Raw genomic sequence first — 131,888 nt, forward strand, 5'->3', positions numbered from 1 at the left:
GTTGTGCATCTATATTTTGTATTCACCCTGAAATTTTCCAAAGCCATGTTCAGATTGACGAGCTGGGATATTTTTAGTGTCATTTTATGCTCTAATGGGGGAACAGCTGGGATCTCATTGCAGAATGGTTGCTGAAATAAGCTGGGAATCACTGCACCTTGGTCTAACTTCCTGCAAGGCAGATGCTTCCTGTTGTGACCCTCAGACTTCTTTGTAGGTTTGCTTTGTGATAATAAATTAGCCTAACACCTCAGCTGATGCACACTCAAGGTTTCCATTACTATTGTAGTGCTTCCATCTATTGTATCACAAATAACTCCTCCTCTTAAAAATGCTGCATTTATTTATTTTTTGTAGACCCATATTTTTCTGAGTATAGTGGAACATATAAAATCTGTTTGTTAATGCATTATATCTCTTAAACTTGTTTAATTATTAGCTCCATGCAGAAGGAGAATTTCACTCAAACATAAATCAGCTCTTGGCTGGCAATAAACACTACAACTACAGTGTTTAAGGAAAAGGAAGAATAGCTTCTCCAACTGACATTATTAGAGGAATTTTGGTAGTGAAAATGACCAGAAAGCAGGTTAACCAGGACATTAAATCCCCTACCCTTAGAAACAGGGCTATGGGATATCATTGACCAAAAGGGATTAAGTGGACCTCCATTTTATGTCTAGCATCAAAAGACAGTACCTCCAGCAGAACAGGGCTGTTCCCACACCATCATGCAGGGACATAAGTTCAGGGCTGACTCAAGTCACCCCAAGCCACTAGCACCACTTCTGCATAGGAAGCCATGTCCTCACCCTGGAAAGCCATCCTAACTGGTGAATTTCCTTTATATAATCATCACTCATGGTTTCAGAAGGACAAGGAACAATTACAGAGGGACCAAAAATAACTGCATCAAATTGCTGGAGCAAACCTTTACAAGGATCCAGAAAGATATACTTATTCATGAACACTGGAAATTGTTTGTTAAACTGATTATTCGTGCATCTCAGGCTAATGAGCAAGTAGCTTTCTGACTGATCATTATTTAATGAATCAAAAAAAGGTTTAAGCTTTAAAACAGAGAAAGGAAACAGTAAACAAGATGAAGTTACATCCCTAAACAGAGCTATCATACAAAGGCAAAGAATAAGATACCCTTGTGATCCAATATGTTTGCTTTCCAGTGTATTCCTTATCACACAGAAGGGGGTACGCTTAGAATGTATTGCTGCTGTACATGATGTTCATGAGATGTTGAAAGTGTAGGGGACAGATAATTTCACAATCGTATCACAGTTTCGCCTCCTGAACCAAGTGAAAAAGGAACATGGGAAACAAAAAAAAGGGAAGCAGAGCTCTTTCATGACGAGAATGCAAAACGCAATAGCTTTCTGGAAATAGAGAAAAACAAACAATATACTTACACAGCATTTTCCATTGGAGAGCCTCAAAACACTTTTCAGACACATGTATGAGGCAACCAATACACAGAAGTTAATAATGTATTCAATGTGAGTCACTGTTAAAGGCAGGATTAGAAACAGAACCTTCCAAATCCACATCATCTGCTCTGTCTACTCACTTATTTTGCCTCCACATGTGCTTCTCATACATATATTGTATTGTACAATTACATTAATTGTAACACTAAAGAGTTTTGTGAACTTTCTGCAGAACCTGATCACAGTAAACCAAATTCTGCTGTGATTATTTATTTTCTGCAACACTATCGTACCTGAGGGCCTCACCATCATCATCAACTTTGGGGAGTACTACCTCCTTTTTACACATGATGAAACAGCTGCACAGAGAGGAGCAATGACTTGCCCAGACTCACCGCAAATCTATTATGAACGAGAATAGAATACAGACCTCCTGACTCTCAGTCCAGTTCCTCACTCACAAGACCCTACTTCCTCTCAACTTACTCATTTTGTATGCAGGCCAAATTCACATTGCGTGCAGTGGGGCATTGGCCTGAGCAAACACAGCAAGATTTGATCCGCTGGAAGTTAACTTATCTTAAAAGTAGGCACTGTGTTTATTTAAGTAACTCTTAGACCTACCTCCTACTAAAGTCAGTAGGAACCTTTGGAATAGCTCCTAATGACTTCATGGAGTGCTGGACTGAGCCCTTAGGGAACAGCAGATGCCGCTGGCTGACTTACTGAGTTCATGATTGAATCTTATTCTTAAATAAGATTTTGCTTTCCGCTTCAACTATTCCAATCTGTTTTTTCAGCCAGACTCTGAAAAGGGTTGAGTTGGATCAGTGCCTGTGAAAGATCAACAACTCAACTCTTGCTTTATTGTGCTGTTACTATTTTTAGTTATGCCTTTTCCCCCCAGTGGTTTAAAAAATAAAACCACAACACCCCTCAAGAAAACTCTGTTTTTTCTTTGTCACTGAAAATTGTGAAGCTCATATGCCTAGAAATTCTATTTCTATCCACTAAAATGTTGAAAACCACAAATAATACTGATGACATATTTACATTAGAAGAGATGTGGAACATGCAGTGTCTGGTACTTACTGTAAATAAAATGAATAGGAGAGACCCAAGCTTTAGCCTGAAGCATGTTGTGGGAACTAGTGGTATATTATTAAGGAAATTCAAAGCAAATATTCACCACCCAGTCTTGCACTTACTTAACACTAAGCAAGTATGTGTATCAGCATTTTCAAATATGGAAGATAACAGAGTGGAGTGGAAAAACCTAGACTTTATCACCTTATAAAAAGATCTAGGAAAATAAATCTCCAGTTCTGCAATAGATAAGTGCAGAAGGACACCTGCTTCTTTACAAAACTCAATAGCCTGTCCTTCTTCCATGCATCAATCTCCTATTCCCATCAGCAGGGAGCATACAAAAGCAGAACACCAAAGCTGAGTACTATTAGCATACAACCCCAATCCTGGCCTGAGCGCATGAGTTTGCCCAGACAGAGTTTGCCCAATCCTGGCCTGAACACATGAATTTGCCTAGACATTGCAGGATCAAGGCCTACAAGGAGAATTTTGGTGTATTTGTGAGTCTCTGCATGCTTTCAGCGGGCCCCCCACAGCAGTCCAGTTGCAGGATTGGGATGTAAGATTTATAAAAGCCACATTTTCAGTCAAACAAGAATATGTTTGTGTGTATTCTTTATTTTTTAACCTTCAAGTATTTTGAATACAGTGCACAGCTGCAAAGGTGTCATTGTCAAACTTACAAGAAAGCCATCACATGGCATTTTTCATGACTCATTAATTACTCACTAGAAGGTCGATAATATAGCTGCCTCATTTAAAAGAGCTTTCATTTCAATGCAGTGACATGGAAGTATGCCTCTTATACCCGATTAATTTTCTTTCTTTAGATATGTATTCACTGGTTATAAATTTTTGCAGAAATGCAAAAACACAGTAAAAATACAGATGCAATAAAAAAAGCTCTTTCAGCTATTATAGTACTCTGCTCTATATGCTCCAGATTGAAACGCGTGAGAGATTTATATGTTAGGAAAGCAGAATATTGAAGCGCAGATCTGAGAAAAGATTGTTGCCAACAAATAGAACCTAATCTGGTTGAAAAAAATAAATGAATACACTGCCCTCCAGGAAAAAACTCATAGCTAATTAAGAGAACCTAGTAACAGAGCCGGGGGAGGAGTATTAAACTTCAACTTTACTTTAACTTGTCTTTTCTACAGGAAATGCTTTAATATCCTTGAAGGAATGCAGCTGTGAAGGTCTGAAAACCATGCAGGCAGATCACCACAGTTTAAGGTTGACTCATCAGTTGATATGCTCTTCTGAGTGTGTAGTCAAGGTGCATTTGCTATTGCCTGTAGCTTGCAAGTTTTTCAGGAAAATATTAAAATAATGAGCTAGATAAATTGTAGTATTTCTAGCTTGTTTGAAATGGGACCAAATGGTAAATATGTGGTTTCCTATTTCTCATCAAATACCCTTTCTCCTCTGGTCCTGTCCCCTCTACATTCAGACAAATAAGCAGGCTGGTAGCAGGGCCTGAGTGAGGGAAGATATCAGCATCTTAAGGGCCTAACTGGCTCCTACTACTGCAGTTGACTGCCTGTTCTCCTCGAGTGGGTGCAGGGAAGCAGCAGGAAACAGAAAGCTCCCTGAGAAGCTGGTGGTGGTGGGTTCCTGGGGGTGCTAGAGAGGTACATAAGATGCTCTTCCTCCTCTCTCTCCCTGCAGCTCCTGCTCCTTTCTGTTATTCCCTCTCACCTTTTCTCTTGCCTGCCTGTTATTCTCTTGGGCCCTCCTTCCTCCAGCACAGCACTCCACCATCTCTGTGCATCTAGAGTAGAGAGAATATATATGCACCAGCAGCAAACACAATTTTCTACACCCTGGGTCCTAGTGGCACCCCCCCCGTCTGGCACCTCAGTTCACCTCATGGTAAGGCCAGCTCTGTTTACAGCTTATACACTCCATGAATTGCTTAACATTCATGAATTATGCACTCTATGAATTGCTTAAAGTTCAGACTATTAACAAAGACTATGAAATTAATGTTTAGTGAAAGTCTCTATCTACACTATGGAACTGCCCCTGTTCTGAAATGGTCCTCTAGAACAGATCTGGAAAGCCATTTAAACTCAGATTGACTCCGCTTCAGCACGGCCTTTAAGCACATGATTAACTTTAAGAATGAGTAGACCCCCCCCCAGTGAAATCAAAAGGGACTTATGTACGTGCTTTGCTGAATTGGGAGCATATTTATACCATCCAGTGCTAAACAATCTGAACAGTACAGGACTTTTTAAAGTGGTAGTTGAAATCATCTGACTTTAGAAATGGTTTTCAGCAGCCATAACAAAAATTACGTATGGCTCCTTCAACATTCACAAAACATAATTAAGAAAAATGTACTCAGTTTTTGTCATATCCATTGAAACAATTCACTGTTTTTACATACCCGCATTCCTGATTATTTCTCTCTTTACATTTTTGTGGTCTGCTCTAAACTCCATTAAAGTCAATGGGCGTTTTATCCATTAAATGTAATGAACAAAAACATGCCTTTAGCAAGCACAACAGTAAGGTATTGTGCAAATAGAGTTCCTCCTGATGCAGTAATCAGGCATCAAACATATTTACAGTTACTATTAAGTTGAGCTTTTTTTCTTCTGGGACTAGAGAACACCTAGAATGCTTCAAAATCAGAGGAAGTTCAAACCTGGATATGAAATTTGTGATTTGGGCACATCCCCGGTTAGAACAAAGCCTGTTGGTTCATGCCTTTCAACCTGGTAATATTTATGAATCAGCCATTCATTCTGTGCAGTGATCAGCTCAAATGGGACCCACTGCACGTGCAATGTACATATCCAGGTGGACTGTGAGTTCAGCATTGTTGTTTGTAACTTGTTAGTTTACTGAACTATTTCAGGTTTTTTCCCCTCAAGGTCTTGGGGAACAAGGCGAAGATCAATGTATAGCCTGTATTTGTTTTGTTTCTCTTACAAAATGGTAAGACTTTCCTCTTGTTTTTGGATTAAAGTAACCAATTGTTAATATCAGATAAAAATCTCAAAAAAAATACTTTTATTTTAAACTTTTATATTTTATAGTTGTTTAGAAGCTAGCACAAAGCACCCTCATTACTGATGTTTCATCATACAAATGTTAAAATAGAACCTGCAATAGGCCAGGAGAGGAAGAGAGATCATTTGAACTTCCAGGATACTGAAAAATAACTATTAAAAGCCAAAATAAAAAAAAAATATGATTTTAGGGCTGTCGATTAGACACAGTTAACTCACACAATTAACTCAAAAAAAATTAATTGTGATTAAAAAATGTATCGCACTGTTAAATAATAGAATACTAATTGAAATGTATTGGATATTTTTGGGTGTTTTTCTACATTTTCAAATATATTGATTTCTGTTACAACACAGAATTCAAAATGTACAGTGCTCACTTTATATTATTTTTATTACAAATATTTGCACTGTAAACATGATAAAAGAAATAGTACTTTTCAATTCACCTCACACAAGTACTGTAGCCCAATCTCTTTATTGTGAAACTGTAACTTACAAATGTAGATTTTTTTTTGTTATATTACTGTACACAAACAAAACAACGTAAAACTTTAGAGCCTACAAGTCCCTTCAATCCTACTTCTTGTTCAGCCAATCGCTAAGACAACCAAGTTTGTTTACATTTACGGGAGATACTGCTGCCTGCTTCTTCTTTACAAAGTCACCTGAAATTGAGAACAAGCGTTCGCATTGCACTTTTGTAGCCAGCGTTGCAAGGTATTTACGTGCCAGATATAGTAAACATTCATATGTCCCTTCATGCTTCAGCCAACATTCCAGAGGACATGCTTTCATGCTGATGATGCTCATTAAAAAAAATAGTGCTTTAATTAAATTTGTGACTGAACTCCTTGGGTGAGAATTGTATTTCTCCTGTTCTGTTTTACCACATTCTGCCATATATTTCATGTGATAGCAGTCTCGGATGATGACCCAGCACGTTGTTCATTTTATTAACGCTTTCACAGCAGATTTGACAAAACGCAAAGAAGGTACCAATGTGAGATTTCTAAAAATAGCTACAACCCAAGGTTTAAGAATCTGAAATGCCTTCCAAACTCTGGGAGGGACAAGGTGTGAAGCATGCTTTCAGAAGAGCAAAACTCTGAGGAAACTACAGAACCTGAACCACCAAAAAAAAAAGAAAATCAACCTGCTGGTGGCATCTGACTCAGATGATGACATTGAACATATGGGGCTGCTCTGCTTTGGATTGTTATTGAGCAAAACCAGTTATCAGCATGGAAACACATCTTCTGGAATGGTGGTTGAAGCATGAAGGGACATATGAATCTTTAGTACAGCTGGCACATAAGTATCTTGTGTTACCAGCTACAACACTGCCATGTAAACTCCTGTTCTCACTTTCATAAACCAGAAGCGGGTACCATTATCTCCTGCAAATTGTAACCAAACTGGTTTGTCTGAACGATTGGCTGAAGTAGGACTGAATGGACTTGTAGGCTCTAAAGTTTTACATTGTTTTATTTCTGAATGTAGTTTTTTTGTACATAATTCTACATTTGCAAGTTCAACTTTCATGATAAAGAGATTGCATTACAGTACTTGTATTAGATTAATTGAAAAATACTATTTCTTTTGTTATTACTGTAAAAATATTTGTAATAAAAAATAAATATAAAGTGAGGACTGTACACTTTGTATTTTGTGCTGTAACTGAAATCAATATCTTTTAAAATGTAGAAAACATCCACAAATATTTAAATAAATGGTATTCTATTATTGTTTGAGCATGATTTATTGCGTGATTAATTGTGATTCATTTTTTAATCATGTGATTAATCACAATTAATTTTTTTGTCACTTGACAGCCATAATTTCCCTTTTTCAAGAGATGAACATTAATTCCTTCCCTCTCTGTTTCTAATTAATCTAATAGCCAGGCTTTTAAGTAAGGTTGCCAACTCTCCTGGTTTCACCAGGAGTCTCCTGGAATCAGGCCCTATCTCCCAGAGGCTACTGAAGCCAAACTGGGAGATTTTAGGCGCTGAAAGTCCGGCAGCTCTGCACTACTCCTGAAAGGGAGTGGCACGTCCCTGCGGCCCCTTGGGGGGAGAGGTGGCTCTGTGCACTGCCCCAGCACCAACTCTCTAGCTCCCATTGGCCAGGAACTGTGGCCAATGGGAACTGCGAGGGCAGCAAATGCGGGTGCGAGCAACTTCTGGAGCCCCCAGGCATCCTCTTGGGGCTGTAGGGATGTGCCAGCTGCTCCTAGGAGTGGCACGGGGCCAGGGCAGGCAGGGAGGCTGCCTTAGCCCTGCTGCACCACCACCCGGGAGCCACCCGAGTTAAGTGCCTCCCAGCCAGAGCCTGCACCCCACACCCCATCCTGCCCCCAACCCTCTACTCCAGCCCCCAAACTCCTTCCCAGAGCCTGCACCCCTCCCACACCCCAACCTCCTGCCCCAGCCCTGAGCCCCATCCCACACCCAAACTCCCTCCAAAAGCCTGCACCCAACATCCCCTCCTGCACTCCAACCCCCTTCCCCAGGCTCAGCCCAGAGTCCTCTCCCACACTCCATACCCCTTGGCCCCACCCCCTCAGACCAGAGCCCACACCCCCTTCCACACCGCAACCTCTTGCCCCAGCCTGGTGAAAATGAGTGAGGGTGGGGGAGAGCGAGCAACAGATGGAGTGAGCGGTGCAGCACCTTGGAGAAGAGGTGGGGCAGGGTGGGGCCTCGGGGAAGGGGCAGGGCAAGGATGTTTGTGTGATTAGACAGTTGGCAACCCTACTTTTAGAGCCTGATCCACCTCTTACCAAAAAGTCAATTCCCATCGATTTCAATGGGAGTTGAATTGGGGCCTTATTTGCCACCTCCAGCAGTGATGTCAGCTCAAGTCAGAGTGTTAAATTTGTTAGTTAAATTGCAAGCTAGCTCTGAAAGGCCTATATCTTTCCCTTCCCATGTAATGTGTTGAGAGCCATGGCAGTTGGACTCGCAGAACTTGACTGCACTTTTAAGAGGGGTGTAGTGAAGCGGCCTGGCTCCCAGCCACCCCAGAGAGGGACAAGCCCTTACAGACGCCAAAGTGGGCGGAGCCGCAGGAGCCTGTGCCTGCCCCCCAGAGGTCAAGGCGCAGGGCAGGAAGTATAAAAACCCAGCCCCAAGGCTCAGAAGCTGCCTGGCCACCGGAGAGGCCAGACGCTGGTGCCCTAGCTCCCGCTGGGGAGACTCCTACCGCCTGCAACCGACCCGAGGACTGGCCGTACCTGCGGAGCCTGGACGCTGACCAGGCGCTGGAAGAGCCCCTAGGCCGGTCTGTCCAAAGGGACCCTGAGGAGCTGCCCAGTTTACCCCTCGCTCAGTATCCTGAGGAGCCCATGGTGTGGGACACTGCGGAAGACACCGCCAAGACAGAGGTACCAGTAGAGGGGGAGGTCGGAAGTAGCCTGGGGCCAGCTGACCCTAGTCAGGCTGCAGCACACCCAGAGCCAATGTCAGTGTGTTGCGGCCAGGATCCCCACTGACACAGCAGCAGGCTGTCTGCCGCTGTTAGGGCCCCGGGCTGGGACACAGAGGAGTGGGCGGGCCTGCGTCCCCCCTGCCACCCCACTCACGGGTGGCAGTCTCCCCCTCGCACAACACTCAGGCCCAGGAGCCTGGGCTTTAATATACTGAACTGTTTGCTCAGCCCCTGCCTGAGGGTCTGAGCCCTGAACTGTTGTTTGTTGCCCTGCCCTGACCTAGGGCCTGGGCTTAATATACTGAACTGTTTGCTCAGCCCCTGCCTGAAGGTCTGAGCCCTGCACTGTTGTTTGTAGCCCTGCCCTGACCGAGGGCCTGGGCTTAAATTACTGAACTGGTTGCTCAGCCCTACCTGAGGGTCTGAGCCCTGAACTGTTGTTGTTGCCCTGCCCTGACCTAGGGCCTGGGCTTAAAGTACTGAACTGTTTGCTCAGCCCCTGCCTGAGGGTCTGAGCCCTGAACTGTCATTTGTTGCCCCATGTAGTGAGGCGGCCTGGCTCCCAGCCGCCCCAGAGAGGGGCGAACCCCGACCGCGGACGTTTACAAGGGGAAACAGCATGTCTGGATATAGAGAGGACAGGACCAGAGGAGAAAGGGTGTTTGATGAGAAATAGGAAAAGAATGAAATAGATAGCAAAGGAGGTCAGGAAGCATGAGAGGAGGGGATTGGTCTGATAAGATGTGGATACCTTGGAACTGGACACAGAGCTAAAGGAAAACAAAATGAAGAAGTGAGGGGGAAGAAGACAAGTCCTGTCAGATGCCAACAATTTTACTTTTTAAAATTTAGCATGATCTTGGCCAGATAGAGAGAGAAGAGAGGATAGAAATGGATGAGGAAAGGGGTTTAAGCAGAATGGAAGGGAACAAAAATCTGTTTAGGATTAGAGGCAAGAGTGGCTAAGAGAAGTGACAGAGCAGAGCTGAAGGAGAAGAAAAGCTAGTGTATGCTTGGTAACTCCATGAGCACAATAAACTTAAATAGAATAGAATGCCCAACAGCAGATTTGGCCCTGTTATTAAGACTTGATGACCTGAACAACAGAACTGAATGCAGCTCACTGTCCCATAGGCATTGGTTCTACAGAGTGATGGGAATAAGCAGCAATAAAATCTTGTGTGACTATAGCAAACAGCCATTACTTTTGGTCTTGTTGCCCACACTGAGGAATAAGAACTCCTTTATATTCCTGCATTGGCTAGCTGGACCTTGGGCTCAGCATGAAGGAGTGCCTCCTGAATCAAGTGGGCTGGGAGTGGATGGGGAATGGACAGAAACTTGGTTCTGAGGCCTCCATCCCCATCCCCAAATCCAACCCTTAGCCATACACTGTGTTCAGCCAGTGCAGATGCACCAGTGCAGAGGGCATCTGTTTGCTGCCAGTATAGGCCAGCAGTAAATTATTCCCCCTCACCAGAACAAGGAAGAAGCAGCACAATGCTCCCCATGGAAAGCAGATCTGTTGCTTTAAAAAGGTGCCGTTAATTTGACAGTGATTGTTAATTTCATTTTAATTCTGTTAAGGACCATAACATTTACAACAGCAGCAACACCTGTTGCATATCAATGTAATTAATAAAACTGCTTGTGTAAGCAGAGACAATTTTAGTTTTATGCGCTGTTTCGCATTTAGAGAGGTCTCCCCGCCTCCCACACTTAGCAGATGCTCTAAGGTTTAAAGATACAAGTGCCTGCTGAATAGCAGGTTTCCTCTCCCCGTTCAAACATGAAAAGTGTTCTTAAATTTCATACGTCTGTGCTTGCATTCAGACTGACGATATGGGGAACACGATCAATAAAACAGAGTTGCTAAAATATACACTGAAACATGACATAAGGTGCATCAGTACTTGTCCTGCTACAGCTTGCATGCAGTTCTGAAGGACATTTGGATTTCTGTTGTCATTAAAAGTACTGTTTTAATAACTATGATACATGATATGCCTGAAATTGCAAGCCAGCCCTGGATTCAAGTACAGAATGTCCAATCACTAGTGTTTTCTCCTAGCTCATGCTGGCAAAAAAAAAGTGTCACAATTTCTTTTCTCTTTCTAGATTACAGGCCAAGTTATACTCAGAAAGTTGTCATCTGGCCTCTGTTTCTGTGAGATAAAAGTTTATTGCATCACTCAGTTTCGTCTCACATTGGTCCAATCTTAAAGAGCCCCTGTTCATTTAGGTCAGCCTGGTAAAAGATTTCTCAGTGGTTTGTTTTCCTGGCTGCTGAGGAAGTATTCTACTAGGATATAGTAAAATGCTTTAACATCAATTAGGTTTCACAACAGGTCAGATGGTGGAGATGTCGGCTGTTTCTGTTACCTATATTTGATTCTAAAATTAGCTTAGTTGTTTCCTGTTACAAGTGATATGTTAAGAGTGAAGCTTCACATACACTGGAGTACATTTGAGCTGTGCAAGAACATATACTGAAATGATTAACTAGATTGTCCTTTCCAAGCACAAGAAACAGAGCTGCAGCTGACATCTCATGGCATCTTCTGGAATGGTGGAAACCTCAACTCTACAACTCTGTACCTGGGACCTTGTGGAACCCCTCAAGCAGTGAAATGGCTCTTTGGCACAATGGAAGGGAACCAGAAAGAGTGGAATCCGAGACAAGCTGCTCTTAACAGCATTGTCCTGTATGGGCCTACTAGAGTCCACGTTGTTATTGCTTAAAACAGGATTAATTCCCACCTGGTTCCCTGCATAGCCGCAGCTAACCAGCCAAAGGACAGCCTCAGTCTACTACAACTTTACTTGGTGGAAGTTATGCTTCCAAGTGGGACATCACAGCCATCTGAAAGGTTACAGTAGTTGCCCATGCTGAATGGCTTCTGCCTCCCTGGATTCAGTGGTGCCCATCCCCTGCATTTCAGAGTTGGAAGCCTTGCCCCGTTTACTCTGTAGCCCCCTAAAATCCATAGTACTAGTAGTGAAAGGACAAATTGCTTAAATTCTGCAAAGTGAACTTTAGAAGGAGTGACAAAGTTAAGGGCACTTTCCCCTCTAAAGGCCCCCAGTATCATGCTGGGCCTGTGTAGAGACATTTCTGCAAGCTGTTAGAGAGGAATAGGAATGTGCTATGGAGCTCCTGCAATCCCTGCCCTATTTCTCCTGGATTTTGTTCCCTCTCCATCCCACACCAATGGAGGAGAGGATTGTTCATTAGTAGTTTTTAAGAGAGATGCATTTCCCCCTTTGCACTAATTTGTTTTCTCCCACAGGCCAGCTCATATTACGAAATGCAAAATGCATTTGCTCCAGATCCTAGCACAGTGGGTCACATGCAAGGCATACCACACGAGACATTTCCTTTTGCAAATGAGGAAGTGATAAAATCATATCCTGGTGCGGAAGGCTCTGAAAGGGCAACAAACAATGGACTATATAGATAAGTCGGATATAGCTCTTTTTGTAACAGGAAGTTTCTTGCTAGGAAGGCAATGATAGAACAGTGTGACTGCTTCCCATTCTGATCTAAAGAGTGCGTAAACAAACCTCTTTGTAGTGTATAGGAATTGGGTAGTATCTCTTTAAATACTTGCCCTCACTCTGTTCCAGAAGCCACTAGAACCCATACATGTAGCTAGGTCTTGCATGTTATGTGTGTTTAGTCAACATGGTCACTTAGACCCCACTTTGCCCAGGTGGTTTCTTCATGTTATGTATGTTGTGTAAAGAGCAAAAACACAGCTGTTGTATGAACTGAGGAACTGAAACCACTTGCTTGGCAACTTGTTCAATCAGCCTGACCTTGAGAATCCTTTCAAAGTAGGAGAACGTGGCAATGCCTTTATCTAGAGATGTCCTGGGCTTTCAGACAAGCGATGCAGTGAGAGGAGTGGAGATGATGTCCATTTGACTCTCCTCAGAGGTTGGGAAAGTTAGCATAAATCACACCAGACAGGGACTGAGGCAGAGGGCAGATCAGTCAAAGGTACATGAAAAATACAATTTATGACATGGCCTATCATGACCGTATGTGCACACAGATAGGAATGAGATAGGCGCATGTAAGAACTGCTTCTCCTAATCACCTGTTTGAACCAGGTCATCCGGTGAGGTAGTGATGAGATAAAACTGATAAGTTTACTGGTACATTTTTTACGCTGTTATTTTCTGCTCATGAACTTTGCTCATTGCAGAAAATCCTGACAAATGACATAAAAGGTCAGATCCTCAGTGGGAGTAAAATGATATAGCATCATTATGGCAATGGTGCTAAGCCAATTTACAGCTGAGGATCTGGCCCTCTGTATTAGCCCTTGTGCAACTTTTTCCCTTCTCTTCCATGAACTCAAAAGTGACATCACTAAGATTCCAAGTATTCCTTCTGAATGTGTCTATTTAGATTTAAAATAAAAACTTGAATCTTATCCAAACAGGGGTTCGTGGTACTTTCAATTGAAATATTCAACACGGGCTCATTTTTAAGACAAAATTAGCCCACCACAGTGTTTCCCTCCTGAAATGAAATAAATCTGAACATCAGAAGGGCCAACAATAAGCACAGTTTAAAGAGAACAGAAAACTCATAAATACCATTAGAATGTTGACTCGTGTGATAGATCCTTATGATTTGTGATGTAATCTCTCTCTCTATTTTCAGTACAAGTCAACTAAACAATGAATGTTCCATATATGCAGAAAGTTTTTCTGTGTAACTATTCATTTCAAAGAAGTAAATATGAGATAGAATTTCCCAAAATAGAACAGAAGCTTTTAAATAGCTTGTTGTTTTTAAAAGCAGAGTTGAATATATTAGCATGGATTTTTTAAAAACTAACTTTGTAATTGCTGCTAATTTTCTGACTTGTATCTCACTATAGAATTGGCAGAGAAGCCAATTTTAATATTAAAAGGGGTTTAAGTGTTAATTAGGATAGACAGATTTGTGCGTGTGCAAACTTGCACAAACTCAAGTCAAAGATGTATCTCCCAGGCTGTGGTGAAATTTTGCAAATCAATTCCCACTGGTTCAAACATCAGTTTAGAACCCACCAAAGATTTAGGACAATCTACATCAGGTGTGAGAAGCTATGCACAATTCCAGTAACCTCATTGGCTAGGAGGCAGCAGGTCATGCCAGATATTGGGTCCTGAGATTACACAAAATAAATACATCTTCAGTATCTCTGATGTGTGGGGAAAGGATTCCTCACTATTTCCAATTGAGCTAATATCAGTTAAAGAAACAGAGAGCTCTTCAAGTTTATTCTGAATTTGCATGCCTAGTGAATGGTGAATGTTGCCATCTTGGATGCCGTGACTGACAAAATCCTGATCTGGATGTTTACTAGGGAGATGGGTACCTAGAGATCTTAACATGGCAGCAATATCCACCAGACTTTTGTAAGGGAAAAAAAAGACACCTGGGAACTCAGGATAGGTCAAACAGCAGCATTTGCAATACGGGATTTTGAGCTGTTATATGGCCATTAAAAAAGCTAATGCCGTTTTAGGATGCATCAGGCAAGGTATTTCCAGCAAAGATAAGGAGGTGTTAGTACCGTTATACAAGGCACTGGTGAGACCTCATCTGGAATACTGTGTGCAGTTCTGGTCTCCCATGTTTAAGAAGGATGAATTCAAACTGGAACAGGTACAGAGAAGGGCTACTAGGATGATCCGAAGAATGGAAACCCTATCTTATGAAAGGAGACTGAAAGAGCTTGGCTTGTTTAGCCTAACCAAAAGAAGGTTGAGGGGGGATATGATTGCTCTTTAATAATATATCAGAGGGATAAATATTAGGGAGGGAGAGGAATTATTTAAGCTCAGTACCAAGGTGGACACAAGAATAAATGGATATAAACTGGACAGTAGGAAGTTTAGACTTGAAATTAGACAAAGGTTTCTAACCATTAGAGGAGTGAAGTTCTGGAACAGCCTTCCAAGGGGCAAAAGACATATCTGGCTTTAAGACTAAGCTTGATAAATTTACGGAGGGGATGGTATGATGGGTTAGCCTAATTTTGGCAATTAATTTGGCAATTGATCTTTGATTATCAGCAGGTAAGTATGCCCAGTGGTCTGTGATGGGATGTTAGATGGGGTGGGATTTGAATTACTACAGAGAATTCTTTCCTGGGTGCTGGCTGGAGTCTTGCCCACATGCTCAGGGTTTAACTGATTGCCATATTTGGGGTCAGGAAGAAATTTTCCTCCAGGACAGATTGGCAGAGGCCCTGGAGGTTTTTCGCCTTCCTCTGCAGCATGGGGCACGAGTCACTTGCTGGAGGATTCTCTGCAGCTTGAGGTCTTCAAACCACAATTTGAGGACTTTAATAACTCAGACATAGGTTAGGGGGTTGTTACAGGAGTGGGTGGGTGAGATTCTGTGGCCTGCATTGTGCAGGAGGTCAGACTAGGTGATCATAATGGTCTTTTCTGACCTTAAAGTCTATGAGTCTATGAGTTTATGAAGACCTTTTAAGTATTATACAGGATTTTTTAATTTACATTATTTACAGCGTATCTTGATTGTTGACATCATTTTTGACAAGCTTCTTTCTAGGCATCTATGTGAGTATGGCAACATAATTACTAAGGAACATAAAATGATAAATGACAACTCATATGCCAAACATATAATCCATTATACACAGAATATACACTGTACAATTTTGGAAAGCTGTTGGAAGTTACTAGTTGCATAAAGTCTTGAGGCAAATGGTAAATTTTGATAGCTATTTCAGTCCTTCCTGTCAAAAATTCAGTCCCTTTTAAAACAACAAAGTTAACTGACCTTTAATAATTAGTTACAGCCTAGGACTTAATGAAAGAGCGGGAAGATAGAAATAAAATAAATAATTCAGAATGTAAAAGAATTGACTTGAGCACAAACTTACTTGGGTAGTCCATTAAAAATATGAAGTGCATTCAAGATTTCACTCTAATTGAGTCAATTTCAGTTTTTAGAAATCTGTGATTAATTTGCTATCCACTGAAATTTGCTGAAGGTGCTTCTTTCAGTGTGTTTAAGGTCTATCTACATGGCAAATACGACTTTGCTGGGGGACTCATTTACAATGGCTTTGCTCCCAATGTGTTATAAAAATTTTTTTTGCCTACATAGATAGAACTCTGAAAAAAATCACGACTGTAGCATGGCCCCCTTAACACGATTATAAACACAGTTTCATCATGTCTACCTGATATAATCCCACACCACGCTGGGTGTAATCAGGCCCACCAACAGTAATTCCGGACCTCAGGGCAGAATAATCTATGGGTCCCCACGCATGCCCAAGCCGCACGTGCGCGGAAGCAGTCCACCTGACATTTGGATGATGCTGCCCCTGTGCTGGCTGGTGCTCAGCGAGCTGCAGCTGCGCTGCTGGGTGCAGTCTTCCGGCACCACCAGGGCTTCCACCTGCCCACCAGGTAAGGTTGCCAACTGTCTAATCACGCAAACCTAAAGACCCTTGCCCAGCCCTGCCCCTTCCTTGAGACAACGCCCCTGTCCCATCCCTTCTCTGAAGCCCCACCCCCTGCTCACTCCATCCCTCCTCCCTCTGTCTAGGGCCGTAGCAGCAAAGAACGTGGCCCCCTCCGAACATATGTCTGGGGCCCCTTACAAAGCAGAAACTGGAATGCGGTATTTATTTTATACAATATACAGGGTTCATATTATGTAAGCAGTGTCAGGATAAGCTCTACACTGACATCTGGTGGAAAGAATTTCAGAGAGTATATTTGCATAGGCACGCCTACCCTATCCCAGACTGCTGAGCGGTGGGACTGCTTGGTGACAAGTGACTCACCCTCAGTTGGGTGGTACTTGCTAGACAACGGACATGGGTTCCAAAACCCAGAGAATTGAGAGAGGCTGGAGACAGGAATGTGTGCCTGGGGGGGGTGCAGTCGTCTTGTGGAGACAGAAGCACCAGTTGCACCCCCTCCTCTCTCCACTGTGGAATATCAGAGTTGATTTTTTTTATTCCCTCAAGAATCTAGATACAGGTTACTGAGCTGAAATCACTTTGGCTAATGGTGCACTAGCACTGGGGCTCCCCTACTATGAGCTGGAATCACTAAAGAGCTGAAAATCACTAAAGAGCTGAAATTATTGAGCTGAGAGCACTGAGTACTGTGCTAACTAGTGGGGAGCCCAAAGCTATACTGTGGAACAGAGCTGCTGGTGGAGTGGAGCAGTTTGTGTGGATGAGCCTTGTTCTCCGCAAATTGGTTAATAAATGCGTCATAGTCCAGAGATCTGGCAATCTTGTTTTCGATTGAGATAACTGCAAGCGCAGAAAGCCTGTCATCTGTCATGGTTGAGCGCAGGATATTCTTGATCAGTTTCATTCTGCTGAAGCTCCTTTCAGCACTAGCGACAGTAACTAGTGTGGTCAGAAGAATTCTGATGCAAATGCAAAGATTCGGATATATCTCCTGAAGGTTGTTCTTGTATATGTACGTTAAAAAATTGTTTGCCGTAACAAGTCCTCTCTCTTTCTCCATCACATAACTAAAACCATTCAATTCCATTATGAGTTCGTTGGCATCAATGTCTCCCATTTTTCTTTCAAAATGTTTGCTGTGATTCTCCAGTTCATTTTCTCTGTGACACTGCTTCAGGCTGTTAGCGTTGTACAGAAATCCAAACAACTTATAGCACTCCACGAGTTGGTCAAATCACGACGAAACAGAAGATATGGCCTGATCAGTGAGAACAAGAAAGAACTGCGATTTGAATTTTTCTTCGGCAGAAAGACGACTCGAATCATCAGCACATTCGTAATCAAACATTCTCTTCTTACGTTGCACCCTGGTTTCTGGAAACACCTGCTCAATACCCATATGCTCTGCTATTTCACGTGCATTTGTGACCACAGAGTTATATCCTGTATTTCGATAGTCTTCCAAAAACTTCATTGTAGCACCGACTTCTGCCTGCAGTACGTCAGTTGACACATCTGGTGACTGAATTAATTTGCTGGTTTTATTGATGTGAAATAGTATATTGTACCACGTATACACAGTCAGAACAAAAGGCCACGTAGTAACATGGTCTAAAAGCGCACCGGCTTCTGTTGCTGTATTGCCATCTTTCTTTTCGACCGCATATTCTTGCAAAGATGACAAAGCATTGCACAATTCTTCAAGGTGATAAAGCAATGGCTTCACAGCATCAATTCTTGACTCCCAACGAGTGTCCGATAACCCTTTAACACATATTGGCATATGTTCTTGAAGTATATCCCAACGTGAAGGTGAAGAGGAAAAGATAACGTATATTCTGTTAATCAGACCGAAAAAGTCAACGGCATATTTCGATGACTTTGCCACATCTGAGATCACAAGATTCCGTGTGTGAGCTCCACATGGTACATACAAAGCACAGTCATTTATTTTTAGCTTTCGGGCTTGAACTCCTTTATTCTTTCCTCTCATATTTGTGCCGTTATCATAAGGTTGGCCTCTCATGTCAGCAATGTCTATTCCTAAGTTGTTTGCCTTTTCAAGAAACGCTTCCAACAAGCCTTTGCCAGTTGTATCATGAACATTAAGAAAACCAACAAACACTTCATGAATATTGACACCATCTTCACCGTTGCATTCAACAAAGCGTAACATCACAGACATCTGTTCTTCATGTGACACGTCGGGAGTACAGTCCAAAATAACTGAATAATATTTTGCTTTTTTAAGCTGTGCTATGTTGGCCTCTTGAATGTTACTGGCAACAAATTGAATCAGCTCGTTTTGGATCTGTGGACTGAGGTACTGAACATGTGTCTCTGCCTTCTTAATCCTCTGTAAAAGTTCGCTGAGGACAGTATCATACTTTGCAAGCAATCCAAACAGTCCCAAAAAGTTGCCATTCGAAGGATCGCCGAGCTTTTCATTACTTCCTCGAAATGCCAAGTTTCTTTCGGACAAGAAAATAATGACATCAACCATGCGTTTGACAACATTTCTCCAGAAATCTCTTTCTTTCAGAAAAGCCTGCAATTCGAGTTGGTCACTAGATGTACGGTTTACTATGCCTGACCGAAGGTCAAACCATTTCACCATACAGTCTTGATGACCTTTGCCTGTTTCATGCTGCTGAAGTCTTTTTGGCAGTGCTTTCCAAGCAGATGTTCCACGACGTAGCGGTATGTCGCCAGTGCCAAATAATTTACAACAAAAACAAAAAATGGCATCTTTCTGAACTGAGTACATTAACCATGAACGTCTTATTTTCTCGCCATTTGCCATGGTTCGATAGAAATGAGTACTTGAACCTCCGTCTTTCCTCGATAAATGGAAATTCGTAACTTTCATTCTGCTGCGGTGGGCCATGTGCAACAATGTCACACACTTGCCTGTCCGATATTATAGATGGCCATTCTCCTGGATCATCAGTCAGTGGTTCAGATTCAGATACTTCTTTCCCGGCAGCAGCTGGAATATCTGTCACAGTTTGTTTGGTAGAACAACTGGCTTCACCTTCGACCTCACTTGAAGCACTTCTGGATACTTCTGGATATGATTCGTTGCTGCTAGCTCTGTCCGTTTCATGTACCTGTACCTGTACGTTGGATTGCAGCGCAAAATACGTTGACAACTTTGGAATTTTCTCAAGTTCCTTCTCGGCTTCTTTTGCTGCCTTTCGTTTACTAGCTCCGCTCTGATACATTCTCTTAGACATCACAAAGTACGCTTCTGCGTTGGAAACGATAAAAAACTAAACAACTAAATTAATAACATTTTTCCGCCGACCACCATTATGAACGCAAATACACATTCTTTGAATGGGTCCAACTAAACTTCGAAACTGACCAATAGACAACTGATGTAGCCAATAGCATTATGATGTATCATAATGACTTCACGGTTTTGTCAGTAAAACCGACATGGATTGTGCAATAGCTTCAATAAATGTAACTTACCTAGTTATACCTTACATTTTTTTTGCCACTTTTAGGGGCCCCCTTCCTTGTGGGGCCCCCTCCGGTCGGAGGGTACAGAGGGCGCTCGCTACACCTCTGCCTCTGTCACTCGCTCTCCCCCACCATCACTCACTTTCACTAGGCTGGGGCACTGGTTTGGGGTGCAGGGTGCAGGAGGGACTGTGGGGTCAGGCTCTGTGAGGGAGTTGGGGTGCAGGGTCCGAGCTTTAGGCTGGGGCAGGGTGTTGGGGTGCAGGAGCGGGTCTGTGCTTACCTTGGGCTGCTCCCAAAAGAGATCGGCACACCCTTCTGGCAGCGGCTCCTAGATGGGGGTCCAGGGGGTCTCCACACGTGCCACTGCTTGCAGGCACCACCCCCTCAGCTCCCATTGGCCACAGTTCCCAGCCAATGGGAGCTGCAGAGTGCTTGGGGCAGGGGCAGCGCGTGGAGACCCCATCCCCAGGGGTTGTGGGGACATGTAGTGTGCCAACCACTTCCAGAAGCAGCGCGGAGCAAGGGCACACAGAAAGCTTGACTTAGCTGTGCTGCGCTGCCAGTGGCTGGGGGCCCTGGGCCCTTTTAAATCACCCAGGCCCCTGAACAATTGCGCCCTCCCCCCATTGGCAGGGGCCTAGGTGTAATGTAGAGAAGTTCCAAAGCATTACAGGAGTGCTTTATATGTGTATATGTAAATAGTTAATAGAGAAACAGTAACAGGAAACTTGGAAATGGCAGAGATGCTTAATGACTTCTTTGTTTCGGTCTTCACCAAGAAGTCTGAAGGAATGCCTAACACAGTGAATGCTAATGGGAAGGGGGTAGGTTTAGAAGATAAAATAAAAAAAGAACAAGTTAAAAATCACTTAGAAAAGTTAGATGCCTGCAAGTCACCACGGCCTGATGAAATGCATCCTAGAATACTCAAGGAGCTAATAGAGGAGGTATCTGAGCCTCTAGCTATTATCCTTGGAAAATCATGGGAGACGGGAGAGATTCCAGAAGACTGGAAAAGGGCAAATATAGTGCCTATCTATAAAAAGGGAAATAAAAAACAACCCAGGAAACTACGGATCAGTTAGTTTAACTTCTGTGCCAGGAAAGATAATGGAGCAAGTAATTAAGGAAATCATCTGCAAACACTTGGAAGGTGGTAAGGTGGTAGGGAATAGCCAGCATAGATTTGTAAAGAACAAATCATGTCAAACCAATCTGATAGCTTTCTTTGATAGGATAACGAGTCTTGTGGATAAGGGAGAAGCGGTGGATGTGGTATACCTAGACTTTAGTAAGGCATTTGATATGGTCTCGCATGATATTCTTATCCATAAACTAGGCAAATACAATTTAGATGGGGCTACTATAAGGTGGGTGCATAACTGGCTGGATAACCGTACTCAGAGAGTAGTTATTAATGGTTCCCAATCCTGCTGGAAAGGTATAACAAGTGGGGTTCCGCAGGGGTCTGTTTTGGGACCGGTTCTGTTCAATATCTTCATCAACGATTTAGATGTTGGCATAGAAAGTACGCTTATTAAGTTTGCGGACGATACCAAACTGGGAGGGATTGCAACTGCTCTGGAGGACAGGGTCAAAATTCAAAATGATCTGGACAAATTGGAGAAATGGTCTGAGGTAAACAGGATGAAGTTCAATAAAGATAAATGCAAAGTGCTCCACTTAGGAAGGAACAATCAGTTTCACACATACAGAATGGGAAGAGACTGTCTAGGAAGGAGTATGGCAGAAAGAGATCTAGGGGTCATAGTGGACCACAAGCTTAATATGAGTCAACAGTGTGATACTGTTGCAAAAAAAGCAAACATGATTCTGGGATGCATTAACAGGTGTGTTGTAAACAAGACACGAGAAGTCATTCTTCCGCTTTACTCTGCGCTGGTTAGGCCTCAACTGGAGTATTGTGTCCAGTTCTGGGCACCGCATTTCTCCAAAAGATGTGGAGAAATTGGAGAGGATCCAGAGAAGAGCAACAAGAATAATTCAAGGTCTTGAGAACGTGACCTATGAAGGAAGGCTGAAATAATTGGGTTTGTTTAGTTTTGAAAAGAGAAGACTGAGAGGGGACATGATAACAGTTTTCAGGTATCTAAAAGACTGTCATAAGGAGGAGGGAGAAAACTTGTTCATCTTAGCCCGTAAGGATAGAACAAGAAGCAATGGGCTTAAAGTGCAGCAAGGGAGGTTTAGGTTGTACATTAGGAAAAAGTTCCTAACTGTCAGGGTAGTTAAACACTGAAATAAATTGCCTAGGGAGGTTGTGGAATCTCCATCTCTGGAGATATTTAAGAGTAGGTTAGATAAATGTCTATCAGGGATGGTCTAGACAGTATTTGGTCCTGCCTTGAGGGCAGGGGACTGGACTCGATGACCTCTCGAGGTCCCTTCCAGTCCTAGAATCTATGAATCTATGAAAGTGCCAATATATGGCAATCAAGAATGTAGCTTAGTTCCTAGATTTTGTAGGACCAAATCAATGTGTTGTACAATGCAAACAGCTTTCACTGGGTGCTGTTAACCACAAAGGATATGTTCAGCCAGTAGTATAGTGGACTGAAAATAAATTTTTGAACACAGGGCATCCTCACTTGTAGAAGGCAGTTGTTCATGGATTCTAGGGTGGCATTTTCACAAAAGCACTTAAATTGATTTAGAAGCACAAGTCTCATTGTCTGCTAATGGCACTAAGGGCAGCCTAAAATTATGATAAATGGCTTACAGATGGGGTTTCAAAAGTGTCCAAGTGTCTTAGAAAATCTCACCCACAAGCCATTTATCATAAAACTAGACTCCCTCCACCGTTGTTTCATGGCTAATTGAGCTAACCGCATGGGCAGTGGGTATCGTAGGCAGGAGGAGGCTATGCTTCCCCAAACAGTCTGGTCTGGCCCTGCCCACACTCCACCTGCAGCCTCCCTCCTGCAGTTCCTGGCACTCTGCCCTGGTGAGGCTGGCTGGGGCTGGAGGTGGCCGGCATGCCTCTCACATGGACTCGGGGCGGCTGGCGCTGGGGCTGCACTACCCGTCCAGCACTCAGGGGCTGGGGACGCTGCAGCCATGTTGCCCAGCCACCCGGTGCACTGGGGCTGTGGGCACTGCGGCTGCACTGCCCAGCCAACCGGTGTACAGGGGCTGGGGGCACTGCGGCTGCCTGGCGCTGGGGCTGGGGGCCATGGCAGGGGTGCTCTGGGCTCCTGCAGGGGAGCGGGGCAGAAAGAGAGGGGCAGATCCTAGGGCACAAGGGGAGGGGCAGGGGCACAGCCTCCCTCAACATCTGGGTCACCGGCCCGCCATGCAGGGGCGACTCCAGGCCCCAGCACACCAAGCACGTGCTTGGGGTGGCAAGCCACGAGGGGGCGCTCTGCCGGTTCCGCAAGGGTAGCAGGCTGGCTGCCCTTGGTGGCTTGCCTGCCGAGTGTCCGCTGGTCCCACAGCTTCGGTGGACCTCCCGCAGGTGTGCCTGCGGAGGGGCCACTAGTCCCGCGGCTTTGGCAGACCACACGCAGGCACTCCTGCGGGACGTCCGCCGAAGCCGCGGGACCAGCAGACCGTCCGCAAGCAAGCCACGAGAGTCAGCCTGCCTGCCGTGCTTGGGCAGCAAAATTCCTAGAGCCGCCCCTGCCCCCATGGCTAGCCGGAGCAATTATGGTAAAAGGATGTTTACAGCCTAGTGCAAAACACATGCAAAGTGTGCAGCCTCAGAAGGACCCTTATTATGAGCTTTGGGTTCCAGAAACTTAGGAGTGGCTGGTCTGAAGACACAATCTCTGGAAGTGAGTGGAGGTAGAGCAATAGGCCTGATCTCCCTGATTTCACTAGCTCAGAGAAGAGTCCCATTCCCATTACAAGCTCCCCTCTCCAGATTCCTGCGAGTATATCACTGATGCTTGGAAAGCCAACAAATACCTGATCCAGAAGCTATTGGAGTCCTCCTGGAGTCCTGTACATCAGACGATGTGTAACCAGGAGAACCTAGGGCTGGCATTGTTTATGTGGAGTCACTATCCTGGCATAAAAGGGGGAAAAATCAATAAAAATATCTGATAAGCATAACTGTATTCTCAGCTATTCAGAGCAAATATTGGACTCTGGTACATTTTTGAAGCCAGTTTAATACAATCACAAATCTTGTTATACTGCTTGTATTAACTCCATCCATAATAAATTGTGTTGCAAGTGTATCTCTCACAATGTAGGGGAAAGCTATACAACACAAAGTGCACAAATCAAACAGTTCCAACTGAAATAGTAACCTTTGCCTCTTAGTCTAATTCTGTAGTTGCAGTACTGGGCATTTCAATATTATAAATCACTTACTGTATGTTTTACTAGCAAAGATAAACAACACGAGAGCAGGGCATTTGGACTGCATGAAATACTTAGCACTTCCAGTAAAGCAGAATGATTTATCATTATTTTATTTTGAACCAATCTATTCATCTATAAATATCACCACATTTTCCATTTTTCTCCATGTTTCTCTTATTATGAATTCATTGAAACATACACATCACATAACTATACTGTGAAAAGAAAATCAGACAAGGAGACAAAACAAGGGAGGGGAGATAAGATTAGGTAAAAATGAAGAATGGGAACATTACATTCAGGACTTTTTTATTTTAAGAGGTCAGCATGTGATTTGGAAAAAGAAGTGGTAATGTTAAGCACTGAACTCCTTACCAGGTTTGTAAATATGTAAAAGCACAGTGATTAACAATGGGAAAAGGACACTATGGACTAAGGCCCAGTCTAAACTAAATCACCGCATTTTTAATTCAAAACTCTCCTTCTAAATTTGGGTTTACTTACCCAATTTGGGTTTACATCAAGGAACAGCAGCCTTTTGCAAGTGTCCCGCCAGGGGTTTACCCTGGCAGGCCAGGCCAGTTTGTTTACCTGCCGCATCCGCAGGTTCGGCCAATCGCAGCTCCCACTGGCTGTGGTTCGCCGCTCCAGTCCAAACAAACCGACTTGGCCCACCAGGGGGCTTACCCTGGTGGGCTGTGGGTCAAAGGTTGCAGATCCCTGGTTTACATAATACTAGACTTAATTATTACTCCGCTGCAATTACTCATCAGGGACACATAATGGCAGAGAAACTAGAAGTGCAGCAACTAATTGCTCATGGGTACCCCTTATGCAAATATTTGATTTATATATATAGCCCCATTCCTACATACACTTGCACACATGAGTAACTTTACTCACCTGAGGAGTCACATTGATTTCAGTAGGATTCCTCATGTGGGGAACTCAGGGTATGGCTACACTTCAACTGGGAGCATGCATCCCAGCCCAGGTAGAAAGGCACCAGCCATCTCGAGTAGACCTAGCATGCTAAAAATAGCAGTGTGGACACTGTGGCACAGTCTGGATACCTGAGTTGGCAGGCTTGTACTCAGGGGGCTAGTCCATGCCACAGCACCCATACTGCAATTCGTAGCACACAAGCTCAAGCAGAGCTAGCACGTGCCCATCTACCAGAGCTGGGAGACATGCTCCCAGCTGCAGTGTAGATATACCTTCGGTGCACAGTGATTAACAATGGGGAATTCTCGTGTTAGTGATTCAAAGGGAATCCTCATGTGAGTAAAGCCACATGCATAAGTGTTTGCAGGATCAGGCACCTATGAAGCAGGAGGAAAGAAAATAATTTTAACATCACTACAAGCACTAGTTCTGAGAGTGCTGCAACAACACTGATCAAAATTGCGATGTGACACCATTAAAGGGCATTTCCATTAACAAGAAGAGGATGTGCAGCAACAGGCAAAATACCACACGTATCTTAAGTGTTAGTCACTTCAGCTCCCACAATAGCTATTTTAGATTCAAGTCTCCCAACTAGCCCTTTATAACACAGTAACCCATAACTGTTCAATGTCCCTGTTCTTTAAAATCTGTGAGCCAACATCTGCCCCATTTTACATTTGTGGTATTGCTAGTGGATCTGGCCTGCTGTCCTATTCTCCTACTATTTATATCTGTTTGGCTCAAACTTCACTGATGAGACTTTTCCCCATTTGAAAGTGCAAGAATATGGAAGGTTTTGAATTGGTAAAACACCGTCTTTATGTCAGAATAAGAACAAGGACTTTGGTTTGGTCTAGGTGAAACAGTAGTTTTATATCACTGTTTTCACCATGTGATTTGAGAAAAATATTTGCCAAGTCTGGAAAACTGTAAACTTGGACTATCTAAAATAGACACTGAAGCATATCATGATCCCCACTCCCTTTGCAATAGCACAGTCATTAACATTTTACAGCACTTCTGACCTATAATGCTTAGCTCCTACTTTATTTGCTGTATATTATGTCTGTGTGTACAATACACCATATGGTGAGTAGGAAGTTATTGCATTAGACCTGGTTATGTAACTGCATGTTTACATTGAAACATAATTTACCATAGTTTTGCACAAACTTTGTTCCTTCAGCCACATGCTGTAGATGGTAATGGACAGGTAGAAGAGGAAATTAAATACCCAGAGGTTTGTGGTCAACAGAAGTTCATCAAAAGTTTTTGATATCAGAAACAAAAAGTTTTGTTCATGTTTCATTAAGTAAATGAATTGCATTAGTTTTTTACTTTGTGCTGACACATTCATATTCTATAGGATCAGAACCACATTATCATTTATATCTTTGTTGAAAACATATGTCTTCATGAAAAGTATGTATAATTAAGTCACTAATGTTAATTAAAATTGCACCTGAGCCTTAAGGCCAGGAATGATTCTTCCCATTTACTGTTAAGGTCGCCAATTCTGGCTGGACGAATTCCTGGGGGTTTCATCACATGACATAATCTTTATTTAAAGATTAATCTTTAATTCCTGGAGACTCCAGGACTATCCTTGAGGGTTGGTAACCATATTTACTGCCCACACCACTGAGAAACAAAATTAATTGCTTTCTTTGCTCTCCTGACACCTTGTTCTAGCAGAAGAATGAGTTGTCATTCAATGGTTTCGATGGTTGAACTTTAGTAGAGGTGAAAGTGACCCACAAGTTTTGATTCACAACTAAGCTTCCTCAAAAATCCAGAAAAACCCATTTCTGATTTTCAATTTTCAACTACTGTACTGAGAATAATGTATTTACATTGTACACAGAATACTGAAAAATCTTAATTGCTATAATTGAAATATTCTTATCAGGAGGAGAGACCTGGACTTATTGTTAGGACACAGGCCTGAGAGTTAGAATAGTTAGGTTCTATTTTTGGTTGTGACACAGACTTCCAGTGTGACCTTGAGCAAGTCACATCACCTGCCTTTGCCTCAGTGTCTCCATTTGCAAGGTGGGGATGATACTACTTCTTCACCTCACAGAGGTACTAAGGGGTAATGACCATGGCTAGCCACTCCACTTTGTGCCTTCCTTTTCCTCACATTCTTTTTCTGTTTTGTCTATTTCATTTGTAAACTCTTCAACTCATGGACTCTCTCTCATGTATCTGTATACAAAATCTAATAAAATGGGGCTGATATGAACTGGAACCTCAAAAAACTAATAATAATAAATCAACATCCCTAATTCATTAAGCTCTTTGGGTGTTGGGCGATCATATCCAACATTACCAGCTGGCCCAGCAAAGGTAAGAGGCTTGCCATTTACTAAGAACTAAAGGACTTAATTCAAGTAATAGAGGGTTGCAATGGAGATTCTGGGTTTGATTCCCATTGACAAACACAATGTCTATCTATATATGCAGCTACAGCTCACTATAGAAGGTGTTATAGGAGTGAAACGTTATTAATACTGTACATCTTTTTTTTCTTCCCCCTTCCTTTTATTTGCCCTCTTTGCAACTACCAGAATACCTGCATCAGATTACCAAACAAATCAATCCCCCATAGCCAGCTCAGATCTTCCTTAGACTATGAGCTCCTCAAGGCAGGGACTGCCCCTTCTTGAACATCTGAAATAACACCTAGTACAGTGTGGATTCTGCCATAAACAAGATACCGAACTAACAGCTTCCAATGATTCATTAAGGAAAGAACAGTGATGAAGCTACCATACGCACACCTATGCCCCACTCTTGCAAACACATAAAGACTTAACTTTTCTCCCGTCACCAGTCCCATTAAGTCTTAAGAAGAGCTTAAAGATAAGCATGTACGTGAATGTTTGTGTGTGAGTACTAACTCTCATAATTCTCACAATATTTGGGTTTTTTCTTAAATTACATACTGGAGTCACATTATGTGAAAATTTCAGCTTTTTAAAAAAAAATTCTAGCCCTCATGTTTTCTAAGAGCAGCTTGAACATATGAATTGCATCAACCTAAAGGTTCAAAAATCAGAAGGCAAGCAAAAAGCACTCAATTTTGTTATTTATCTTACAAATCTCATGATTTGTAAGGGTCTGACTCAGGATTTTTGAATATGTGTAGTTAGCAATACTGCATCAAATGGGAGGCATTGCTCTTCACCTTTTATACAAGTTACATGCTTATGCACACAGTAAGATTCACTGCTATTGTAATGCTGTGTATAAGAAAGATGACCATGTGTGTCACTTGCTACCACTGTTATACAATTGCACAAATCTTGTACTGCTACAAACCTGATATAAGGACTTTGCAATCATTTGTATGTATATGATCTATTAACCATATATACAAATGTATATGAGAATCTACCTCACTAGAACTCACAGAAGAGAGTCCAGGCAGCAACATAACCTGAAAATGTTTCTTCAGTAAACACTGTCAGTTTGCTAACTCTGTTACGTGTCTGATTATATTCAGCCTCATTTGGGGAGGAACAATATGGTGAACTTTTTTATAGCTCGTATAATACAGTTGTTGTATGAGTCCTGGTTGGACTAGACCAGAACAATCAATTTTTATCACCAAAAAAAATTGCTGTAAAGGAGAATAGCCATTTTTTCTTTACTTGCCAATTTTCTCACTAAGTCTTGTCCACTTTGCAAGAGCTGCAGAGCAGAGTTGTCTGGGTGATTACACTGTCCAGTTTAGAGTACTGCATGTTTTGGCAATCTGAGTGCTCTTTGCTGGCCTTAAACTCAGTTTTGAAGCAGTTTGTTTTCACGATTTTCCATAAACTATTAATGTAGTTGCACTTTCATAGACATCTGGAAAACAAGCATTGCTTAACCCTCCAAAACACATGACACCATCCATCTTCTGCTGTTCACGAAGACAGCACAAAAGCACCTGGCTCTATTTTGGGTGGTTAGAGATATTACCATTTTTGGTGTCTTGAGCCTATGTAAATTTGTAAGCCTAGTTTGTCAGAAGCAATAACATGAATAGCTTTCTGTGGTTTCCAACTATTAACAGAAGGCAGAACAATAGCTTACAGTGATTCATGAAACACTGTAATTATGTCCTGGAACTCTCTCCTCCCACTTCAAAGACAGACATCACAGTTCCAGCCACTCAGCATTTCTGATCTTGCAGCATCTTTTCTGGAAGAAATGCTTTTAAATGTCAGCCCTTCTACACGTGACGTCAAAGAGGCTGCACTGCTGAACATCTTTTGGAAGGGAAAACAGTTCTTGCTCCCTATACTTAGCCCAGGGTTTCCCTCTTAGTGCTTCTTTGGTCTCCTTCTCCTACACTCTATTATGTGCCTTCTTCCATACCTCTCCTTCTGCTTCAGATAAGCTCCAAGTTAACCGTTGTCAAACATCCTCCCTTAGTCTCCTTCTTCAGAAAGATTTCTCAGTCTGTCCACTCCACAAAGCTTAACAACTAGCCAGTTTGCCCTGTGCAATAGTGTACCCATACATGCTATTAGGTTATGATGCAGTATGATGAAGTGGGAATTTTTCATAATATTTTGGATGAATATGTGCCTCAGTTTCCCCTATGTACTGCATGATTAACTGGGCGGAGGGAAAAGTTGGTTTATTCTTTGTAGAGATCCAGGTGTGATTGTCACCTGGCTGTCTGGGGCCTGGGCCCCATGCCCATGTAGAATCTCAGAAGACAATGACAACTCTGATTGCACAGACATCTGGTACCTAGCAACTAACGACCAGGAACTGCTGACATCTTCTGCAGGAAGCCAGCCAGTTTCGACCATTGGAGAACAAAGAACTAAAGCAGATAGACAGGTGACGAGAGGTTTACTCTGGAAGAAGAACAAAGGACTGGGGAGAGGCAGAGGGGATTGTATAGTGTGGCTGCTGGAAGCAGAAAACACTTCTGGAGTGGGAATCTGCTGGGCTGGGGAAAGAAAGAGAGTTTGGGGCTCAGGACTGACCCCAGATGGACTATGCTGTTACTCTCTATGTTAGTCAAGGACTTTCTACACTGTGTTCCAAACATCTAATAAACCCTTCTGCTTTTTACAACCCTGCCTGAGAGTCACTTCAGATTAAGAAAGCTAAGGGTGCATTACTCCCTTGGATGTGCAAGTCTTCCCCAGGTGTGCAATTTGAGTGGACTCACTGAGGGGAGCATGTAGAGTGAAGCAGGGGTGCTGAAGGTTCAGAGGGTCTGTCTCAGGATCTGGTGAAGCCAAGGGGCTTACCCCAGTGAAAGAGAGTGACTCGGGAGTAGTGGGGGGTAGCACACTGAAGGGGTTCTCCTAGGGATGGTTCCAGAGCTGTGCGAAAGAGCACTGGATCTGTGATGTGCAGCACAAACCACTTAAAAATATGACCAGTCCCCTTGGCTTCAACAGGACAATTCACATGCTTCAAGTTAAGCATGTGCTTAAGAGATTTCCTTGATTGAGGCCTGAGATTGTGAACCCTTGATTAGGGGAGAGATTCTGGGCCAGAACCTCAGCTGATGTAAGTCAGCATAACTTCATTTACATTCATGGAGCTACACTAATTTACATCAGCTGAGGATCTGGATCTCTGCTGTTAATTGTTATGCACTCTTATGGCTCTGTATATTCAAAAGAAAGATACCTACACTGATTCCAAACTTCTTTGGCATTTCTCCTAAGTCATACCAGAATTTGCTACTTAAGCATCATGTAGCTACTTAAATAAAGTTAGTGATCTGTAGCTTTACACACACACTATAAATGTAAACCTCCAATGATTGATTATAGCAAGGATTTAATTAAATCAGTCTCTTAGAGGATTACCTTAAAATATATACAGATATCCACACATACAATAACTGTTGAAAGAAATTAGATGCATGTGGAACATTAGGCTTGTTTTATATAGGCAGAAATAAGATAGAATATAAGGCAGAAAACTTACAATTCGGGATGAAGAAATACTCTCCTCTCTCACTTTTCATTCCCTGGGACCAGTCCTGCACACTGCCATTCAAACATAAAAGCGTGAATGGAAAAAGGTAGTTTTTGCATTAAAACTATATTAATTCAATTTCCAGCATTTCTAATCAGCGTATATATTCGTTCATAAACCATCTTGACCCCTCAGCTGTTTATCCTGATGGCTTGGGAGCCAAAGTTTGCTGACCCCTGAAGTATAGGGTCGGCTTATGAACGGATAATAAAAATTTTTCATTTTTACTTATCCATCTTGGTAGGGGGTGGCTTATAAATGAACCACCTTATGATCAAGAATATACGGTAAATACTTTTCTTCTAATTGCCCTTTTTTGTTTATTTTGGTATTTCCTATTGCTTTAAATGCAGTCTTCATGACTGATCAGATTTATTGACTTTCTCTAGTATTTTAGTTGATGTATTTCATGCTCATTATGAAACAGAAATTCATAACATAACACTGGAGAGGTTTCAGGAAGTTTTAATATCTCTACTTGATTAAGGGAATAATTATTCCCTTACTGTTCCCTCTACTATTCACTGTATAGAACCTGTTATTTTTATTTTGAACTCTGTGTGCTGTTTGTGATGAGAGAGAACACTTCATATCTAATTAGTATTTCGCAATGAGTCATGAGATGTGAATCAAGTTCAATGGTAAATTAATCACAACCTATAGCACAGCATCATCTATTGCCACTTCCTCAACGTAATCTCGCCGTTTTATGGAAATCACTAATGCTTTCATTGTCCAAGGTTATAAGCATCCTAAGAGGTTTGGTCCTTTTATTATCCAACATTGTAAACTTAATGGAAACCATAACAAACATTGAGAGAATTAACACTATTGAAAACAAACTGTAAATCACAGAATCATACAACAGTACCCTCCAGAAAAGAAGCCCTGTTACATAAGACTGTTTGAAGAATGAAATTTTAAGTGTCAAAGTAAAAGGTCATATTAAATGTTCCCTGTCAAATAAATATTCTTAGAATAAAACTGATGTTCTGTGGTTCAGACACAAATACATCAAATTCTACTAAGTGGTGTATTTTGAGGAATTATTGAAACAAAATGTCATAAAAAGCAAGAATTTGGTTCCAATTCTGTCCAAGATGCATATACAAGATTCCCATTTTCCACAGGAGAGATGAGTGAATCCAGGGGAAAGCAGCATTTGCAAATATTTTTTTAAATAAAAAAGAACTACAAATTCATTGTGCAGATACTTTATTAATTTTCTGCAGAAACTTGTCCAAGCAAATTTTTGTTTGAAAAAAAAAATTGCAAACAGTTAAAGTAGCACAAAAACTCATGCAAATATAAATTCAGAAACAAAAAGCCTCTGCAGTTATCTAGAAATCTCTGTGGATTTATTTGGAAGGTCATCCTGCCAAGAGAAAAAAACAAAAACAAAAAACCCCAAAAAATTATATTATGTGATTAGCTTGCCATCCACAGCACAAATACCAAATACTCACAGTGGCCATATCCTGTTTACTGAGGAAAGTATGTACCTTTTTCCTCAATCCCAACTCTGCCTGTTATGTTCACCCAATCTTCTCCCCCCACTAGAAATCATCCATCACTTTCTCCCTGTCCCCTACTCAGTCTTTCTGACTCCCCTTCCTTCCCCCACCATCATACCTGTATCGTCTTCTCCACCTTAGCCCAAGTCAGCTGTCTCTTTCACCAGAGCCAAGAAATGTCACATCTGGGTAACATTAATGCATTTTGTCTTTATCGCACTTGTCCATATGTAAAGTACAATATGGGGCAAAGAAAGAGAGAGACTACCAAAAACACATGTGCTTTCATATACTATCTGGCCTGGGGTAGAATACACTAGGCTGTAAGCCAGAAAACCATGACAACTAGGATCACTTCTTTCACACACTGCTGTTAACATATCAGCAGTTCAGTCTTTATTACTGAGCAAGGCCTTGTATCCATACGTGGAACAGAACCCAGGTGTCTACTATCAGAGACCCCAGTCTCAGCCACTCAACTACACTGCTTCTCAAGTGCGTGGCTATGTTATCTGTTAGAACTAGACTAAACTCCGCTCTCAGACCCAAGAATCTTGATACTCAGCATGCCACTGTTGTATCACAAAAAGTTCACTAGTAACCCACTAGAAGTGTCAGGTCCCACTTTAGTGGCTGGACTACACAGCCAATGACAGCCTGCCTCTACTAACAGTAGCCTATTAGCTTAAGGGGAGGCAAGCTATACTATGGATGTGAAGGGGCTGGGTTCAAACTATGCTGCTAACCCACTCAAGGCAAAATAATGTAGGATAAAGTCTGAATCATAATGCATATATACAGAGGGGCTGAATTAAGGCTGTTCAAGTAACCTTAATTCTAACTTTTGAGTGCTTGACTTTGCAAGTAAAAGCTTTCTTTTATCAAGAATGCAGAATATATCTAGGAGACCCCTTTTAAGATTTATTGGGCAACTGGATGCTTCAGGGCATTCCTATACAACCTTACTTCTGTAAATTACTAGATGGAATCCCACTCTAGGGATTCAAAGCTGCTCCTACTTAATGGATGTGTGGCAGTCCTGCTAGTGTATGGGTTTGGACAGAAACTCAGATCCATTTTTTACATCAAAAACCTACCACCACACTTCAGACTAGTTGACGGGCTCAGAGCAGAGACCAGAAAAAGCATGCATAATAGATAGTGAACTACTCCTGATACTACTAAAGTAGAGTTTCTCAGCCTTTTCAAGCCACCCTTTGGCTGAAGTAAAGAAAAAAATGTTCATGGTCCTCCTATATTTATTATAAAACTGTAAAAAAAAATGTATCTTTGACAAGCCAATATAATTTGTGTGTTTTGAGAGATTGTCAGAGAATACATGGGGTGGAGAGAGCAGGGTTTTCTTTACTTTAGATTGTAATAAAATTTCCAATGTCCACTGGCTGAGAAACACTGCTCTAGAGAAAACCCACCATCCCACTGAAATAGCTGGCAAGGCTATGTGTGGGAAAGTTACCCTGCTGCTGCCCTGGGTATACACAAATGACTCCATTGTATCAAGTCAGCACCTTCCACCAACAATAACTCTACACAGTTATTTTAAAACTAAAGTTCATGGGTTTTATACATGTTACCTCATTAAATAGTTTGCATGAAATGTCACAGAACTTGGCACAGAGCTTGGCAGATGTAGTCTTCCCTAGTCACCTTTCAAGGGAGCAAGCAGGGATTCTTCTTTCCCTGTCCTGTGGAAAAAAGGAGCCAGGAGCAACAGGGGTGGTCTCTGCTGGGTCCCTCCTATGGGCCATTGGTGTCTGTCTCACTCCCATAGACCGAGATTAAGGCACTTCTACTTCTTCTCCTCTACGCTGCCCAGGCAGAACGACCTGTGCAGTCAGTCCAGCAGGTAAAACCACAAACCTGAGATGATGAAACTCTTCTTTCTGACTCCATCTATCTATCTATTTGTACTTCACCACTGGGTTAACATTTGTGAGGTATGAGAACAGCTGTAGGAGGATAAAAGAGAGATGGAAAAGTCAGAGAAAAGGGGAAGCAATATGCTTCCTATTGCTGGTTGCTTACAAGCAGCATATATATATATATATATATATTTATTTAATTCACATGCAATTTAAGAGGATGTTGAAGTGTTCCTTGCTAAGAACTGGCCCATAACAACACCGCTTTACTCACTACAACTTCAGACAGAAGTGAACTATGTGAACTATGCAGGACCCCTCTTTCTCTCCAGTACTAGAGCCTTGCTATGACTAAAAAATGCGTAATGACACATTTGGATTGTCTGGCTAGGACTTTTTGATGATATCCCCAATGTACCAATTTCGTAGTGTATATCTGATAGCTTATTGTTTTTGAGAACAAATCCTTGCACACCTTATATTAAATGTGTGGGTGGGTGGAGTTAATAGGGAAGATGAAATTTAATAGGAGCAGGAGGAAAAGAAAGAGGCTGAAGGAGAAATTCTGCTTAAACTTTTCGAAGGGACAAGCTGTTTTTCAGCAGAAATTTTGGGATCTCCAGTCACTTTTAATAACTTTCTAATGTTAAAAACTAAAATGAGAATTGTTCAATATTGCAAATTTAGTTTTTACCATAGAAAGTGAGTTCACGATTACAATTACTGTTGAATCCCAAACTTTTGCTCTAGGCTTCTAGAGGATTAGAGAAGTAGCTCAAATAATCCAGGGGAGCCACTAAAAAAGGGTGTTTGGGGGAAGGTGAGGAGTTAGAAAACAAAGTCATATTTTTCTTACCCTTCAGTAACTCTTCTGCCAGGTGTCGTTGGCAGCAGAAAGGACCAGATTCTGTTTTCTAGGGGTTTCTTCTGAAAACTTAAATAATAATACCACTTCAAGCCCTCACTCAGAAAGCTGGGAACTATATTTATCACCCTGAGTGCACTTGACAGACAATACTTCCCCACGTACAAACACTGAGTCCAGGAGTTTAACACAAAGAGCTTTTCTGGGCGAGAGGGAAAAGAGGTACAACAGAATAAATGTGGGAAAGCCAGCAATTAATAGATTATCAATATCTATTAAGTAGGATAATAGATATTGTTAATCTATTAATTGCTGGCTTACCCACATTTATTCTGTTGTACCCCTTTTCCCTCTCGCCCAGTAAAGCTCTCTTTTGCTTTTGATAGCATTCACAGGAACAGCCTATGGCGCATTCTGTGGGCACATAGAATCCCCCTCCATATAATCAACATAATCAAAAGCTTTTATTTCAACTTTACATGCAGTGTTGATCACCGTGAGCTCAGTTTTGAAGTCAAAACAGCAGTACATCAGAGGGGTGTCATGTCTGCAATCCTCTTCAACATTGTCATCAACTGGGTAATGCAGCATACAACAGAAGACATGCCAAGAGGCATTAAAGGGACAGTCTTCTCATCCTTTGAAGACCTGGACTTCTTAGATGATCTCACTCTCCTATCACACACCCAACACCATAGACAAGAAAAAACAACTCAACAACGGAAAAAACAAATCAACCACAATAAGACAGATATCATGACCTTTAATATTGCCTCACCAACACCAGTATGGATAGAGGATTATGTTTTCACCAATGTAGAAACATTCACATACTTGGGCAGCACCATCAGCCAGGATGGTGGAACAAGCCAGGACATCCAGAGCAAAATCAATAAAGCCAGGAACACCTTCAGGAGCTTAAATACAGTCTGGAAATCCTCAAAATACAACACCAAAACCAAACTCAAGATTTATCAGAGCTGCGTACTTTCAACACTCCTTTATAGTGCAGAATGCTGGGGAATGAGAAAATATGACATGTCCAAACTGTCTTCATTCCATACAACCTGCCTCAGAAAAATCCTCTGTATCTTTTCGCCAAAAACAATCTCAAATCAAGATCTATTGACACAGTGCAGCCAAGAAGATATGAAGAACCATCATTGCCAGGAGGCGTTGAAGATGGATTGGCCATGTGCTTCGGATGGAAACTGATTCCATCACCAGAATAGCAATAAGATGGACACCTGAAGGCAAACAAAAAATGCAGCTGCCCAAAAACAACATGGTGAAGAGCCGTGGAAGCCAAGCTGAAAAACCTGGGGCACAGCTGGGGAACGATTGAAAGACTTGCCAGAAACAGACAGGCATGGAGGAGCTTCATCACTGTCCTAAATGCCAGAGGCGTAATGGGAACATGATGATGATGATGAAAAAGTAGGTTCTCTTCCCCCGCCCAAAGTATTTTAACAATCCAGTTCTCCTCTTGCAGTTGAGTGATTAAATGAATTCTACCTACTTCCCTTCTCCCCAGTTTCCCCAGTTTGTTGTCCAGAGTCAGAAGAGTCCAGGAATTCTGTCAAGTTAGTCTCCAGCCTCCAAAGAAAGTGCAGCTTGTGCTGTTCCAGAGGCTCTCTCACCAGACTCCAGCTTTCAATACTGGGTAAAGGGGCCTGCACCAGGGTCCCTCAGACCTGGCTTAAGCCCAAGCTACCTCAGAGCCATCACCTGCCTCAACTCAGCTCTATCTGCGACCTCAACACCACTTCAGCTCAGTTCTTTCTGTCATCTCAGTGCTACAACTGTCTTGAACCTACCTCTATGATTAATCTTTGGAGAGGAATCTCTAGTACAGAGGACCTTTAACAGAGTCCTTACTGCCAGAGAGGCAGACTCCATAGAAAAGATGAACATCTTTCTTCTCTCTTCCTATCCAGGCTCAACTGTGCCTTACTCCAGTCTTGGTCAGGGTGACCCTTCACCTCAGGCACAGCTGGTGCAGTTTCTGGTCCTTTCATTTCCCACCTGGGTCTATAGCATTTTATTGGTCCCCAACACAAAAATCTTAACTGTATTTTAGCCAAAATGCCCAAAACTGTTGGAGAACTGAAATGCAGATAAGATCTAACCCATTCACTCACTTCCTCTTGCTCACCAACAGATGCCCGTAAAGAGCTCCTTCCCCTATGAAGCCTCTGCCCTGCTCTGGAGTTCTCAGGCAACTCTGGACTGCACCTCTTCCTGTTCCCCAACACATGTCAATAACAAGCTCCTTACTCTATAGGTAGGCTTGAAAGGATAATATTTTTATTGGTAAATGTTGGTAAACACCAATTTTTCCATATACACACAATGAACAAATATTTCCATCAATAATTATCTAAATGTATAGATAGGTAAAGTTAAAAAAAAATTCTGCTTGAAAACTTGAGTTTGATTTAAGGCTAAAATGTTGACATGCTGTTGACAGTTCATGTTTTAACTGTTATAAAGCTTTACGTTTTTGAATCTCCAAGTCTGTGGTTATTAAATAATTCTGACCTGCCTCCTCATTTTCTGAGGCCTCCATAATTTCCTGCAACTGTGAAAATTTAAATAGATAAACATTGGAAAAAAATGCTTAAAACCCATAATTTTGTGCAACTGAAAATTTAAATTGATGAAAATATTTAAAAATGCTTAAAGATAATCATTTATGTTTTATAATTTTAATATCAACCACCCTAAAATCAAATTCTGCCGAGCCTGTCTATAGGACTTCAGGGCTCAGGACTTGCACTTCTATTGGACACAGCTTTTTCTAGTGGAAAGGTATTTTCCATAAGCCATAACAGTGATTTATTTTATTAAAATGGATTTTAAAATTAGTGAGACACATTCTAACAGAAACATGCCAAGCCAGCATGTGCATTAGTAGACTAGAAGGGCACTTTGAATACCACTAGCCTAACAACATACACATTTTTGTACTTCTTGCTATCTTCATTCACCATTTGGCATCAATAATAGCAATCAATAGTGTATATTTGAGATAGTTTAATAAACCCTATGTGACATATTAAATCGGTTCTATTTTATAACTGGTTTGGTCTTGTTTTCATTCATGAACTAGTTAAAAATTACCCATTAAAGTAAAATCCTTATGGAGCTTAGGGGAATCTGACTGGTTGGGAAAACAATATCCTTTGGGCCTCACTGGGTATCTATTGTGAGAAACAAGCCAAATATGTTTGTATGCAGATATGTCATTATTCCCTGCAAGCAGAAAGCATTCCCCGCAGTTAAAAGCACAGGTAATTCTTTGTATTCATGTAATGTTTTGCAGATGTTTCATATCCACTCATTTAAACATTAGCCAAATTAAGAAAAATATTTGCTTAAGATGACTTTATTTTTCATTTATTGAACTGTAAATATCTGGTGCTGATAAAGTTTCAGAAGGTGCTCTGTTACTATCTGAGATGTCACCCAAGCAGTAAGCAATGCATGTTAAAAAATCAATCAAAACATTAACATTGCCTTCAACTAGTGTAATTAAAGGATCCCAAAACTATACAATTTGGGGGAAACACTTGCTTATCATGGCAAGATAACTGTATTTTCATCAGTACACATGGAAAATACCTTCATTAGAATAAGCTCCAGTAGATGATGTTAATAAAGGGAAGTGAGATTATCCAGGACAAAGAGTCTCCATGGTTGGATTGCTTTTTTGCAGTAGTTGTGGTTATTGCACATAACAGAGAACACCACTTCAGCGTTAGACTCTATTGAAAGGACACAAGCCAGTCATTGTAATTCTTCATGAACGCCTTTCACAGTGTTATCACTACTTTTGTAAATAAACTATTTCTTGACATCAAAAGATAAAATAAATGCCAGACAGCATATTCAGAGCTCCTTACATTGCTCCATTCCTGCTGAAGTGGATTAAAGATCACACTACCTACCAGCAACTGCACTTTAAAAGCCCTTACAGGTATATATTAAATTAGTATATGCCAATATAAGAACTTTACTGTTTTATTTACAGCTGATTTTATTAATATTTGGCAATTATGTGACACATTACAAGAAGCCCCAGCCAAGACAGGGCTCTCATTGTGCTAAGTACTGTACAAACACATAGTAAGAGACATACCTTACCCCAAAGAGCTTACAACCTAAACAGAGAAGATAAATAAGTTTTATCACCCCTATGTTACAGATGGGAAACTGAGGCACAAAGAGATTAATACTTGCCCAAGACCATGCAGGAAGAGCCAGAAGATGAACCGAAGTCTCCTAAGTCCACCTCCTCAGCATGTTTTTAATTATTACCCTTCTTTGCTCCACCACTATAAAAATTGTATTGTGCATTGGTATTTTTAACCCTTAATAGAACTATTTTTTTTAAAGTAACATGAATTATTCCAATTTCTTCTGGACTCTGTATGAATGGCTTCTGTAAAAGGTTGCATCTAGTGCAACAAGGCACTTTTAATGCCTCTGAACTTGAATAGAGACAGCAGCAGATATTTACACAAAGTTCACAATGTATTTCAACTCACTGTAAATTTGACACCACTTCTGGGATTCTTTTTCATATTGACATTGTTAAGGCTGCATAGAAACAAGGTGATTTTAACAATAATAATCATAGCAGTTAATCTAGGGTCCAATAACTAACAAAGGCATTTGCAGTGTACTCAATGCTGTTGATGGCTAACTGTTTACACAGTCTCACTGATTGCAAAGGAACTACTCCTGTACAAAGTTCTGTAGTCTGAAGCAATACATGCATATATATTATTTCTAATTCTTCTAGAACAGAAGACTCTAGAATCATATATGAATATTGATCGCAATGGGATCTAAAGTTGCTTACCCCTTTAAGATCATCCCAGCACATAAAACATTTGTGTCCAGATGACAAAGGTTGTTGGAGGCATTGGAAAGTATTGTCCATTCTCCATAAGCATCTGTTTCTGTAATGTTTCTCTGACAATTAGTTGTTTATCTTTACATTAAATTGTTTTTCTGTTGCATAAAGCTAGAAATTACAAACACCTAAGTTTCACAAACTGGAATGGTGCAATATTACTGCGAATCACCAGATGGCATTACTAAAGAGAGTTTTACTAGTTTTGTTTAAGTGAACACAGAGGCCATTAGATCTTGGAAGAAATGCTATATTTTCAATTGCAGGGTAGAGCTTTTTATAAGCTGAGTAAATCACTTGTAAAGTCTGTTCACCACCTGAGTCTCTCTGACAAGTATTTCTTAAGTGCAGAGCTGTGCCTCTAGTGTATACCCAAACAAAAAAAGGTTTGGGGTGTCAAAAAACATTACATGTACATGCAGCTGATGAAGTGGGTATTCACCCATGAAAGCTCATGCTCCGTGTTACTCTATAAGGTGCCACAAGACTCTTTGCTGCTTTTAAAAAACATTACAAAAGATCAAGGATGGAACATTAACTCCTGAGGGTTTGAGGTAAATACATCCTATGTTTTTTCCCTGCATTCACTCTATGGTGATATTGCTTTTCTATATTTAATGATATTGTAATGAAGTGCCTAAAGATCATGCCTTTTAAATATATTTGTATTATCTCCGTAACAAGGAGTAATGGTGTGATAAATAAAGGGTAGTGGGGTAGCTCCCTTTTATGGACACCCAGCCAGCCAGTTAACTATAAAATCCCTGATAGTAGCTGTTCTCTACTTGCTTTACCTGTAAAGGGTTAAAAAAAATCCCTCAGGTAAAATGAAGGGAGTGGGCTCCTAACCACAAGAGCCAATGGGAGGGCTAGAACTTTTAAAATTGAGAAAAAAACTCCCCTTTTGTCTGTCTGTAGTTGTTCTCAAGAAAGAAGGGACAGAGCAAAGACAGGGCTGGAGCTATGCTGTAAAAAGCTGTAAACCAGGTTTCTCTCTTTCATTTCTGCAAGGCTTCTGTAGCACCTCTGTGCTAACCCCAGGTGCTTTTGTTTTGTTTGTAACCTTTAAGCTGGACCTCAAGAAAACCATTCTTGATGCTTAATTATTATATTTGCTCTTTTTAAATCTAGCCATAGCCTAAGTTCCAGATGTATTTTCTTTTTGTTTTTAATAAAATTTACCTTTTTTAAAACAGGATTGGGTTTTTTGTGTCCTAAGAGGTTTGTGCATATGTTGTTTAATTAGCTGGTGGCAACAGCTGATTTCCTTTGTTTTTTCTCTGCTCTTCACCAGGGTAGGAGGTTGTGTGTGTGTGAGAGAGAGAGAAAGGGCTTGAGGGTACCCCACAGGGAGGAATTCCCAAGTGTATCTTCCTGGGTCAAAAGGGGTTTTTTGCACTTGGTGATGGTGGCATCAACCCCTCCCAGGTCAGAGAAATGAGGTTTTTTACCCACTAAACTTCTGCCCAAATAAATCTGTTAGTCTTTAACATGCCACCGCACTCCTTGTTGGTTTTTTAGAGAGAAGTTGTAACCTTGGGCGTTTAATACCAGCCTGGAGTAACCAGTATTAATTTTTAGAATCCTTGCGGGCTCCCATCTTCTGCACTCAAAGTGCCAGAGTTGGGAATCAGCTTTGACAAATGGGGAGAAATTAAACAAAAGAATATTTATTATTATTATTAACACGGTGGTACTTAAAGTTTTAACTAACAGAAAAATGTGTAAAAGAGCTTTCAGTCTAAGAGCCTGATCTTGCTAATAGATCCACATGCACTGCTCTTTACTCCCATGCATAATCTCATGGATTTCAGTAGAACTCTACAGGAGAATTAAGGATTCACATATGCAGATATGTTTGCAGGATTAGGGCCTAAAGGTGTTCCTCACCCACCCCAAAAGACAAATAACCAAACAAGATGTGGAACAAACTTTTAGAAAAGGGAGAGTGAGGAAATGTGGGAGGGAAGGAAGGCAGGCAAGATTCCTGTAAATCATAGATTTTTTTTTAAGAATGATTTTAAAGGAGGAGGTCTCATGAATTTCAACTTAAAATGGGACCTAAATATAAGGAAACCCCTTCTGACAAGTAGAGTGACATATGAAATCCCCACCAATCAAGTAATTTAAAACTAGATTTGACAAAGTACCAGAGAACACGCAGTAGAGAAGAATTCTATACAGACAGGGAAATAGATTAAATTACCTAATAGATGTTAGTAATGGAAAAACACCTATGATTAATGGTTTTAAATGGTTTTCAGTCCCTGAAATGACCTTGTCTTTGATTGTATCCTGTGAAACAGCATCTAAGTAGCCATACACACTATATACCATACATCCTATTTTCACAACATATATTGCATAATTAAAATATATAAAATTGGTTAATACATTTAAGTAGCTGATGCAGCAATTGGTTTATACATACTACAACAGATATGGACGTTAAAGGAGTTAGAGTCCTCTATTAGTTATATTCAGTTATTGAAGAGGCTCCAATGAACCTTAGAAAAATATCGGGAAGTCCTCGTGGCACCATAGAGACTAACAAATTTATTTGGGCATAAGCTTTCATGGGCTAAAACCCACTTCAGCAGCAGAGGGAAAATTACTTTTTGTAGTGACCCATTCACTCCCAGTCTTTATTCAGGACTAATTTGATGGTGGCCAGTTTACAAATTAATTCCAGTTCTGCAGTTTCTTGGAAACTACAAAAAGTAATTTTCCCTCTCTTGATATTCACTCCTTCTTGTCAACTGCTGGAAATGGGCAACATCCACCTTGATTGCATTGGCCTTGTTAGCACTGACCCCCCTACACTTGGTAATGCAACTCCCATCTTTTCAGGTGCTGTAATATATGTATTGCTTACTGTATTTTTCACTCCATGCATCTGATGTAGTGGATTTTAGCCCACGAAAGCTTATGCCCAAATAAATTTGTTAGTCTCTAAGGTGCCACAAGGACTCCTTGATATTTTTGCTGATACAGACTAACATGGCTACCACTCTGAAACCTTAGAAAAATATGTTTAGCTAGATCTCGTATCTGCATAGTCATTGAGGGTTTGTTTATATGGAGATTTAAGATGTTGTTATATGAACTCAGCAAATGCTAATGGGAGGTCAGTTTTTTTTTAATATATGTAGATTCGTATAAACTTCTATTCTAGTTAATACTAGCTTTGTTTTAATTTTTCTTTTCTAAAATCTCTCTACTTTTCTAACACAATTGCTTGCCCTGCTAATGCCCTCACTGTCTGAATCAGGACTTTCATCTAACACTTTGTTTCCATTCTGGGGAAGCGCATGTTAAATTATTTATTATTATTAAATTATATTTTCTTCTCCATTCTCTTGGAGCAAGTCCAGAAGTCGGCTGGCTCCCATGTGACCAATATCTTTCTCTGGATTAAAGAACTGGGAAAGAATATTACTATTCTCCATTGGATAAGAATTGGGATGTTGCGCTAAGGCAACAATATGCTTTAAGACTGATAGATGCATCTAGTATAAAAAGAGAGGCTACTGCATTTTTAAAGATGGGGTAAGGGGATGGAACTATCAGCCAATCACTTATTCACAAAGGAAGCACAAATACATTTTGATTACAATGATACTGCTCAATAAATGGAATCCCATTCCTCTCCCACAGTCCCTTTGTACATACATACTGTGAATTTTAAAGTAATCTACAGCAATAAAAACTCCTACCTCTGAAGGAAATGGCCAGGTTACATCAGTATCCTTGTCTGTTCAAAGTCTCAATTTAGTAAGTTTTGTTTTCACTGAATACTCTTCTATTTTTAAAAACACTTATTTACATTCAATTCATTATAGAGGTCAATGCACTTCTTAGCCGTAAGGAAGTACTTAAACACTTGGGGAAGAAAAGATACCATCATTTTATAAGATGGCATTAGAAGATTTGTTCTGGGACAGCCATCATGCTGACCTCAAGCCTCCTGTGAAATATTGTAAGGTTTCTGGGGATGCAGCATGCAACCATCTATTCTCACTGTACATTAAGTTTTAGGGTTTTTTCACATTTAGTTAAGTTTGTGTATTTCTGTAAATAACATTTTAAATTATATCTAAATTACTCAGACTAATTTGATGTCGTATACAAAAAAACTTCTCTTTTAAAGTATGGTGACTGTCACTAACACATTAACTGCCATAACTCACTTGAACATTAAAATGAAAGAGAGGAACAGGATTAAGAATGACCCAAACCTGAGCCAAATGTCAGGAAACCTTGACATTAACAGAGACAAGGAAGCATTCTTTGTTATTATTAGATTTGACATGGGTAGCAAGAGCTCAGTGCACTGTGATCAAGGAGAGCTTACAGCCACCACCTCTCAGTAAGTAGCAGAATTTTTGAAAATGTGCCTGCTCTTTGATGGAGACAGGAAAAACCAAGAGCAGGCAGAATTCTTCACAGAAACTAAACATCTGAGGCTTATATTAAGTATAGACAATATACATCAGCTTGTGGAAGCCTACACACTTTCATTTGTTTATGCCAGCAGAAACCACAGCTCCTGGATGAAACCGCTTGTTCCATAACCAGAATGGAAATGCCATCACCTCCCTGGATACAGAAGGAAGGAAAACACACACCTTTAAATTAAAGAAGGCAAAATCTAATTTGCCACATTTCTTTGATCAGCTTATAATATAGCTTTTAATGTTTCAATTTTTTCCCACAGTACAAAAACCACAGGTCATCAGATGAAATTAATAGGCAGCAGGTTTAATACAAACAAGAAGGGGTTTTGTGTTTTTTAAACACACAATGCACAATTAACCTGTTGAATTCATTGCCATGGGATGTTGCAAAGGACATACTAGGTACAGAAGAGAACTAGACAAGTTTATGGAGGCTAGGTCTGTTATTTGCTATTAGCCAAGATGGTCTGGGATGCAACTCCATGCTCGAGGTGACCCTAACCCTCTGACTAGAAGGGAAAGACTGGGGTGGATCTGTCCAAGAAGCTCTGGTTCTGGACACTATCAGAGACAGTATACATGGTTAGATGAATCATTGGTCTGATGGAGTATGGCTGTTTTGCTCTTGCTCTCTGGAAAAAAGTGATTCACTTCCATGGCCAGTGGTCTAACATTTGGCTTGAAGCAGGCAGCTTATTTGTACTGCAATTAAAACTAAGATTCACACTGAGGAAAAGAACTTTATTGATTGGCCCTAATAACCTTTGAAAAGGTCAGAATAGGCTTTTGTTCAGGAGAAAAGGTGTATATAGCACTACATAAAAGGGACTCTGCAGATCCACAAGGTAGAGTTGCATTGGGATAGACTTTTGGTAGGATGGAAAAATTGAAGTGATTTGGACGGAAGCGTGCTGGTTCACAACACCCACTAATGTTTTTCCAGTTTCAAGAGTAACTTTTTCCACTCCCTAGTCAATCCCTCCCCTACCCAATCCTCAATAAAGTCTTTCCAAACCACCTTCCCTTCAATCCAAAAAAAAAAAAAAGAAGAAGGGGGGGGCAAAAAAAAAGTTTACTAGACTCTCCCAGCTGAGATCTTGTGTAGTGCCAAAAATATAGCTATAAAAGTGAAATATCATGAAGTTTTGTACGGATGGTCAGGAACAGGATGAGTCCTAGGCTGCCATTAAGAAAAAAATGGAAATAGTTAGACCTTTTCCCTTGCAGAAATAGAGTTCCGAACAACCTGATCCCAGTGAGGCTTGTCACTAAGAAAAGAATTTTCTTCCCATCCCAAGCAATGGACGCAAATGAGTCAGTGAAGCCCGGGGGACTCTCAACATTTCAGTTGTTCTCATTGGTTGCTTACTTGATCATCAGTATATTGATCACCATTAAATTGGCTCCCGTGTCTCAGTCTGAGGCACCAGCTCTCCACTTCCCTCATTTCAGTTGGGTTTCCTCCAGGAGAGAAAAGATGCTATTATACTTCAACAGAGCATTCACTTTTAAGTGGAACGGAGTGGTATAAAATCAGGGGTAGGCAACCTATGGCATGGGTGCCGAAGGTGGCACACAAGCTGATTTCCAATGGCACTCTCATTGCCCGGCTCCTGGCCACCAGTCCGCGGGACTCTGCATTTTAATTTAGTTTTAAATGAAGCTTCTTAAACATTCTGAAACCTTATTTACTTTATATATAACAATCGTTTAGTTATACATTATAGACTTATAGAAAGAGATCTTCTAAAAAGGTTTAAAATGTATTACTGGCACGCGAAACCTTCAATTAAAGTGAATAAACGAAGACTTGGCACACCACTTCTGAAAGGTTGCTGACCCCTGGTATAAATCTTCAGCATCATGCATGAGGGAAGCAAGCAGCAGCAGAATCTTCCCTCCATCAGATGGAGCAAAGCGATTAGTGAAATCCATACACAGATTTCCCTTCTCCCACACCGCTATGGTTAAGGTAGCAGAAATACCACATCAACATCTACAGGGAGTACACAGTGTTACTTCTGGCCCTGGTAATAAGAATGCCTTTGGATCCAAAAAAAGGGATGGAAATAAAGGAACCACCAAGATGGAAAAATATCATGGAACCCATGGACTTGTGTGTATTGTTGACACTGCAAGTACAGGGAGTTGCGAGGCACAGAGACCAGTAGCATTGCAGTAGCAGTTTAGGCACAATTTCCTATATTTCCTTAAAGATCTCCCCGAATAAAGAACAAACCTGGCCCTGCAAAGCATAGGAAATCAGAGGAACTTGCAGCCCAAAACTAATATTCTTCTATGAGTTTTAAACATCCTGCCTTCCTTTTCTAAGTCATGTGTCTCTTTTCTTGGAATTGATTATACTGTATTTCTTAAGTATGACTTCTGGGTGGGGACCAAAAGTGGACTGAACATAAAATTAGCATGTATTACCCCTTTGAATCATATTTATTATTTTCATTATATACGGCCTTTTTAAAGACAGTACAATATTTTATTCATTGTAATCAATGTGCTTTGAACACACAGCTTTCCTCCAAAAAATGAAGTAAGTTTCAGAATAAGCACAAACTATTCATAAAGAAAAGACAAGGACATGAAACACAGAGGAAAAGAAATGTGGAGTGGGGGAAGAGGAAGAGAGAAATTCTCCCTAGGTTAGTGGCAGAATCACTGTCTTATTCAAAACCAGACTGAGCAAATCAGTTCAGATTATACTATCAGGAACCATCCTGTATAGGTAGGCAAACAGAGTAGAAGACCTGTAAATATGTTACACTGTTAAAGTGGTTTGGTATTGTGGATCACCATATATTACAATACAAACACCTTCCTCTCTCACTTTGAGATTTAAAGCAGATTTATCATTAGCAGAGCTAGCGAAATCAGTAAGAGTAATTACAATGCTAGTTTTCCCATGGTCTGGACTGAGGTCATCATTGAAATTTTGTTTTTAAACCCTAGTATTTTAAGTTTTCCCATGCATTTAGTACTCTTATATGGTTAAGTCACCTCCCACCCTCCCAAATCTCTCTCTTCTATTGGTCAAGGAACCCCTCCATAAACCTACCAAAGTGTATGTTGAAAGGTTTACAACTAAAACTGTAGAATAAACATATCTCCAGAAATATCATCTACTGAACTCAAATGGTGAACTTCCTTGTTGCAAGTTTGATGTATATGGTCAAGAAGCCATGATTTCAAGTACTATCCTATCCAAAATAGTCACAGTACCAAATGATAGGGCTACAAAATACCACCTGAAGAAAGTTTGCCAAAATAAAAATGGGAATATTTATTATCTTTTCTACTAAAGCAATGCCGATCTTTTGAGATTACACATTGTTCTTTGCAAGTGGTTTACAGCTAAATTCATACTTTTCAACTCTGTAAAAAATTAGTCAAAGTTCATAAAAACAAAGACACAGGGGAAGTTGGTGAAGAGAGTCAGAATATAATACCTGTTAATGGTGATGAACAGAGAAAGCCCAACTGTTATTTTAAAATTTTGACATTCTCTGCATCATTAGAAATCCAAGTCCCTTAACATGGGATGAGGTGTAAATATTTTCATTAGGAAGAGATTAAAACATGGGTACATTATTTGCACATTTTCAGATCTATAACAATGGCAGTTCTACTTCCCAATAAGCTATGAGGAATTGATCAGATACAACCGTTAAATAATGGAATTTGATCAAGAGACTAAACATTACTTAGTAGGTTCTACATGCACATGATGCAAGGGGAGGAGATTTATAGACCCGTACATACGATACAAGACAAACTGTTACAATTGTCAAACGTGCGCTGGACAAATTTGAAGTTTATGGAAAAGTCGTGTAGGCTTGTTTCATGAAAACAAGGTCAGAAGCACATTATTGTATATATTTTTCCTCCAAAATTATCTTCACTTGGTCTCCTGAGCTTTCTTGGCATTCTGTTTTTCTTTTGCCTAACGGTAAAAATAGAGAGCATGTTATACTACGATGAGAATACTACCCACTTTTGTCTACATCTCAAAATATACATGACTGTTACCTCCTGGAACATAGAACACAATTGATATTTTACTGTAACAAAAGCCACTTTTAAACATAATCTGGATGCTTGTCGAATGCCGCACATGCAGTTACTAAACCTTAATATCTTTGGGCATATGTTTATATAATGCAAAACAGGTTAAAGACCTCTTGACTCTTTGTGGAAAAATCTGAAAAAAACCCACACTTTACTTAAAAACAGTTTAGTCTTATGTTTCTACCTTTTTTGACATAACTAAGGAGAGATATCCAACAATAAGATTTTTATTACTCTGGAGACCATCTGCTCATGCAGTTTATTCTCCACCTGACAATCATAATCCTCCATATGAATATCACAATTGAAGCAGTGGGAAGAATCATATAAAATCAAACAGAAAATGAGCTCAAGTGAGGAATTATCAGTTGAGCTCTGAAGCAACAAAGATCTTTTTACTAGTATTCTGCTTCATCAAGAAGCACAAAGGAAGAAAAATACAGAAACTAAAGAGTGAGGTTATTTGCAAATAGAATTTCTTGTTCAGTTTTCCACATGTTAAAAAAGTTTATATTCCGGCCAAATGGACATAATGTTTTGCAACAAACTTGCAGCCTGGTACATGGTTTTCATAATAAAATTTGGTAAAATACTAATATGCAAATTTTGGTTTTACCATATTCAACTAGAAAATGTTGTGTTGAATAGTAATGTGAGAAGATCAGATAGGCAATCATTTCCCTTAGGATGCAAAAAAAAGAAATCTGTCATTGTTAAAATAGAAATCCCTCTTCATTTTCTATCTTGTTATTCATCTTATTTGCTGTGGTAGCTACACACTAAACTAAGATCAGCAACAGAATTCTGAGGGGTGACATTCCTCCTGATGTGTATATATGGAGCTCTAAACCAAGCTAAAAACTTTCTTTACACACAGATCACACTAATATGCCAAAAAGATACAATCAAGAAATTCTCACTTATCTCAATCATTTAAGTTTGAGGCAGTTTTCACATCAAATTTTAGAAGCACCTGGTGGCATTTACCTTGATGTCACATGACTTAACCTCTTCCCTTTTTATACAGATTTTAAAGACTAAAATGATATTGAGAAAGATTATTTACCTGTCCACACAGTAACTGTGGTTCTTTGTATAAAGGCGTGCACGCACCTAGCTCTGACTGCTGCTTGTTACTGAACTGGTTTGGCTCTAACTAAAGGACCCTGAAGTAAAATTCTTTGTGCGCTGTCACGAATCCTCTAAGTCACCAAGTCTCCCCTGAAGTTCAGTAGTGAGACACAAACTCATAATATGCAACTTAATACAAAAACCATACAATACTGTTGGTAACACAAGACAGCAAAATACATAATTTAATTCAAAATAAGAAAATTCAAAGCTGGCTTAATTTCTCTGGGTCACAGTTAAACTACTAACTGTAAGGAAGTTCCTTCACGTTTGCATGTGTACAGAGAGAGAAGTGAGGCCAACTACTCAAGCTCTTTAACAGTTTTTCTGTCTCCATTTCACATGGTAAAAACATTAGACAAAACACTAGGAAGTGACAGAGACCAAAATGCCTTCACCTCAAAACAGTGCTCCTAACATCAACTGGTAAAGCAGTGATCTGCCCAAGCCACTGGGCTTCTTAACTCCCCCCTTGTCCTCAACTCAAAATGTTCAATTAAATGGCGATGCTTGTTAAGCTAAATAAATAGCTATTTATTTATTTATTTAAGAGTCTAACATCAGGAATACATGTTATATCTATTGCATATGAGACACATATGCAAGCCAATAACATGACAAAAACTCCAATTAAGTTAGCTGTTTGAATAACCTAGTAGTTTAATGATCTTACCAGGGAGACAACTGAAACAATACATACTTGATTTAGGCTTTAAATAAAGGCATGTTTAACAGTAAATCAAAACTATCAGTGGAAGAAGCATAGAAAGGAAACAGCAAAAGTTAGGAAAGAGCAGACAACAGAAGCAGACACGTACAACACCATGCAGCAATACAGCCACACATGGGTTGCCATCTAGTGTTCACAGATAGTATAGACAGGGTCCTGGAATCTAATAAGACAAAGGATACACAGACCTTGCGTGTGGATAAGTTTTAGATTTCTGTGCTCCCCTTGGGGAGATAAGTTATAGGGGTTCTCTATACCAGAGTATGTTGTATGTCTCTCAGAGGTATGAATAAACCACCCACTAAGTGACACAGGTAACACCAACCTAAGTGCCAGTGTGGACAGCATCATGTCAGTGCCGCTGATACAGCTATTGCCCCTGGGGAGATGGTTTTATTATGCCAATGGGAGAGAGCTTTCTCCCATGGGCAGTGTCTTCACCAGATGTGCTACAGCGGCACAGCTGCATGCATTTCTAGTGTAGACAGATTGCTTTTGCCCTCCACTTCACTAATAGAATCGTTATTGAATGGCCCTCTGATTTTACAGCATTAGGGGACTTTGGGCTATCAGGGAAGACACTCCTTGGAGCTTTTGCTCAGCAGAGTGTGCACTGCCCCATCTTGGTGAGCACACTGCATCTTCAAAACACAAGGCTGGAGGTTCGGGGGAATCCCCATATATACTTGCCACTTAGCTGCAAACATCAAGTTTAACTACATAAACCAATTCCACTTAAGAATTCCAGTTTTAGAAGTGCAGCTACATTTCTGTTCAGGTAGAAAACATGCAAAATACATGAATTAATACATCTTGCTTCTTTAAAAAAGTCATACAAGAAATGCTCACCTTCTCTACCAGTGGTATTAACTGCTGGTGTTCTGCTAAAGTTTTTAACAATTCCATGATGAAAGGCAGGTAGTTATGTTTTCTTCTAATATTTTCAATCTGAAAATTAATTGCAAACATTAATGGAACTGCTATGTGTCAGACAAAAGGCACCGCTCTCATTATAAGAGTTCTCTTAAGGTTACATTCTCTTTCTGAGCCAGTTACCAAGTTCAGATGGTGAGGTTTAGAGCACTTCAGATGAGTCGATGCATTACACAAAGTTTGTATGGCATAAATATAAACCCTCCTTAAGACTCATGCCACCTTATATCATGTCACTTACCAAAACACTCAACCTGACAATGAATAGACAGCTAGCATGTTGTAGCTCCTGCTTAACATGCTGACAAATGCTGTTTAATTGTGCTCCCCATCTCTCATTTTATACTTCAACTATAAGCTCTTTAGAGCATGAACTGTCTTTTTGTTATGTATTTGTACACTCCCTAGCACAATGGGGCTCTGTTCCAGGACTAGTTCCCTTAGACAAGATTGCAATACAAGAAGTAATTAGTAGTATTTATTAATTTTTGACATCAGAGGAAAGATGCTTTACAGAGATAAATCCTCCTAATATATCTCATAGCACTTTGTAATACAGCAAAGGCCTAAATATGCAGAACAGAAACAGAATTTAAGTTCTTACAGGTGACAAAGGTTTCAATAAAAAAATTCTATCTTCAGGGAACTAGTAAAATAAGTAAGTTTATCCAAAAGAAATTACTGTATAGATATGCATTTTAGTAAAAAGCTTTAGGAGTATCTCGCTTGATGGTGACCTGCATAATTTAAAATAAATTTATTTTCTATCCTACTAAGGGGCAGAGAGATATTCAAGATAGGTAACCATATAGGTTTTCCCCCCAGCTCATTCTCTCATTTCTCTAAACATTCCACAGCATGTATTCTGTAGGTATAACAAACAATGGAGCTAGTTGGCCATCACTTTGGAGAAACAAAAGCAAATAATTTTGAAGTTGCCTATTTGTTGTTTCTTTTATATCCCCTGAAATCACTGGTGACTGGCTCCAAATGTTGATCAAAAAGGGTATGCCTACACTGCAATTAAAAGTGCGTGGCTGGCCTGTGCCAGCTGACTCAGGTTCACGGGACTGTTTTAGCTGCTGGTGCAGGTTTTCAGGCTTGGGCCTAGGCTCTGGTGTCCTCCCACTTTACAGAATACTAGAGACTGGACTGCAGCCCAATCCAAAATGTCTGCATCACCAACTAAAACAGCCTGAGCCCAAGACTGCTGTGGGTGTCTAACTGCACTGCAGACATATCCCAAATCTTTCCCCATTTCTATGAATACAATTAAATATATTCAGATTACTTCCTTATTTAAAATAATCTGTCAGAATCTCTGTTAAACATGACAACTTCTTCTGCACTTCATTCCATTCATCAAAAGCTAGGGGCTAGACTTCAAAAAACAAAGAATATAAATATGCTCTGCTAGTTTCTAAACAGTGTATAATCTCACATCCGTACCTAATGTAAAGACCAAAAAAATTCAAGCTGTTTCTATGCCATATTCAGGGATATGTTCCAATACAGAGCAGCAAACAGCTAATTATTTTCATTTTTCTGTAGCTCATCGCCAATCCAGTACACACATCTGATAAGCTGAGTATCAAATGTTCTTTATTAACTTAAAACATATCCTTATAACAAAGAAAGGCAGAAAAGTTTATTAGAAATATCAATCTTATAAAAGCAGTTTGAGGGATGCCCCCCCACCCCCAACCCACTACTATAGCAAAAAAACAACAACAAATTCTGAGAAGTAAAAGAATGCCACTATAGAGCAGAATTAATGGTGACCATAGATGTAACTTCTTGAGGCACATGCAACTGTCTCTTTCCAGGAGTTCTACACTTCACTATTTACAAGAGCTTTTTGATGAACTTTTATATATACACACATACTTGAATGGGAGGAGATGGCAGAATAGGGGAGGCTCAAAGAATATACATAAGAAAATGTGATTGTTTTACAATTCAAATAAAAAGAGTAGATAAAAATATCAGTTTCCCAGGTATCTAGAAAGAAAGATGGTGAGTAAACAAACCAATAACTCAGGAGTAAGTTGACGCGTGTGAATAATGTAGTGCAGTGCCCTGCTAATACCCTTGTAATTCCTCCAGCCCTGATGTGAGGCCTGAAAATGAAGCCAATCTCATGCTCCTCCACATCAAGTTGGCTCTTCATTATGATCTTCCTGACAGTTTTACTATGAAAACAAACAAAAAAAAACTACATGTACCTTATATCTTTTTAGTTTTTGGTTCTCTTCTTCAATTAACATCTGATATTTTGCAACTTCTGACTGAATAGAACTTAATATATTACCACTCTGGTCTGTATCCATTGGCTCTTCCTGAAAGAAAGTAAAATGAATGCAACAAAGTTAGAATTTTATAAAAAAGTCTGGTCTGTACAGTGTTTATACTGCTATTACCTAAATTAATATTTTTAGTTTAAGGACTGTGGTAGCAATATGCTACACCTATTTGGCTAATTCTGTCTTAGTGTTGTACAATGGGGCCCATTAACATAATATCTGAGCATCTTCTATTTAAAAAAAAAAAATCAATGGCAACATGAAGTCCATAACAAACTTCATAGTCTCTGGCACATCTCCCTTTGTGGAGTAAAAACACTGTCGGGGTTTTTCTTCTCTCCCCCTTCTCCCCTCTACGGGGCAGGAATAGGTTAGCTGCAAAATAAATAGTAACTAAAACATTATTTTTATAACCCTTCTAAGCAAAAAAGTGACAGTGGCATGGAACTATTGCATTATTTAAATACCATATCCTACCTCTGAAAGTTGCTGCTGTAATTCTGCTATCTTCTGCTCATATATCATTTTTCTGTCAGACACAATGGCCATAAGGTTAAATCTTATCTCCCCTTCACTGTATCTAAAAGAAGATAACACAGTTTTCAAAATTAAATCATTTGCACAGCAGCTCTAAATAAACAAACAAAAGTCCTCTATAATTTCCTTAATTGTAAATAAATATTTATTTATTTCACATTAAAGTTGTGGATATTGTTTCACTCTTATTGTGAAACAAAAATCACATCATAGATGACTGCACTGAACTACAAACAACATTAAACATGGCAATTAGTCCAATAGTATCTTTTACAGCACCTGCACCAAAGTTTATTTTCCCCACCTGATCTTAAATGTTAATCTGTTTATATAATTTGACTGTTAACTGCTTATTAAAAAATAAAACATAAGAGTATGAGAAGACTCCCTTTAGTAACTGTCCTCCATAACTGAGATCAAAAAACAAGTTGTGTTTCTAGCCCAAGCTGTTTTGGAGCTGTGATTTGGGGAGGAGGGTTAAGAAGTTAAGCTACTGCCATCAGTTTTCCTATTTTCAGAAAGCTAAACAAGAAAAAAGAAAATACTTTTAAATCGAAAAAAAGTTAGGAATTGGTTCTTTTGCAGTAAAAAGTTATACATGTACGTTCTTTAAAAAAAAAAAAAAGCAGCACTTGACATTTACTTTTGTATTCGTTTCTCTATGACAGGCCTGACAGCACTGATCCAATCATCTTGATTACAGGCACCTGGATAGGAAACATAAAAAAGGTTTGTTTTTTTTAAAAGTGCCAGCTTTGCTGCAAATTCAAAACACTGATAATTCAGGCTACTAGTGGATCTCTTCTCTGGAGAAAGAAAATTCTAAACTGTTCAAAATGGTCTTTTTGAAATAGGAAATTAATCACTGGTTCTTGTTAATATCTTTCAGTATTCTACTGAATAATATTTAGACAATATTTAGAAAAGCAACAGAAGTGGAGTAGATTTTAAAAAGGGGGAAAAAGGTCTAACCCAAAATTCTGTATTTTGCTATAGTAGTGAGTTGAGCAGTTATTATATGCATACTCCCCAATCCTGCAAATGGATTCCATGTCAACAGAGCCTTATGTCCACAGAAAGCCCATATACTTCAATTATATGACATACAGGTCTGACTACATCAGGGCCATTGTCTGGTAGGAAGTGCCCCCCTTAAGCAATCAGAATCTTTCAAAATGAAAGATTCACTATACTGAAACTAATAATCTTTCACATTTGTCTTAATATTTGAGAAACTGTGACATAAATCCACCTTTCGATGATGCATTTACTTTACTAGTTTTTACGTTACCACAATAAATACTACGAGGAACAAATAAAGTATCAGTTTAGTGCCAAGTAGTGAAATTTCTACTCTCATAACATTAGGATTACAAAAATGACTAACATGCTCCCTGGAATACAAAAAGGAGGTGGAAAGCAACATGAAAAAAAGATATGGAAACAAGAACTGTTCCAGGTGAAACTAGCTAGCTTAATACCAAATAATCAGACTGTGCAAATCTTAAAAATTAGAACAGACATCTGATAGATGATTAATCTTTTCATTCCACTTAAAATGTAGATTTAACTTCTTGACCTAGCATTAACAGGCTCTACTTCTTTGTACCAGCTGATTTTGCCTTGGAACTAAAATATTAAGGGAATGAATAATAAAAATTCTGAGATTCTGACATCACAAAAACTAGTTGAAAGGAAAAACCTGAAAAGGTGTGGGAAGGGACTAATCCAGACAATCATCCTTTCAATACAGTGTCTAAATACGTCTCAGTGAAAGATCAAAAAGTATTAACAAGAACCAGCTGTTATCTCAAAAGGACAATTGTTTTGGTCACATATGGCCACCAAAAACTGTTAAAAATGCAACAAGGTACAATGTTTAAATTAGCCACAGTGAACTAAACTTACCTAAATCAATTGGTCCTTCCCTTAGTCCATCTAGTTCATATAGCCTTCCATTAACAGGAACATAACTTACAAAGTGAAATGCATCTTCTTCTTTTGCTGATGACTTTGCATCAAACTCAAACATTTGTTGTCTATAAGGTAAACAGAGACAATGCTGAAGTGAAAGAGAAAAGATTACTGGATTTTGTATGATTTGTAACACGCACAACTTTTGTTACCTGGCAAAACTATTGTGAACCTGTCGAATCACTTCAGAGTTGCTTAGTGCCAAACCTTTCATCTAAAAATATATATAAAAATAAAAGTAAGATAAAGAGAACATACGCCAATTGTTCAAATCAGCGTACACCAAGTACAAAAAAGTTAGTTGCACTTACCGCAGCATCAAAACTTTGTGAAAATTCTTTAAATTCTGCTAGTGTCTCTCCTAAATGGATATCTTGATGGATACAGTTTAATAGCACACTTACTATGGCTTGAGTAGCACAAGCATTGTTTATTACCTAGAAAGAGGTATGGAAAGTGAGGACCAGTTCATTACAGATGATGACATAGAAAGAATTAAAGTTGGACCAATTCTTCCTTTATAAACCCTTATTTTGCCTGGATTACACAGCTCTGATTTAGGTTAAAAAATTTAAGCCTAGAAGCAGTACCTATTTTTTGGTAAACATGTACTACCACCTAGGTAGCAAATCTAGCCTGGACAGCCATAAAAGACTCTGCTGTACAAGACAAACCAAATGATGCTGGTTGTACGGGTGATGGCAAAACAAAGTGCAACTATTCTAAGTAAATATATTAGTAATCTACCTCCTCACTTCTTCTAAAAGAATACTTAAAACAGAGTAAAGAATACAACAACCTGATCAAGCAAGATGCAGTGATGTCATTGATTACTAAAGCACAGCAAATAATCTTTTGCTTACTTTTAAAACGCATTTGTTACTTTTAGTATTTACTCTTATTCTACTAGTGATTCAGGGCTTCATCCTTACTCAGGCTGACTAGCACCTTACCTTGCTTGATTTCAATGGGACCACTGGCAGAGTAAGGTAATACTCAACAGAAAAAAAAGAGTGTCTGAACCTGGCTGTTCATATTGCTACTTCCATATTCCCCCTTTAATATATAATGATACCATTCAATGAACACTACAATTAGATTAACAGGGAAAAAGACTACCAAAATATAAATTTTTAAAAGGTGGCATCGCATGCGACCTAGGCTTAAGATGGTCCTATTTAAAAAAAACAAAGAAAACCCCCTCAAATACACTGAGTTAGTCTCAAATTCAGATCTGTTCTGTGTGAAAGTTTTATAAACTTCTAAGTTTTTGTTTTTCACTTCATTTTATAGAACACTTATCTTCCTTCAATCCAAGTTTATTTTTAAAAGCTGAGACAGTTACACAAACTAGTACACCAAAAAATTCAAGCCAGTTAATAAGAAGATAGAGTATCAGACATAATTCACCTTGCTGAATTTTTTGGGGGTAAAATATTCTACTTTTTAAAAAAAGTAAATCAAAACCTTAGTGTTAGTCAGAGCTTTTGTACATTAAAGAGAGATACATAACCCTAAAAAGCATGTTTTAGGTTGTCAAGCAATTTAAAAAAAATTAACCACGATTAATCACGCTGTTATACAATAGAATACCATTTATATAAATAATTTTTTGATGTTTTCTAAATTTTTTAATATATTGATTTCAATTACAACATAGAACGCAAAGTGTACAGTTCTCACTTTATTTATTAAACATTTGCACTGTAAAAAAAGAAAGTATTTTTCAATTCACCTAGTAAAAGTACTGTCATGCAATCTCTTTATAATGAAAATTGAACTTACAAATGTAGAATTATGCACAAAACACAACATTCAAAATTAAACAAAGTCCACTCAGTCCTACTTCTTATTTGCCAATCACTCAGACAAACAAATTTGGTTACAATTTGCAGGAGAAAACAGTTGCCTGCTTCTTGTTTACAATGTTACCTGAAAGTGAAAACAGGCATTCGTATGGCAGTGTTGTAGCTGGTATCACAAGATATTTATGTGCCAGATGCACTGAAAGTTCATATGTCCTTTCATGCTTCGACCACCATTCCAAAGAACATGCATCCATGCTGATGACAGATTCTCCTCGATAACTATCCAAAGAAGAGCAGACTGACAATGTATGTTCATTTTCATTATCTGAATCAGATGCCACCAGCAGAAGGTTAGTTTTCTTTTTTGGTAGTTCAGGTTCTATAGTTTCCACATCAGAATGTTGCTCTTTTAAGACTTCTGAATGCATGCTCCACACCTCGTCCCTCTCAGATTTTGGACGGCACTTCAGATTCTTAAAACTTGGGTCAAGTGCTGTAGCTTTAGACCTCTCACACTGGTATTTTCCTTGAGTTTTGTCAAATCTACTGTGAAAGTGTTCTTAAAACTAACGTGCTGGGTCATCATCCCAGACTGCTATAACATAAAATATATGGCCAAATGCAGGTCAAACAGAAGACATACAATTCTCCCCAAAGGAATTCAGTCACAAATTTAATTAATGCATTTTTTTTTTAAATGAGCATCATCAGCATGGAAGCACAGCATCTGGAATGGTGGCTGAAGCATGAAGGGGCATACGGCATGTAAATACCTTGCAACGCTGTCTAAAGAAGTGCCATGCGAACACCAGTTCTCACTTTCAGGCAACACTGTAAATAAGAAGCAGGCAGCATCTCCTGTAAATGTAAACAAACTTGTTTGCCTTAGCGATTGGCTGAACAAGAAGTAGGACTGAGTGGATTTGTAGGCTCTAAAGTTTTACATTGTTTTGTTTTGGAGTGCAGTTATGTAACCAAAATAAATAAATAAAAATCTACATTTGTAAGTTACACTTTCACGATCAAGCAATTACATTACGGTACCGGTATGAGATGAATTGAAAAATACTATTTATCATTTTTACAGTGCAAATATTTATAAACATTAATAATATAAAGTGAGCACTGTACACTTTCTATTCTGTGTTGCAATCAAAATCAATGTAGAAAACATCTAAAAATATTTAATACGTTTCAATTGATATTCTATTGTTTAACAGTGTGATTAATTGCGATTAAAAAAACTAATCATGATTAATTTTTTTGAGTTAATCGCACAAGTTAACTGCAATTATTCGACAGCCCTCTTTTTTAAAAAAAAACAAAGGTGAGGGGGAAGTGAAATACGGACTCTGTATATGTTGAAGGATGGAGAGTGACTATTACCTTTCAAAAGTGATCATAAAAAGATATGGGGCCATATTCCGCCCTTAGTTACCTTTATGTGACTCTATTGAAGTCAATGGAGTTGACAAGGGTGTAGTAATTAAGGGCAGAATTTGGACAAGGAATTACTTTGTATTGGTTTGGGGGTATGTGCAGCATGAGGCATGATTATTAGCTGTTTCATTCAGTAAGTTTGTAGGCAGAGGGGTGGGGAAGAGACTTTCCAGTCTGCGTGAGTAGCATCCACTATAAAGGTTTACATACATTTTAAAAGACGACAATGTAAGAGGTTAATTATATATCAAGCATTTGAAACACTTCAGGGCTGTAAACATGAAACCACTTCCAACAAAAAAGTGAACAGATAACATCTGTTTTCTAGTCAAAGCAGGTCAGAATAGACTGACACCTTTTCTTTGGCAAGATCAGGGGAAAATGAAAAAAATCCACAAGATACCAGGATGCTAGAAAGTGCACTATTTGTACTCTATGTAGTGAACAGTACATTGGCTCCATGATATGAGTTCATCATTCAGTTGTCCAAAAATAAGTGTGTCATTGGAAAACTGGACTGCATTTATACTGCTGAGTTAGAATATATATTTAGCCTTTTCCCCCTTCATGCGCATGCATAGCTTTGCATGTAGGAAATACAGTGAACCTAGGTCTGCTATTTAATGGAAAATATGGAATTATGCTCCTGGAAATTGTATGGCTCTTCTAACAAAGGTGCAGCGTTACAACATGCCTCAAAATGTATATCAGAGGGAAGGGGAAGACAAAAGTTATTTTGAGTAATTCACAAGTTACACACATTAAATACAGCCATCTTGGTATGGAGGACAAAGCCAAGATGGACAGATATTTCTTAGCTTATTGAATACAGATTATTTGATTCCCTCAACCCTCTTCTCATTTTCCTTGCTCCCCTCACCTCCTAGAAAGAACATTAAAATCACCCCTTTTTGAGAAGACTCAGCTGTTCTCATGTTGTATACCATACCAGATAATTGATTTATAATGCCCAGAAGCCACCTGTTAAGATTGGCATCCCAATGTTCTAAGCACTGAACAAATAATCAGTAAGACAGACTTTGCTTCAAAGAAAGTAGAATCAATTTTGAAATAAGATGCAATAAATGAGTGTAAGACAATGGGAAGCAATAGTAGAATTAGGACACAATAATGACAACAACATGTTTACACAGAGCATCTAGATGCAGTTATACAGTCAAGCCAAGGGAGAGAGCACATGGGAAACTATCATGTCCCTCAATTAAAGTGAGAAAGGGAAATAGAAGCATCAAGAGACTGAAGTAGACTGGCAGAAAGTAAAAAACAGCACACAGCTGTGAAAGATAAGGAAGGACAAGATTTAAAAAAAAACTGCATGATATGTGTAGAAGGCACTCAATGTTGAGGATGATGAGGTTTGAATAGAAGCTCTGAGAAATGACCAGGAAGGGTACTTGCAGATACTGCTGAGAGCAGTTGCAATAAAGTGGAAAGGTCACAAGCCAGACTGAAGGGGCGAAGTTGAGGTAACAGCTGAAGATGGAATATATATGAATTTTAGGTGACAGAGAGAAGGGAGATGGGATTAGCGGGAGAGACAGATGAAGTCTAGAGTAGGACCTTAAAATGAGGGAAGACCACAGCAGATTATAAAATGAAAAACTGAAGGGAAGAGCAAGAGATTAAGGAGAAAAACAAAAGCGGGGGGACAGGGAAATCACAAAACAGGAGGTGATGGGGCAACTGGAAAGTGGGTGAGACACTTCAGAGACTATGGAGAAGTAGGTTAAAGGGAATATCTCTTTTGAAAAAGTTGGCAAGGTAGTGGGAGAACAATGGAAGGGTTTTACAACAGAGCCAAATAGTGGCATATAGATGGGATTGCAGGCCTAGGATAACTGAGAATGGAGAAGTAGCTCTTCTTAACCAGGAAGACAGAGGAACTGCAGGAGGAAAAAAAGTTTGTAGTGGAGGATGGACCATAATTATGGACCTTTCTTCAGAGGTGCTGAGCAAGTGGATGTGGATGTTAGGAGAGAGCTGTGAGTGGTGGGATGGGATTTGCACCAGGAATGAGGGGCAAAGGAGTCAATGACTGAATTGATAAATCAGAGGAGGGGACATAAGTCATAAACATTAGTTATAGAAGGACTTGAAGATGTGAAAAGGAACAGTGAAGACAAGATTGGGCAAATGGTTGTTTTGGTTACTAGGAAAGCTGATCCAAGACTGAAAGTCAAACAAGGAAAGGAGGACATGGAGGTGAGAGGCTAAGAGGTTGGATGGGAAATCAACATGGTAACTGAGAATGAAGATGGGCACTTCAGATGACAGTCAGACATACAAGAACAAAAACAAAAAGGAAAATTAGGTTACCTAACCCCTCTCCCAACTTGTCTTTTCTTTGGTTCGACTGATGTCTCCCCAAGTATTTGTCCTTCTACTTAAGCATCTGTGTTGATGCCATACTGCAGAAGTATGGCATAAGGCTATCTTAAATAAGCTAGTACAAAGCTTTTGGCTTTCCTGGTTTAAACCCAACATCATAAGTTCACCCAGAAACCAATATGCAGTTAATGCCTATCCCAGAGCACTCATGTCACATGGTCCCAGTGATATTCACCATTAATAAGTGGGCACCAGCCTTGTGCATCAGCTTGAGTTTTTGGGCTGATTTCATGTGTAGCACCACATACATTACAATGCAGTATTCCAATCTACTTTCTTGTGGACAGGGGAGAAGTACCTTGGTCTTGTAGGTCAGCTATTCTCTTTTTCAAAGAGTTCTGGAGAACCAAAGAGGATAAGGGCTGAGGGTCTTGCATTATAATACATGGGTTTGTATCACTGTGAATCTTGTAGATTTATCTTCTAAACTTTTGCATGCCACAAAATAGACTATTTTACTAGATCTGCAGCCAAATGCAACCATGTTACTATAGGGTACATCTGGGTTGTGAGACTTGTTATTTTCAACACATGCACAATTTTACCATTCAGAACAAATGTAAGTTCTCTTTATTAGTTATACTCCATTATAGACAATCCCTCCATGACCATGACTGTACTATGTGTGCCAAGAGGTGTAAATGTTTTGCAGTTAATTAATTCATCTTTTAACCTGGTTAATTCTCAAATTGGGCCAATCTCAATGCTCAAATTTAGCATTACTAAACCTGCAAACAAAGGGCTTGATCCTCAAACAATTTAAATCAATGAGAGTGTTACATGAACAAAACAAATCTCCCCAGATTACTGGGATGCACTTATGCCTAAAATCCATTCTTTGGAAGTGACCTTTCCTCCTCCGCCAGGTACAATATGCTTAGTTCCTAGTTAGCATTCTATCATGCTACTGCAAAACAGTAAATGAATACTCAGTAAAAATTCACGTGTCATCCTGATACTTGGCTAGCAAAATACTGAAGAGACCAAACAAAACAAAATAAAAATCAGTATAAAATGTATCAACCCACAGTGGCAACTTGTGCAAATGTTGTTCTTGGAGAGATGGGTCTACTTCTTGTGCTAAGCTATGAGCAATTATTCCCTGACGAACAGTGGTTTGCAACAACATTAATGATTATTGAATACTTTAGTGGCAGCATTAACACATGTAACCACTGTGTGTGGAAAATAAAATTAAGGGTCTGGTTTAACAACACACAGACGTTAAGACATTCAGAGTTAAGGCTGAAATCGTATCCTTAACTCACCTCATTGTGCCTAGGTATCCTAGCTCAAATGGCATGTAAGATCATCCACAGTTCTGAGGCCCCAAATAGAGGACCATATCATACCTAGGCATAACAGGGAGGCCAAATTTAACATGAGTACATATAAAACTGACCGAGATAATAAACAGTTAATAAGCATGCATATTAAACATACCATCATTCAATTTATTTTTCAAAATACTCAAATTCTAACCTGTAATACACGGTAATAGTTAGATTTCAGTTACTAACCCACAACTACGGTACATATTCATGTGCTGTAAAAGTGCTCAGATGCATTCAAAACTTGTTTTTAGATTGTTCCATTGTCATGCAAGGTATTTAAATTTTATAATAAAACACTGTTTCAGAGTTATAATCTTTTCATGTGAAGTTTACGTTCAGAAATCTTTTTTAAAAAAAAGTTTTAGCATGTATGGAAACTTAGGTACAAATTGAATTGTGCACTGAGAATACCTTCATTTAGTTCCCATATTATAGCACTATCATACAAGGAGATATATACACTTAGTCTTATCAATATAAAGATATACCATTACATTATAACAAGTTATCAGCACAAAAGTTAAGAACAAAGTACAAGGTCTCTACCTAGATTGTAATTTTTTATTTTTTTTTTAAAGAGAAAAAACATGGAAGGAGGATGGCTAAAAATTTGAGTTTTCAGAGCAAAAGAGTTGGGATCCTCAAGATGTCTGGAACTCTCACTGTATTTTTTTTGTAAAGAGACTACGTAAACTGACAGACCACCAAACCCCAATGTTTACTACTCCATTGGCTTACTGCAGTCTTACACAATTGCCAGAAAAGTCTGCTCACCCTCCCTTATATTATGGTGGATTACATACGAAAAAAGGATACTTTATCATCTGTTCTTTAAAAAAAAAAAAAAGCAGTAGTGACAAGACACTAAAATAGCAATCTGTTCTGAAGATGACTTGCAAAGGAAAAGAAACAAAACAAAACTAGGCTTATGCTCCTTTTTGCTTCTTTATGATGTATAAAGAAAGTTTTACTCCCCCCCACCCCACCCCCCATTTCTTATATTTTACATTTCTTACATCTTAGAAATGTAAGAAACAGCCCTGGTCTTCTCTTGTTTTGCTGGAGGACTTGTTGGGTAGCACTCAGACAACTGATGTGGCTGATTCTTTAACGCAGGTTTACTTTCCCCTAAATTTTAATCACTAAATGTTTAAAACGTCACGAACACCTATTTAAACAGTCTCATTTAAAAACAAAAAACAAACCAAAAAAACCCCACACAACACTCTTCTCCTCTTAATGACTAGCTTTCACGCTCCTGTAAGCCATAATTTTAATAGTTCTCTAGTCACACTAAATCCTTCAGTCTAGACAAATGTGATTTTCTAATGTATAAAACAAGCAAGAAAACACTTTCAAGCATCCTTATATCATCAAGTGCTTTGATTTAGTTAAGCCACGGCACTTGTCTAATAAGGACAAGGTCAAAGAAGCAAAAAGGTACCAGTCCATTCCCCTCTCCTCACCCTCTAGCAGGTCATTTTTCAAATATTTGGCGCTATCATGTGGCAAAATCATGCACTACTACTTTAAGAGCAGTTATCAGTGCATGTTAGTTATTTCTCACCATTTAAAAGAAATACAATAAATATATTTTTACAGTAGGCCAGACACTCCAAAGCAGTCATTACTGTCTGTAAGAGGATATCCAAAAAAGCTTAATGATTTCCCTTTCTCCCATTACACAGACGAGCTATACTTACAGGGTTCAGAGACTACCAAGAACCTTGGAAATTAAACAAACACTCTTTCACCATTTGCTTTGAGGTTTCCTACTTTTTCCATTTAGAAATGTAATGTTATTTGAGCTTAGACTCTGTATTTGCATTCTATAGGTCAATTCTCAGAGGCTCCTTTAAACATAATCAAATAAAACAAGTTGTTAAATATCAAGTCCAATGCTTGGACTAGATGACCTCATGAGGTCCCTTCCAACCCTAACAATCTATGATTCTATGATCCAGAAACAAGCCTAATGGAGGAAGAGAAAAGACATGAGGAACACACAAGCAGTCTAGAATATTTAAGAAGCAACAGATGTTTGATTATGGTAAAAAGCAGAACCCAGAAAAGTGAATATGCAATCAACCATTCATACAGACAATAGCTGAATAACTGTCAGCTACCTCACAGAATTACAAGACCACAACTGGATCTTAGACTTCTTGTTTGATAAGACTCAAGAGACTGCAGAGAAAATGAAGAAAGTGGGATTAGGAAAGGGCAAGGAATGAGGGCCTCTAGAGCAGGGCAAAAGAGGAGTGAAAAAGGAAGACAATGGGATAAGAACAAAGCATAGATGAATTTTCATCAGCATATGACAGAAGCACAGATATAGAGGAGCCATGACTGTTAGAGGGGTTAAGTATGCTTTTATCTCCCCAATTTCTACTTGTGGATAGATCTATGCGGATACCTTTCAACTTCCTAAAATGCAAATGTGTGATAATGGTCTCAATTTATAACGGATACAAAACAAGGATCAAAAATAGCAATGTTCTACTTATGATACATTTCTATAAGCTCCGTTTCAAGATTTCAGATCTTTCAAAGAAATAGGAAAACATAAAATTTGTAGGAAGGATGATATTTGGTTTAAACTGAATGCTATACCTCTATGTTTGAGAGGCAAGGTATGATGGGTGGGGTCACTTATTATGAACATCCTAGCAGCGGGTGCAGTACCATAGTCCTCTTCCTACTCTTGGTGTAACTTGTAGGTTTGTCAGCCTTGCTTTGTGGATCTTCAGTGGCACAGTCTCTTCCAGGGTATCAAAAGTCCAACCAAAACTATGTCTGTACTCATATGGGTCTTCAGTCCCAGCTCTGGGAACTTTAAATTCAGTTCTTTGCTCAGGCCTGCAAACGTGCCTTGTTTCCTTCTTGAGGTTCACATCACTTGGCCAGTGGGGGAAGCTGGACTCACCCACTACTCCAAGTTCCAACCCAGGAACCCTATAAAACAGCAGCCAAATTCATTGCTACTGCTACCTTGGGCTGCCTCCTAGCTGGCCTCTTTATCTTCACTGCTTACCTTAGGGGTGCAGTTCTCAGGTCCTCTGGCCCCAGCCAAGAACTGACTTGCTAAGGCCCTACAATTGTTTTTATCTGAGCCTGCTGGGCTCCAATTGGCTGCTTCTGTGCAGCCTCTCTAGGCAAGCCTGGAAGGTCCACCTGTATCACTCCTTTCCTGAAGTAGGGTGTAGAAGAACTATTGGACCTCCTGTATGGAGCCATGAAGGTGGTATACCAAATTACATACCTCCCCCCACAGAAAGAACTTGGGGTGGTGGTCCTGTCTGAAGGCAGTGTTCTCGCCTATGCAGTCTTTGCCCTTCTTTCTCAGGGTATTCTCTCCCAGGCCCCTCTCTATGGAGAGCTTTTATTAGTCCCTGCCCTGGTTGGCAGAATCTTCTGTCTCAGGCTTCTGTCTGGAGAGCTTTTGTGGTCCTTGCTTGATTAATCAGGTGGCCTGCTTGGCTGGGGGTCTTCTCTCAGGCACTTCTGCCTGAAGAGCTTCCGCAACTCAAGCTCCTTTTCCTCCAGAGCCTTCCATCTAGCTTCTTTCACAGCATCAAGTTCCCTACTATACTTCTTTGGCAAGGAGAGAAGGCTTCTCACATTCTCTCCTCTCATGGCTGAGCCCTTTTCAGAAGCCCTGGTCTCATCTCCTCAGAAAGACATCCAACAACTCATGTTTTCTTAGGACTGCCAGTACAGTCTACCTCATGGCACCAGGTTCCCCTTGTGGATTCTTTGCTGTCACCTCCTAGCCCCCACAGGGCATGTTTGTGTACACTGACACCTCAGCAAGATTTGTGTCAGTGATTGTAATTGTTCCATGCCACACTCCTTCATCCTCCACTGGATAGGTTTGCCAACCAGTCATATACACTGTTTCCAGGTCCAGTTCTGATGAACTTAGCTCGGAGGCATTTGTGCCATCAGACACCTTTTACTTATCCTACCTATTCTTGGGGCTCCTGTATCTCTTCCTGCAGCAAGCCCTTTCGAAGATGGGCACAACCTTTTTTATGTGGTCCATCTCTCCAAACCAAAGACAATTAAGCCTTGTCCACCTCCCTGCCACTAGCAGAGTTCTTCCCACAGCTCACCCTAGCAACTCAGTCTTTTCCCACCCCAGTTCACTTAAGGGCAAGCAGTGTCCACAACCCTAATATCTCCTCAGACAGGTCTCAGGCCCACTGGCTCACTCTTGTCTACCCAGTGCTTGAAGCCATTGCTGCTTCTTTCCTGCAGGATCCATAACAGGTACTGCTGCTGCCTCTAGCCTGTCTAGTTGTTGTGGCAGTTCAAATCATACCTTCCACTACTCTGTGAGCCTCACTGAACTGCTGATACAGTTAACACATTTCCCCTTGGCCTTCACTCTTCTTGGCACCAAACCATGTTTTATCAGTTTATTTTGCAGCCATCAGAGCCTCTGGCATCTGAGGGAAGGCATCCTTTGTGACTTTGACCTTTCCCAGCATCTCAGTACTCTGTACCTGCCAATAATCTGTCTGGTCTCTGTTACTCCAGGGGCAAACTGAACTTGCATTCCTTTCAAGCACATAGTAGATGCATCTACTTAGAGGGCCATCTGACTTCTTTCCTTTTAGCTCCTGCGACACCCATGTTTATTTGGAGATCATGGCTTCCAGGCTCCGTTTCAAGCTTCAGATGGGATATCAGATCTCATGCATTTGAGACAGGAGTAAGCATCACGACATCGCTCCTTGATGGGAAGGAAGTCTTGTAACCCCACCTGTGATATAAAGTTGTGATGAAGGGGGAATGCCTTCTAGGTATGCTACCGCAGTCCTTTCCCACTCCTGGCACCTCCCACAGGTTGTCAACTTTGCTTGGTGGATCTTCAGTGGCTCAGCCCTCTGGCTAGGTCATACAATCAAAATGAACTCCTTCCAGGGTAACAGAAGTCCAACAAAAACTGTCTGTCTGCCCTCACCAGGATCTTCAGTCCCAGTCCTGGGCCCTTTAATTTAGCCCCTTGCTTGGGCCTCCAAACAAGCACTGTCCCATTCTTGGAGTTTGCACCATTTTGCCAGTGGAGGAATCCCAGATTCGCCACTTGTGCTTTCAACTCAGGAACACTATAAATATCTGCCATGTACCGCTCACTTTGATTCACTGCTGCTACTTCCCTAGGCCTCCTTCTACCTAGCCCCTTTATCTTTGCCCCTTACTTAGGGTTAAGTTCTCAGCTCCTCTCTCTCCGAGCTTGAGCAAATGCAGCCAGGACCAAGATCTACTTGTCCCTTGAGCAACTTTGCCCAGAGAGAGGGGAGCACCCTTCTTTGCCCCTCTGGTCCCAGCCAAAAACTAATCTGCTAAGGCAATACAGCTCCTTTTATTTGAGCCTCCTGGTCTGATTGGCTGCTTCTGTGCAGCCTCTTTAGGCAGGCCTGGAGGACCAACCTTTGCTGTCCCTTTCCTGTAGTGGGGTGTTGGCACACACAGGGCCTCCTGTAAGAAGCCACAAAGGCCAGCTCTAGCCAGTCATACATACCTATATGCGTTAAAACAAAAAACAAACAAAAAATAAACCACACCCTACTACTGACCTAACTTCTCTTGGTTAGAAACTTTACATTTGATCTGACTACTCTTCCTTGCTTCTCTAAGTCGCTAGTGATATACATTGATCTGCCTGCCAAAGCAAAAATACAAGAATTCTGTATCAGTGCATTATATCTTTAATGAGATAAAATTGATTCATTAGCATAAACAACATTTTCAATCATTTGTTTCAAACTTTATGTATTTCAGATATAAATAAAGGAATATTTTCAGGTCAAGTTTGTACAGGAAACAGGTAAATATGGCTCTAGAATGTGAACATTTCCTATAACAAAGCACATTTGAGAAATATAGTGATAGCAGCTCTACTTTGATGGACTGAAATAAAATTTCCCCCATAACCTTTTGTTGAAAGTGGTTTCAAAATATCATTGACTCATGAACATATAAAGAAAAAACCTTCTAAATAATCCTTTATGCCACTGAAAGGAAGTTTTAAAAGCAACATTTTCATTCACTCTTCAGCTCCTTCTTCCAACACAATTTTACTTTTCCTTGTTTGTCAAGATTTTGTCTGACTAAACATACCTCGTACACTGTTGTTCACCTTTGTGCACCCTTCGGTTATCTTCTGTCTTTCTGTATTAAAAAATTGTTTCATGGAGCATATAAGGAAGTCACTGAAATTACGGTACCTGTTTAGCAAAAAATATTGTGTCTAGTCTGGAATCCTGAACAACAGAGCCTGCTGGCTCTTCTCCTGGCTGCCACTTGAAGAGGAAGATCAGCCCATGAACCGGTCTATAAAATAAAAGGTCAAAGCAGAAAAAGTGTGTTGATAAAGAACTATGAAAACTATTTTTAATCTAAATGTATTGTCATCTGATAAGGCAACTCAGTTAACTCTTCCTTTTTAAACACTGTCAGTTAGGCTCAGACTCCCAGATGTGACCTCTAACTGAATGATTAAAAATTTTCAAAGATGCCACCCATAATTCCAGGTGGAGTTAGTGCTCAAATAGCACTGCTGAAGTGTCAAAATTTGCCTTGTTGGTCACTTGGTAAACTGGGCTTTAAGTGCCAGTTTGCTTCAGCTCTAATACACATTTAGAGGTTAAAGTGAGGTTAAAGAAATCCTTAGACCCTGTTCCTCCCCACACCATCATTATATAGTTCCCTGCATAATGCATCTGGCGATTTCATCAGTAACACTATTAGTAACACTTTCTTTGGAAAGTGTTATCAGATACATTATTCAAGCATCAATAAGCACTGAAACTATAAGTTTGGTAATCCTGCTGGGTGCAAAAGGAAAAATCCATAAAGCTAAGATCCCCTGTGAAGATTTCATATGAGTTCTCAATCTGTAAAATGAGGGTAATTCTCTCTCTCTCTCCATCATTTGTTTTTCTTGTCTATTTAGGTTTAATGTCTTTCACAAGATGGACTGTCTCTTACTATGTTTGTAAATTATCCAGCACAATGGGACACCGATCTCAGTTGCGGCCTCTAGGTATTACCGTAACAATGGTTAATGACATTTGTAGAGGCAAAGAGTCCTAAAAATGTTTTAGGAAATCTTTTTAAAATGCACTAGCACAAATCTTTCCCCATCATAGTAATCTGAATTTAGGATCAGTTCTAAAACAAAGGCCACAACAACAACTATAGAGTCAACAGTGTGCCCTTATTGCCAAGAAGGCTAACAGCATATTGGGATGCATTAGCAGAACCACTGCCAGCGGATCAACAGAAGTGATTATTCCCCTCTATTTGGCACTGGTGAGGCCACATCTGGAGTACTGAGTTGTTTTGGCCTCCCACTATAGAAAGGATGTGAACAAACTGGAGAGAGTCCAGGGGAGGGCAACAAAAAATGATTACGGTGCTTGGACACATGACTTACGAGGAGAGGCTGAGGGAACTGGACTTATTTAGTCTGCAGAAGAGAAGAGTGAGGGGGGATTTGATAGCAGCCTTCAACTACCTGAAGGGGGGTTCCAAAGAGAATGGAGCTAGGCGGTTCAGTGGTGGGAGATGACAGAACAAGGAGCAAAGGTCTCAAGTTGCAGTGGGGGAGGTCTACGTTGAATAGTAGGAAAAACTATTTGACTAGGAAGGTGGTGAAGCACTGGAATGGGTTATGTAGGGAGGTGGTGGAATCTTCATCCTTAAGAGGTTTTTAAGCCTCGGCTTGACAAAGCCCTGGCTGGGATGATGTAGTTGGGGTTGGTCCTGCTTTGAGCAGGAGTCTGGACTACCTCCAGAGGTCTCTTTCAATCCTAATCTTCTACGATTCTCTGAAAAGAAACACAGTCAGAATGCATGCTCATATGCATTGGCGTCATATTCACTACTACAGACAGAAGAAGAGATGCTTTTTAAGAGGTTTGACAGAATTTTTTCCTAAGTGCTTTTAAAATGTGATAACCAAGAGGTTTTAAAAAGGTCTGCTGTAGACAGGGCAAGTTATGTTTGAGGGCCTCTAGTTCGAATACATTGGTAACCTAAGAAGCTTTAGTCAGATAGCTTTTGAGACCCTACATTCTGTACTTCTTGTCCTATATTCTAGCAGATTATAGAGTAGGATATTTACATAGGAGTGAAGAAGGTGGCACTTTTCTTTTAAGGTACCATACATTAACAAATACAGCGCTTTTGATCATACATGCAGAATGACAACAAAATTAGTGTTGACAGGAGAGAGATTAGAAAGAAAGAGGCTGTAGTTGTGCACAAGTGCAATAAATTAATTTAAGGTGGTAGATACTTTAAATATCACTGTAAAAACCCAAGGAATAGAGAAATTTACTGTGTGTTCTTGGGCAAGTCAGTTAATAGTATCGCTGATTAATTCCTAGTCCTGTGCTCTTGCCACTGGTCTAAGTCACTTCCCGTAAAGAGGGAAGCTAGTTTAAATAACAAAAGGCACATCTGAAAGTTCACTAACTTGAACGTATTGTATAATAAAGGCTTAAAATCCTGTCAAATTGCTGTGGAAGCCAAAAGCAATACAGTATACTGGACAAATAGCAATACAGTGCATCTTCAGTGATGTTACAAAGAATGTAGACTACAGAAATCTTATCTGAGAGTGCTTTTGTAGATTCAATAGCTTACTTTAATTTTTCAAAGTTCTCTGGTTCCAGACTCCATATTTCTTCAACCTGTGCTCCCCTGCAACCTGAAAGAGAAAAGATATAGTTTTAACTATCCTAACTTGGAGAGGAAAAAGGCACATATTATATATACACATATATATACACACACACTTAAAGAATCTTACTTATAACTAAGCCCAGACTTAGAAAAAAGCCCATGACTGATATGGCTGAAAGATTAGAGAAAAAAAATGTTCAGTCCAGTTTGCGTAATTTTATGGCGTGAGCAGTATCAAATAAACAGAGTGTCACTGTTTCATTAGTTAGTTACCACTGTTTGTGTTGATTTTTCAGTCTTTATTTAAGAAATAACGGGACTATAAAACCACAAAAATCAGCAGAAGATATTTTGGGTTAAGTATAACACAAAGTTAGCAGCATTCTTTTAAAACCATTAATTTATTTCACATATTGATATATAAATTCAATTAGTGTTTGCACTACTTACGCTATATATTAGCAGCAATACTAATAACCCTTACACCATAGCAGCATCTTCCATCAGAGGAGGTAACTGTGCTTTGCAAACACTGCTATAGCATCATATATCCAAAGTAGAATACTTAGCCTAAATTTTTAAAGGAGCAAACTTGGGTACAAGAACATTTAGTAACTTGTTCATCACAAAGGAAGTGTATGACTAAGCCAGGAAGATAACGCCAGGAACTCCCAGACCTATGCCTTTAGCCACAAGTCTTCCATTTTTGGATAAATCAGAAGCATAGAAGCAAAGCATGGGGGTGGGAGGGGAGATAAGAGAAATCACTGTTGACTGAATAAGAAAGTCAAATATTTTAATGGAGAACCACAAGAATCTCATAAGGCCACTAATCTTCACTTTGTGAGAGAGACAGCAATTTTAATATACTGTAGTAAAAGCATGTAAAACACTACATAAACTATTAATTTGAATTAATATTCAGATTTAACTACAGACTCTCCCCGAGTTATGTAAACCCAACGTATGCAAATCCAACTTTTTCCATAAGCTAGAAATAGGAGTTTGGGGGGTTGATTTTTTTTGGGGTGGGGTGGGGGGGAGGGAAGAATTGGTTGGAGATACATTTCCGATTTTCACAAAATTTGAGTTATGCCAAACGTTCCGTTCGTCAGGGAGCATCTGTACTACACAAATAGGTTTTTGTTTTTTTTGTTTTTTAAATCAGGTCAGTACTTGTGAAAGGGAGCAAACTAGGCAATCCTGGAGACTACAATTCTCAATTTCCCTATAAACCAAGTATCAGCACAAACTTCCTGAACAACTTGCCAATATGACTCAGCTTTGACCTGGTAGGACCATCTCTAGGAATGAGGATGGTTCAAGTTTTTCACTTCACTGATAATACTGCCAATAACTGTGCCAATTAAGAGGTGGACTTTTAACCAGGAGAGAGAACTAATCTTTTTTCATAACTTAGCACAACATTCAACCAATCAAGACCAGTCCTCAGATGTGTCTCAAAGTCTTTTGTTTCAATCTTAAGGCTTCAAATGAGGCTTTGAGTTCCACTTGCATAAAAAATATCCTCCAAGAATTGACAAAATGTTTATTGATGGATGTTTGTAGCATCTGAGGATCTAAGCCTATTTCAGTGGGAGTCTGGAAGAGTGAATAAGGAACAAGTTCCATAGAAGACAAATAGTCAAATTATCCCTAGGGGAGGAGGTTGCAGACACAGTTTGAGAATGCTCTTGCTCTACATATCAGACACACAGCCAGTACAATTCAAATTTGAAAGCCATTCAGTTGCCTTTGTTGGGTGATCATCATTTAAAATGATCAAATTTGACACTGACACAAATATAAAAACAAAATATGTTTTATCCCATTACCAGTCCTTTGCATCATCCAACTGTCAAATTATATTCATTCCTTTCTCATTACCTACAGAAGAAATTAAGTCAGCCATCACAAGAATTTACTGAATAAGATTATGTAAAAAGAGTTTGAGAAGTTTTCCAGAGATGTACGGCCTGGAAAACTAGTTCTACTAGCCCAGGGGTAGGCTACCTATGGCACGGGTGCCGAAGGCAGCACGTGAGCCGATTTTCAGTGGCACTCACACTGCCCGCGTCCTGGCCACTGGTCTGAGGGACTCTGCATCTTATTTAATTTTAAATTAAGCTTCTTAAACATTTTAAAAACCTTATTTACTTTACAGACAACAATAGTTTAGTTATATATTATAGACTTATAGAATGAGACCTTCCAAGAACGTTAAAATGTATTACTGGCACGCGAACTTTAAAATAGAGTGAATGAATGAAGACTTGGCACACCACTTCCAAAAAGTTGCCGACCCCTGTACTAGCCAGATGTAGATACAAAGGATGGGGGTGGGGCAGGCTTTGCTCATGAAGTCCAGGGGCAAATCCTTGGTGAGAAATTCAGCCCATCCTGCAACCAACACCTGCTGGGAAGTATGCTGAAATTTCTTCCAAGATGTCTCAGGATCTTGGTAGGAGGAAACTTCCATCAGCTTCTGGCTAGTTCATGTGATAAAGCTTAGCTCCACATCCCTCTAGAATTCTTCCTCTTTCTGGAAGATACAGACTCCTAAAGAGGAGGATCAAATCTCCACTATTTCACCCCTCTTAGGTTTTCTGGACTGCAGGAAAGTCTCTGCTATTCTACCACGCTCCCCTTCGCCCACCTCCCTCTAAAACTGTGAATAATTACAGTGCCCACCCCTTAGCTTTCATAAACAGCGGCAGCATGAAAATAATATGATTTGACAAATTCAGTGCTGCCCAAATGATTCTCAACAGCAATAGTTTTACTGCCCAAAAACTTGTTAATCTCATTTGGGTTGTGCTGCTTCACAAAGCTGCAAGTAAAAATAGACACACAGGATCTGTGTCTGAAAACTCCAGGATAGGAACACTACAATAGTTTACAATTCACATTTCAACTTCACAGCCATGAAGGATGGAAACTTATTTTAAAAAAAGAAAAAAGTTTATGGCTTGCAAAAATGGATGGCTTACGTGCCCACATTTGAGTCACTACTAAGGCATTTTTGCAAACCCTGTTGTAAAAAGTCAGACTTATTCCTGGGTCAGATAAATGAGGGAAAAAAGGTGGAGCAGGTAAGAAACTATAAGTCTCCTTTACTAGACTATGTGGAACTGGATACGCAATTTAGCTTCTTCGGGCCAAATTCTATGTTGATTTACAATCGATAAAATCCCAATAGTGCCAATTGCATTGTATTTGGCGTAAATCAAGACAGAACTTGGTCCTCTGTAACTCAGTATCCAAAATTTGTAAAATTAAGATATTATTTACCTACTTCACAAGATTTCTGAGTACTAGTTACCATTTATAAAGTGCTTGGAAGATGCAAGTGTGCTATGTAAGTATTACATCTTAAATGCAACATATTGTACATACAGAGATACAAAAAACCTCTCACAGATCAGCAGGCACATGCTCATGCAAACCTGCATATACGTTTGTTCATTCAGGATGTTTTTCTCAAAATGTTGATATGTACACCCTGGGCAGGGCTCACCACAGCTACTGAGCATGAGAACAAGATCTTCCTCAAAGAAACAGCATCAGGTCAGTGCGTGAGGGCCGCAGCCGCCTCGTAACAACCATACAGTCCCATTTTCAAGCACCAATGGGACCCGACTGGGTTTCGGAGGAGCTGAACCGTGTCGCAGGCTGGGATGTGTCGAGGCAGGCTGAAGCGTAGCAGCAGAAGAGCGGGCTATACTTTTCCCTGCGAAGAGCTAGCCCTGCAGAGAGTGAGCAGGTGCTGGCCACTGCGCCCTCCAAGCGGAGGAGGATGTCTGGCTCGCGGGGATTTGGGCATCTCTCCGTCTGATCCCACTAGAGCAAAACTGCCGCCTCAGCCCGCCACGTCTCATCCGCTGGAGGTGGGAGTGTCGCACCCCAGCAACGCCGCTGAAGAGGGTAGGGGAGAAGTTCAGGCAGGTCCCGAAGCGACGAGCCACGCCCCTCCCGCAAGAGACGGAGGGGCAGCTGCAGGCCTCAAAAGTGCCCGCCCGCCCGCCACCTGCCCAGACGCCGGTCCCAGCCCCCTGCCCAGCCCCTCACCAAAGCCCTTGATGAGCTCAGTGAAGACGCCCGGGTCGCTCTCCATCAGGCACCACTCTCCGGCGCTGCCTCCTCCCGACATGGTGGCGCTTCACAGGCTCTCGCTGAGCAGCCGCTGCCACCAGCCACCGGCTGAGGCTCCCTGCACGCCCCCACGCACGCCGCCGCTTCCTTCCCAGCAGGCTCCGCGGCCCACACTGGCACCTCTATGGTCGGCCCGGACGGAAAACGAGAGGCTAGAGCACATCCGGGAACCTTCCAGCAGTCACAGGCGAGGCCTCAGCCTATCTGCTGAGGGGATCCGGGCCCTACGCGGCTGTGCCTGACGGGAGCGCGCCAATCGGGGCCTTGGAGAGTGGACTGATGGGAGGCGCGGCGGAGAACTTTGTCCGGGTCCCAGTGTTCCTCCCTTCCCTGCCGCTGTTAGGGATGCTGAAGCGGGAACTACATCCGCGGTCGCTGGCCCCTGGGGTAGGATAGGCGGGGCGGTTCCATCCGGGGCCTCCGAGCCTGGTCACCGTGGGAAGGAAGAGCGGCTCCATCCGGGTCTTAGCGATGCTGTCATGACAGGAATCCTACCAGGGCGGGGCTGAGTTCGAGAGGAATCAGCTGCCTGAGGAGAACCAGAGCCGGCCGCAGCCAGATTGCGGAGCCAGCACCTCCTGCTGCGCCCAGGCACCCGGCCCGCTCCCCGCTCACGCGCGCAGGTAGGGCCAGGCCCTGCTTGAGCAACAGCAGCGGCCGTCTCCGCCGAGCGTCCCGTGCTGCGCCACTGCTCCGCGCCGCAGGCAGGGCCTCCCTTGGGGAGGGCCGCTGGGCAGCGGCCTCGCCATACACCTTTTACACCCGCTTAAGGATCGCTCCTGCCGGCGGCCTTGCCTCAGCAGGAGGCACCGAGAGCCGCCCGTCTGCTTAGGGCTGGGTGTGGAGCCTTTCCGCGGGCGGAGGCCTCTTCTGCCTTCGCCGCTCCCTGGTGAGGCGAGGCCCGGGAGCGGCCACGGGGCGCGGAGCGTTTCGCCCGCTGCTGATATTCCCAATTTGGGAGGGTGAGGGCGGGTGCACGGCCTGTGTTAGTGGGTTGGCTCTCTGCGGGAAGGGGCGCCTAGTAAACCGCCAGGACAGGTGCCCGAGATCCCTTCTATAAGGGAAGGGTAGAAAAAACCACAGAGGGGTGAGGCACACAGAGCTCGCAGGGCACCGGTGTTCGTGCTCCAGGTGTTCTGGGATACTGGTCTTTGTTTTTTGTAACCTTTTTTGTTAAGATGCCTCAAAAAGTTGTACAAGGGGTTGAAAGCAAGGGGTCAGCATAACCCCGTGAAGAATAGTTTCCTGGTGAAAATGAAATCACATCTGTAAAATGGAAATGGGAGTTTGCACGTGAAAAATGCTATATATTAGCTAGAAATTAATATTATCAAACCCCATTTCCATATCAAAGGTTCTGTGCCAATCTTCCTTTAGACAGTGATCATACTATTTTTCATATGAAATGAATTGCTTTATTTAACTAAACCAGTGGTCTCCATGTGACAGCAGCTGTTAGCAGATGTGCAAGAACTATGAAGTGGGCAACTATGAAACAAATTGTTAACAGGAAATTTCTTATTAATCCCCTCAGTTGGAGGTAGGCTGATGTCCTGAAGCATTAAAGGTCTATATTTCTCTAAAGCTGTGGGGGGTTTTTTTTGAGTACTTTAAAAAAATAATTCTATCTAATTTGACAGTGAATATATTCTCAGTATTTATATAAATATCTAATCCTTTTTGGAATTTTGAATCCTTCTGGGCTGTTGGCCTCTAAATTAGTATTAGTATTTTTAAAAAGATCGCAGATGAATAGAGTTCTTTACAGAACAGAAAAAGATATCGTCTCAAAGAGCTTACAGATATAAATACTACAAATCATTGTAGATTTCTAGTAATTGTTTTTATAATTTAGCCAACATAAAACCAAAGTTTAATTTCAAATTAATTCCTAAGTGCTGTATTTCACTTGCAATTCAAATACCTGTTAAATGTAGCAGTTGTTAAAATTAGGTTGGAATCTATAGTTTTATTACACCTTTTCTTTAAATGTGCTTTTTATGTAAATCTTTAAAATTTGGATTAATTATGTGACACTTCGCTTTTTAAACCACTTTTGTGTACTTATAGAGCACAAATAAAACAAATTTGGTGTAGTTGCAACATACAGCTATAGTTATTCTGAGACAGTTTTTCACTGTTATGTGGAAAATGGTGATTCAGAACATTATGCTTATAAGAAACAGTTGTTTTTTTTAAAGGGGATAAGGCAATACGCCTTTAAGCATTAACATCAGCATATGCTTTTATTCACACACACACAGATCATATGCATTTATTTATACACACACACACACTCTCTCTCTCTCTCTCTCTCTCTCTCCTGCAGCTGGATTGTTTAGTTACCAGTTTTTAGTGTTGCTTGGTCATTTACAGTGGCCAGCTGAAACTGCACATGAAGGAGGGAGCTAGACCTTTGTCAACCGCATTCGAAGCTTTGATGTTGATGCAGAATGAACCCAAAGTCCCATGGCAATACACCCTTTTCTTTATAGTAATAGGTTTTATACAAGTGTTTGGACCTTGCTGTGTTACACCGGAGCTGTTAATTACGAGGTAGTTAAGGTTGCTTTTAATTAGAATTATTTGGGTTGTTACTGGGATTATTTGTGTCTGTTTTTATTTTGTTTTTAGGGTGTATGCCTTTGCTTTAGGGTTGTCAATTTGCCATCTGGGTGATTCTGATAATAAAGGTTGTGCCTCTCGACTCCTTCACTCCCTTCTTGACTATTTAGCCCAGCTGTCTTTTTTTAATGAATTACCATACATTTTTTATTTACATACCAAACAGTAAATAAGGTAATAATTACAGCCATAAAACTTTTATTCATTTAAGAATAATTATTAATACAATTAGCAAACAATAAATTCAGAACAATTTTTTTTTTACTCATTTAAAACTAGCAAAATGGAGTATAAAGCAAAATAAACGAAATAGAGTACACTTTACTTAAGACAGTTTTTCCCCATTAGGGTTTTGGCCAACAAGAACATTGTTCTCTGTACTCCTGAGGTAATTCTGTGCCTAAAAATTGTGCACACAATATCTTAACATTCTGCAAATTTTACTTGTCAATAAATAACTGTGTGGCTCCAGCATGGCAGTGGGGAGCACAGGCCACTGGCTGCATTGAGGGGGGAGATCACCCTGAAGACCCCACCTCCTCAGTAGAGAGACTCAGCAGTGAGGCTGCAGCTGACCCTGACACTGCAAAGGCTGGGCCTACCACAGAAACATTCTGGGGCCCTGTCCATCCGTGCCAGGTGCACGAGGTGTGCATGGGCAGGCTCAGCCCAGCAGGATCCAAGTATGGAAGAGCTTGGGGGGTGGGGGGATCCAGATGTGAGGTGAGAGGTTTCTATGTGGGGCAATCTAAGTGCGGGCAGCTCAGTGGGAGATCTGAATGTACACAGGCTCGTTGGGGGGGTTCCAGGTGCAGGGGCAATAGTCCTCAGGTTAAATTATGACCAGCCTTTTTATATTTTATTTTTAAATAATCAAATATATAAAGGAGAAAAAAGTGTGCAAAATAGCGAGGATCTAGGGAGCAAGTCCCACAAGAATTTTGGCTCTAAAGTATTTCTCAAATTCTGCAAGTTTTCGTCATTCAGGCAAAAACAAACCTACTGTCTGTGTCATAAAGCCATTAAAGTTTGTAGTCACATAAAAAGACAGCTTTTTTCCATTCTGCACTTCAGAAACACACACACAATTCTACCTTTTTTTTTTTAAAGAGAAAATAATCCAGTGTATTACTGTGTAACATTATTTGTACAGCTTGACAATAACCAGTAGAATGATTATTGCCCTTTTGTTGTTGTTGCTGCTTATGCTGCTTAAGAGGGGAACTTCAGATCATAATAGAGCAAGTTAATTTGAAGTTCAGAGTTTGGTAATGCTGAACATTGGATAGTAGAAGGTAGAAAACATTGCAAACATAGTAGTCTTGAAATCTGGGAGGACCGAAGATATACATGGGAGAATTCAGATTTAGGAGTTGGGAGATCAACAGAATGAGCTCAAATCAGAAATGATTGACTCAGATTTATATGATACAGCAGTGGAGATGAACTTTTCAACTGACGTGATGGATCAGTGTTCATGTCACACTCCCCGTCAATGCTTGGCCCGGGCCAGGGCAGCTGATGATCCAATCAGCGAACCAAATTGGCTGATGAATTCTTGTCAAGTGCCACCTGAGGCATGTTGCGCATACACTAAGATGAGGTTTATAGAAGATGTTTTTCATGTTGTGCAGTACATGAGTGGCTACCTTGAGTTTGGTAGGCTTGATGTCAAAGATTATCCTTATCTTAAAAAGTGTGAATTTATTTTGAACCACCTTTTTACTTTGTATTTAAGGCCCAAAAGATTACATCAACTTCAAGCTGTTGAGGTAACTGAGCTGTTTCAGAGTTATCCACTGGGTTGCTAGTCAAGCCACAGCTATAAAGGCAATAAAAAAAATATTTGGCTGATTCCTATTTGAAATGTATTGTAGAAACTGAGTCAGGGCTGACCGTGCCCAAGTTAAGGGTGTTCTTAAGAAGATCAAATAAGCAGATCTGTGGGCATGTTGTATTTCATGATGATGTTAATTACCATCTGATTGAAGTCTCTTTTCTAGGAGTTTGTTGATTGAGGCTTTGCAACAGCTAGAATTTCCAGGAGTGAAATACAATCTTGGTTGTTGCATGGAAAACATTTATCTTTATGGCAGATTTGAAGAAGTCAGTAGGTCTGGGTCTTCAGAGCCAAAGCTGCAGAAAAATCAAATCTGTAAGCTTGAAGCTACATTGAACATACAGATATCAGATTAATCAGGCTACAGTAACTAACACGCATATGGTTTCAATGCTTTGACTCCATAGTGGCCTAGTGATTAGAGAAAAAAAAATCCACTATTGCAGTGCACAAATTAGCAATCTGCTAGACCAGGGATTCTCAACCTTTTTCCTACTAAAGGGCCCTCAACATGCTATAAAAATTCGACCGCCCATCTGTGCCACAACAACTGTTTTTCAGTAGATTAAAAGCCAGGGCTGGCATTAAAGGGTAGCAAGCAGAGCAGTTTCCCAGGGCCTCACACCACAGGGGGTCCCATGAAGCTAAATTGCTCAGCTTTGGCTTCAGCCCAGGGAGGAAGGGCTCGGGATTTGGCTTTCTGCTCTGGGCCCCAATGAGTCTAACGCTGGCCCTGCTCTCTGATTTATTTTGGCAGACCCCTTGAAACCTGCTTGCAGCCCCCCAGGGGAACTCAGACTACTGGTTGAGAAGCACTGTGCTAGACCACTTTATAGAGATATTGAGTAAAAAGGAGTGAGGGAGAGAGCCCTACATCAGTTATACCTCTAAAATTACACTTTATTACTATAAAAATGTAACAGTGACACTGCATATGACTAAGGCTATGATTTAATCATGAGTATATTTAGTAAAAGTCATGGACAGGTAACAGGCAAAAAACAAAAAAATCATGGCCCCATGACCTGTCCCTGACTTTTACTAAAAATACCCAAGATTTAATTGGGGGCGGGGACAAACAGGACGACTGCAGGGGGAAAGCTGGGGCCCACTATGGGGGAGGAACCTCAGCTGTGGCCCACTGAGGGGGAAGGGGGAGCCCTGGGGTCCCGCCGCATTGGCAACTGCTTGGGTGGTTCCGGGGGCTGCCAGAGCAGCAGCCAGTGACACTGGCTGCGAGACCGCCCAAGCAGCTGGTTGCAGAGCTGCTCTAGCAGCGGCTGGTGTGACTGTCCCCAGGGCTGCCTGAGCAACTGCTTGGATGACCCTGGAGTCAGCCACATTGGATGCTGCAGAAGTCATGGAGGTCACAGGAAGTCACAGAATCTGTGACTTCCGCACCTTACATGGCAGACACGGAACCCTACATATGACAACTCTTTTTACCACCAGGCTATTTTCCTTTCAGGATATATGGCTCTTGGTGGATATAATGCTTTTGTCTGACAGCACTGTTGTAATGAAATGTACATTTTCCACTGTAAATTTAATTAAAACAAGCCATGCAAGTATATGCAGCAGAGCACCAACTCCAAGGATTTGATGCAGGTGCAAGTGAATGGCTCAGGGATAGATAGTTTCCATTATCACCAAGCTGTTCTCTGTTAAAATGAAGGTTCAACGAGAATAAAACATATTTGTGAATACAAAGGCAGAGTGTATTCAGTAGCAACAGCAAGCTGTTTTAGTGGCGATTTAGACTAATTCTGTTCTCTAGAATCCAGATCTTGATTTCAAACTAGATGGGCATTATCCATAATATTGTTAAGCTATTGGAATGAATTTAAAATAAATGATTAAATAGTCTATTCTGACTTGTGGTCTCAGACTGTTGGGGGCTGTGACATTTAATTTATTTTAAAATGAAAACAAAACTGAGCATTTAAGAGCAAGAGAAATGAGTGCACTGAAAACAAGAACTAAAATAAGAAGTTGGCCTAGTAGTTGAAACAAGAAAAAGCAGAACATAGTAGAAATGTCCCTAGATAATCACAGTAGCAACAATATTTCTCCTTAATATGAGAAAATATGACCATAGCCTGAACATTTGGATGACCATGTTTTCTTCTCAGACAATTCAAATTTAAATCTTAGCAGTTCATGGACAAATGACAAGAATTTTTTCCCCTCAGCCTAACTGAACAGTGATAGTTGTGAGGGGTTGGAGCCGTTGGGAAATCACCTGATGTGCTGAGATATCAGAGTCTACCTGTTCTGCAGCATAGGCTCCCTTTAACCTGGTGACATTGCACTCTATATGATTTTATGAAAATATGCTAATGAGAGTGAATATAATGTAACTGGAACATGCTTCATGCAAAAGGTCTCATGTAAGGTATCATTACAAAGCTTATAATCCACTGAGTGTGTTCATCCTATTTGTATGACTGTATCATTCTTATATCTGAAACTAGAAATATGAAATATAACTTAGATCTTATTGTAATGATGCAGAGTGTGGGCCATTAATGGTGGCTTGGAATTTTGATGGCTCCAATTAACCAGGACAACTGACAGTAGATGGCTTTGTTTACTTGTAAGTCTTCCTGTATACCTGTGTGCTGGCAAGTGGGTGATGAAGTCTTACAGTGCCATGTGATCATATCACCTGAACTGGAATCCATCTTAAACCTGGTGCTTTTCCATTTAGAAGGAGGGATGGGAACCCAGAGAGGGACAAAGGATTTCTGCCTTGTGTAAAAGATATATAAGGGGGCGGAACAGAACAAAGGTGGCTGCAGTCATGAGAAATCCCCTGTACCAGGGGAAAGGATTGGGCCTGTACTAGGAAGGTGTCCAGTCTATAAAAGGAGCTTATTAAAACATCTCTGAGGGTGAGATTTTATCTCTATTCAGCTTTCTTACTATATTAGGCTTAGAGTTGCATGTTTTATTTTATTTTGCTCAGTAATTCACTTTGTTCTGACTGTTATTACTTGCAATCACTTAAATCCTACTTTTTTATTTAATAAAATCATGTTTTACTTATTAATTAACCCAGAGTATGCATTAATACCTGGGGGGGGGGGACAGCTGTGCATACCTCTCTATCAGTGTTATAGAGGGCAAACAATTTATGAGTTTACCCTGTGTAAGCTTTATACAGGGTAAAATTGATTTATTTGGATCCCATTGGAAGCTGAGTGTTGGAGACAGGAACACTTCTTAAGCTGTGTTCAGTTAAGCCTATTTGTGTGATGAATTAATAAAGAATGCATGAATGTGAAGCAACAATGACTTCATTGCCTCTGCAGGTGGTGATTGAAGGGGGGAGAGGAGGGTGTTTAGCTTACTAGGAAGTAGAGTGAACCAAAGGGGGTAGAGGGTGGTGTTCATCAAGGAGAAACAAAGAGAACTTTCACAACGAAGCCTGGCCAGTCATGAAACGGGTTTTCAAAGCTTCTCTATGCACAGCACATCCTGCTGTGCTCTTCTAACTGCCCTGGTGTCCGGCTGCACCTAATCAGCAGCCAGGCGATTTGCCTCAACCTCCCACCTCGCCATAAATATCTCCCTCTTACTCTCACAGATATTGTGGAGCACACAGCAAGCAGTAATAGCAATGAGAATATTGGTTTCACTGAGGTCTATCCGAGTCAGTAAACCGCCAGCGAGCTTTTAAACGTCCAAATGCACATTCTATCACCATTCTGCACTTGCTTAGCCTATAGTTGAACAGCTCCTGACTACTGTCCAGGCTGTCTGTGTATGGCTTCATGAGCCATGGCATTAAGGGGTAGGCTGGGTCCCCAAGGATAACTATAGGCATTTCAACATCCCCAGTGGTTATTTTCTGGTCTGGGAAGAAAGTCCCTTGCTGCAGTTTTTGAAACAGACCAGAGTTCCTGAAGATGCAAGCATCATGTGCCTTTCCCGGCCATCCCACGTTGATGTTGGTGGAACGTTCCTTGTGATCCACCAGTGCTTGGAGCAACATTGAAAAGTACCCCTTTCGGTTTATGTACTCACTGGCTTGGTGCTCTGGTGCCAAGATAGAGATTTGGGTTCCATCTTTTGCCCCACCACAGTCAGGAAATCCCATTGCAGCAAAGCCATCCACAAAACCCCACACATTTCCCAGAGTCACTACCCTTGATATCAGCAGATCTTTTATTGCGTGGGCTACATGGATCACAGCAACCCCTGCAGTAGATTTACCCACTCCAGATTGATGCCCGACTGACTGGTAGCAGTCTGGCATTGCAAGCTTCCACAGGGCTATCACCACTCGCTTCTCAACCATGAGGGCTGCTCTCATCTTGGTATTCTGTCGCTTCAGGGCAGGGGAAAGCAAGTCTCAGAGTTCTATGAAAGTGCCCTTACACATGCAAAAGTTTTGCAGTCACTGGGAATCGTCCCAGACCTGCAACACTATGCGGTCCCACCAGTCTGTGCTTGTTTCCCGGGCCCAGAATCGGCATTCCACAGCATGAACCTGCCCCATTAACAGCATGATGTGCACATTGCCAGGGCCCATACTTTGCGAGAAGTCTATGTCCATGTCTATGTCCTCATCAGTCTCGTCAGTGCACTTCCTCGCCTGGTTTTGCTTTGGCAGGTTCTGGTTCTGCCTATACTCCAGGATAACGTACGTGGTGTTTACAGTGCTCATAATTGCCATGGTGATCTCAGGGGGCTCCATGATCCCAGTGCTGTGGCGTCTGGGCTGAAAAAAAGGCACGAAACGATTGTCTTCTCTGACGGAGGAGGGGTGACTGACGACATGGCTTACAGGGAATTACAGTCCACAGAGGGGGTGGCTTTGCATCAAGGAGAAACACAAACAACTGTCACACAAAGAATGGCACCCTCAAGGATTGAACTCAAAACCCTGGGTTTAGCAGGCCATTGATTTCACGGAGGACGGGAGGAAGCAAATGAATACAAAACAAATTGGTTCTATTTCTTGTTTTGATCTACTCCATCTATCTTTTACATCTTTAGGGTAGTAGCAGACGGTGCAGTTTGACTGCTAGCCATTGTCGTTTTCTGGGTGCTCAGCAGAAGTCGTCTGTCCAGGCGCCCATGACTGACCTCACCAGGATCGGTTAAAAAAGCATCTAGGAATATGCCGATGACGGCTACCAATTGTAACGTGCCGTCTATTGCCAAAAGGCAAGGAGCTGCTGCTGTGTAGCAGTGCAGTCCCATGTCTGCCAGCACCCAGGAGACTTACAGTGAAGGTCAGCTGTGCGGGTTCCATGCTTGCTGTGGTATGGCGTCTACACAGGTAACCCAGGAAAAAAGGCGTGAAATGCTTGCTGTTGCTTTCATGGAGAGAGGGAAGGAGGGAGAGGGGGGCCTGATGACATTTACCCAGAACCACCCGCGACACTGTTTTTGCCCCATCAGGCATTGGGATCTGTCATAAACAGATAGTTAAGGGTTACTGCCTCTTTTACCTGTAAAGGGTTAAGAAGTTCATCTAGCCTAGCTGACACCTTACCAGAGGAACCAGTGGGGGAACAAGATGTTTCAAAAGGAAGGAGGGAAGTTTTCCTTTGTTTAGTCAGTTTCAGTCGGAGTGAAAAAGATCAAGGAACCAGCCTCTTATCAGAGTAGTAAGTTTTAGAAAGGGATAAATAGGTTTATGTTCATTTTCTTTGTAACTTGTCTTGGTACCATTAAAGGAATTAACAAATTTGGGTATTCTTGTGTGTATTAAAGTTTTTGCCCAGGGGAACATCCTCTGTGTTTTGAATCTGTTGTCTGAGAGACTAGCTGGTATGCTAATCTCTCCCAGAGGGTTTTCTTTTACCTTTCTTTTCTTTAATTAAAAGCCTTTTTCTTAATGCCTGATTGATTTTTCCTTGTTTTTTAGATCCAAGGGGGTTGGATCTGGATCCACCAGGAGTTGGTGGGAGAAAGGAAGGGGAGTGGTTAATTTCTCCTTGTAAGATCCAAGGGGTTTGGATCTGTGTTCACCAAGGAATTGGAGAAGTTTCTCAAGGCTACCAAAGGAAGGGAGTGCTTGTGAATAGTGGCAGCGATACCACATCTAAGCTGGTAGTTAAGCTTAGAAGTGTCCATGCAGGTCCCCACATCTGTACCCTAAAGTTCAGAGTGGGGAAGGAACCTTAACAGGATCTCAACCCAGAATCCCAATGGGCAGCAGAGACTGCGGGATAGCTACTCACAGCTACCCACAGTGTAATGCTCCAGAAGTCGATGCTGGCCTCGGTACTGTGGACACAGACAGTCGACTTAATGCTCTTAGAGCATTTTGCGTGGGGACACACACAATTGACTGTATAAAAATGATTTCTAAAGAACCGACTTCTATAAATTTGACCTAATTTCGTAGTGTAGACATACTCTTAGAGAAGGCTTTAATAGCCTGGCTCAGCAAGACAAGTTCAAGGGAGCCTATGCTGCAGAACAGGTAGACTCAGTGGTATATCAGCACATCAGGTGGCTTCCCAAGGGGTCCAACCTATCACAGTACAGAATTACAGAAGTGCAGGTACTTACAACGCAGGGTAAAATCACTCCATAGATTTCACACACACAATTCTGATTCTTGAGAGTCACAATCTGTTGCATATCCCACTTGTATTATTACTGAGATGTTCAGGTTAGTGTTCTATACCAAAATCTTTCTACATGTGGAAGAAAACCTTTGTAATTTGCTACGGGCTTGGCTACACTCTAAACTTCAAAGCGCTGCCACGGGTACTCCACCTCCCCATAGGGATTAGCTTGCAGCACTGGGAGCTGTGCTCCCAGCGCTGCGGCACTGTTTACACTGGTGCTTTACAGCGCTGTATCTTGCAGCGCTCAGGGGGTTGTTTTTTTCACACCCCGAGCGAGAAAGTTGCAGCGCTGTAAAGCGCCAGTGTAGCCAAGGCCTAATTGACTAATTTAATCTCTTGTGTAACACTTGATTTTAAAGATTAATGTAGTGCAATATTTTGAAAGTATGATGTAACTATAGCTGCAATTTGGCAAAGCATACTGTTTCATACATGTTGGAATATCATGTGTTTCAGATATCAAAACACTTTTTGTTGCATATATACCTTAGATGTTCCCCTTTTAGCTAACACTTGTTATTTTCAGGGTATCTGGTGTGTCTCTGAAGTCAGGGTATGGCTACACTCGAAACTTCAAAGCGCTGCTGCGGGAGCGCTGCTGTGGCAGCGCTTTGAAGTGTGAAGTGTAGTTGCAGCGCCAGCGCTGGGAGAGAGGTCTCCCAGCGCTGCACGTACTTCACCTCCTCATGGGGTTAACCTTGCAGCGCTGGGAGCCGCACTCCCAGCGCTGCGGCACTGTTTACACTGGCGCTTTACAGCGCTGTATCTTGCAGCGCTCAGGGGGGGTGTTTTTTTCACACCCCTGAGTGAGAAAGTTGCAGCGCTGTAAAGCGCCAGTGTAGCCATGGCCTTAGTGTGTGTGTTAAAATTAGAGTCTGGCTGCAAGCAGTATTTGAACGGAGAGCTGTTGACCTTTAAAAGAAAGTTGCACATACTTGCTTTGAAAATCACAGTGAGAAATACTTTTTGGAAATTTTATTTGAAAATAAAAGATTAATAAAATTAACATTCCTAATCCAGTTGCTGGCACCTCACTGCTTGTCAAAAAAAAAAAGTATATCTAGCAGAGTAGGGATACAACGAGACAACCAATCTTTAACTCTTTCCCTTGTAATTCCTGGATAGGGTATGTATATCTCATCACAGGTAGGGGGTAGAATACTGACTCTCTGCAATCTCTGAGATGGAATAGAATTAATAACTAAAAATGTTGATTATGTTTTTAATTAAAATGCTTTTAAACAGTAATAGAGTTTAACACCTGTAAAAATATGTGAGCTAGTCATGATCAGGGACCACAGGATGTGACAGTGCCTCATCTTTTTTACTCCTAAAAGAATAGGTCTGTGATCTTCTGTACTTAAAATTGATGCAACGAAGTACTTTGCAGAGAATCTAATGTACTTACTCTTTTCTGTTGCTCCTTTTACTCCCTAGTAATCTAGAAGATCACCTGACACTCAAAGGATTGTTCTTTCTGATACTTAATAGCCCAAGACATAAAAACATGCAAAGTCTATATCTTCAAATTTCCACTTAGGTCTTCTAATTTCCAGTTTATGTTTCACTTGTTATGATGTATGATTCTTTCTTTTGGCTACACTACAACTGGACTTTTACTTCTCAAAAAATAACTTTTTACCTTTTAACCATATAAATGTTGTGCCCTTGCATCTTATTTTGGATAGGAATAAGAATATGGTATGCCTACAGATTATATAGTGTTAGTTCTCTGTCTAACAGTGTGTAAACAAGACCTGAAAGGTTTGGGATGTGTTTTGTTTCTCTCTCTTTGCTTGTGAGCTTTCTCAGTTCTCATTTGAAAGGACAAGTGTGTTTGAATCTTTATTAATGATGGCATTTTCCTTTATTATTTGTCAGGTGTTTCATTTAAATAGATGATAACCAAAACAAACAAATTACAAAAGGTTTTTGTTTTGTTTTGTTTTAAAGTCTAGGACTTTCTTGCATTCTGAGTTGCTTCGGTCTCTTACCTTTATCAAATGCAGTTTTGTCATCCAGCCCTTCAGCAAAAAATGGGGGGGAAAGATCTGATAAATTTTAATTTAAAAAAAAATCTTTATAATAATTTTTATAACAGCAGACAGAGCACAAACACCATCTTTCCCTTGGCAGGTCACCTTTAACTAGCCTGTATGCTGGTTCTAAGGAATTTATGTTTTCATTTTTGGGATTAAGGCTCTTCCTAATTAGCTTGAATTTAAAAAATTCCCCTTCATAAAGTTTAGTATCGTTTTGCTAGTCTTAGGTACAACCTGTCGCACAGAAATTCAGGACCTGACTTCCGTGGAAGACTTACCTGCCTGGAGAACTAGTAAAATGCTGACATCACTCAGGATTTTTAGTTGGACTGCTCATGACTTTTTTTTTTAATCAACACTTAACTTCAGTGACTAACATTTTAGATAAAGGTTGTATTTAAATATTGAGTACCTCTACCCCTTCAATTAAGCTGTTAGGGCTAACAATAAAAATGCTTTGAGACCACTAGCAAATTAAGAGGAAATTAAAACCAAACTTGATATCGCTGCTTAAAGCAAACCCTTTTCACAACTTATTTATATGTTATAGCAAAGTCTAAAAGGGCATAAATCCAATTTTTAAATATATTCTTTGAAGATGCTCTTTAGTAACTTAAGCATTTATTGGTCTGTGTTATTGCTGTTCTGGAGTATGTTTAATATAAATCTAGAAGAGGCAAGGGGAGAAGACATTAGATATAATGTACTCATTTGGCTACAGATGTAAGAGGAGGAAACGTTACGAGCCAAAAAATCCAACATAGTTCAACGTTTATTTGTATTAAAGTTGTACTCTCTTTTTTAAAAGGCTTTCTGAAACTGTGAGCAATGGATGAAGACGCAAACCAAATGCAGCCCTTGAATGAGAAGCAGGTGCTGAACTCTGAAGGTGGATATGTATGGCAGGTCACCGATATGAATCGACTCCACCGTTTCTTATGTTTTGGTTCAGAAGGTGGTACATACTACATCAACGAGCAGAAACTTGGCTTTGAAAATGCTGAAGTTTTAATAAGACTGATTGAAGATGGTAAAGGTTGTGATGTGGTACAGGAAATAAAGACATTCAGCCTGGAAGGAAGGGCAGCAAAACAGGAGCCCATGCTTTTTGCTCTTGCAATTTGTTCACAGTGCTCTGATGCAAAAACAAAACAAGCAGCATTTAAGGCTGTTTCTGAAGTCTGCCGCATACCAACTCATCTGTTTACTTTCATCCAGTTTAAAAAGGATCTGAAAGAGGGCATGAAGTGTGGCATGTGGGGCCGTGCCCTTAGAAAAGCTGTTGCAGACTGGTACAATGGAAAGAATGGCCTGGCGGTTGCTTTAGCAGTTACAAAATATAAACAAAGAAATGGTTGGTCTCATAAAGATCTGCTGAGGTTGTCCCACCTAAAACCTGCCAGTGAAGGTAACAGTAATGTTTTATTGACCTTGAGACTGGAGTAGTTAAGAAAATATGCTATACCAGATACTACATTAAGCCTTTCATTTCTAGCATATGTCTGTCCTGGAAGTCTAAAGGTCCTGATGGTGCAGTGGTCTCTCAGCATCCATGTATCCTTCAGGTTAAACTTTAGAAATAAAACAGAAGCTGATAGCTAGAAAATATGGTCTGTTTATCTTGACTCTTTAAGAATAAATGTGGTCTTTTATTATTTTGTGTAACTGCTGTCAAGAGAAGGCTGAATAATTCTTACAAATCATTCAGTTGATTTTTTTCCCCATCAGTTGGCAAATACATTTATTTTTTCATTATTCAACCAGATCTGTTGTTTCCTCATTATTTTTGACCTTTGGTCACAGTTTTATGTTTCTCCTCAAATATAATCTATTTTTATATGTTAAAAAATGCAGGTTACTTCAAAATGTTTTAATGTTTTGTAGCATGTTGGGGTAACTGAAATATTTATACATAGCAGATTGACAGTCATCTTTTCATTGTATGTTCTGACTAGTTTTTATCTCCTTATTTTTCACAACGCTGTGTTTGCTGGGGCATAAGGTAGGGGACAAAACATTGTAAAGAAGACGACTTAAGTTTCAGCCTTCTAAAGGGAGATGATACAGTAAATAAAATAAATCTTGGAAAGTATTCTGAATTGTGCATCCTAATGTATTTGACTGTAGTGTTCTAACTTAGACCTGCTCTATTGATAGCTGGCTACCAGTTCTGTGAATGAAACCATAGTTAAAAGCATCCTTCTAACCAACTCTACTGCCAGACTTACTAAACTCTCTGATAGCTGGGTCATAATCCTGAATGGAAAATATTTTTGTCTTTCAATAGGACTCGCTGTAGTTACTAAGTATATCACTAAGGGGTGGAAGGAAGTCCAAGAGGCATATAAAGACAAGGAATTTTCTTCTGAGACTGAAAAATTGTTAAAATATCTAGAGGCTGTGGAGAAAGTGAAACGTACGAAAGATGAATTGGAAGTTATTCATTTGATAGAAGAGTATAAGCTAGTTAGGGAGCATCTCCAGACAAACCATTTGAAATCTAAAGAGGTGGGTATGTGTATGTAAATATTAACATCTTGCATCAAATAACTAATGCCCTTTTAAAATTTGTTGTCTTTTTTTATCTTGACAATTTTGGATTGCTGAAAATGTATTTTTATCCAAATGGAACTCTTAAAGCTTTATTTTTTTTTTAAGTAGTTCATTCAACATGATGAAGCTCTCTGTATAATTCTGACATTTTAAATACATTGTTTACATATTTTGCTTGATGTTTTGTGTATACACCAGAGTCTGTCATCAAATTAAAATGTTGTTTCCCCCCATATACTACTGTAACAGGTGTGGAAGGCATTGTTGCAGGAGATGCCCATTACAGCAATGTTGAGGAATCTAGGAAAGATGACTGCAAATTCAGTACTTGAACCAGCAAGCCCAGAAGTAGCAATAGTGTGTGAAAGACTGAGAAATGAGAAACTGTTAAAAAAGGTAAGAACTGTTTTCACTACTCAGTGCTTTTACTTCTGATATGATTCTTTTCCTAAATTGCATTTCTTAAAAAGTGAGTGTATGTATTGATGAGAAATATTTAGGTAGGCTTTGACATAGTTAAATCCAATTACATTTAATAATTGCTAATCAGAAATAACCTTTTTATGTGAAAGGTTTTTTTTTACTATTCTGCAGTTGACTTCACTTTGCTTATGAACCGGAATTCAGGAAAGCACTTGGTCAAATACTTAACTTTAAGTATTTAACTTAAGTGTTTTCCTGAGTTGAGGCCATGGAGAATTTCATTTGCTGGTTTCATGCGTTAATGTTATAACTTAAGCATTCTTATGTCCTGCTTTAGTAATCAATTGTACATGGTCTTCTGAAGCTACTCCAATAGTGGGGTAAAAGTGCAGCAGTTGCTATTTCAGAGTTTGTTTGGATGCTGATATATAATTAGAAATAGTTTAAATTTATGAATTTCTGGAAGTTTAATATTGTTAATGGAAAAATCCAGCAGAAGCCTGGGAATGGACTGGAAGAGCAGCCTGGTGTACGTTCCATTTTCAGGCCCCTGCACAAGGAGAAGGAGCAGAAGTGAGGTTGTGAAGGTATCTCCTCACTCTTAAGGATCCCGGAGGAATCTAGGAGAGCAAGTGGAGAAGACATACATAGAGTCAAGACAGGAGGACAAAGCATGATAAGTGGAGGAGAGACACTCTTCCCCCTGTTCCCACCCCCCTTACTATCTCAGCCTTTTGAGGCAGTTGGTGAGAAAATGAAGGAAGAAAGTGTGGTGGTCCTTGCCACAGTGATGGATGAGTTACTTGGACTTCAGCACGTGGCTTCTTCCCTGGGCCTTCCATGGACTGGGGATGATGCAGAGAAGACTGCAGTCAGGGAATCTTCATTTTCCAGGATCCTCTCCAGGAGGCTCACAGAAGAGCAGAAGCCTGTCAGAAGAAAGGATCTACTCTTTTCCCAGATCCCTCCAAAAAGCTTATAGCATCAGAACTGGCAGGGAAAGAAGTGACCAAAAGAGGGGAGGAGCTGTTATTAAAGAGGGGAGTAGGTGTATACATGTTTAGATCTGTTGGACCTGCACAGTTGCTTGTTGGCACAAGCAAGCTACATGAACACCACTAAAAGAGAACAAAATGAGGGGAAAAATAAATTAGTAAAGCAAAATAAAAAACAGTGGCTAAAATACATAACAGACAATAGACTGGTGGTCCCCAAACTGTGGGATGTAACCCCTGGGGGACACAGAGGAACATTCAGGCAGGCACATCGGGGCTCAGGCCAGCCCCTACAGGGGGCGGAGAGGGAGCACCAACCCAGCCCTGCTTTGGCCCCAGCTTTGCTCCAGCCCTGCCCCCAGCCATGGCCCCTGCTCCCATCCTCGGCCTTGGCCCTCAGCCACAGCTCCACACCCAGCTGCAGTCCCAGTCTGCACCACAACCCAGCCTCAACTCTGCTCCAAACCCTACCCCCAGCTGCGGTCCCAGCCTCGACCCCCTTACCCCTATCCACATAGCCTGACTGTTGCTTCAGGAGGTGTGAGTATGGACATGGACAAAGCAGGGAACCCTGAAAAGTTTGGGGACCACTCAATAGGCTAACATAAAGTACTTTTCCAAAAAAATTAGTTTCAAATAACTGAATTTGGCAGCGTACTTTCATATTTAATACATGAAAATGACAACTTTTCTATTTTGAAAAAGGATTTATTTTTTTCCACTTAGCTCTGAGATGAAACCCTATTTAAGTGCTATAGTAGGTCAACCTAAAAGAAATCTCTTTCAGTTATTAAGATGGAGAATGCTTAACAGGGTTGTATTCTGTCCCTCAAATCTTCCAAGCTAGAAGATTCCCAGGCATAAGTTCTGTTTCTTTCCCCCCTTTTGTTATTACTTTAAATTGTTGATGTTTTCATCTTATACTAGATTGGTCTAAAAGTATGCCTGTTGATTTTCTTTTTTTTTTTTTTAGATCTGTCAGTTGACCATGAGATTTTTGTTAGCGTGTTTGCGAACAAGCTTGGATGGGTGGAGCTGCTGCTGTTTGATTCTGTTCTTTCAAAAAAATTCAAAAGATGTTTATGGGCAACTTCAGCTCTGTCCCAAGCACTCACGTAGAGTGTTGCAGGGATTGATATTGTCACTTCTTTGATTAATGTGTATATGATCGCTAGGAGGGTTAGTGAAGAGACATAGGCTGCAATTCAGTCAATAGGTTGATGATACACAACTCTACATCTCTATTGCATCTGACCCAGCTGGAGAAATGGAACAACTTGTTTAATGCCTTGATGAACTTAGGGCATGGATGAGAGCTAGCTGGCTGCAAAGCAATCCAGAGAAAACTGAGTTTATGTTGGTGGGCACCCTCATACCCTTGCCCCTCACAGAAGGAATGTCACTGCAATTTGTAAAACAGGTACACAATATGATGGTATTGTTAGATCCTGGGATGCGCCTGGGTGCCTTAGTAGAGATTTTTCATCTGTGCCTGATCAAAAGAGTGCAATTTTGTCTATGTTTTGTGTGAGAGAGAGGACCTTGGTGACATTATCCACGCTTTTGTTAACTCTCAAGATTAGACTGCTGCAATGCACTGTGCACAGGGTACACATTAGGACTATTTGGAAGCTGAAGGTAGTGTGAATACTTCAGTCTGCTTATTAAGTGGAGTTGCACTTTGGGAGCACTTTAGACCAGTGCTGTGTGATCTGCACTGATTCCAGTAATTCAAAGTGTTGTTTATAACTGTGAAGCCTTAAATGTATGGGTACCTGATTAGCGGAATGATTCGTGCCAGGGTACACTGCCGCAGTTGGCAATGGATCTGGAGTTCTCTCAACATAAATGAGAGAAAGCTACTGGGGAAAAAATTGCTGTGGTAAGTCATTGAATTTTTTTTAAGTTGCTTCACTCTCCTCCTTGGTTTGCTGGAGCCCAAACTTGTTAACCTTTGGGGCATACTGTAAATTTGTGAAAATTGTGAAATTTCTGGGGGTGCCCTGTAATAATTTATGTTCTGTATTGGCCTGGTTGTTGGGATAGTGTTTGCTGTATGACAAAATTGGTTTAACTCAATTGAGCAGTCTGCAATATAGGTCAGAAGGAGAAGAATCGCTTAATATAGCCATTTATCAGCAAACACTTAAGAGTTGGTAAGGGATAATGCCAAAACGATTGGACTTAATTATTCTGTCTCTGGCCTATGGCCAGCCTGTGAAACTGCTTTTAACAGGAATGGCTCAGACTTTTCAGGCACAGGAGAACAAAGAACTCAAAAGGTTTTTAAAAGGACTGTTTTAAAAAGGAGACATAAGCAAGTAACCAGACTTAAACTAGCCTCAGGCACAGGAACCTGGTGTCTGGAGAAGCTAGGCTTACATAGGTCGCCATCATGAAGTGGTGGGAATTAATAGTTAAGATAGACATGTGTGTAGACTGTTTGTTTTAAAATCATTTTTCTCTAAAGCTTTGTTCCTACTACTAAATAAAAAATACTTTTGTTTTTGAGAAGGTTGTTGATCACTGCATATCACTGGTTTTTGAAGGGTAATTGTACCCAGCCCCAGGTCTAAGAGTGGGAGAATTGCAAAGTTCCAGCCTGAGTCAAGTAACGGTATGAGGCCAAACAGCTGAGGAGGGTACTGTCAGACCAGAAAGGGGACAGAGGTGCAAGCAGCCCTATAACCTTTTTTTCTCTCTTTAAGTATGTTGTTGTTAAGGGATGTGGGGATTAAAGTAGATATATTTGTGCATAGCCACATTTGTTTTTATTTTGTTGTGATTTTTAATTCAGGAAATAAGTGCACAGAGAGAGCCTATAATTGTATTTTAAAAATTTGAAGAAACAATAAAATAAGGCAGATAATTGCAACTGTAGAGAGAGAATGCAATTTGTAGTTAATAATTTCTGCAATAATTGAACTTTGGACTTTTAAATGTATTTTTAAAGCATGTTTTGTTTATAGGCTCGAATACATCCATTCCATGTTTTGGTTGCATTAAAAACCTACAAAACAGGACATGGAAACCAGGGAAAACTTCGGTGGCTTCCTGATAAAGACATTTTAGAAGCTCTTGATGTCTCTTTTTACAAAACATTCAAGGTAATGGTCTGTTTAACTATCATATTGTAGATTCCTGCTAGAGAAGTCATAAGCCTGGCTTTGCAAATATCTGGAGTGTTTTAAAGCAGAGTAGGCAATAAGATACACAAGTATTCTTACTTACTGAGATTGGTCCTAAAATTTTCTCCAGGTATGATGGGGTGGACTAGGCCCAATGCTCCCCTGCTGGAGGCCACAGGATTCTACCATACCCATCCCTGAAAAGGAGCACTGGAGAGGTCCTTCAAGGGGCCTAGAGCGGTTGCGAGGAAGCAGCCAATCAGAGAGGCGGCTGGAACGGCCAGTGGGCCAGAAGAGCCATAAAAAAAGAGCTGCAGAACAAAGCAATAGTTAGTTAGTGCTGGAGAAGAAAGGACTGCATGCCTGGCTAGAAGAGCAGCAGGACCACAGACAGTCTTCTGGCAGGGACCAGGGGAGCAAGAGGCGTCTGGCTGGCTGCTAAGACTGAGCCAAAGACAGTTTTCTAGCAGGGGCCCGGGGAGCAATGAAGGAGCTCTTGGTTGGCTGCTACTGAGTAGGGAGTGAGCCTGGGGAGGGCTGCAGGGTATGGTCCCATATCAAGGCTGGGATTAATTAAAGACAGCCCAGAGAGGGCTAGAGAAACACCACCAGTGGGGTACTGAGATAGACCCTGGCGGACTGTATACCCCAGAAGGGGTTTGTTCTGGTTCACATGCAGATAGTGTGAGAGACTCGGTCAGAGGGCTGAGTCACTGGAAAAACTGCCTAAGAACCGCTGAAAGGGGCCACCAAAACTGAAAGGACGCAGACACCTCAACCAGAAAGGGGTGTTTGCAAGACGTGGGTAATGACCCCATTACATCAAGACTATTAAAGAACATTTTGCCTACTGCCTTAATTCTTTTTCTTATAGTGCAAGTGGATCTGTTTTCAGCTACCCAGTGCATTTAGTGGTTGTTTGTTTGTTTGTTTTTTTAAACGTAGATGGCCCAAAATAGGTGGTGGTTTTGTTTTTTGTTTAAGCATAGCTTAATGTTGGGGGAGAGGTTGTTTATTTTAAATTGAGTGACAGATTTTTTGCTGTCATTTTGTTAGCCATGTCTGATCATGAGATGTAGTCAGCTTTAAAGAACTTTATGGTCTGTGATATAAATGTGCCTTTCTGATAAGCATGATTTAATATATGAAGTGTTCAGGGGAGAAGTATTCTCCCCATAATTGAATTTTCCCCATATTTATTTAGGCACCTTAAAGTATAGTGTCCTTTTAACTTTTGTAGCTATCCATCTTTGTTCAAAAGCATTGGCACAAAATAAAAAATATATTACTAAATCATGTTATGAAATTATTACATAATAAAGTTCTTTCATCAGCTGTTAGCATTCCACTTTGTAAAACACAATATAATAATGTTTTCAGATAACCTACAGTTTCAGCTGAGGAATATCTGAACAATGAAGCTAATCTAGAAAGTGATAATTTTGATGAGTTAACCAAAACACTCGGGTACCTAGTTAGTTTTTGGTTTGGATTGGTTGTTTTTTCCCTTGGGTGTCAGGGCCTTTTCTGGAAACAGAATATTATGAAGTCAAGACTGCATTTTATTGCCATGTTTTTATGTCCATTGACTTTCAGATATTATGCATCGGTTAATTAGTTCTGTAATTACACTAGTTACTAATCTATAGTTCATGGGGAAAAAAATGCTGGTAAATGTTGAAGTAAGCTGGGTGTAATTCTTAAAAGGTTTACATTGTGTTGTAAGTTCTGTCACTAATACAGTATTTTGAAGTCATAGTACTTTTGCATTTAAACAATACCTAAATGTTTGGCTAAGTTGAATTCAGCTGCTGGCAGTATGGTTAGTTTCATTCGTTCTTGAGAGAACTTCATGTGGATTTGGTGATTTAGAGGGACAATTTTTCTGACAAATTTCTGTAATGAATCAATACCCCAGCATGATTCCATGGGCAGTCTTTCTGATACACTGAAAAATGAGGGTCCTGACCACGTGTCATCAATGAAGATTTCAAGACATTTTGTACCAGAGCCAGGGTTATTATTTAATCTCCTTTTTTGGCAAGATTTAAAAATGGGTAACTTCTTCCTGTCAAGCTAAATTCCCATTTACTTTAAACAGCTCAAGTTGCTCTTTTCCTCCTAAAACTTATTGTGTAGTTCTTACCTGTGTAGGATTGGCTCTGTATTTCAGAGCTAGATAAGTTATCTATTTTTATAAAAGATTCTGCAAATCATTTTAGAAATTTTTTGCATGAGCGGTATTATGTAAATGTAATATATAACATAGTATTGAATTTTTGTAGCAAAGGTTTAGTAATTTTAGTATTGTGTCAAAAGAGGGGGAATTCACTTGATTTGTTAGCTTCTTTAAATATACTCTTCTGGAATAGAAATGGGGGAGATGGGGGGGAAGGGGGAGAGAGAATTGAAAATAAATCAGTATTCTGATATTTTTATATATATATATTTTTTTCTGTCATTGTTTAGACAGTGGAACCAACAGGAAAGCGTTTCTTGCTTGCAGTTGATGTCAGTGGTTCCATGACACAAAGAGTTTTGGGCAGTGTGCTCAGTGCTAGTACAGTTGCTGCAGCAATGTGTATGGTAAGAAATGGATCTTTTCTTGTAGCCATCCAGAATTCTTTAGGCTTGATTATTTGGAACAGTGAGTCAGTATTGTACTGCTCTTCTGGCATAAAGATGCCTTCAAGATGCCACTAGAGGATTCCTTAAGCATGGTGGAAATCTGAGAGTGGCATACGGCCACATAAAGTAGCCTCTGTTTCAACTCCCTCCTGGCTTCTGGCATAGAAGATATGGCCAGGACACCCTTATGCATGGTTGCTAGAAAGGCCCCTGGAGACTGTTGGTAACCAGAATCAATAAGAGCAGCCTAAATACTAGGCTGGTACCCAGCATATATTAGCGGAATCTTCAGGCTGCTTTTGTCTTAAAATCACTTTCCTTGCAGCACAATGCAGACTGAATTGAAAGTGATTTGGGGAAATATTTATATATGAATCCATCTCATCAAGCCATGCTTTGAGGAATGTATTCACACATATGGAATGTTAATTTAGAAAGGATGTTAATATTTTAAATGGTGAGGAAAATACATACTTTTTTTCCTTTTTAGGTTTTAAAATTACTTTGCTGGAGATTAGTAATTTAGAAAAATACTCCAGTGCACTTTTCAAATAGCAGTCAATTTGTTTTTAAAACTTAAAGTTTAAAATGAAATTACTTGTGCTTTTTAAATTTCGGGAATATAGCAAAATAGAAATGTACAATGTTCAAAATGCAGTCTGTTTCCTATAACAGAAAGGAAAGAGAGAGGGAACAGAAAAAATGCAAACTTTTTAACTAGAAACTAAAAATTAAGGGTTTTTTTGTTTATAGTGATTAGGTCCATGAGTTCATCTTGGATTGCTGCAATATTTAGGCACTCTAGGCACAAACTAACTGCAGATAATTACAAAGTGATATAATTAAAATACTTGACCTAATTCCCTGAAACCTTATTTTTCTTCCAGGTTGTTGTACGCACAGAGAAAGATTCCAATATTGTTGCCTTTTCACATGAAATGGTCCCCTGTCCAGTGACGAAAGACATGACATTACCTCAAGTATTACTGAAAATGTCTGAAGTATGTGAACACTTTTAGTTTTGTTGTACTGTAGTTACTGTATAATTCTGATAAATTTATTGCCAAAAATTAAGACATAATTTGAGTGATTTAGTATTTGCATTCTAATTTGTGCTTTCTAATTAATCCCTAGTAGTGAATTTATTCTACATTTTAGTAAAATACTCTTCTTGTTTTTCTTAATATACCTGATTTCTACTGAAAAGCTATGTCAAACAAATCATATTACTTTACTATCTGAATAGTTCAACACTTCATTTTAAAGAAGTGGTATTGGCACATAATCTCATAAATTTAAAAAATGGATGAGAACAATAAATTCTGTAAGGCAAAATGGTGTAATTTTTTTTAATATTACTAAAAAAGCTTCTGCATTAGTACATAAAGTACTTTACATTTTCAAAGCAACTGTATAAACAATCATCTTTATATCTTCAATTTTGTATAGTCACTGCAATGTTCTAATTCATATTTTCCAGTACTGTTAACTTGTGCTTTACAACAGCATGTGCCGTAAAATTTATTAGTTTCTGGGAAATAAACTCCTCTGGTGATGTATACAAAGCCCATTGCAGTTGGATAAGACTCCAGTTGATATCAGTGGTTTGGTTAGCCTCCAATTACAGTATTGAGTAAAAAAGGCCAAAATTCAGGCCCCAGACCTACAACTTGATGAGAACAGGTAGACTTGTTCACCCATGTGGAACTCTACTGATTTCAGTGGACATGCATTGTTGCATTGCAGGATGGCACCTGCTGAGTTAGTCATCACAACTAAGGGCTGGTCTACACGGGGGGAAAATCGATCTAAGATACGCAACTTCAGCTATGAGATTAGCGTAGCTGAAGTCGACGTATCTTAGATCATCTTAGAATCACCCAATATCTTTCAACAAAACACTTCAGGTTTGATAAATCTGCATTTTCTAACAAAACCCTGTATCACTGAAATATTTTCAACCAGCTCTATAAACAAACATCATTTTAAATATATTTTGATACATTTTATGTTCAGTGTTTCTAATGCAATTAATGTCATAGAGTAACCCATTGAATGCTACATTGTAGATAGAAGTACGAAAGCTGTTAACTTTCTCATGTCCTCCTTTGTACTATCCAATTCAGGGCCACATTGCTGTTGGATAGTTAATCATAGCTGTTAATATGAAAGGATAATATTTATAAGATATCACTGTAATACTTCCAGCATTTTATGGTGAAGTGCCCTATACAGTTCTTAATAATATACTTATGTATTTTTAGATTCCAATGGGTGGCACTGATTGTTCTCTTCCAATGATATGGGCACAAAAAACACACACAGCTGCTGATGTCTTTATTGTGTTCACTGATAATGAGACCTTTGCTGGAGATATTCATCCTGCAGTTGCTCTGAAGGAATACAGGGAGGTAAATAACCTTCTGATAATACAGTATCATTTTCCTCTCATACAATAATGGAAAAAATATTAAATTGTTCAGAAATTTCTTTTGGAGGTGTAAGCATTTGTGGTTTAATGCAATAAATGTATGCTTTTGTAGTATAGAAAAAAGGTTCATTCTTGGAATCTTCTTAAACTCAGGGAGAAATGAATGGCATTAGTTGCAGATAAATCTTGGAACAAAACCAGGAATTTTTAGATAAAAATTTGTCATTAATTATTGGCCTAATATTTACATCCTGTGTTTAAGTTTCTGTAACAGAATTTGATATACTTAGTGCTTAGTGAATTTTTGAACTTTTCTCTTGGATATATGATTGGTAAATCAGTGAAATTCTACTTGTACAAAAAAAAGTGAAGTTCTGATATCCTTCAGTACTTTGTGATAGAGTTGTTTTCAGTAATGAAGTAAAAACTTGTATAGAAATAGCTGCCAGTATGAGATTATGGGAGCCTGCGAAGAAGACAGATCAACAAGAGTGAAAAAGCCACTCAAAGCAGAGCTTGAGGAAAGCTACTGAAATTACTAGCTCTGCAGGGTCTCCGGTAGCTTTTCTTGTGCTGATCATCTATGAGTCTATGAAAGCTCTGTAGACTTTCTCCCTATAAGTCAATTTGAAATGAAACTTCACTGATAATGAAGTCAAACTGCAGAAAAATGATTTCACTATAAACATAAAATGTTCAAATTCTAAACATAATAGATCTTTGACATCCTCAGTAGGCAAAAGATTTAATTTATATTTATATTATACCTTTTACTTTATATAACTCATGTGCGGACCTCAAAGTTCTTCACAAACACTAAAGACTTAGTTAATCACCACAGCACTCTTGTGAGGTAGGTAAGTGTTATCTCTGTTCTGCAGTTGGGTAAAATTGAGGCAGAGATGTTGAATGACTAAGCCAAGGGTCACCAAGAAGTCTGTGGCAGAGTTGAGACCTGATCTGACTGCAAGAGCTATGATTTATCCATAAATGCAGCTGTTCCTCCTATTAGGTGATTGGATGGCCATTACTGTCAATGGTCATCATATGAAATGTAGTCCATAGAAAATTTAAATGTTTTCATTTGAATAGTCTGTGCCGAAAAGTGGGTTAACTGTGTATTCCTGTCCCTAGGCTTTGGCGGTGTATAAAAGCAACTAATTGTATTTATTTCATTTTCACATAAATCAAACTGAGACTTTTATTTTGGTTACAAAAAAAAATATTAACAGCTAGATTTTGCAATTCTTACTCATGAAATCTCCTGCTGCCATCATCACTGAATCAGTGCACTGTGTAGTACCTGAGTAAGGACTGCAGGATTAGGCCCCAGATGATTTATGAATTTGTGTGTATATTCTGGTGTACTGAAAATGCTTTATTTGCTTTCCTTCCTACTTCTAGAAAATGGGTATTCCATCTAAACTGATCGTTTGTGGAATGGTATCAAATGGCTTTACCATAGCAGACCCAGATGATAGAGGCATGTTGGATATATGTGGTTTTGATACAGGAGCTCTAGATGTAATTCGCAACTTCACTTTGGATTTGATTTAATCTGTGAGCATCTGCTATTCACAGTGGATCCATTGCTGGCAAGAGACTCTGCCCTGAGAACTCCCAGCCAAATGTACACATGATGCACATATCAGAATGATACCTTTTTGTAAAGGGAAAAGCAGATGAGATATTACTTTTTTTTGTTGTTGTTGCACATAGTTTAAAAATAATAATGGCAAATCCTTCTAAATGTTGCTACACAGTTTATGATTAATTTCATTTATAATAGTTGAATAATACTAAGGTTTTCTGTCACTATACAATGCCTTTGTCTTCAATAATAAAATGATTAATTACTTCTGGTATTGGGAGTGAGGGCAGGAAAGGGAAATGGTGTTAATGTTTTTAAATAGTGTCAGTTTAACAGCAGTTTACTCAAGGGTTTTTTTGTTTTTCATCTTTGTATTTGAAAAGAATAAGATTCAACCATTTCCATTGTTCAGTTTCAGATCTATAAAAGAGAAATTATTTTCTGGAGTGCACTAGACCATGTAACTGTGATGGAGTGTAAAAGTTGTCAAATTTTATACTGACAAAGTGAAAGTGGAAATATGTGATTAAATTGTGATAATCAGACTTTTTTGAATAGATAACTATCTGGATCTTCTAAAATAAAATATGTAACTTTTTTGGTAAATTGAAAGGCAGTTTTTGTACATTGCAATTTCAGCAGCACTATTGTAAAATTTGTAGCTTTGTAAGAAATCTGTACAAATTCTTTTTAGCAAAAGAAAGGATCCCTGAAGTCATAAAATGAAGTCCCATCCTTCAAAGTAATAGCTTGCTGAGGTTTCAAGTGCTTTTTTGATGAGGAAGATTAACAAATGCATCTGAATTAGTCTAACTCAAATTTTTGTCATCATCTTAAAAAAAAATAGCTCTTTATTTCTGTATTATCTGCTCATTCTTTTGAAGAAATCTTCTCCTCCTAAAAAGGAGAGCACTTTCTGGCATTTAATCTGCTTAAAGATTAACTTTATTTCTCTGATTTTTAAAAATAAATTAAATCCATAGTCTATTTTCAAAACTACTTCTACTTCATAGTGACATTCTTTCAGTGATCTTTCTGCATTATACAGCTGCCCTCTTCACACTCAAAATCTTACTTGTTTAGCAATGTATTGGAAATGAGAGTTTTAATCTTCTGTATGACAATAAAGAAAGAAGAGGGCAAAAGGCAGAGGGGAGAAAGTTATGTCTACAGGTAACTTCTTGACTCTGTTTTAGAGCAGGAATTAATAATAACGTGTTTATATAATATCAGAAGGTCTTTTCAAAATGTCACAGATTAAGAACACAAGTTTTATCTTTAAGGTTTTTAGTAATACTTTACATCTTTCCCTAAATTGTATGCATTTGGCTGTCAGAGTCCTGCTCAGGGTGACCAGACAGCTAACATGAATAATCGGGACGGGGGTTGGGGTAATAGGAGCCTATATAAGAAAAAGACCCAAAAATCAGGACTGTCCCTATAAAATCAGGATATCTGGTCACCCTAGTTCTGCTGTCTGTGGTTATTTTAAAAGAGTAATTTGGTGTTTGTTTGAAAAAGACTGTAGTTATAAAATAAGCTAATTATAGTAAATAATACATCACACTTCTGTTTCTATGCTGAAAATATGCTTTGAGATGTAAAGCAGGTCTTCACATTTGAACAATGGATAAACTCTTGATATCTCATTATTCAATATGTTTAAAGTATAAAGAAAATAAGTTCAAAGTTAGTGTTTGTAGGATGGAGATTTTAGAGTCTGATAATATTTAAAATATCAGATGGGTGACGGCATGCCCCAGGCTTACTGCCTCAGTCAGACTAATGTCCAAGGTGTCATACTACTCATTTATGCCCTACTTCAAGGATTAATCAGAATAGTGAAGAATCCGACTCTGTCATGAATTTTACACGGACAGCACTTGAGCTGTTTTTTAAAATTATGTTGTTTGAAGAACTGGTGGTAATGGAGTAGTGCCTTTCAGTCAAAGTGAATGGAACTTCTTGCAGTTAATTGTTGGTAAGTGATAGTGCAGTAGTAGAATGAAGTTTTCAAAATGTGAGGCTACTAATGTTTTTTTCAGGTGACAATATCCAGAAGCAACTCCATTGCTTTCTTTGTAAAAGGAATTTCAAGAGGCAGCTGCCCCATCTTGTTTTTTTTCCTTGTAACCTATCCTTTTGGAGTGAGTAATTCCCTGACATTTTCAAGCCTCCTGCAAAAGAGGTGCAGAGAACGTGGGGAATATACTTGATCAAGATGTTTTTAGTTATTTCAAATAAAGGCACTGGTGGGTTTGTTTTTGTTTTTTAAATATAGTAATTTTTTCTAAATCACACAATAGTTGAATATTCAATAAAATGTTTACTACTGAGCCAGAAATGTTAATGAAAACTGGGTAGGTGTTGTAAGTACAGTTTCTTATTAGGAAGTAATAAAAGTCTAGTGTTTTAATATAAATAGTACATGGATTGGAAAATTAGGAAGGTGTGTACTTAGAAAATGTGAAGTGACCTTATGCAATTTTGCACAAAGTTATGATAATTAAAAGGATTTGATTGAACTAATGACCGTACTAACAGATTAACAGTGGAGAATTACATTAATACTGAATCACTGAAATAAGCCCAGTTGAAAACCTAAATCCTTGAACTAGATAAGGAGAGTGAAGGTAAACATTCAGTACAGTCAATAGGACATTAAGAACATCTGTTAGAGTTGTAAAACACTTCTAGTCATATCCTCTCCATTATTGAAAAGATGGAGTATGGAATATGCTCCTAAGTACTTATACTAATAGGGTTATAATTTTACATTCTGACTGGTTTTGTTTGTACTGATAGGGCTATATTGTCCCCTATGTGGGCTGTCTCCCCAAATGTTTCCATTAGTGGATGAGTAGGGTTTGTGCCTTCCTTCCATGGAAGTGGTAGAGAGAGGAGTCCTTTCCCCCCAATAGCAGATTGATTGAGATTTTCAAAGGCCTTATCTCTGGCAGGAGTCTGGAGACAACACAGAGGGGCTGCTGTCACCTACACCTCCTCCTGAAGGTTACCAGAGTACAGAGGGGGACAGCTGAAAGTTTAACACTGACAAGGTTGGTATTCGCGTACATGCTGAAGTCCTGCAAGTCTGGAAGACATATTGCCATTCACCTCATTCTCTTTTAGCATATGGTTCTGAACCCTAAGGTCAGAAGCATAGAGTATAACATGACTGCTATTGTTATGTTCTTTAGTCATAAATCCAGTAATCCAACAGTTTCTATCTGCAAAATGAATAGGTCAAGATAATTTGCAAATTGGAGTGTGGATGTGTGTGTGGGTAAGGACTAATAGTTACAGTAACATTAAAAAAATTAAAATGTGTGAGCTAAAGGCATAATTGCCAAGCTTTATTTAGAATTAAATTACTTAGGTAAATATACTGAATTGCATTTTCACCAAAGAGGAGAGATGACCTTATCAAGTTAATGTTGTTTGCATTGGTGGAACACTTTGTTTCCATTTGGCTCTAGACAAAATATAATCAGATACAATTGTACACTAAGATTTATTACAGAAAGGGGAAATTTAAGAGCTAGTTTAAAATTAAGTTTTTCAAAGCGAATATGTCCAAATGTCTGCAATGGGCAAAAGTCCAGTTAGGGGTGTGATTTGATTTCCTGATACCTGCCTGAATAAAGAGGCTTTCAAATCAATTTACATTTCACTAGGAACCCCCATGCTAGTCTTAGATTTTCATTAGAATTATTGATAGCTACAGAATACATATTGTGGGTTGTTTAAAGAATGAAAAACACTTAGTAATATCTGGGTTTGTAATATAAAGTGCTGCTGTGCAAGAGGTTAATGGGGTTTGGAACCATTTCAAAAATATCTAACATTTTCAGGTGTTAGGATAACATCTAACTATTGTGTATATTTAAGGATGTAATGGTGACAGGCTTGAGCTTTAAGAAAGAAATGGCGGGTGGAGAGAACTGGAAGCATAATATGTAAGTAAAATACAGAAAGGGCGATCAAGTGCTCATGAATTTTATACGCCAAGAGCTTGCCTCAAAGAAGTGAGAGGATACGTTTTTGATCTGAGCAGTGACAAGAGAGCCCAAACTGTAGACCCATTGACTCTTCCCCAGAAATCATGTTCATCTATGTCTGGTAATTTTGTTCTTTACTAATACTATAAGTTCAATGAATTTGCCTGGTACTGAAACTGGCTTACTGGCCTGTAATTTCCAGGATCTCTTCTGGAGCCTTTTTAATTGGCATCATATTAGCTCTCTTCCAGTCATCTGGTATGGAAGCTGATTTGAGTGATGGCTTACATACCACAATTAGTAATTCTGCTATTTCATATTTGAGTTCCTTCAGAACTCTTCGATGAATATCATCTGATTTGGTGACTTTTTACTGTTTTATCAATTTGTTCCAAAACCTCGTCCATTGACACCTCAATATAGGACAGTTCCTCAGATTTGCCACTTAAAGAATGACTCAAGTGTGAGAAGTCTCCCTCCCATCTTGGGCAGTGAAGACCAATGCAAAAAATTCATTTAGCTTCTCCACAATGGCCTTTTCTTTCTTGAGTGCTGCTTGATTGTCCAGTGGCCCCACTAATTGTTAGGCAGGCTTCCTGCTTCTGATGCACTTAAAGATGATGATAGTTTGAGTCTTGCTAGTTGCTCTTCAAAATCAGAGAGAAAATAAGACTGATCGGGGTGATATTCCTGCTCAGACAGCTGCAAGAACCTCACCACTGCACATGCTACAGGCAGTTGGAGAGCTCAGGAGAAGCCTTAGCAGCACCAGCAGCTCTGTGGAGGATTGGAGAATTGATGCAAATAAAATAATGCCAGCTTTGTGAGGTACATCTTAAGTACAGGGTTTAGTAAGTTGTATGGGGCTACCTGCCTCCTTTTGATTTGCAGAGCTTAACTAACATCTAGAGAAGGTGGGTATGTATCAACATAAACTAGGAGAGAGAAAAAACTTGAATATAAAATTTTTGATTTAAAAAACATGGAAAAGTTGTTCTTTAAAGATGGAAATATATATTTAAGGTACATACTTTTCCCTTTTCCCTCAGACAACCTTAATCATGATCTGCAAAGAATAAATTGATCTTGAGTTATTTTTATGATATATAAAGGCAGGATTTTGTCACCAACCTTTTGCTTGACATAGTTTAGCTTTAGTAATTTGTGGGGGGTCCATCCTCGTAGAACATGTGGTGATGCAAGAATATATGAAACATGAGATTGAGACTGGAAGTGGAGCAATTAAGGGGAAGGGATTTTGTGTCTGTTTAGAACTTTTGTTAACCCCCTATTTAATTCCAATGCTTAACTGAGAGAGAGAAAAAAGGATGTCTTGGTTAAAAATCTGACATTGCCTTGAATTAAAGTGCTAGGGAAAGCTTGTGGAGGACAGAGCATCGACACTGTTTCACAACAAAGCCGAGGAAGACTAAACTTGACACACCTAATATTTCTTTTTTTCAAAAGGAATCCTTTATGATTAACTGCTCCTCCCTCCCATGCTAATTTAGCACCAAGCTTTAAGATAGCTAGCAACTGTAAGACTGATATCTACGTAACAAGACAGATATGCATGATAGTAGTAACCAAGGGAGGTTTTTAAAATAATGCTGTCTTTCCTGCAACAGCTGTGCAGTTGTATATTAAGATGAAGCTTTAAGACTATCTGAGGCTGTGTCTTTTACACTGCTGCAACGTAACTGCTGGTGTATAAGATGCTGGGGTGAGTCTGTCACACTGCAGCAGGGAAATGTTCAGAACCATAGATTTGAGGGGGAAGTGGGTAGATAAATGAAGCACTGAGAGGGAAAGGAAGGAAGCATGGCAGAAATACGGTAGATTTACTCTAATTAGCTGTTACCTAGTGTTTGTTACACAAAGATCTCAAAGCACCTTACAGAGAAAAGTAAATATAACTGTCCCTGTTTTACAGATGAGTTGAAAGGTGAAGTGATTTGCCCAATGTCACACACTTAAGTAGCACAGCCAAAAATAAAGCAAGGGTGAGCCCCAGTTCAGTGTCTTATCCCAAAGACTGCATTGTGACCAGCTGTTCAACTCAGAAAATTCCTTTTTGGTCAACTCAGAAAATTCCTTTTTGGTCATCTATCTGCCCTTTTTAACAGTATAGCATCTTATGGTGTTCTAGCTATTAGTATAGAATTTGCAATGTTTGACCTATAATATTTTGCATAGCTTCCTAGGCTGTTTTTCTTATTCATATGCTCTGAAAGCCTCTCCTCTGCAAGTCAGTTTTGTTATGGAATAAAGTTATGTGAGCCATGCATTTACCTGATTAGTGTGCACGTTGAACTGCAGGAGCTCCAACAACCTAATGGTGGTGCCTTTACCACGCGTTAGTGGTATTAACACTAGTTAAATTACTGTATTTGTATCACTTCAACAGTACCCTACCAAAACTTAACTCGTGACTTAAAACCTACTTGCAACTGATGCTTGAAGCTTTCCCTGGCACTTCAAGAAGCTAAGCCATCTGTTTTCAGATTTTTTAAAAAGTTTCTAGCCCATATGATTGTGAGGTGGACTTGAATAAACTGAAGCAATGTTGTCTTCCTGCCTAAAGACAGATTGTTTCAGTCCCTCTGGGACTGCTCAAAGAGCTTCCAAGCAGCGAAGTAATAGCTCTCTAGACAGTTGGCATGCTGGTACTCAGAATCTGGTGGGAGAGTGGAAGAAATGACAAAAAAGTGAATTTCACACTACTGCTAGAAAAGCTTGGGGTAGCACATGTGGCATCTGAGCTGTTGTCTCAGGACCAGAGGCAGATCTCCCCAATGTTGCATGACAACTTTAAGTAGTAAGTAAATAACAGCGAGATATGTCAGCACCTAAAAAAGTTAGGTGGAAAGCAATTGCCCTCTCGTCCCCACAACAAAGCTGCTTATTTCAAAGTTACACAAAGGAACTGTGAAGTCAATATGTACCTTATATTTTTAAATGTACATATATATTGCATATGGACAATTGAACACAGATGGACATATAACTTAAATCATATTTCTATATGAAATCTACTCTCAGAATCTCACTCACCCACTCCTGTATCAAACCTGTGTCTGAGCCATTGAAGTCCTCAAATCATGGTTTAAAGACTTCAAGGTGCAGAGAACCTTCCAGCAAGTGAGCTGTGCCCCACACTGCAGAGGAAGGTGAAAAACCCCCAGGGCTTCTGCCAATCTGCCCTTGAGGAAAATTCCTTCCCGACTCCAAATATGGTGATCAGCTAAATCCTGAGCACGGGGGCAAGACTCACCAGCCAGACACCAAGGAAAGAATTATCTGTAATAACTCAGATCTCACCCCATCTAATAGCCCATCACAAGCCATTGGGCATATTTACCACTAGTAGTCAAAGATGTATTAATTGCCAAAATTAGGCTCTCTCATACCAACCCCTCAATTTATTAAGTTTAGTCTTGAAGCCAGATATGTCTTTTGCCCCTACTACTCCTCTTGGGAGGCTGTTCCAGAACTTTACTTCTCTGATGGTTAGAAACCTTCATCTAATTTCAAGTCTAAACTTCCTGATAGCCAGTTTATATCCATTTGTTCTTGTGTCCACATTGGTACTGAACTTAAATAGTTCCCCTCTCTCTCTCTCTGGTATTTATCCCTCTGATATATTTATAGAGAGCAATCATATCTCCCCTCAGCCTTCTTTTGGTTAGGCTAAACAAGCCAAACAATTTGACACTCCTTTCATAAGACGGTTTTCCATTCCTCGTATCATCCTAGTAGCCCTTGTCTGAATCTGTTCCAGTTTGAATTCATCCTTCTTAAACACAGGAGACCAGAACTGCACACAGTATTCTAGATGAGGTCTCACTGGTGCCTTGTATAGCAGTACTAACACCTCCTTACATGTAAAATTACAGTGCCTAAACGATTAGACAAAAACTTTATTTACCTTGTATATCTGTATATAGTCAGATTCACTATTACCATGTATGTTGGACCTTCATCACATTTAAAAACAACTAAACTACTAAAATTGGCAGGGGAGCCAGCAGCACGTGTAGTACCTGAAACTACTTAACTATATTACTGAAACAGAACAGACTGGTTGTTAAGTGTCTCAAAGCGATTAGAACTTAGCGTGTTTAAAAAAATAAAAAAAGTTTCCAACTGTTACTTGAGAGTATATACAGAACTGTAAGAAAAACTCTACTACTGTAGCTTACCATGATACTGCCTTTAATAACAGAACTTTTACATCTGCAGAAATGTAATTAAAATCTCTAACTGCAGACTTCATATGAATAAAAGACATTAAGTGGTTTTTTTTAGTGTCTTCAGTGTACATAATTTGACAATCTTCAGGACTGACGTGATTTTATCGGAAACACTAAATTGCACTGTCATTTTTTGTTCCAACACGACAGTAAAATTAGCTAGAAAATATAGCAAACCAACTCACATTACAATCAATAGGATACTACAAGGTTTTGAAGGTGATAAGCAGTGCAAGTTTTCACTAGTTGTGTTTGTCACCTATTTCACAGAACCTCGTGTAGCACTTTTTAACCTATTTAAAACATGTTGTCCTTTATGTCTCCAAAGCACTGTAACAAAAATAGTAACTAATCCACACAAAAGCTCTGTGAGGTAGGTAATGGCTTTCACTTCCATTTTATGAATGGTGAAGCTGAGGAAGGGAGGGTTTAACTATTGCCCAAGGCCATAATGTCTGTGTTAGATAAATGATTTCAAATTGATGAATTATTCGCTCCAAACCCTAGTTAGTTTAGGAGACCATGCTGTACACGTAGGCCTAAATTTTCAAGTTTGGGTGCTTAACAATTGGCACCTGAATTCATAGTTAGGCTCCCAAATAAATGGCCTAATTTTAGACCTTGTGGGTTCTCAGCGTTTCTGAAAGGCCATTTATTTAGAGGCCTAAGATGGATTTGTAGGTACCAAACATCTAGAATAGGGGCACTTTAACTAAGGCTAAGGTAGGCTACATGGCAGATCAGAATTTTTTGCTCTTCTCATTTGACATTGATGAACTAATGGAAGCAGCTTGCCTTCCTGGTGAAGCCTTTGAGTATCTGTAGCACCTCCGATGAAAGCCCCATTAATAAACACTCTTGGAACCTGTTAAGTATATGAAAATTACATTAGTTATTTTGCTGGAGGTAGGCTAAAAACCAAGTGTGGTCATGCATGCTGCCGCACTGCCATATAAACGCAGGAATGCTAAGCTTTTACATACTTGCTATTTGATGCACCACATTAGTGGACAGTCTTACATTTCCATAATAACTTCCTATAAAAGGGGTCCTGAGATGAATTATATTAAACAGAGGCATCACTCCATCACTTTCTCCTTAAAAGTAATACGTACCATTTGCACATGGGTTTAGAACATGCAGTGGAAAAAATGATTCAAATGAAGTTACAGAGAATTGTTACAAAGGCAGAATGTAATTCCCAAAGGTGCCAGGATACTGGGGCTAACATTTCTACCCAAGCAAAAAGTGTCCCTGATGGATTTCAGTTTTGTGTCTTTGATGTGACCTTTGTTTAAAGTCTCTTCTGACAGACAGCAGGATCAGCAGTACAGTAACCATCATGACTCTGGAGTGGTACGTCAGCACCAGGAGGAATGTGAGATACCTTACAGAAGCTTTGCTACGGCTTCCTCAAGCACCTTGTGTTTTACTTAGGAGCTCATATAAAGGTTCCATGCAGCTAGCATGCAAGATCTGATGAGGTCACAATTGGTGGGCTATTGCTTCAGTGAATTAGCCCCCCTCTATTTTAGTTACTACATCTGAAAAGATGTACTCACCGTCCTGCCACCAGTCATTTGATGAAGAATGTCTTGAAACTGGCTTCCGTTTTCATACATGTCTAGTTCTACTGCTGTGTAATTTACATTCATATCCTGGAACAGTTTTTTTGCCATTTTGCAGTAGCCACACGTTGTTTTAGAGAAAATCACTACACAGTTGTCCGAAATGGTTTCCTGTATTTTTTAAATAAAAAAAGGGTTGAGTCAATGTATTCTGCACGTGGGTACTAATTAAATGAATTAATCACATTCTTAAAGAAAGTCTTAGACAAAAGCAATATGTTTTGTCTTTTCATTATGGTAACAAATTCCAAAAGGTATAAGTAGGTGTTTTCAGTGGGGTCCCACAAGGATTAGTTCTTGACCCTATGCTATTTAACATTTTTTGTCAATGAGCTGGAAGAAAACAAAAGATCATTACTGATTAAGTTTGCAAGAGACACAAAGATTAGGGAAGTGGTAAATAATGAAGAGGATAGATCACTGTTAAAGAATGATCACGATCACTCTGTAAGCTGGACACAAGCAAACAATATGTGTTTTTAAATGGCCAGATGTGAAGTTCGTATCTAGAAACAAAGAATGTAGCTATAGTTACAGTACGGGGGACCCTATCCTGGGAAGAAGAGAGTCTGAAAAGGATTGGGGTGAAGGGAGAGTCATGGTGGTGGTGGATAATCAGCTGAACACAGGCTCCAAGTGAGACACTATGGCCAAAAAGGCTAATACAATTCTTGGATGTATAATCGGGAATAGTGAATAGGAGCAGAGGTGTTATTTTACCTCTGTAAGGCATACATTTTAACAGCGAAGGCAATTAACCACTGAAACTATTTATCAGGGGCTGTGGTAGTTTCTCCATCACTGGATACCCTTCTAAACGTTCAAACAAGAATTTAATTCAGGGACATTGTATGGCCTGTGTTATGCAGAAGATCACTGTAACTCAGTGGTCCCCAATGCGGTGCCCACCAGGTCATCTAAGTGCACCCGCGTACTGGCTGGTGGACAAGCATCTGCCAAAATGCCGCCAAAAAACTGCATCATCAAGAGATGTCTCCACTGAAATGCTACCAAAAAGTGGCGGTGCTGCCAAAATGCTGCTGATTTTCGACAGCGATGCCTCTTGACGTTGCTGCTTCTCTGTGCCATTTCAGCAGATGCTTGTCCACCGGCCACAGTCCTCAGTGGCTCATCGTCCGGCGCCCGCCGCCCAGAAACGGTTGGGGACCACTGCTCTAACTGTTTACAATGACCCCTTCTGGCCTTATAACCCATGAAGCGGGACTGGCTGGGCAAGAAGACTAGTACAAGGAGCTGGAGGGGAAGCTAGGATTGGCTGGACAAGGAGAATGGGACTTGAATGAGAAGCTTGAGGAGTGGAGACTGCGTAGGTGACAAGAAAGGGACTTGGATGAGAAGCCAGGAGTGTAGAAGAGAGAGGACTGGCACAGGGATAAGTTGGAGAGCATGGGTGAGAACGGGCTCCCATTTGAGTGGGGTAGTGGACAGAAGAGTCTGGGACCACTACAGCACACTATCCTGCAAAACACACTCAAAAGTTAGAGAGACAGGCCACCTTAATACTGACATTTCCTGACTTGAGTTCTTGATTTTGTAACCTTAATAACATAATAACTTTTAACATAATGTGCATGTGTAATTTTATATTGTTTGAGTGATAAAATGCTAGAGTGGTCCAAGGAAAACACCTCTAAAGAGAGATCTGAAGACAGACTATAGATAAATCATGATAAACCCCAGGGAACAGAACATTGTAGGGGGCTGGCATGACGGGATGGACCCTTCCAAGAATCCCCCAAAATATAACAGAGCTGTGGGTAACATGGCTGTGATAAGTCATCTAAAGGTAAAAATGACGCAGGTCTGACAGGCTGTGTAGTCAAAAGATGAATGTGGAAAAAAGGATAAAGTTCTTTCTAGAAATGTAAGACTATTACTTTACTGGAGTTGAACCGGAGATATTTTCTAGCTCTCATTGCTTAATTAATTGATTTCATTGGATTTAACCCCTCCCCTCCTCCAAGACATCACCATTTAATAATGACACTAGTGGTGAACTTAATTGATTTAAATGGGACACTGTGAAAGTATAAGGGTTTGCCCACATGGATTAGATTGCAGAACTGGAGTTCAAAAGTATAATACACTATTTACTGGACTAAATTTACAGATCAGATTCTGTAGCCTGATGTAATAAAAAAGCAATCCTTGTACTGAGTAGAAAAAATAAAGGAAGTCAGTAAATTGCTATCCCTTTTTCAAAGGCTAGAAATAATTATTATTTCTGAATAATAAATGACCCCTTTATTTACCTGGATCTTGTTCACAGTGGCAGCATTAGACAATCCCATTGAAGTAGATGGACTATTTCCCATTCTAAAAATAAAAATGTTAGATAGATAAAACCTCTTTTTGAAAAAGTCACTCACTTTTATGGTTCTTGAGTTATTTTAAACATGATACTAAGGCTTTCTGTCAAAACAACTTCACTACCCCCACCCGATTTTTTAGGTATCCGCAAAGTGCCTGGAATAGAGACAGTTTGACATCACAAATCCATTGGTATCCCATGATTTTGTCTCTGCAGGTTTGGCATTGCATAGCAGTCATTAGTTTGAAGTGAATTACAGAAACATTCCTTTTTAAAATGCCACCTAACAAAAGAATTAGCTACATTAGTATTTTTTGTTTCTTTAATTATTCTGGTGTAATTAAAGTGGCAAACCCACCCTAGCCAGGATTCAGTTGCAGTGGTCCAAAGGTACCTGCACCGGCGTAACTTATTCTGGTTTGTCTGCTAGAGTTTACGCGGTGTAACTTTCTCCTTAACGCAACGACAACACTCGATCTCCCTCCCCCAGTTTACTATACCAGTGTAACTCTCCCAGTCCTAGGGGACCAGACCGGCAATGGTATGGGAGGGGTCGATCCCCCGTTTGCCTTGGGCTTGGCTGATGCATCTGCCCGGATGCGGCAGCGGCGCCGCTGAGAGCGGTGGGGCAGGCAGACCCCGTTGAGGGCGGGCAGCTGGCGGCTGGCAGGCTCCGCCGGCTTGGCTAGCTCCCTGCCGGGCTAGGCGTGCCCAGTACAGGGAAGCACATCCTGAGTTGGGCTCGGGCCCAGCGCACGGCCCGCCATGCTCCGATCGGCGCGGGCCGCACGCTCTGCTCGGCAGCGGCACGGGGTTGGTGACAGTGGGGCAGCCCCGCAGCGGCCACGGAGCAAGCGGGCGACCCCACTGGGGGGAGAGGCCGATGCAGGCGGGGCCAGACCCGCCCTTCCCCGGGGCCCCAGGTGGGTGCGAGGTCACATCCCCGCAGCGGAGCAGCTCCAGGGCGACCCCGCCGCACGGACCTGAGCCGGCTGCCGGCGGCGCGCAGGGCTCCCGACAAGGCCATCATGGGCTCGCCGGGCCGGGGGAGGAGCCTGGCCAGCCCCTGCGCCAGCTGGGCTGCCCGCCGCTCTGCCTGCCCGCGTTCCTCCCTCCCTCCGCGGAGCCCAGGGACCGCCCCGCCCCCGGCGCTGGCCCGGGAGAGCAGTCTCTGCTCCGCTCCTCCAATCGCCTTCGTCCACAATCCGACCCTCCCCCGCATCCCCCCCCACACATGCCCCCTCCCTCCGCGGCCACGGTACCTGAGCCGCCTTCTGCTACTGCATTAAGCAATGGGCGGCACATCTGTCAGCTAGTGGTTGCATGCTCCTGTCCCCTGGGGGAGAGGTGGGCACAATGCAGTGGCTTGTTTTGGGAGGGGTGAGGTGCTAACGCCACATTCTTATGTATTGGTGTCAGAGAAGGCAAGGTCAAAGAAACGCCTTGGCACAGGGAGCAGAAGGTAGTGAGGGTTGTGATGGTTCTTGGGTGAGTTTATGCCAGCAATGCCCTTCTGCCATGTACATTGTCCCACCACAGTTAGTTGGTTCCTGGATCCAGTGGTACCTCCCGGTAGGCTGGGGGACAGGACTTTAGAAGGCGTAAGGCCATGTACATTGGCCAAACCAGGCAGTCTAGGCAAAACAAGAAATGGACACAAATCAGACATCAAGAATTGTAACATTCAAAAAACAGAAGGAGAGTACTTCAAGCTTCCTGGACATTCAATAACAGACTTAAAAGTAAAAACGAGGAGCACTTGTGGCACCTTAGAGACTAACAAATTTATTTGGCATAAGGTTTCAGGGGCTAGAACCCACTTCATGAGATGCATGGAGAGGAAAATACAGTAGGAAGAGATATATACATATATAGAACATGAAAAGATGGGGGTTGCCTTACTAATTCTAATGAGACAATTCAATTAAAGTGGGCTATTATCAATAAGAGGAAGAATCACTTTTGTAGTGGTAATCAGGGTGGCCCATTTCAAACAGCTGACAAGCAGGTGTGAGTAACAGTAGGGGAAAATTAGCATGGGGAAATTAGTTTTTATTTCTTGTAATGACCCATCCACTCCCAGTCTTTGTTCAGGCCTAATTTGATGATGTACAGTTTTCAAATTAATTCCAGTTCTGCAGTTTCTCATTGGAGTCTGTTTTTGACTTTTTTTTGTTGAAGAATTGCCACTTTTAGGTCTGTTATTGAGTGTCCAAGGAGGCTGAAGTGTTAAAAGTGGCAATTCTTCAACAAAAAAACTTCAAAAACAGACTCCAATGAGAAACTGCAGAACTGGATTTAATTTGCAAACTGGATACCATCAAATTAGGCCTGAATAAACATTGGAAGTGGATGGGACACTACAAAAAGTAATCTTCCCTGTGTTAATACTCACACCTTCTTGTCAACTGTTGGGAATGGGTGATGTCCACCCTGATTGCATTGGCCTAGTTAACACTACAAAAGTAGTTTTTCCCCCTCTGTTGATATTCATCCCTTCTTTTCAACTATTGAGAATAGGCTACTTCCACCTTAATTGAATTGGCCTCATTAACACTGACCCCCTCCCCCCACTTGGTAAGGCAACTCTCATCTTTTCATGTGCTGTAATTTATATACTGCTTACTGTATTTTTCACTCCATGCATTTGATGAAGTGGGTTTTAGCCCACGAAAGCTTATGCCCAAATAAATTTGTTAGTCTCTAAAGTACCACAAGGACTCCTCGTTGTTTTTGCTGACACAGATGAACACGCCTACCACTCTGAAACCTGTCTTAGGGTTGGTTTACACTACACAGCTAGGTCCACATAAGGCAGCTTACCTCGACCTAATTATGTCTTAATTACAGCCTTCCTCCTGCTGATGTAAGTGCCTACCACACCATCATAATAACTCCACTGCCACCAGAGGCATTAGGCTTATATCCCTGTAGTTAGGTATATCTATCACTGCAGACGCTGCATCCCTTTCATTGCCTCCTGCCCTGAAATTAACAAGGCAACTAGAGCCCAGCTGTCCCCTGCTCCTGCGGAGAGCTGGGCAGCTAGACCTTGCTCCCAGCTGGAAGAGAATGGACCGTGCTCTCAGCTGGGAACCAGGATAAGAAGCCCACATAGTTTCCCCCCCACTTCCCTGCTTCCAGCTAGAACCAAGCGTGAGAAGCTGGGCAGGGGGACTGAGAAGCTAGGGTAGCTGGACCCTACTCCCTGAAGGTGAGAAGCCCTAGGCGGCTTACCTTGGCTCCTAGTGAGGAATGGGGAGGGGAGAAGCCCTGGGAGAAGTCTCCTGGCAGGGAATGAGAAGAGGAGAAGTCACAGCCATGCAGTTTCTCGCCAAGAACAGGGAGCAGAGAGAGGATGCAGCCTCCTGGGAGCCCAGGATGCTGTGGGGCAGCCAGGCAGCTGGCAGGGAGCTCCCAGCAGAGCCAAGAGATCTCTCAGCACCTTGCACTGCCCCTCTTAGATTGGTGGAAGCATTCCCTGTGAGAGCACACAGAGGGTAGTTTGAACATACACCACCACTGTCATTATTGCGATGACTGTAAGGTTGACTCAAGTTTCTAGTATAGACAGCCTGGGGCTGGTAAAGGTCTGTTTCTTGCACACTGAAGTTTTACCCATGTTATTTATAGAGAGTTCCATTGTGCCACAAGAACAAGTTGTCAGTACTCTTCTCCCTGGAGCTGAAAGGGTCTTTTAGATATTCTGGGCTCAGGCCATGTCATGCCTTGAAGATCAGGCCTTGAACTTTATTTGGTCTTCTATGGGAAGCCAATTTAGAGAGGAGAGGAGAGGTATGAGGTGCTTGCAGCAGCCTATCTTGCTGAGGAGACATGGTGCAGTAGTGTATACTAGCTGGAGTTTCCAGAGTGCTGAAGACTTCACGTCCAGGTTTATCACATTGCTGTAGTTCAGCTGAGAGGTGATGAAGGCATGAATAATCGAGGCTAAGTCATTGTTGACCAACATGGGATGACATCTTCTAGCCAATTGGAGATGATAGAATGAGTCACTCTCAGATACTTCTGTATGAGAGGTTAGCATCAACAAGGAATCCAAGAGTACTTCTTAACTACAGACTGAATTGAAGAATTTTGGGTGTGTACCTTCAGCCAAAGGAGACTGCATGGTGTCTGCAGACTTTTCAAAGGGCTTTCCTCTGGCCACCAGCATCATCTCCTTCTTGCTCAGGTTCAGCTAAGCTTCTCCAAGCTATTCATCCATGAGCTGATCTCATCCGAGCACTGGGCCAGCTTGATGGCAGTGGTGTGGTCATATATGGTGAAGGATTGGTCGAGTTGTGTGTCATCTGCCTATTGGTGGCACTTGAATTCATGTTGTCTGACCAGTTTGTCTTTGTTTTAGAATCCCAAGGTTACACAGGTAAATTTCAGAGCTGAGAAAAGAAGCCAAGAGTACTGCTTCCTATTCCTGCTAGCCAGCCACTGGGAAACACTAAACCAGGTTGCTCATACCGCTTCTTTGTCAGTTCTCCATCTCATTTTAAATCTCTGTTGCAAAGTAAACTTTTCTCCTTTGTAGTTTCTTTCTTGCTCTTCTATTACTTATCTGTGTAGTTGTATTACAATGCAACTGCAAATATACAATCTTCCTGTTATATGAAACAGTCCTGAAAAATCCATACATTACCAGAATCCTCAATTATCTGAACATGTTCAATATCCCTCATGACATTTGGATAATCAAGGTTGTAGAATATTTATATCTGAAAAGCATTTTAAGATACAGTCTGTATGAAAGAGGCTATAGAAAATAAAACTTCATTGTATTGCACATTTCCCTGCGGCCACAGCAGTTTCCTGGGCAGTGGGGGGAAGGAAAGCATTAACCCCTCCCCTTCCTCCTTGGAGACACAGGTGGGACACACATCGCTTAAGGAACCAGGTGAGGGGCGGGTGAGGAGGTGGGCCACAAGGCGAGGAGTAGGCGGGGGTACAGTGAGGAAGCAAGTGGTAGGCGTGGGAGTGGCAAGCCAGCAGTAGAGGAGTGTGGGGGATCTGGCTGCTAGCCGGGGAGTGAGGAGATGAGCAGTGAACCACTCAGCTAGCAGGGGTTCTCATGATGGGCAGGGGATTGGCTGTGGCAGGGGAGTGAGAAGGCAAGTGGCAGACACATGGGAGGCTAGCCCCCAAACTCCACACATTCTGCCCCCGCTATTCCCAGACAGCCAGAACCCCAAGATCTCCTACTCCTCCCATGGCTGGAGCCACAAACCCCCAGCCCTGAGCGCCTCCCCCCCTTGGCCGGAGGAGTGCCAATCTGGCTAAAGCCCTGACATCCTCCCTAGCCCACACACACCTGCCCAGAGGAGCCACAGGCCAGCCTCAGCCATGGCTGCCCTCCCCTCCCCCAGACCCAAGCCACCCAGATATGTTTTTCATTATTATTTGGACTTTTATTATGTCAAAGCATTTTTAAATTGACTTCAGAATTGTTATACCTAAAAAGCAAAAGAAGACAAGAATATGCACAGCACCTGATTTGTGTTTCTATTCTGTTAGATCCAGTAAAGAATAGAGATAACTGTGCATTATTTGTATTATTGAGTCTGAAAAAAACCCCAAAACCTTACATAAATAAATTACAATGATTTGGATATATATATATTACTTTATTAACTTTAGGAAAAATAAATAATTTTAAGGAAAAATGTCAGTGTGGCTACCAGGAAGAGTTGGTGGCTGCATTCTGAGGCCACCAAAAAATGTGTTGCAAGAACCCCTAGTGGCCTATATAGAGGTCTCTAGAGACAGTGGACTTTGATATGTCTTTGGGGTATTATATTTGGGATTATATAATATACCAATTAAGCAAATGTTTTTACTAATGTTGAATGAAACATTCAACATCATATTCTCTAAATGTTAACGTTTTTCTTTGTTTAGAATCCCAAGTATTGTGCAATAATACAAGCTATAAGGTGATGTTCTGCAATACACACATGCCTCATACATGTCATAAAGTGTCCTTCAGCGTACTAGTACTGGAACGTTGGAAATCTCTGGCCAAATGTCCCATTGGATAGCTATACTTATAGGCTCTCTGAGCCTGCCAATCAGAACCCATTAGTATATATTACTAGTCCATTAGTCCAGCAGAGCTACTAGCAGCCTCCCTTTTGAAGCTGGTAAGGAATGCTCTATTCAATATCAGTCTCTGCAAACTGTCTAACGATTCTAGTTTTTCCCCCAAATAATAGCTGAAAGGTAAGAATTGAATAAAGGGTATTATTTAGTTCTTACTTTCCAATAACAACTTATTATTAACAAATTAATAATCGTTTTCCAACAGGCTAATGTTTACTAATGTATTACAAAAATAGTACAAGCATTATCAATTTGATATTTGGTAATTATGAGAATTGGAAGTAATGGGTCAACTGAAACTACTGACACATGATGTACCAAACTGTTTTTGCAACTTTATACTGATTTTACAACATAAACGTAACATGCTAGACTATACAACTACATAATGTTCAGAAAATACAGTTCCAGCAACATAATAAATTTTGATATTGGAAAAATACTAATATGCATTCTCATTTCAGATAACGCCCTTCACGTTTGAAAAGAGAATTGGTAAATATACGTGCAAGAAGAGGCTGCAGTTTGCTTTTTTATCTTCATTTATCACTTGCTAAGAATATCTTTGTGATGTTGAAATTCTTGTTCTCATGTATGTGCTATAAAGATATCAAAATTACAAAACATATTCTTTTATTGGCTGTTACCCCAACTTGCCAGTGGCAAAATTTTATCTACAAGAGCTAAACAAAGGAATAAAAATACTGGCATTCATGCAAAGAAGGAGGAAAAAAAGTAAAAAGAGAGCTATGACTAAAAAAAGCCAGTAGTTTTCAGATGTTTAATCCATTAAATATTGAAGATATTCTAGTCCAGTTGTGATGAAGCTGGTAAGAACAAGGTATCCAGGAGCACATGAAAATAGCCCTGTATCTCTGAGCTCTGGCAACAGATCTTAACTCAAGAAAGCTGTCTAAGTTGATGACATATATTTTGATATCAGTGTAACACAAATAAATCAACAAAACAAATTGCATAATCTACTTCATAATCTCCATGATTTATCATTTTTATTTATGATATGTCAACATGAAAGAGAAAAACACTATACAGTAAATTTTCTTTCAGCCGTGTATTATGGTCGACTACTTACTGTGGCAGACATTGCTCACCTATCAGCAGACTGAGGGATTACTAAAGTGAATACAGTATATACTCGTTCATAAAGCGAATTTTTTTGGTAAAAAAGTGAAGCATCAAAGAATGGGGGTCAGCTTATCAGCAGGTCTATACCAAAAGTTGATGATTTTAAGCTCTATTGAATATCTAATACATTGTCATTGTAGATCAGGGAGTCAACAAACTTTGACTCCTGGCTCGTCAGGGTAAGCCGCTAGTGGGCCGGGACATTTTGTTTACCTGGAGTGTTCTCAGGCACGAAGCCCCACAGCTCCCACTGGCCACAGTTCACCATTCTCAGCCAATGGGAGCTGCGGGAAGTGGCAGCCAGCACGTCCCTCAGGCCACGCCACTTCCCACAGCTCCTATTGGCTGGGAATGGCAAACTGGGAGCTGAGGGGCCCTGTGCCTGCAGACGCTCCAGGTAAACAAAATGTCCTGGCCCGCCAGCGGCTTACCCTGATGGGCCAGGAGCCAAAGTTTGCTGACCCCTGCTATATTTTAAAAGTTGGCATCACAAGAAACACTCAAAATGTTTGCTAAAATTATTTTAATGTGATCTAACGAAAAACCTGTTCTTATAATAACTGAAGAAATATGTATTCACCTTCAAAATTACAGTCAATGTTTTAAATATCTATTTACTGATTTTAAAATCTCATATTGGCCTAAGGTACTTATTTTAAAAAGTCCTTCAAAGTCCAAATTGGTCTCCAATTCACCAAACAGTTCATTAAACTCAGCTTCATCACAGCTGCATCTGCATTGTCATTGTAGATGTCGGCAGTGTCATCTTCAGACTCAGATTCCTTATCAGCATCAGCCTCTGTTGTGTCATCATCAAATATGGTGTTGTCCTCTGACCCCTCGAGCGCATTGCTGATACAGCATTTCCAAAATGATTTTTCTATTGTTTCTGAGGGAATGGACTCCCAAGCGTCCCTGACCCATTAGGTGACCAGATTGATTTCAGGCTTCATAAGATTCCTGCCTTTTTATCAACTTTGCCATGCCTGAGCACATCCGTTCTCACCACATTTTGCGTAGCCTGTCTTTAAAGGGTTTGTTCAGGGGTTCTAGAATTGAAGTTAAGCCTCCAGGTATTACAGCCAAAGTAGTTTTCATATTTTTGGCAACATTTTTCACCTCTTTGGTCTTGTGTGCCCTGAACATGTCCCAAACGAGCATAGCAGGTTTCTTGAAAAGTGTTCCTGGTCTCTTATTCCACATTCTTCCAGCCATTCAATAGTCCCACTTTCATCCATCCATCCATCCCTTTTCGTGTGCACAAACGATGATACCAGCAAGAAATTTTATGTTTTTAAGCAAGGTTTTTCTTTTAAAACTAGCAACAGGAGGGAGCTTTGATCCATTGGCCAAACACGATAAAACCACCCTAAAATTGATTTGTTCATGGCCAGTGGTTTTAATTAAAACTGTTTTTTCACCAACACCGGTTACCGTTCTGTTGCTCGGGAGATCGAGTGTCATTGGTGTTTCGTCCTTATTTCCTATTTGTGACAGCTCAAATACATATTCCTTTCGATGTTTTACAATAGGCCTTTGGAAAGATTCGATTTTTTTCTTCCAAATCTCTTGGCAGCTTTTGCGCTATCTTTGTTCGCTGACGAAGACAGAGACCATGATAGTTCATGAAGCGAGTACACCAATCCACTGATGTGACAAATATTGATGGCTTTACTGACTTGTATTTGTTGTCTTTCAACATTTACAGAGCATGCAGACGAATTCCAGTTCTAGCGATATACCCCTTTTGTCGACAGTCAACAACCCAATCATTGAGATCTTTCTCCAGCTTAGGAAATGAAGCGCACCTCGTTGGACATTTTTTCTTGCTTCTTGGCATGTCTCGTAGTATTGTTTTATTTTTTCGCCATTCTCTTACTTGCATCTCATTGATACAGAATTCACGAGCAGTGGCACAATTATTATTTGCTTCTGCATATTCAACAACTTTAAGTTTGAACATTGCTTGATAAGCAGACTGTTTTCTTTTGATTTCACCATTCATTTTAAATACTAGTATGAAAATCTTAGAAAATAATCATTTAGTTATAGATTTTGTAGGAATTCATATAGGAATGTCACCTGCTTTTATCGATGTCAAATTATTATTCTTTGTTTATTTCAAAGCAGCTCTGTAGATTGGCATGTCTGTGGCGATAACAGGCTATTTAAATTTTATTACAGATTCCATCAATTCTGCACATTATATTTTCAGATTGGCTTGAGACTCACGAGGTTCATTGGTAGAAATGCATGAAGAGATCAAATTACAGAGTAGCAGACTGACACCAGTGCCATAGTCCTATTATTCATTGTATTTTTCTGATTAGTTGTAAGGTGTAGCATTTTGTGAAATGCATGTGTCAAATGTCATGCAGATCTCCATCACTGCTCTTTTAGCATTCATTTCAAGCCAATCTAGTCTACTAAACAAAGCTTTTGCAACTTTAAACAGCTGCAGTACTAACATCAGTACATTATTTTACAATCAATAAAAGTATGTGCTATAAAAATAATTATAATATATTCCTGTAGTAGAACAATACTAGTAAAAGCAAACAGCTAGTACTAGGAAAATTGAACTTTAGGGAAGCACGTGTTTTTAAGTGCTTTGTTTACATGGACATGAACGAGAAAAATTATATCATCGATATCCATACGTTTTATTTATATTCATACTTCTTTTATCTCAATTATAACATAACAAATATACAATTTAAGTAAAAATAAAATTGTAGCAAATTTTTAAAGCAGCAAATCCAGAATCAATGTTCCATCATCAGCGATCTACAACAGGGATCGGCTTATGAAAGAGTCATACAATTTTTGCCACTTTTACCTATCCATCTTGGGGGGTCAGCTTGTAAACGAATGGGCTAATGAACGAGTATATATGGTACTTTTTCATTCATCAGAACTATGATGATTGTGGACAGTGGATAAAGGAAGATTGTACATACAGACTAGAGATGTGCCATACAGATCCACATATATTCTAGGTATACTTTGTACTGACAAATCTATTATGAGCCTGCCTGGCGAGTAACACACAGTTTGAAGCCCGTGTGTTTCAAAAAGTGCTCTTTTGGATGGGACATAAAACTAAGATCCTGGCTAGTTGCATACACGAAAAGTTCCACTGCAGTTTTTTGCAAGAGGAAGTGCTTTAGTTCCAGTGACATGAGCAAATTCCAATTTGGGCAATTAAATTCTGCCTACCTAAAATTACTCTTAATGTTAGTTCTTCACCTCCTAAATAGTTATGCACTGTTGTATTATGCAAGTTAAACTGTTGCTTCAGTGTACTTCAGAGTTCATAGCATTTTGGTAAGCAGGGGTTCTCACCTGTTCTTCCTGAGGCCCCCGTGTCACAATAACTGTGTTTCTTCATATAAAAGCCAGGGCCAGCATTAGAGGGTAGCAATCAGGGCAAATGCTCTGGGTCCCCTGCCACAGAGGGCCCCACAAAGCTACGTTGCTCAGGCTTTGGTGTCAGCTCCAGGTGGTGGTGCTTGGGGCCCTGGGCTTTATCTTTCTGCCCTGGGTCCCAGCAAGTCTAATGCTAGCCCTGCTTGGTGGACCCCCTAAAAATGGCTTGTGGCCCCCCAGTGGGCCCTGGCTCCTGGTTGATAAACACTGTATCATAGTATATTCACGTTACATTATGATGTAATATGTGTGATTCATTATATGTGTATGTAATCTATATTAAATATGCTGCATAGTTTTTTTGTTATAACATGAATGATAATATTTCTAGCATCTCAGAACAGGAAATGCTGTGAAAGATTGCCTGTTTCTCTGCATCTCACCAAGCTCACGGTGTGCTACTTTGAATTCTGTGGGTCTCTTTCATTTTGTTCCTGCTGGTCTAGAAAAATGTTAAGGACCCTCAAAGCATCCAGGATTTGAATGTCAGCTATTGAACTGTCATGTAGGCCTAACAATTCAGGGTAATATTATTCCTGAGGAGGTGACAGAATTTCACTTTCAGGTGTCACTCTAAAACATAAAGGATTTCCAGTATGTATAGATTTGAATGGACGTAATTGTACTCTGCAATCATGAGAAAACAGATAAATGTGCCAGAGAAGATCTGCTACCACTTCAACTGTTTAATTTCCCCAAGATGCAAACCCAGTGTAACAAGCAAAACATAACATGTTTTTTTTAAGTAGTTGCAGTAAATACATGATTGCGATATTTGCTTGAAGTTTTGTTACCATAATAACAAAAGTATGTTTCCAGATACCAAGAGAAAATAAATATTAATCCTTCTCCCACTATTATAATGATGCTGTGGTATTTGACGTTTTAGCATTTTGTTTTGTACAGCATTAGTTGTGATGTGTTTTATTATTATTGATGCCACCTTTAATTTTAAATGGACAGTGCCAAGCTTGCTAAGCCCCACATAGGCACCAACTTCCCCTCTGCCCGGTAGGTGCTTGATCTCACCCCCCGGCCCGCCTCTTTCCACCCCTGCACCGCCCTTGTCCTTCCCCCATTCCAAACCCTTCCACATCCCCGCCCCTTCTCCACCTCCTCCTCTGAGCGCGCAGCATCCCTACTCCTCCCCCTCCCTCCCTCCCGAAAATTCCTAAGCGTAACCAAACAGCTGTTAAGCGGCGGGGGGGGGGGAGCGCTGGGAGGAAGGGGGAGGAGTAGGGACCCAACTTGTTTGGGAGGTAGGGAGGAGGCGAGGTGGGGTGGGGAGAGCTTGGCTGCCAGTGGGAGCTAAGCACCCGCTAATTTTTGCCCATGGGTGCTCCAGCCCCGGAACACCCACAGAATCGGCGCCTATGAAGCCCCAAATTTGTCCCACTTTTCGCCTTCTATCCAGGTCTCAAAACATTTTTTTCTGATCTCTGTTACATTTATGACATACATACACAAGTTAGATAAAAGCATAAGATACTCTTGCTGGAAGGTTGTTGAAAGCTTTGAACATGGGTCCACAAGTCCCAAGGCAGTGCTCAGACTATGGCCACCAGAGCTCACCAAATGACTGGAGAAGTGGGGACTAAAAAGTTTTAGTTCACAAACAGTCTCATCCAAGAAGCTCCTGACTGGGGGAGATGTCCAGCCCCACCAATTGGTTGGTATGATCTACTTAAGCCAGAAAGAAGTATAGGAAGTTGTCTGAGTGACTAGCTGAATTCCTGGCTGGCTACTACTACAGACTCTACCTACTTGTCTGACTCCTGTTTCCTGCCTCTCTTACTGTACCTGCCTTCCTTGTTCCAGACCCCCACATGCTCCCAGTTCCTGTTTCCTGCCTCACTCCAGGTCCCTACTTCTATGCCCTACTCCTGACACTGACTCAGGGCTTGACTCCTGACTCTGACTTCGGTTCTGACCTTTGGCCTGGCACCTGACGCTGACCCCAGCTCTGGTTCCAGACTCCTGACTCTAACCCTTAGACCCTGACTACCCACAGCCCAGTCCCTACAGTGGCAACATTACACCATTTTATTTCTTATAATTCAGAATAATATACAAGAACCCCAAAACACACACAGAGAGAAAGAAGGTAGCTCCTTAAAACAGAAAAGCACAAATCATCTCACCTTACTCTTCTTTCTAGGCTGGTTGTCGTCAAATTGAGTCTGCTTGGCCCAGCTCTTATACTTCCTTACAGAGCTCTTTAATCTGTGAGGAGGACCTGGAAACCTCCCTAAGCATTTAAAGTGACAGATCATAATTTTAATGCAATTGTCAATACACCACACTCTCTAGTCCAGGATCAATGCTTGGAAAAATGTAGTGGTTCCAAAAGCATTTGTACTTGTCTCCCAAAGTGGTTCTAACACTGGGACATCACATTAAGTACTAAAACTAGCAAACTAATAGTTCAGTCATTGTGAACAACAATTAAAAAAAAAAAGCAATGTAGGTTGTTGTAGTACAACAATATAGTTAATGGACTGTATTCTACACCAGGCTCTATTCACAGCCCCAACTACGCATTTGTGATGCATAAATGAGATGCTGCTTAACAGATTGTGTAAACCAGTATATGATCATCCATCTTTGATCTGTAATGAAAGAGCAATATTGACCATTAAATTACCATTAAGTTTCTCACAAGGTTTTGACACCATGCAGTTTTGCTTGCTTGTGTGGATTTTGTAATACTTGCTTACATACATGAAAGGATTTATTGGAACACTGCCATCGTCTCAGCAGCAATACCTGCACTTATTACACATGGTGATTCCAGTCAGATAGACTACATCAGAAAGAACCAACTTTATTGGTAATGGCCAAGATTTTAAAAAGTGACTAGTGATTTTAAGAAACTCAGTTTTTGGGTGCCCAGCTTGAGACACCTTAAAAGGGCCTGATTTTTTTCAGAATTTGTTGATTGCCATGCTCTGAAAATCAAGCCTCTTTCTGGGGTCTCTCAGTTGATATAACCCAAATTATTGGTCATTTTTGAAAATTTTGTCTAACATGCACAATTCCCAGTGAAAAGAACTACATCATAGGTAACAATCAGCATTTCTTCAGAATATAATACAGCCCTTAGCAGTTTAATAGAATTTGTAAGACTATCTGTAATTATGCCATCTGGTAATGCCCAGTAATATTATACAGTCACCATGCATGGGGCAGTTCACATCTTTTAGGGCTTGTCTACACTTACTGGGGGTTTGACAAGTGGCAATTGATGCATCAGCCGTCAATTTAGCGGATCTAGTGAAGATCTGCTAAATCGATCTCAGATTCCTCTCTCATCGACTCCTGTATTCCATCAGATTGAGAAGATAGGGGGGTTGACGGGACAGCATCTCCTGTCAACATTGCATAGCGTGGACCCCGCAGTAAGTAGGTCTAAGCTACATCAATTTAAGTTACGCTATTAATGTAACTCAAATTGTATAGCTTAGGTCGAATTTTTCCTGTAGTGTAGACAAGGCCTCAGAGATTGTTTGGTGCTCTCTGTAACACTGAAGACTCATGCAGACATTGGTTCACATTTTGAAGGATGTCTTCTCAACTATAAAGTCTAGATAATTTTGTCTTAATTCAAAAGTGATGAGCACCCACAGCTTCCATAAACTTCAATGGGAGACGCAGGTGCTTTGAAAATCAAGCCACTAATTTATTTAAAATGAAAGCTTACTTTCTGAAGTTGAATAATGGTTTGAACAATTGACTATGAGATGATAGGTTGTAGAAAATGTTCCAGATTGTCAACCCAGTGAGACCTTACCCAATCCAAATGTTTGTAACCATATTTGTGAACTATGTGGTACTTTCTATAGAATGGCTTGAGTATGTGCACTACTGCCCTCTACTGAATGGAATGGACCAGTAACTTGCTAGCTAAGTAAATTACTTCCCTTCACCGGATTGAAGCCTGATCTACATTTAAAATTTAGGTTGACTACCCCTGGTACTTGGGTGGGAAAAAATCCACACCTCTGAGTGCTGCAGCTATGCCAGCCTAATCCCCAGATGTAGACACAGCTAGCTCAATGGAAGAATGCTTCTGTCAACATCACTCGGGGAGGTGGAGTTACTACAGCAGTGGGAAAACTGCTGCTGCTGTAGTGTATGTCCACAGTATGGTGCACCATAGTTACAGCATCATAGCTGTGCTGCTGCAGCTCTTGTAGTATAGACATGTCTGAGAGTAATTGATTCATTCAGCAGCTGGTTTACAGCTTGGTGCTGGCTGGTGCCTGGCTGGACAGACTAAGAGCAACCTTGTGTAAACCCAAGACTGGCCTGCAGGTTGCAAGGCCAGGCAAGAATGGCTGCCCCCTCGTGTAGGCCAAGGGTTACCACCTGGCTGGCATTTGACCAGCCTTGCCAGTTTTTTATTGATTTGCCAGTTGCAAGAAAAACAATTTAATCTGCCATTTTATTTATGTGGATCTAAAAATTTGCATTATTATCACAGAACACTGAGATATATAATATTAAAAATTTCTGTGTCCAGCTAAAGATATTCTAGTGTTCCCACTTCTGCAGTTTAAACAATAATCGATCAAAACTGTTGAAAATATAGCAGCTGTCTGCCAACCAACACACAAATGCACCACTCATGTGTGTGAAAGGGGGTTTTAGTCACATGAGAAGGTGAGAGGAGATGTGCAAGGTATATTAAATAATGGAAGATCATGGTGATAGTGCATGTGATTCTAGTGCACCTCTGGGGAAAAAAAGCTCACATCAGAAACTGCACATTCAGAGAACTGGTTAAATAAAACAGATTACAAACGCTGGCTGGCAAAATGTGCTGATAAAACAAATGCCTATTTGTTATCAATGATATTATCAATCTTATCTACATGTGTTATCTTTCTGTATATTATAAGTGGCTGTTGAAGGGAGATGGGTTGCAGAGTGGCCTTGTAGCTGGGGTTGTGGCAGCCTTGCCTTCTGGTGGTGGTGGAGTACCATTTTTTTTACATTTCAAAGGTGGTAACCCTACTCAGGTCTGTGGGGCTGAGTGTAGTATTGTCATCACTCACGATTTTGTCATGAGTCTCATGATAATTACTGTTCTCCTTAAAACCCCAGCCTCTGGAGTCAAGTGGATATGTGATGATTCCAGCCTTCATTCTTAAAGAAAATGTAAGTTTCTAGCCCTTATGGCTGTGAAGAAAGCTTCAAAAGTGACCATACTGCATTCTAAAGGCTCAAAAAGTAGAAGGCAAATAAAAATCTATTATTTTTTACATAATCTCATGATTTTATAGCCAAGCTCAAGATTTTTGGAAAGCCTGACTCATGATCTGTGAACATTTGGGGTTGGCAATACCCAGGATGAAAGGCAGCAGGGAGGAGAAGAGGCAGAGGGAGGGCAACACTCGGGATGGGGGGTTAGGGACAGGGGTAGGGTGACCATATTTACCAAAGTAAAATCGGGACACCGTGTGGGGCTGGCTTGAGCTGCCTGCCATCACTGCTTGCCTGAGCCCCCGACCCACGGCTGTCCCAAGCCACCTGGTGTTGCGACTCACCTGAACCCTGCTCTACCTGGGTCTGGGGTTGCCCACCCAAGCCCCACCGTGCTCTGGGCAGCAGGGTAATGGGTTGCGCCCCCTTACAGGAGGGGGGACGGAGGGATATGTGAGGCTGGGCCCGGGCTGTCACCCCTGGGTGGTGCGGGGCTCAGGCCGCCCGGTGTTTGGGCAGGGCAGTCAGTCAGGCCCATCCACAGTGCTGGGCAG

The 131,888-nt window shown here is 40.5% G+C and overlaps 3 protein-coding genes and 1 long non-coding RNA gene across 9 annotated transcripts; 1 reads left to right on the plus strand and 3 right to left on the minus strand.

Annotated features, from left to right (window-relative positions):
- Positions 1-48,122: 48,122 nt before the first annotated feature.
- On the minus strand, positions 48,123-76,552 carry UCHL5 (ubiquitin C-terminal hydrolase L5). 3 transcript variants are annotated; one of them, XM_030572889.1, is made up of 11 exons: positions 76,300-76,552; positions 72,193-72,256; positions 69,768-69,873; positions 56,852-56,977; positions 56,693-56,754; positions 56,475-56,605; positions 55,210-55,273; positions 54,507-54,609; positions 53,952-54,065; positions 51,643-51,741; positions 48,123-48,807 (listed from the first exon to the last, which is right to left on the minus strand). In XM_030572889.1, the coding sequence occupies exons 1-11, from the start codon at positions 76,379-76,381 to the stop codon at positions 48,763-48,765; spliced, it is 996 nt and encodes a 331-aa protein (XP_030428749.1). In that variant the 5' UTR covers positions 76,382-76,552; the 3' UTR covers positions 48,123-48,762. The 3 variants fall into 3 exon arrangements, with proteins under 3 accessions (XP_030428749.1, XP_030428750.1, XP_030428751.1); XM_030572890.1 differs by lacking the exons at positions 72,193-72,256; positions 76,300-76,552 and adding exons at positions 63,466-63,549; positions 71,060-71,095; XM_030572891.1 differs by lacking the exons at positions 72,193-72,256; positions 76,300-76,552 and adding an exon at positions 71,060-71,089.
- A 9-nt stretch (positions 76,553-76,561) lies between these two features.
- RO60 (Ro60, Y RNA binding protein) lies at positions 76,562-107,188 on the plus strand. Of its 2 annotated transcripts, XM_030572888.1 has the most exons (10): positions 76,562-77,006; positions 85,853-86,138; positions 90,292-90,891; positions 91,771-91,991; positions 92,286-92,432; positions 96,424-96,561; positions 99,052-99,168; positions 100,098-100,211; positions 101,475-101,621; positions 103,046-107,188. In XM_030572888.1, the coding sequence occupies exons 3-10, from the start codon at positions 90,312-90,314 to the stop codon at positions 103,196-103,198; spliced, it is 1,617 nt and encodes a 538-aa protein (XP_030428748.1). In that variant the 5' UTR covers positions 76,562-77,006; positions 85,853-86,138; positions 90,292-90,311; the 3' UTR covers positions 103,199-107,188. The 2 variants fall into 2 exon arrangements, with proteins under 2 accessions (XP_030428748.1, XP_030428747.1); XM_030572887.1 differs by lacking the exon at positions 85,853-86,138.
- LOC115656329 lies at positions 79,190-89,493 on the minus strand. Its single transcript, XR_004001630.1, has 2 exons — positions 89,436-89,493; positions 79,190-81,144 (listed from the first exon to the last, which is right to left on the minus strand). It is a non-coding gene; the product is annotated as an uncharacterized LOC115656329 (long non-coding RNA).
- Positions 107,189-111,428: 4,240 nt separating the features above from the next.
- On the minus strand, positions 111,429-116,759 carry GLRX2 (glutaredoxin 2). Of its 3 annotated transcripts, none has more exons than XM_030572894.1 (4): positions 116,709-116,759; positions 115,388-115,451; positions 113,049-113,225; positions 111,429-112,351 (listed from the first exon to the last, which is right to left on the minus strand). In XM_030572894.1, exons 2-4 carry the CDS (start codon positions 115,448-115,450, stop codon positions 112,205-112,207), a joined length of 387 nt encoding a protein of 128 aa, XP_030428754.1. In that variant the 5' UTR covers position 115,451; positions 116,709-116,759; the 3' UTR covers positions 111,429-112,204. The 3 variants fall into 3 exon arrangements, with proteins under 3 accessions (XP_030428754.1, XP_030428752.1, XP_030428753.1); XM_030572892.1 differs by lacking the exon at positions 116,709-116,759 and adding an exon at positions 116,430-116,517; XM_030572893.1 differs by lacking the exon at positions 116,709-116,759 and adding an exon at positions 115,805-116,401.
- Positions 116,760-131,888: the final 15,129 nt, after the last annotated feature.

The sequence above is a fragment of the Gopherus evgoodei genome, chromosome 8 (genome assembly GCF_007399415.2).
Source record: "Gopherus evgoodei ecotype Sinaloan lineage chromosome 8, rGopEvg1_v1.p, whole genome shotgun sequence".
Lineage (NCBI taxonomy): Eukaryota > Metazoa > Chordata > Testudines > Testudinidae > Gopherus > Gopherus evgoodei.

Bases quoted from the DNA above. Each gene is read 5' to 3' on its own strand.
- RO60 (XM_030572888.1), top strand. From the start codon at position 90,312: ATGGATGAAGACGCAAACCAAATGCAGCCCTTGAATGAGAAGCAGGTG. The intron at 90,892-91,770 runs GTAACAGTAATG...GTCTTTCAATAG, and splicing joins CCTAAAACCTGCCAGTGAAG to GACTCGCTGTAGTTACTAAG. The intron at 92,433-96,423 runs GTAAGAACTGTT...TTTTGTTTATAG, and splicing joins ATGAGAAACTGTTAAAAAAG to GCTCGAATACATCCATTCCA.
- UCHL5 (XM_030572889.1), bottom strand. From the start codon at position 76,381: ATGTCGGGAGGAGGCAGCGCCGGAGAGTGGTGCCTGATGGAGAGCGAC. The intron at 51,742-53,951 runs GTACATGTAGTT...ATTAATTTTCAG, and splicing joins AAAAACTAAAAAGATATAAG to ATTGAAAATATTAGAAGAAA. The intron at 48,808-51,642 runs GTGAGCATTTCT...TTTTACCGTTAG, and splicing joins TAATACCACTGGTAGAGAAG to GCAAAAGAAAAACAGAATGC.
- GLRX2 (XM_030572892.1), bottom strand. From the start codon at position 116,476: ATGATGGCCTTGTCGGGAGCCCTGCGCGCCGCCGGCAGCCGGCTCAG. The intron at 115,452-116,429 runs GTCCGTGCGGCG...TTTTATTTTTAG, and splicing joins GCCGCCGGCAGCCGGCTCAG to AATGGGAAATAGTCCATCTA. The intron at 112,352-113,048 runs GTGAGTACATCT...TATACTTAACAG, and splicing joins AAATGACTGGTGGCAGGACG to GTTCCAAGAGTGTTTATTAA.